The sequence below is a fragment of the Grus americana genome, chromosome 3 (assembly GCF_028858705.1).
Source record: "Grus americana isolate bGruAme1 chromosome 3, bGruAme1.mat, whole genome shotgun sequence".
NCBI classification, from domain to species: domain Eukaryota; kingdom Metazoa; phylum Chordata; class Aves; order Gruiformes; family Gruidae; genus Grus; species Grus americana.
Genome location: NC_072854.1, coordinates 105,571,569 through 105,688,101, shown reverse-complemented (window position 1 = coordinate 105,688,101; position 116,533 = coordinate 105,571,569). Strand labels below are relative to the sequence as shown.

At 39.0% G+C, this 116,533-nt stretch overlaps 1 protein-coding gene across 4 annotated transcripts; it reads right to left on the bottom strand.

Annotated features, from left to right (window-relative positions):
- Positions 1-20,674: 20,674 nt before the first annotated feature.
- Positions 20,675-112,615, bottom strand: DISP1 (dispatched RND transporter family member 1). 4 transcript variants are annotated; one of them, XM_054821944.1, is made up of 9 exons: positions 112,414-112,585; positions 55,661-56,197; positions 45,416-45,481; positions 37,627-37,656; positions 33,528-33,651; positions 32,152-32,279; positions 31,635-31,732; positions 29,413-29,510; positions 20,675-24,324 (listed from the first exon to the last, which is right to left on the bottom strand). In XM_054821944.1, the coding sequence occupies exons 2-9, from the start codon at positions 56,164-56,166 to the stop codon at positions 20,686-20,688; spliced, it is 4,689 nt and encodes a 1,562-aa protein (XP_054677919.1). In that variant the 5' UTR covers positions 56,167-56,197; positions 112,414-112,585; the 3' UTR covers positions 20,675-20,685. The 4 variants fall into 4 exon arrangements, with proteins under 4 accessions (XP_054677919.1, XP_054677921.1, XP_054677920.1 ...); XM_054821946.1 differs by lacking the exon at positions 45,416-45,481 and having other exon boundaries at positions 112,482-112,615; XM_054821945.1 differs by lacking the exons at positions 45,416-45,481; positions 112,414-112,585 and adding an exon at positions 63,111-63,454.
- Positions 112,616-116,533: the final 3,918 nt, after the last annotated feature.

Sequence of the window (116,533 nt, the reverse complement as noted above, 5' to 3'; positions counted from 1 at the left end):
TCTACCCACTGAGAAGCGGTTGAAGGGGATAATGGTTGCAGCCCGCCTGCCCTATATCCACTGACTTTGAGGAGGATGGGAAAAACACCTTTGAACAATTTTTTCTTCAGTACTAATACACTTAATAGAAATAAACCTAATCAGTAAGATGGTGACTGATTAATAGGTGTTTGGGCTTTGATTAGTCATCTGAGATGACAGCCTGAGAAATATCTAGGTGGTTGTAAGCTGGATGAACCGGGGAGGAGAAGTCTTACACAATTATGTTGTGGTAAAAGAAGAAGCAGGGACCACAAAGGGGCTTGAAAAAAAAAAACCAGAGAAAACTAGAGAAAAACAAAAAGTGCAGAGAAAAACAAATGGGTTTTTTGTATTTTAAGCAATCTAAGATCTGACCCAGTTTCATCAATAAAAAGATACCCAGGGAGTTCCATAAATCTTTTCGTTAAAAAAGGGCATTTTTACTACATCTTGAGTAGATTAATCCCACAGCAGGAACTATAATCTTTGTTTTCCAAAATCTTAGCCCTTCTTGAGGAATTTTTAAAACAGTATTAGATCTTGATGGGAAGAATCAGATGATCTCAGCCCTGGACCAGCTTCTGATTTACAGCATCCAAAATGATCAAGATTATTCTCCTGCAGATGTGGCCTTAAGCATTTTTAAAATATTCAGCTGTCTGTGAATTCCACATCTAAAAAGAAGAAGTCACAGAAAGAGACCACCATGGTGAGTCACTGCTCTCAAATCTCCCTTGCAAAAAGAGATGTCTCTATCCCTTCCCAAAATATGAGTCACAATTTTCTGATGTGGGCCAGAAATCTGCCCTCCAATTCTCAGAATGTGGTGTTTATAGCATTGCAGTATCTAATGATTCAGGAATTGCAAGGCCCCTCTGAGAAATAGAAAGGGATGCTACACCCAGGTTACAAGCAAATAGCGTGAGCCCTGGAGGGAAGACATCCTTGCGGATAAATCTGGGAATGAGAACACAGAGATGCAAGGATCGCTCTTGATAAGGCACAATCTCTGTGTTTTCCCTGTGATAGCCACACACTTCCACAGTCATAACAGGAATTCATATGGTAATGGAAAGTATTTTAAAAAATTCCCAGTTTTTGATGCCTCCAACTTCTTCAGAAGGTGCCTTAGCAAATAGGTACTTCTGTTTTGTCAGTAAATCAGAGTATCAAGCACACAGGAAAATCAACTACCCAGGAATTGCTCTCAGCAGGAGTCAGGAGCAACATCTGCCCTGGTACATTACCTTCTCCACTAGCCTTCTGAAATTAGGTTTGACTTTGCAAAAAGGAGCGTGCAGGTACCCTTGTCAGCTCCAGAAGCATGAGACAGGAATGGCACTTTAATGACCCACTTAAAAGTAATGAAACAGCCATTTATCCTAATTGGAGGAACACTAATTATATCAGAAAGTGGCGCACTCTTAGATGGCAGAGTGCAAATGCTATCTAATCAAACTTAATGAATAGGTAAAGTATCCCGACAGAGCATCTGTGCATCACTCACGCATTCCTGCAAACACAAAAATTAGCCTGTAGGGAGCTGATCTGAAAATGGAGGTTTTAAAATGGCAGGTTAATTATGGTAGCGGAATACAGGTGCTTTATCTAAAACCACGTTCGCATCATGAGCCTCAAGGGGCGTTTTCCTTTTGAAAGAAATGAAGGGAGTTGAAAGGTGGCTGGAACATGGGGGAACACCCAGCATGGAGAGCCTTTGGTGGTTACGGGGAACACGTGAGGGGCTCCCAGTCTTCATTCATGGGACAGGAGGAGGAGGTTCAAGACAGCCTTTGAGTAAAGCCTTCACTGATGCTCACCACTGCTGCTAAGCCACAGGGGTAAATCTTATGCTGAAATGTCTTTGTTTTCTCTCTAATTGGCTCCCAGCGAGCAGAAGGGAGGCCTGTGGCACTGCTGCTGGGAGGGAAAGGTCACCTCCAGTATCTTCCCAGCCAGCCAGTCTGGAGCGCAGCAGAAGCCAAGTGTACAGCCCCGGGCTGGCACGAAGCACTTCACATCCTTTAGCATCAGCCCTTAAGGACAACAACAGGGCTGCCGGTGCCAGGCTCTGAATGAGATCCTGTCTGCTCTGCATCAGCCAGGAGACCGGTGGCTGGGATGGGACATGAAACAAGAATCAGTGAACAGGTCCCAGAAAGCACATCGGAGCACAGCACTGCTGGAAGAGCAGATTATTAATGCAGCGGGACCATAGGGGTCTTGCCTTCAGCAATCACAGGGATATACTAATGCATTTGTATGCAAGTGAGCTGGGCTTTCTATGAGCTGTTCGTTGACGGGATCCCAATACCTATGAAAAAAAGAATTAAATCTTTGCCACCTCTTTAAAAAAAAAAAAACAAACAAGCCAAACTAACAAGGAATAGCAGTGAATTGACTACATTAAAACCTCTGCCAATGAAAAAAGCCATCAAAACGTGCTCCTGTGAGCAAGGTACAATGTCAAAGTCAGAAAACATTTACCCTCAAGCCACATTACTCAGAGCCTTAAAATATTAGCAGAATTGGCTGCAATGAAGCCCTGCGAACAGCACTAGTTTTATATCCTGAAGATGCCAAGTAAACACACAAGTCCTGACCAAACAAGCACTGCACTGACAGCTCAGCTTAAAAAAAAAAAAAAAAAAAAGCCATGAGGGATGTAATAAAACTCCAAGCAAAATTTGTTCCCAGCCAAAAAAACAAAACAAACTCCAACAACTCAGGATAAAAAGACATTCACAGCCTCTGAATGCTTACTGAGATTAGACATAAAAGCCTCTTCAACTTATCTGGAGTTGTACTTTCCTCTTAATGTCAAAGGGTACCCTGCCGCATAGGGAGATATTTATACCCTCTCATGGGAAGCCAGAGGCTTCAGATAAGGGAGTGTCTTTGGAAGAAGAGAGCTTTAAAGGCTCGGGAAGATAGCCTTTATTATCAGCCAACCCGCTATTAGGTTGGTGAGATTCCTGTTTGATTTGGCTGAAGTCTCTAGCCTCAAGTTCCTGCCCTAGCTTTTAAAATAGAACAAGATCTCCCCGCAGCTGAAAAAGGGCAAAGGGTGGAACATGTAAATAGCAATTAAAACAAAAATCGTGTTTTTAAAAAACCCTCCCCTAACAGATACTCTGTGCTCTTCCCTCGGGGCCGAGGTTGGCAGGCTGACAAAGCCAAATGTGCCACACAAACCAGTTCAAGTTAAATGTAACTTGCCCAGCTATTTCAAACTGTGGACGACAACACAATCCCGACATCACCCTTCCTTGCTCTCATGATTAGAGGCAATTCAGCCAGAAGGACAAACTTCTAGACTGGGGTTCGTGAGTGCTGGGGGCTGTCCTGGCTCCCCCACCAACCTCCTTGGTTATTACCTTGGGACATCTCCATTGCTTTCCCTTTTTGCAGTATTTTTGAGACCTATAAATAAGAAGTTCTGGATTAGGTATTACTACATAGTCTTACTATCGGTAGTTTTTGTTCCATGTAGGTTGGTAAGACTGCAGAGAAAAATAAAACAGCTAAGCAAACCAAACTTGGTTTGGGGGATAAGAACCCCTGATATCCTTCCTTCACGTCACGGAGCAGCCCTGTCAGACTCGTGTTTTGCAGGAGCTCAGTGCGCTCAGCTCCCATTTACCGTTCATGTTTTGTGACCTTACCTCATCTGTTTCTCCGTTTTTCACTGTACTGTTATAAATCACGACTTTCTTGTCTCTCAGCTTTTCAATCAATATATAAAACGTCAGATCAGATAACTGGTACTCTCTCAATGCACACTAATGTAATTCCATAATGTGATTTCATTTTTCAGAGAAAGAATCAGAGAAGCTATTATTGGAACAGGAAGAACTGGGTAATCGATCAAGGACACTTTAAAGGCAAAATATTCTTTTGAGTTTTGAGTACCATATTGGGCTTTGGATTATACTTGAGTGGCTTCTGTGACTTCCACTCCGTTTGCACATGCTACAAACCAAAACTATTTCCAAAAGCTAAGCATAAATACAACTGACCTAGGACAAAGTGGATTCACAGAGTGGTTAAGTGCCAGTACCTTGGGAGATCAGTTAAGTCATGGAAGTTTTTTGACATCTATAATTCCTTTTTAAATAGCATTAATATCATGTGGAAGAAGTCACACTCCAGCCCAGTGGTTTCTATCTCATTTCCAATATCCGACATATGGGACGAAGCTAAGCTAACATGTATCTCCAAGTATGACAACACTGGATAAGGATCTTGAAGAGCTGCAAGGCGTGAAATGGAATCAACTACACAGTTTGGGGGAATAATTAAAGAATTCATACAGGAAAAAAAACCACTCCAAAACTCATGGTACTGGTTTAAATCTGTGCTCCAACAGAAGACAAATCCAAAGAAGCAGTCAAGACCCAATCTCAGTCCTGCTGGCTCTGGAACCAGAACTGTGCAATGGCAAGATAAAATTCTGCTCACATCTCTGCACGTTTCCTCTCCGTTTGTTCATGGCCATATCATCCCATCTGTGTTGTGTAACCGTGGGATAGGGGCCGTGAAACAGAAACTATAGAATCAGTTTGAGATAATTAGTTTGTAACCAAGGTAATAGGTAATGAAGCTAACTGACCATGGCAAGGTACAGTGCTGCTATGTTCCATGTACAGTCCCTACCAAACCGAACGTAAGATTAATATCTCCGAACCTATTGAAGTAAGTCGTTGTGGACAGGTGCATCCACAACAATGATACTGCGCATGCCCGCAAGAAGAGGGTTATCCAGCGGACACAGGTGCGCGACCACCGATGACCACCAGAGACCCCTTGAGGACCACCGACTCGAATCACTGAGCATGCGTGATGGGGAGGAGAATATGTAAATTAATTCCAAGAAATGATTATCAAAGGACTGCCTTTTCTGAGAAAAACGATGAATATGTATATTTTGATCCTACATAACCTGTGTGTTGGGGATCACCTGGCATGCACGTTGGGTGGAGCCATCCCCCGTGCATCCAGCGCTGCAATAAAGAATGCCTGCCTTTTAACACTGCATTGGTGTTACGAGGTTTATTCCTGGGTTTCGGTGACATTAGGAGATGATGAGATTTTTCACTTTGGGGTGTTTGGTAGGTTGCCTTCAGTAATTAAGTAGTCTCTTTCAGGATCAGATTAGGAATGTCTGGGTGAGCTGTTGGTAATTTGTGCTATATAACAGCAGTCTGCAGTTTCAGAGTACTCTGTAGACTTTCCTCAGTTCTCTGAATTATCTTGCTTTAACCACCTCTTGGACCATCCAAAAATCTTTTGAAAGAATAATCAAATAGTTTAATTTTTGCTCAACTTAAGTCACTGAACTCAGTTTTTGCCCAAGGGCTGGGTGGATACACCAAACACCTCAGTGGGGAATAGGAGCAGTTTTCTGTGATAGCAGTTTCACTGTATGGTCTCGATGACCTGCCTCTTTTCAACTTGTAAAAGCTTTTGCTTCACAGGGAGGGAGGTTTGGTTTAGATTTAAAAAACCTCATTGCACTGCACAGTTTTTTCTTATAATGCCCCTAATTTCCAAGTACCTTTGCTAAGCAAAATATCATGAACAGTTTTTGTGTGAAACATGGAAATAAGCAAAGCAGCAGAACAAAGTATTACTCTAATTTGAGATTAGAAGGAAATTGCGAACAGACATTAAGACATACAGTGAGGGAAACTGGCACAACACTGTATGAACATCTTGATGAGAATCAAAACCGCACGGAAACCACAGAGTGATCTCTGATTTTTCTAAGCACTGATAGGCTGTGGGGATGCCAGCACTTGAAAGAAGATGCAACTTTTCCTAAGAGAAAAGAAGGAAAGAAGGTGAAGGATTCTGGAGATCCAGGCACCTCCGCAGAGAAAGTTCAGCAACAGGAATTCAGACTTCACCGGAGCAGGATTTCATCCGTGGCCTCTGTGTGCAGGGACTCGCGTTGCCGTGCCGTTAGGCACGCATGGCAGAGCTGAGAAGTCTGGGCAGATACTGATTTTCATCAAGTTACCTGAAAAAGTCAGTGTAGAAGATGACTTTACCTTCAGGTGAGAGAGATAAACCAGATACCTTGGACACTGTCACACAGAGACAACTTAATGTCAGTGTGTGCCTTAAAGCAGTGAAGGTTATGTGGGCAATTTGACACAGGCATACCTGACATTCTTCCTAAATTGGAGTGGAAAGACCAGCCTGTGATTTATACAAAGGGGAGACAAAGCTGCCCAAAGGCCAGGGGCAGAAAGAGATCAAAGTTCTTAAACAGAACAGACTACCCTTATCAGATTGAGGGGCTTTTTTTTTTTTTTTTTCCCCCATTTCAGGAAACATTTAAAATATTAATTTCCAGAAAAAAATCTTATTTGTCAGAATCATCTTCCTAAAAAATGAAACCCTGGATTAAAGAAGCTTCAGTTTTCTTCTCTTTTTTGTTTGGTTGATTTCCTATATCACTTTTCCATTTCTTTCACTTTTTCAGTGGCAAAATAGAAAGATTCAGGGAGAGAGAGAGAGAGAGAAAAAGACAAAACTTCAAGCCGCCACAAAGAAACCTGGACATTTTCTATACAAATGCTGATGAAATATTTTGAATTATTAAGGTGTTTATGCTGTATGCAAAGGCCTTCAAAATTAAAACATTTTAAAAGATAATTTTTCTACCATCTTTACTTCACAAGCCCTAAAATAGCACTCCGAGTTTTACAAAGCATTTCTGACATTTCAAGATTTTTCCAAACTGCACTTGAATAAAATTGTAGTAATAACAGTTTAAACAAACAATAATCGTGGAGGTTGGAGTCTCTGGACTCAGGTATCGCTCAGCATCAGTTTGAGAACAAAGTGCGTACCGTGATTATTTATTTCTTATTCTCCCTCCAGCTTCTCTTTTTAAGGACAAGGTTTACAGGAGTTCAGGGCTCACCGTTTCTTAGCCCTGCCTAGTGTCTTTTGCTGAATGGCAAGCAGAACAAAACTAGCACTTGCTACTGCCAATCCATGGCCAGACCCAGCTAAAGACAGTAATTTCTAGGGCTGATAAACAGGGTTTATTACTTTAAATGGCTCCATTTCTTGTATTTGCGTTTTTCTTAAGCGTTTTCTAGTTCAGCCACGTTCTGAGGTTTTCACTTAAAGCTTGGGCCTCCCAGATGCTGAGATTTCTGAGAACTCCACGCTCATTCCAGGCCTGTGATTCTGTTAATGCTTTCCAGGCTGCTGGACAGACAAGGTAGATCAGCAGTCAGACGCACTTATTTTCATCTCTCATGCAGCTGATATGCGAGAACATCATCTCAGTGAGGCCCTAAGGGCAACGAGGACTTTGATTTACTCCAGAAACTGCTTTCTTAGAAAAGTTGCTCTCTTGGCAAAATTTAGAACAAATTCTTGAACTCTAAAGGCTTGGGGAAGGTTTTGACTTCCTGCCTCACTTGAACAAATACTGTTTGCACTGTATTTTGTGTGACCCCCCACCACCCACAGCAACACCACCTAAAATTTCCTGATGGGATGTCAGTATGTTGCATGTTTAAAGCCTTCATTGTTCATAATATCAATAATTATTATGCAAACACAATATTGAGGAATTATTTCAAATCCTCATTAGCTTCAGTACCAACAGGAAGAGGAAACAAGGGCAGGAAAAACCTGCAATTACTGTTACGCATTCCCTGTAACATCAGTCACATCACATCAGTGCACTGTTTTCCTTGTTCTTCATCTCTCTTCAGCTCGGATATCCTCTGGCAGAGCCAGCTCAGAGAACAAAAGCTGGATTAGCCATTTGTACGAATAAGAATAGTATCTAATATTACACCAGCTAATGAAAAATGTCAAAAGATAGCAACTGTCATGCTTCAAGGAGATAAACTGATCGCCAGCTGAGGTCAAGAAAAAAAATAGCTTCCCCACCCTCACCCACAAAACACTTCACTGTAATTATAATGGGAAGACAATGGGCATTTAAACCTTTTCTGAAGGAGCCACAACTGGAAGCACTGGAAAGAAGACACTGGACCAGACAACTCACTTGTCTCAAAAATTCCTATAGCAGTACAAAAAATAGACAGGGTAGAAATCCAGACCAAGGTAATAAAGAAATTTTGGCTTTCCTCTTGAAATGCTGGCACATGAGCCACATATGGCTGTTTGCTGCAGTTCATGCCAACACGTTAATGAGCGTCTGTTAAGGTACTACAGTCTGCATATCCACCAAGGGCACACTCTGTTTAATTCTACTTGTCCTAATTGCTGGTCCTGCAAGGTCAAACTGCCTTCGTTATGTCTGGCAGTTCTTCCTAACTCAACTCTAACGCAATAAAGTCCACTACTCGACAAGACAATATTACACACTCAGAGGCACACGTACAACTCAGGCTCAGCTAGTCCATCTCTACATATGTCCCTTTTATTCCTTGTTCAGTCAATATTAAATACACCTCTGAGTAGCTAGTTCTATCTCTGTTTTATTTACGAGGCAGAAGAAAGATTTATCTGGCTACCAGTGCTGTAGATTTAACCCATCATCTGAGAATTAGGCTTGTCTTTTTATTTTGTACACGATTTTTAATAAGAATAATCATGCAATCACAGTGGAGATGTAATTTATGAGATGGTGCCTTCTCCTGGAGCTGTGCAAATTCTGAAACAGGAGTGGCTAACATATATTAATTACCTGTCTCTCCCTACTTCTTGTATCTGTTCCTCTCTAGTAATATCCTTGCCTTCCGGACTTGACCTTGTATTTATCTGTAAATCCTGGAACATCCACAAAAGGCTGCAGAAGCAATACAAAACTAAAAATGCTGGACAGCCAACCTATCTGCCTTATTTTGGCATTCTTTGCACTGTTGCCCTATCTGTAATGTTGCAGAAATGAAGCAGATACCATGTAGTGCCTGACAGTCTTTCCTCTCGAAGGTCAACGTTCATTGGGTAAATATTTTAGTAGAGAAAGGGCAGGTGGGAGAAGATTAAGAGATACAAGAATGAAGTTCGCAATTTTAAGTACCCAAGTATAAAAGGGCTTTCTCGGGAAGCTCTGAAATGTATCCTCAGGGAGTTCTGATTCTAGATTCATCTAATGTCTTTTGAGAGGTTTTTCCTTGTCAATCCTCAAGAGAACGAGTGTGTCTGGTGTGGTCCTACAAGAACGCAGCAGCCACAGTCATACATAGATTAATATCCAGCTTCTAATATGGGTGAAGCTTGATCCATTTATTGATTTGAAAACTAGATCAGTGCCTTAGATTAGTATTGAAACGAAACGGGAAGCAGCAGAGAGCAGGTTTTAGATGTCCACCGTGGCCTGAAGCAGGGAGAAGGCAGGCAGGAAATCACATACTGTCCCCACTGAAATCTGTGCATCATCTTCAAACCCAGCTTTAGATAAAACGAATCACAGCAACACAGTCTGGAGGTGATGAATGAATTGGCATAATGTGGCCAGATTCTGTGTAAGGGAAGAAAGGCCAAACTTTCTAAGAAAGCTGGAAGTGAAAGATTACATTTTTAGAAACTAATGTAAACCAAAGCTTCCTCAAGTAAAGTAGGCTGATATGTCTCAAAGCTTCAAGCTGACCTAAACACTGTAAGTAAACACTGTACGAACAAGATTTTTTTTTCCACAGCCTCAACCTTTATGACCAGATCTAACCTTTACAGAAATCTGGGTTTATGCCTGCGTATTTTATATTTTTATACACACGCTTACATATACATATATGATGCTAGAACTTTACCAGAAAAACACTTTCCCACTGGAAATTACTCATTTCATTTCTTACAAGAAAGGATGACTCTGAATTCCAGGGTCAGAGAGGGTTTGTTCAAAACCAAAATCAAATGATGGCTCCTATGTGTAAGTACATAGGTGTGCAAGAAAACTGCTGATCTGTAAGAACAAGAGGAGATCATCTGTATTTCTAGCCTCTATATGTATATACTGGAAGACTCTGAACTGGAAATCCAGTATTTTAATTTACAAAAAGCACACAAGATTTATAACTTTTTGATTAATATGCATATTGCACACAAAGAAATATTAGCAGGTGTCCTGGGTGAGTGCTGTCTGCTGCCATAGACTAAAACCCACGCCTTTTCCTGTTAAAACCTGCACAAACAAACAAATGGGAACAATAGATTAGTCAACTGAATTAAGCTTTCCCAAGCCAGCACACAGCTGCTGGCTGACTCCTAGCAAGAAGATGAAATGGATTTAAAGCATCAGCATGGGGAAGACAAGAGACGGGAGCTGGGCTCAGAGCACTGGGCTCAGGGACTACCATAACCACTCATTCTACCCTAGCACGAAATAAGTAACCAGCTCCCCAGAAAAGGAGGTGTTCTGTCCCTAAAAAACAATTACTGAAGACCATTGTATAGGATGACTTCCAACAGAAGTCAACATTGACTTATAGCTTAGTTTCGTGTTGCAGACCACAGCAGAGATGCACGTGGTAGCGCGAGTAGTGAAGGCAGGATAAATAAGCCAGTCCAGAGCTCGTGTTGTCCCAGCTCAATTCCTTGGGTGGCTGAGGGGAGCAGGGCAAGTAGCTCAGGTAAGGCTGCCAACGCTTTCCTTTGCCTGGTGAAATAAAAAGATTCATGGAAGTGAAGTAGCCCCTTTGCCAAGCTTGCTGCCTCAAAGAGGAAAGAAATATTTCACCTGTTCCTGTGCTTGTTCTCCTTTCCCATGTTATTCCAGTTTCAGGTTTCAATCCACTCGTACATTAGTTAACAGGAAAGAGACTACACTGCATTGTTAGCCAAAAAGACATCACAACCTCTGGAAACCTTCAGAGGGTGACACTCCAAGTCAGGTACAATTCACTGCTCCTAAATTAGGATCTCGGGATCTCTGTAGAGTCTTTCAGAAAGTTGCACCTGGACTGGACGTCTGAAGAAGACAGTGGGAGTACATCTCAGATTGCTAATACGCATTCAGTAGCTTCCAGTCCCACATTTAATTTGGGGGCTTTCTGCAGTGAGAACAGAGGGATTTCAGGCAGGACACCACAGCCCAGGACGCTTGTGCTTTTTCTTAGTGGCAGCAGTCAGCTCTAGGTGCTGGCATACTTTCTGTCTGTTGCATCCATACCCAGGCAGGCTGGAGCTCTCAGATCTCACTTTACCAAACTAATTCAGTATATGGCAAAACTTGGTAGCTGGGAGCCAAATTCTCAGCTCACATCATCAATTACGGATCAGCCACTGTCCGAAAGAGAAGGGATGGAGGAGATAGATTGAGAATGAGTCTTTTGACACAGTTCCAGTTTGTCTTCCCCATTTCCCCTCCACTGTAAGACAGATTACAAACAAGAGTTGCGTCTAGTTGGATATACTGAGATATGACTTCAGATCCTCTTGAAGTACAAACAAACCAATCTGAGAGCTGTGATAGCTTTGAGGAAATCTACCAGTCAGGCACATCTAAATGTAAAAACATGAAGAGGCTGTGGCTTCCTCGCTGTCTAGGCTTCCTAAGGAAGGGTGGACCCATTTCCAGATAGCATGGACTTGGGTGGAGTGAAGGGGGAAGACACTAGCAGCAACAACCTCTGACATGAATCTTTGCTCTCCTAATCTTAAAATACAACAATGTGAAACCGGAGCGAGTGCGAAAGCTGAAGACTCCAGCAGGGTTTCACATCAATCAGGCTTTTCAGGCTAAAGCGTATCAAAAAACAGGAGTGAGACAGCAAATGTTAGATGGCAGGATGATTTCTGAGGTCTCGCATAGTCAGAAGACAAAACAGGTTTAAATCCACAGCCCTTAGATTTACAGTCCACCTCAGAAGCTCACGCTGCCCCTGCTCCGTTCCCAGTCCCCAGGTGGCAGAGGAGGTTACAATACAAACAATAGCCATCTTTGGGGCAAGGCCACTTAAATAAATGAATCCCGCCAGCTCTCCTCCACTGACGAGGGGCTCCAACAAGGCTGCACACAAGCAGCAGGGGCTCTTCCTTCAGCAGGGCCTCTTTGCACGCAGCAGCGACTGCAAGGATTTGAGGAACGCAAGCACCAGGAGGGAGCTGCTCCCGGTTGCCCAAAGGAGGGGGAATAACTTGCAGAGTAGCACAATGACAACGGACAAAAGGCAAATTTAGACCTAATATCAGAAAGATAAATTGCTGAGAGCTCTTACGACTGAAGACTAATCCTCAGGGACTGCATGGCGCAGGGCCCCCCTGCTGCAGAGGCCATCACACCTGCTCTGCTGCTGGGGATCAATCACTCCCTCCTGGTCAGAGAACTAGGCGAGATATAATAGTGGGTCTTACACAAGCTCGGTGTCTGGGAATGTACACTTAAAAAGCAGGCACACAATGGCATAATTGCAGCCCCTCCGAACTGGTTGGCCCCTTGCGGTATGAAAATCAGCTCTTGTCCTTTAGGATTCATGTTCAGGAAACCAGAGCTGAGCTGGAAAGGAGAACTCGAAGACAGAAAGAAGATGGACGTAGTCTTGAAAGGAGGGTTGTGAAAAGGGCAAGCTAGATGTCAGGCATGTGTATACTGACTCGCTAGCAACAAAGTATATTGGGCTTTTGTTTTACTGCTATAGGTCAAGTGTTTTGTCTTCCCCCCCAACCTAAGTTTTAAAGCTAGTTGTAGGTACTTTGAATCAGCTATGCATCCAGGCCTAGCATTTTGAATTTATTATTTTAAAGGCATCATGAAATACAGTCATGAAGTACTAAAAATGGTAAATGAAAACAGAGTTTATATGTCCCTATAGTGCCGGACCATGATAACATTAAACATCAGTTGATAATAATAGGACTTTAGGACTGGGGTATATTATTCTAGATCTTTATATATTTAAAATAAATATGATTTTAAACTTCAGAGCATAGTATTTCATTGAGCGCACCAAAACAGAAATAGATCAGGCCACTTTTTACACTTAACCAGGGTGAAGTGAAAAATTAAACAATCAGTTTGAATGACAATAACTTCTTAGCTACAAAAATCCGAGTATGTATTTGGAACACAAAAGAAACCAAGCACACACACACGGCTTTGGCTACATGTACACAGCATCACAAGGACTTCATTTGCCTTTCGAATTTTGAAACACCTGTGCTGGTCAAAGTTATCAGCTTCTGTATTCAGGGGACAAACAGAAGTACAGATTTCAACCTCCCTCCTCCATTGCCTATAACAAGCCAGTATCCAGCAAAGGACCAACAGGCATACTCCCATTCTGCTTTTACAGATGGTCTCATTTTGAGCTGCTCAATCAGGAGGCAAATTCAGTCTCCATCCAAAGTCCTGACTGACTGGCGATGGCCAAATTCGCTGCACTGATGTGCCTGTGAACCTGCATAATAGATGCCGAGTGGAGCACATCAAAGCTACAGCACTAAAAACTTTTTGGATGTACTGAGTTACTGGTCATCTTGAACAAGTACCTACATTTATTGCAGGTTCATGGAATGTGTCCTTTTTAAATACCACTGATTTTAAACGCAGAGAAGCTTACAATTCCCTAATTAAACATCAATCACCTTTTACGTGCTATTGTTTGCTACTCTGTCTGGTGCTTATTACTCTTAGATCGTAAGTGCCATTGTAGTCTACACACATTTCTAAGACATTTACTCCCTCTGTATCATATACAACAACATTTAAATGCAAACAAAGATTTGGAGTACGTGTCTCTCCCTCTCCCACTCCATCTTAACTAGACTAATCGAAGGTGAGATGTCTAAAGTTACCCAGTGCACCTACCGAGCTGTCTCAAATTCTTGCGTACGGGCTTGAGTATCTTGCAGTCAAAATACATTAGTTCAAGTCCCATGTTGCTTCTCAGCTGCAAATGATGAAAATGCCACATTAACACTTGAATGATAGTCTGCATTATGACACCTTATTTTGGTAAGGTATCTTTCCCCAGTGCTGTTATTTCACATATTGAAACTCCTCTGGAAAGTGATACCGTCAGAGATATCAGAAGACAGTTTCTTGAATTCTCATTCAACAACAGCGTGTTGTTCACCTGGGACACATTAAGCTAGGTGGTTTTACAAGTCCTTAGAGAACTGAGAAAGTAGCAGAGCTTACCTCCTGGCAAGCCACTCTAATCCTAGCATTTTTCAATTTTTATGTTGCTTTGCTTAATACTTCCTGAATTACTTAAGTTTCTTTGTGCGAAGATAATGCTACAGAAAAGAAGATGAGAGTAAGTCATTATCTGTCATTTATGTTACAAAATTCATAATGCCCATCTTTGTGAAGTTTATACTTTCAGTGCTATGCCAAATAAAACACCTCCAAATCATGTAACTACCTACTGCTAGAAGTATTGAAACGAGTGTCAGTATAACACAGTACTCTCTATTTCTGCCCTATTTAGTAGTGTAATGCTGCTGCGAACTGTTAAAAAACTGACATATTATACTCTCTAAATGTAAATAAAGCCTTTCTAATATGAAAGGATCAAAGAGATTATGCGACACAACTACACAAGCTGTATTTCAGAAACTCCAGAAAAATGGGAATCAACAAAAGGAGAGGAAGACTGGCTACACGCTGTCTTATGAACACATGAAATGCAGGGAACATTGGTTACCTTTAGTGTATATTAATGTCACAGTGAGCTACGTTTGGCACTTAACAGATTCAAGTACTATGTCAGGAAAGAAATCAAGCTATTAGAGTACTAAGAAAAGCCCCAAATTTTAGGGTCAGTTGAGATAGAGCCCTAACTAAGAACAGAGAATAGAAGAAGAGATGAATAAGGGTCTTGGGACAGCTTTACTGCCATGACAGTCATGAATTTATGTTTTGTCAGATTGAAAAGAACATATAATAGGAAAAAGGTTTGATGTTCAGCCATGCCATATCAGATCACCCAGAAAATATTTGGAGCAATACTTTATTATAAAATGGATATTTAAAACATAAATATTTAAAACATATTTAAAAGTATATATTTAAACAAGACTATTTTTGTAAGAAAAAGTGAAGGAGAGTATCTAACCTTGTATTGCAGGATAGCACCAACAGAACTCTCCACTCAAAGCACTGCTAAACCCATCTTTCTGTGCTGCCAGTCCTTTCAGTACTGCATTCACATGCCTTCAGTTGCCTATTTCTGGTCATTTTTACCTGGACTCGAAGGACATCCATGGGTTCTGCTTTTGCACGTAAACATACCTCTTAGAAAAGTGGACTTCGGGCCAAACACTAAAGCGTACTAGGAATTTTTATGAGTGCCGAGAACTCGGCAGTTGTGATACCTCTCTTTCTTACGCCAACGCAACTCCAGTAACTCCAATTAACTTACTTTTGATTTATACCACTAAAGCGAGAGTTGAATTATTGTCCCAGCTTGCAACACAGAGGTTTTCTTATTACAAAATGAAGAACTTCCCTGGTGAGAGAAGGGGAAAAGAGGTGGCTGATGCAGTTACTGCCCCGAACGCTGCTGTTACAGCAAGGTGATTTCAGGGGACCTGCTGCTAGGGTCAGGTGAGGGCAGACAACCAGAGGTGCCACCTCGTTAGTCATCCCAAGCCACCCTGTCCTCACTTATCATTCATTTGTCCTGAAAATTACTTACATGTAAATACATGTAAACTCAGTAATAATCTTAGCACATCATCCATCTTAAGATTTAAACTGTGACGTTTCCTATTATTCAATACCATTATACGCAGAAGGCGTGGCTCAGGTCAAATTTTTTAAGGATCTGCCATTACTCAGTTTATATTTTAGTCATACTGTTTTCTGAGGCTCAGGGCACTGTAATACAGCCAGCATTACTAAAGAGTCAGTTATGAATAATCTGCTCCTTTCCTAAGCCACAGAGAAACGTGGTAGAATTGCTATTAAGATAAATCGACAGACCATTTTTGTTAAGGCTTTACAAGGGTTTAGGAAAAGTTTGTTTAGGCCTCAAAGCAAAAGCGTCCATCTGCTCTAAAGACTCACTGCTGGAAGAGTTCGACTTTGAACACTGCCATCGTTGTGGGCAGCCCGCAGCACGAGAACACGTGTTATCCCTGCTGCTTTTAACAAGACAAATCAGCACCAGTTTGAATTAAGTTTAATGGTTTAGGAGCTAGACTCAACATACATTTTTATGTATATTCTCTGGAATATGTCTATCCATTTGCAGGTAAAGTGACATTTATCAAAACCTAAAAAACAGAATCCAAATCCAAGTTGGGCGGATTACCTTTAATACATTTCAGGAATCAACAGAAAGTTATGTGTCTCCAGGAGGCACCTGAGCCCATGCAACTTTCTGAAGCGGAGACCTTAGAAAAAACACTCCGAATTACAAGCTGCCGAGTAAATGGAAACAGCAAAGTCAGAGTCCTCGGTGTGTAAGACTACTTAGTATTCAGAAGTTATAGCACAGTAGTACCTAAAAACTGCAGCCTCCCTAAGCTGTGCGTGATCTATTTTACAGGCTCTCCAGACCTCAAAGATCTTATTCTGATAAAGCGAACGAACCGGTGGGATATACAGAGGCAGAATGACTGATGCCAGACCGACACTACGTACAAGAATCAGGAGTCAAAGGATAATAACGTTAAAGGGAGGGTAGTTCTGCGATAGTGACAGCGGATCCAAATTGAGGAGTCTGCAGAGATCTGTTACAAACTCAGAGAAGCTATTGCCTTTCTTGCAGTCTCTCCTACTTATATAGGCCGAGGGGTTTTTTGCAAAGCCAAGTGGTGTTTCACACTGTGGGAATATGCAACATATAGTAGTACGGTGTCCCAACTCCCCACTGTAAATCAAATGCTAGATGTACAGGCCCTTTGGATATTATTGGCAGAAGTAAAATTTAATATAGCTCGCTAGCATGTGGAAAAAATTTAAGGTCCGATTCAATGAAGTCAGTGTGATTTTGGCCTGAATCACCCATCTGCTACCTATATTAAGTAGTATAACATTCTCTATATAAATAAAATATATTCAATTTTGATCACGTTTGACATTTCTTACAGTGCTAAGATTTTTCTCATTTGTCAACCTGTATTTTTAGAGCTCTCTTGGACTGACTGCCAGGGCTCCATCTGGCAAAATTAGAAGTGTTCCTAATTCAAAGCATTTCAAAGCAATTCTCCCACATTAATTAAAAAAGATCAACTTTAAGTGATTGCAAGTAATTGTAAAAAGATGGATTTTCATTTTCTTAAAAACCGCAAACAATGAAACAGAAACTTCAGAAAAACCCCTTTACGTTACTATACCAGCTACCTACCCATCTACCGATACTTTGTATAAGGTGGCTGCATTCAGAGTGACTATATATTGAGCCTGGTGTAATATTTTACAGGACTTATTGTGAATTATTGTATCATTTTTTGTTAAACTAATCACTGTATTATCCACACTGTAAATGCAATTGTAATCTAAAAAACACAGACTCTAAGGACAATACAGACAACTAAGGTATCTAATACATTAAATATGTTTGGTTTTTTTCCTTGCGTTAGGTGAATTTGAGAGAGTTCATCTCAGATGCAAGTCCCGCTCCCAGGAAGATTCTGGTTTGTATTTTTTATTCCTGAAGAAAGCATACTAGCAACTTCAGAGCCACAAAGGGATCTCTGTCTTCCCACATAAAGTCTCTCTTTCCTCCCTTGGATAATCAAAGAGATGTCACTTTACAGACTCACTACACATACGAGTTACAGTAAAGTCTTTCCAAGACTTCGAAAGGGCAGAAAGCTAATCTGTCATGTCCCAAGCTACATGTGTCAGCACTGCCAGAACAATTACCAAACACCCTGCCCAATCTGGTGAATACTCCAGCATGGATTCTCTGTAGAAATAAAGCTCTAAATCTTCTGAAGCCAGGACCACGTCACTTCACGGAGGAAGCGCTCGTCAGTGCCAGGGCCCTTTCCCCAAGCAGGCAGCCTGCAAGAGAAGCACCACACTTAGCCAGCGTGGCGTGCACGCATCCAGGTTCACTACGCGATCCCAGTGCAAGGGAGGACCTCAGTGACAGCAAATCAGTTAATGGGATTTAGAGTATTCCAGGCTCAACAGCTTCCCTTGGGACTTGGCAATCACTGGCAACTCTTAGAGAGATGTCTCAATAGGATGTAACGGTCCTTGTTAAGATCTCCTAGAGTGGAACAGGATCCCACCTCTCCTAGCTTGCTCCTAGTAGCCTGTAAAAACTTAACTGTTAATATTTAATTTTTTTCTACGAATATTTAATTTTTTCCTCTCATGAGTTTCCTGGGGACAAGGTAATTCATAGTCTCATCAGCCTTCAACTGTTACTGGAACCAACTCCTCTTCCACTCTCCAGGAGTTGTATCACCTTGGATTTTAGTCTATGCATGAATTGACATAGATGCTGCACACACACATAGGTGGTGCTACGTACATTAATATTAAACTTATCTATTTCAGTGATTGCTCCTTGTCCAGCTACATGATTTGGAAAGAATAAAGAAGTTAGCTGGGACGCAATGGCAAAGTCACAAAAGGCAAATACAACAGTGATACTGTTCACTAGCCAAGTACATTAGGTCATTTTAATCTTTTCTAAGAGTACATTACATCACAACTCCTTATCTGCCCCCCCCCTTTTTTTTTTTACTGTATCAGCCTTTAAGAACATACAAATCATAATGAAAATACAACATTAATCTTTATCACTTACCTTGTCAGTGGTTATTAACATAAGCAGTCAGAAGGGATTTCCTTACACAGAGTGCAGTTGTGGAAAGCTGACTTAGGAAAAAACCCTCTATTTTGAGTTCACCAGCTGAAAATGTCCTGTGTTCTGTGGATGCATTAGCTGAGGACCTCCCCTAAGGCTGATGGCTCAAAGGCACAGCTGTGAATGACAGCTGATGTGACAGGCACTACATAAGCATTACACACTGCTTTGGCAAGGTCTGACTGCAGGTCAATTAAACTATCATAACATTGTTTTTATTTCAGGAACGATTTATTGCTTAGCATGTTACTACACCCCTCACAGAAACTGCACTGAAGCAGGTGCAGTGGTCAGAAGAAAGCTGGACAATAGCAACAGCCCAGCTCCTTTCTTATCCCTTTTAATTTCTTTAGATTGCTAGCACTGTAAGTCTGAGCTCTTTATAATTAATGGCCTCTATGGTGCACAGAAAATCCTTGAATTGCTCTCATTGCAAACACTTTCAAAGAACCTGGCTCTAAATTGAGTTATGAGTTTTAAGAGAGCTAAAAGTGAATTTTAATTCTAAGAAAGAATGCTACTCTTCTGAAACCATGTAAAACCATTTCAGCTTTTTCTGTAGAGTTCAACCTTTTACTCTGTTCCAGTCACTGGGATACATAAACACTAACATCACTACTCCCAGACAAACCAAAGCGGTTTGTCATACCATACCAATCTTCTACCTCCCTCCAACATGAGCAACAGAACAGAAAAAAGCAGGCTTTTCCTCCAGTGATTCAAAACGCACCAAGTACACGTATCACATCAGTCCATGAAATCTATCTTCTGTTATCTGTGTAAAGTAAATCAACATCATCAGCATAACCAAAGGATTATATGAAGAAAGATTTGTCATTAAGGCGCATACCAATTGTGATTACTACAAAGTTCCAGCTCTCAAATCCACTCTCCCTGAATGAGACCAGCACGTATTCCCACGACCAAACCATAGCTGTCATTTGACTAAACCCTGTGCTTACACAAATACAATGTCTGAAATCCAATGTCTTGGCTACATGGTTTAGTTCAGTATTTGTAACTACATCTTGGAACTTCTCTAGGTGAGAAAACTCAGAGCATGGTATTTTAATCTATGTATTTGAACCTTTTCAATTGACTTAATTTGATACTATTGACAGTAAGTTTAGAATGCATGCATTAACCATGCCTTTCTCTACAGTGGATTTACTTCTAATTTCCATGCTTCGTGGGAAAAAGTTCGGTATTGCAAGGCACTGCATGCCCAACTTTGTAACTCCAGATTTTATATACATGTCATACATGTGAATTATACTTTTCATGTCATCACTGAGAAGTAAATAATGTTCACTTACTACTGTTTCCACCTGCATTCTCTGGTATTTAATAGGAAGTCTACACAGTAACTGCCAGAAAGGGCAGTTTAAATGTTTTACTGCACTATATACACAGACCCACAACAACGGCAGTGCAAGCACTGTTGACCTCCAAGAGCTTTTCTTTAGATTTTCTTAGTGTAACAATTCTGAATAAAAAACAGTCCTGCTGCTGTTTCAAGGTACACACAAGCCTGCCAAGGCAGCAGTAGAATAAAGGTAAATGATGTACTCTGAAAACGTGGCAATCTCAGTCCGCCCCAAACATTACCAAGCTCACAAGCCTTGGCTTCAGAAAAGGGAGAGTTTCTTTGTAAGGCTTTTTATTTCTTGAGATAGTTTATAAGGAAAATTCATATCCTAATGCCCTAGGAGAAAAACTAAATTAAGCATAATCCATCTTATGAGCTACAGCAAAAAAACATTCTGGACAACATCAGGTTTTACTACATGTAATGGCTTTATGAAATGTATAAGTGTTACTGTTCTATAAAATACATTTTTCATTCCAAAATGCAAATTATAATTCATATTTATTCAGGACTTTCCTTTTTAGTTTTTTTAAATTTACTTTTAAAAGAAAGACACAGGATTGCCACATTAAAGATCTATTATAGTGTTTTTATTAACAAACTTTCATTGGAAAGTTCTGGGCGCATTAACATAGGAGGCACATTGGCTTCGATGTTTGGCATTTGACAGTCAACAGAATTGCACTTCACTGTGATAGCCTTGCTACAACAGTGTGAATTTTCACGGCAACCCTCATAGCGAGCCTCTCCCACCGACCTATTCAGCAGATGTTTTTTATCATTTTGGTCAGCCTTCAAAACCCAGTCATTCTGCAAAGAACACTGATCTATCTCGCTCTCAGCTTTCTTTTTCTGCTTTGACAGAGAGGCTTTCTTGCTTTCAACCCCATTCGCTTCTGTACCACCCTTTTCATCACACTTGTCTGTCTGCTGACAGAACCCCTTTTGGTTATTTGATACACTGTTCTCGCATTCAGAGCAACGTACTATCAGAGGTCCTGCGTTGCGGCAGAGAAACTGTGAGGAGCTCATCACCTTTGGTACAGTTCTTACGTTTTCCTCTGGGTTTTGATGAGCATGTGAATCTGCCCTATTTATTCTTTGATGCGCCTGAAACTGTTGCACGGACTGGAGGAAAAAATTTTTAGGCAGAGAGTTCTGCGTCATCGTTCTTTTGAGCCTTCCTTGAAGGCAACTGCAGTGGAGGACATGCTGGACTGGATGCACGTAACCTTCGGCCGCTTGCTGTAAAGCATTTATGGGAGCTACAGAGCTTTGGATCTGTACGGTTCCCGGCGAAGGAGAACACTGGTAACAGAAGGTGTCACTTAACTGCTGACATGAGTGTGGACTCCACTTCACTGCCACTTGCTTGTATGCATCAGGACAGCTACACTGCCTGTTTTGAGAGTAAATTGGGCATATGGTGTGTTGGTCAACAGATGTCTGTAGCATGGCTGAACTAGCAACATTTTTTATGCTTTTACTCACTTCACTATTATAGGCTGAATGCACAGGCATACATGTGTTTTGGGGCCTGCTGCTGAAGAGCTCTGAGCAGATATGAGTTTCTTCGTAAGTCACTTTCTCTGCAGGGATAGCGGTTTGGGACGCCAGAGGCTCAAGCTCATAGTGCTCATGCTCCATTTCTGGTTTTTGATTTCTGGAGTCCAGTTGATACTTGCTAACAGGATGTGACTTATTTTGACCTCTGCCTCCTTGGGCTCCTGAAAAGGACTGAGAGAAGGCATTACACTGCAATTTTTTTGGTAGTGGGATCTGGCCACAAGTGCCCTGGGGTCCAAGGCATCGGCACATGCACTGGAAGAAGAACGTTGCAAAAGCCCAACTAATGCACATTATAAGCATCATAAAAGTGCCAAGCTGCGTGTACGCCAACACCGTAGAGGGCATCATCATTGCTCCAGCTACAAATGTAGTCAATGCAGCCATTGCAATAGCAGAACCCATACGGCTTAAAGAAAAAATGACTTTTCCCTCTCGGTCAGGGTCAGGGGCTAAGCGATAAGCCACTCCATAATGAACAGCAAAGTCTACAGATAAGCCAACAGCCACCGAAATAGTGACAGATTCTAACACATTTAGCTCCCATCCAAGAAGAACCAGAGAACCCACAGTGACAAAAATAGTTCCAGCTATTGACACTATTGCATAAAGGCTTATGATTATATTCCAAGTTGTAAGAAGCATTACACTAAATGCAACAGCAACTGAAAGACCCATGGCGATCAGAGTACCATCAGACAGACTGTCCTGAAGATCATAAAATTCGAGGTTACTCACAAACCAACCATTGCTAAGACCTTCAGGAGCAGAACTAAGCTCACTTGAAATCCATGAGTCCACCTCTTTGTAGAACTGATGCATTTTCTCATAAGCCAGAGTGAAGAGGTAGGTGCTTTGGAACTCCAACACCACTGCCCTGATGGTGTCATTTAGGTCAAAGCGAGGCCCCGGGGTTTTACTATCTAAATGGTACCCTGTGCTTCTTTCTAGCTCCATTATAGCTCTCTTGATACATAATTCAAAAACTTCTTGTTTGTATGGAAAGCTCCAGTGGCTGCAGCAGGGGTAAAGAGATGGCTCATCGCAGTCTTGATTTTCCATCCACTGCTTAAATGTTTCAATGAAGCAGCTTGTGAAGTCTTGTTCTTCAGTCTGATAAAAAAATGTTTGATTTCTTAACTTCTGACAGAAACGCAAAATCCAAACCTGTGAAGCTGGGCTAGCGATATTAAAGCTGCTATCTAGCTGCAGTTTTCCTTTACTTTTAGGGTTTAAAGGGTCACCATTATCCTCAGGTGTGACACCCCAGATTACTGTAATTGGCATGTGGAGCTCTTCTCCATGGTGGACACGTTCAAACATAAAAAGCTTTTTGTATTCTGCATCATACCGTTCAAAGGGGTGAGAAGACCTAAATACCTGAAACTCAGAGAGCTCCAACGATGGCAATTTCATCTTTGGATTTACACAGACAATATATGCTCCACCAATCGTTAAGGCAAGGAACCAGAAAAGCCAAATATATCGAAATTTGATAACAATGCATGGCAAAACTTTTTCAAAAAATATCCTGGATGCTTCCGAGACTGCAAAAATAATCTTGTGGAACATTTGGCACAACACTGTCCAGCAGTTTTTGTTGTTGTATACCCTCTGCTGAGGTTTCTTAAAGCAACTGAAAATATTGAGAAGGTATCGCTCATGTAATACAACTACAGCAGGTAGCCATGTAACCATCAAAACATAATTCACCAAAATGGCAGTGCCAGCATAAACACCAAAACACCTGATTGCTGTGATATTGCTGACATAATTAGCATAGAAGGCAGCAGCGGTAGTAAAACTCGTGACAAACATGGAAAGAGCAGCGTGCTGCAACGTGATGCTCACTGTCTCAGAGGTTCCAGCATGAGGTTTATCAAACTTTGTGTAGTTCCAAACATCACATAAGACAAAAGCATCATCTGCTCCAATCCCAACAAGAATAATCAATGCCGTGAGATTCATGAATGGAAAGAACTCAAAATTAAATACTACCCGATAGAGAAAGTAAGAAATAATCAAGGAACTAATTATTGCAAACATAGTCATCAGCGTGATAAACATGGACTTCGTGTATACACACATAACTAATAAAACAATTACAATGGCTATGGCAGGATACACAGTATCCATTAACAGGTAATCTTGAAACAATCTATGTTTTATTCCAAACTCAATCCCTGTGACAGTTGTTACACCATCAGAAGCATTCCAGTTCTCAAAGTTATCTAGGTAAATACTCATCATGCTTTCCCCTTTCTCAGTCGGAGAGAAGAGCATGCTGTATTTTAAAGCTGGTAAGACATAATCAGCTGTCTTTGGGCTTAGAAAATCCTTGTCCACTAGATAGTGAAGGATCTGGTAAACAGCGTTGTACTTGGTACATTTGCGAGGCACATTTGTACACTTGAGTTGGTCCTTCCTTTTGGCATTCATATCCCAGCAGTCCGGCCCCAGGGTTCCATTGTAGTAGTATTTGGCACACGTGCGAAGCAGCTTTAGGGTGTGAGAGACATCTCGTTCTACAATTTTTTGACACGATGACCTGTTGTTTAGAATAGCAATATAGTTGCCCAGTGTCCAGCTGGGACAGCACGAAGCAGCAGTGGCTCTCTGGCAGAGATCGCCAAACTGGGAATGGGATCTGATCTGTAAAAAGACAGGCAGGGCAAAAAATCCAGTTTAAAGTAACAGTCTGAATTATTAGAAACATTCACCCACAAAAAAAATCCCAGAGTAATGAAAATTCAGCTTACGGTTCTTTTCTGTTATCATTTTAAATTCTCATTGCCACACACATTGTTTTTGATCAGTATCCTCTCACATGCAGCAGACTAAACCAGCAGTAACTCAGTATACTGAGTTGTCACAGAGGCATAAAATTGGCAGAAGCGTTAATACCACCGTAATTCTATTGTTCAAAGATGCACTGGGGTGGTTTTATTTCCAGACTGAGGACTGTTAACTCTCTTCTATTATCTCATGCTATACTCCTGAAAATAAACCATCAGCCATACATCAATGAAGTTTCATTCTGCTTGGAATCACATATTGAAGTTCCTAGCAGAGGCAGCGACTTACCATCCAGAAAGAAAGGATGTGACAGCTTTACGACGACTTCCATCATCTGGCCTCTCTTCTACAACCCTCACTTCACTTTATGAGTCTTTTTTAGCTCTTGTACAGCCGACAGGCATTTCCCCCCAACCAGGTCAGCTTGCCACCCAGGGACTACATGTCCCCGAGTAAGGCAGGATTTCCAAGGCTCAAACACAAGATAATTCCACTGTGGCATGAAGCACCCCAAAATAAGCCCTGCTGCAGAGAGACGGCGGTCATGCCTCAATGCTGCACCCACCATGGGACAAAGTCCTAAGAGCTGACTCAGAAGTGGAGTGGAGGAAGAGGCAGCGGCAGCAAGGCCAGAGAAGTCACGGGGACAAGCAGGCATCAGTGGCAAGTGCCGAAAGGGGACAGAGCTGAGTCATGGGGGAGGACTTCTGCTGTCAGCTCAAGTGACTGCCCAAAGCCTAGGAACTCCTACCAGAGCTCTACAAAACATGATAGCAATTTGAACATTTTGGTTAAGGACTCTCCTTAGCCAAATGAGCATTAATCCCTTACGTAGATACTCTTCTTTCACTTCAAGAATATCCCCGATTTAGTTGAAGCCAGTAAGAGCACAACTTAGCTAAATCACCATAAGGTGCTTCTAGGCAAAATTGAAAGTATCTATAAAATAGAACTGAAACTCTTAAGTAACAAGGTTAGATCAGGGAAAACTTCTCAAGTTGGGAAAACTCAATCCTGAGAGGGGAAAGGTAATATAAGCCTTAAAACCCAGAACTTCTGGCTTCTTATACATAACAAATTAGAATTAATCCTTCAAATAGTTAGATATATGTAAAATTTCAGTCTTAATCAAGTTACATAGAATGAACACATATTAATAATCACATTAATAAAGCCATGTGCTTAAGAAATTACAGGATTGGGCCCTGAAACCATTATCCATGTATGTTTTAAATTTAGATGATATGAAATATACCATTTTGTGGGTTGGGTGGTTTTTAAGCAAAATTGCACAGGTTTATTATTAACAATCCTTTATAATGCAGACAAAACCCCTGCACTTGGGGATTCTCATGACAGTTATAAAAAAACCCTGCACTTGGGGATTCTCATAACAGTTATAAAAGCTTTAATATGGACTTAATTTTGTCAACCAGTTTCTGAACAATAACAAACTGGCATTCAAAAAACCCAGGATAATTCACATTTGATTGTTTCCAGATAAATACACTCACACACGCAAACTCAGGAAAAACTGAACAACCTACTAAATAAAAGGAAGCACTGGAATAGCATATGTGTATTTTTGATGGCACATCTCCAGGTTAATCCTATGAGGATATAATAGGCAAATTGGGAGGAAAGGATTGTATTGTCTTCTCTATATATTCAAGTTCAGGATGGGACAATGAGGTTTATATGCTGTTCTTCAACACTTGCTGCAGGCCATAAACATTCACTGGTAAAGTAACTGTTGCCAAAGATAAAGTATCATGAGCTGGCAGCTGGAAATTAGAAATTAAAATACAAAATTTAGCTCTGGATAGCTCATTAAAATACTACATAAAAAAATTAATATATTGTAGCACTAGGCTTTGTTGGCAATCCAAAGGAATTGAAAAGGCCATTTCGCTGTTGCCAGACTTGGTCTGCCACTGGCAACATTTTCATTTATTTTGGAACGAGTAAGGAAACTAAGCTGTGCAACCTGCGTACATTCTGTATCAGAGGGCAGATTTGCCCAAATGAGTCTACACAGTGACAGAGAATCACAAACGCACAGTTTTGGGGAAGCAGTCTGAGATCATTTACAGTCTTTAAAGTTTATAAAATAACTGTTTACAGTTTTTATAGGGAAAACATTCTGCAATTAACAGGTGAAAGAAAGGGCTCCTCTTATCCAAGCAGTAAAAAATTTGAACACCTCCTACAGCTATTTTGTATATAATGTTTCCATGAAGATTATAGGACTACCATATGCTGAGCAGCTGCAGGATGGAGCCCCTAAGTGTCAGTAAAACATATAGTTAAAGCAGTTACAAGCAGATGGGAATACAATTAACACATAGGGGATATAACTGTTAGCTCATACTAAAGCAAATAGTAGTTGGTGCCGAAATCCTGCTTATCAGAAAAATTCATAAATGCTAAGGTTTGCATTTCCAGAAAATAGCGTTTGATTTTCCTGTCTTTGAATAGAGAAAACTTTGCCACTTATTTCAACAGAATTGTGGCCCTAAACAAGTATGAATTCAACAATAAAAATAACTACAGCCAAAAGAGTCTGTAAGAGCAGAAGGTCACTGAAGTCATCAATTTCTTCTGATAGCTGCAGCACAAGGCAGCATCCTCTCTAGGGACTGGCTGCTACCAGAACTTAGCGTTCAGAAATGGGGCATATGGCAGCACTTCGTGAGTTCTAAAAAGTGTTAGAAGTGCTTAGAAATTGTTAGAAAGTGTTAAAATCATTTAGACATGTTACATGTAAGTAACAAGCACTTTTTTTTAAATTTAATGAAAAAGGCTTCAGGCCTTTCTGAGCCCTGAGTATCTAATTTTTATTATAAATTTACATATAGAGACCAGCAATAATTGCAAAACCTAACCATATCAATTTGTTTTGTCTACTCACTAGCTAAAAAATCAGTGCTGCTATCATGATGCACTGTCATTATGCTCAGCTGAGATGTTCGATTACTGTATTCTTAAGTAAAACCTAAATTACAAAAAACATCCATAGAAACACTATGTGCAACGATATTCTTTATAAATATCTACGCAACTGTGGGTGTAGCTAAAATAGCCAATATTTAATTTTCTGAAGTGTTCTTATTTCAAAGGAAGAAGAGCTATTTTTATGGATACAAGATGGGTAGTGCTTGTTTTTTTGAAGTCAAGTAGTTTCATCCTTCCCTCAGAAAGTAAAGCAGTATTTGAAATAATACATTATTATCAAAGTGTGCATATAGGGATGAAAAAAAGAAAAATTCCTCAGGAGTAATGCAGCCATTACAAAGATCACTCCTCAGAGGTAATTAACTGTCTTTATTCTGCTATACAGAAATATTTTTCCTTTTTTATTCAGATTGCATTGCTTTGCAATGACCTCTACTACCTGGGATCTACCTGCATCAGCTGTCTATGTGACTAAACTTCTACAGCTAAATGCACAGATCAGCATCTCCTCGCTAACTCTCCATTTTTACCCTTGTAAAAGGTTATTCTCCACTGTAGCTCCCGAGTGAACTGGCAATATGATTACTCCCTAGCTCAGTTCATTCGAGACTCAGCTGGGTTAGTTTAAATACTGTATTTTGCTCACCTGGCTCATTCTGATTGAAAGAGATAAAGGGTAATCACATGAGCCATCCTGCTGGCCCAATTATCTCTGATGGGGAAATAAGGAACATTTCATGAGCTTGTGAGGACAAAAACGACTTACACCAACAGAGGCCAACCAGGACAAACCACCCGTCAACAGCCTGCCAAGGGAGATTCATTATACAATGTTTCACTACAGCTCAACCTTTTAAGCAAGCAAATGCCAGCTGTTGGGGAAAAGAGTTTGGGAATTTGCTAAATTAATACAGTTGTCTAAAAGGCAATGATAAATCTAATAATGAAAGTATTCCTCATGAAATAAATGTAGTATAATATGAAGTTAATTGTTGATGATTATTTTTGTTCTGGAGGAGAAAATATTGGAAATAAATGGATCATTATTAACAGAGGAAAAATACATTGCTTTATTTCCAAAGTCAACAGTACACAAAAATTTATGGTTATTCAGCAGCTCAAAGGAAAAAAATGTACTGATTTCCAGCAAGTGACAAGCTTGTATTTTACAAATGTACCATCTGACTGCTTATTTTATTTTAGCCTTTGTCAGTTAACTTCCATCAGTTGAAACCAGACATCAATTTCAATGAGTGCGCTAACATCTTTAACAGCTGCAAAAGAAGCTATGGTGGCCTCTGAAGCTGGTTATTACAATAGTTATTTTGACTATGCAAGGTACTGAATACAAGGAAAGTCAAGAAAAATTACAATGGGGCCAGATAGACAAGGTTTAAATGTCTTATTTAATTTTTTCAGTTTTAAAGAGAAAATTAATATTACGCTGAAAGTATTGCTATCAACATCTAATTAATTGGGTTATATTTCAAGCTACTGTGTTCTGCTGATGTCCATTTGCCAACCTATTCTCTTTTGACCAAAAAAAATTAAAAAAATAAAAATCTGAGTGACCCACTGGCTGCCAAAGAAAACTGTGTATGCTACGATGATGCACCCAGTTCACCAGAAGGTGAAAATGCAAGAAAAATGTAAGTATTTGCTAGGAAACAAGAATAAAAATCCATGGGATAACATTCTAAGAGAAAACACACAGAAAAAGTTGAGATAATCCTTTCTGCAAAGAAACTTCTGAAGCAACTGCATTCCATTCTGGATGTAGTAGCAAAAGCAAATAAATTCCCCCATATAATCCAATTGTACAAAATGAAAGTTGTTTTTTGACTTTGTCTGCATGCTGACTGACCATCCAAAAAGGATGTGGACAATGTGAAGTCCTCTTATATGCTACTGGATAGCAATGGGCAGCAAAACAAGGTTTCAAATACATATTTCATATCTGCAAGTTAAATTAATGCCATCTTTACTTACCCTCAAATTATCTACATTGCACATTGACTTAATTGCATTCAAATTCCACAAATTTTCTCCTTCTGTTGATGTAAACACCACTCGTGAATAGCGATCACCTGAAATTACAGGAGAGGGGGTGTTACGGATTATTTGGGTGTGTCTGGTATCAAAGACTGAGGCAAAATCCCACCATTCAAATGACAGAGATGAAATCTTTGTCAGGTCATGGGAATCCACCTCCTTTTCAAGATGAGCTACTTATCTGTAAGACTCCATTCACATGAAAGCTTCAGTTTCCTTAAAGTGCTTATAGTAAATATGGCATCTCCAGTATTATATACCACTTAGAAGCTCTACAGAATTCTATTCAAGCAAACTATCTTCTGAAATATGACAAACAAATAAAAATCAAAAGATCTAATCAGCAAACTATGAAATTCTTGGCACAGCATGATGGCAGTACGCAGATAATAGTAATCAAAGGCTGATTTAGTAAGTCATTTGGGAATATAAATAATAATTATAAAGCTGTTTCTACAAGAATGTTTTTGCTTTAGAAGCAAATGACTGCAGTGGAAATTGTTGTGATATCCTTGAGGCCATTTTTAAGAATTCTACAGTTTAGATACACACAGCTTAAATTAAAAATTGCTCGCATTTATTAGAAGACAGCTTTTAGGAAACAAAATAATCACTTAGTGGCAGTGAGATATTTATGCATAACTAACAAGAGAAACACATATACAAACACAAATATACAGTACTGCATAACACAATATGGTACTTTGGGTTAGGAAAGCTTATCATGTTAATTATAATATTCCAAAACCCAAAAGGCTGAATTTTTCCCACTGCTGTGAATGTGCAGAATGCTTGCCTTTCACAAGACTGTAATGAAAAGATTTGGGCTAGAGCTTTTATGATCTCTGGCTGTGCTCTAGGATCAAGGAAACTGGAATCTGCAGATCCTGGAGCAGACAAAGAAAGATACCATGAATGACAAAAATGGGTCAAGAGGAAATCAACTGTTTTCTTTACATAATGGACTGGCAAACTTTCCCATAGAAGCACAATTCCTTCATGACCGTCACAACTGAGACTATGCAGAAACAGGAGTGGAAAGAATGAGAGTGAGAATATGCAGAAACAGCGGGCCGGATAAGAGGAGTTAATTCTGCTTCAAGCTGCAGTTAATGCTCAGTAGAGTTTCGAGTACATTTCCTTTTCCTTACACAAGATATGCTCAGTCTAATTTGGTTCTGCTCACAGGAGCAGAAATGACGACCTTGCTCACATCCTCTCGCTTAGATGTAAGACCATACCGTAATCAGGGGGAAAAAAATAATCATAAATCTGTTTTCACCCTGGTTTTTACTAGTCATTGCTCTCTCAGATCAAGTACTATAAACAAATAATTTCACAATTATGTTTTTGTGCTCTATTATCAGTCCTCACATATTGTAGTGGCTGCAAAAGAGCCCAGGTCATTATATGAATAAAGGCAAGATCTACATCTGCAAATGCACGCTCTCTGCCAGAACATGACTTATCACAGTTTTGCAGTATGCCTCGTAAAAAAGTCTATAAAGACTTCTTTGTCTTTTTCCTCTAGTTTAACTTAGACAGCTTCATAGAGCTCCAGCACTTTAAGGTGTGGGGGGTTTTTTATTTTTCTTTCTTTGAGGGGGGGTGGTTTTTTTGTGCGTGTAGGTTTTTTGTGGTGGTTTTGTTTTCGTTTGGTTGGTTGTTTGGTTTTTTGTTTATTTGTTTTTTCTTTCCCTAAACACACACCCAGACTCTGTACAAGATATGACCTGTGGATGTCTTTTAGTACACATACAGGAAAAGTATTTTGATTTAGGTTTTTTTTTTTTTAAGAGTTAATGGCACAGATAAAACTCAAATTCTTCCCTAGTGTGAATTAAGTGCTACCTCTATAGTCATACACAAAACACTGCTTTTACAATGAACAGCATTACCAATAGCTAATAAAAAACTTTACAAGAAACGGAACCACTTAAAGGAAGCACTTTAAGTAAATATAGTTGGTTCCTAGGAAGAACCAACGCAACACCTATCAGCCCAATTTCTTCACAGACTTCTGCACAAAGAAAGAAGGAGCTTATGAATATTCTAAGCAAAAAATATTTTCCTAATAAGGCATACAATTTACAGAAGAGCTCAGAAATCGTTCAACTGGCAGAATTTTTTAGCCTTCCTTACATCACTTCTCCACTTACTTGGAATATCACAGAAAAAGGTATCCTTGTGGAAGTTCCAGTCTGCTTGCCTCTTCTCTCTTTCATAGTGATCATCTGACCATCTGTCATCTTGATGACTAAAACAGAATAAATAGTTTTACCTTACCTTAGCAAAGGTAATAGAAGGAGCATCCAAACACATCTTAATAGCTCTTACATGTGAGAAAACATTTTTACCAATGTGGCTTTGGTATACAAAACCTGAAACAGTCACTGAATTTTTTGTTTAAGTTAGAGACTTCAAAGGAAATGACATTGAGCCCAGTACTGAAAAGATCCACAATTCAAAGATAAAACTAAAATTATACACTTCTTAAGCTCGCAGTGGGAAATATCTAGTTCTACATGAAAGGCCTTGAGAACTGTAGATGATCAGATTCAATGTTTATTGAAATCAGCACAGTATATACATTAACTTCAGAGGGTACTGGGGCAAGTGCTATGTACACACAAAACCCCCAATGAAATAAAATGCATTTTTAATAGAAATTCTTACCTTTTAGCTTGCTCATCTGCATATTTGAAAGGATAGTTTGCAAGTGTTGCTTTATACCCTGTGTTTTTCACCATATTGTTCCATGTGACCAATCTTTGTCCTATGGCTGTCCCTCTTGGTTCAAAACCCTAAGAGAAAAGCATCACAAAATTCCATTAATACTTCGCATTCTTTAGCTCAAATGGGAAAGTGGAAACATGATCAAAGTGATGGATAGTTTTCATTATGAAGCACAGTTACTCCAGGCATCTACTTTTAAGGTAAAATACTTTATGACACATCAAACAAAATAACGACCAACTGCATAGAGTGACAAGAGATTAAGAATTCTTGCACATACTACTCCTCTCCCTGAGGAGCGATGACGATTTAGTCTACCCAATGTTCAATACTTAGTTTTCAGAGCAAGGGTGTTCTACAAAGTCCTCTTCTGTATCTCAATTGTCATTCTTTATTGATTAAATATGATTAAAAAATACTCAAGTATATCTTCTCTATTTCTCCAAGAATAAGGCAAATCTTTAAATAGTTCTGAAAGTGACTTTGAAAGAATTTTAATAACTTGCCTGTTTTCAAGAAATATCCATTACATATGGGTATGTACAGATATACATTACTATAGTATAAATAAGAATAACTTATAGGAATAGTGTATTTTTATTTGACGATAATAAAGACAGTATTTTCAATAGAAGTCCTGAAAGCTACTCATGGGTAAGATAGTTCATGAAAAGTAAGAAACGAGCGCAGTATTTAATAGAATCTGATAAAAATTACTTTCAGTATGGATATCATTCCATCCCCAGAAGGCACTTAGAATCCTCTTTTCTTCAACAGATCCTGGCCCTCGATCTTTGAAACCTGATTTAGAATGTATGGTCTGTGTTGCACTGTGTTGTACATCTAAAACTTGGATGAATTTACATTATTCAATGTACAGCAGCTCTGTTGAAGGACACATGAGCTTTCAATAGCAAAATGCAGAAGGAATTTAAACTAGTGGACAGCATTCTAATGGCAACTGCATCTCACCATTAGCTGCTCCAATGTCAAGATTTAATACTTTTTTTTTCTTCAATGAGAGAATTACAAGGATTTTTAACACCTCATTTCTTTTGTGGATTCATTAGACACAGCTTGCTTCTGCAAGCTTACTAGCAATTGAATGTCTCTGAAAATTGATTCCCAAACAGATTCGTAGTACAGGGAACCTTTTCAGGCACATTAAGAGTCAGTTTTTTCCTCTGGGCAGATCTCAATTTAAGAGGAATGTATCAATTGCTGTACTTGCATCTGCTGTTTACTGGCATGAGTGAAAAAAACCCAGCAAACCAGAAATACTTATCTGACAGTACAACTGATTAATATTTACCTACCAGCAATGGATCAGAGAAATCTGGAAGATCTGGAACTAATATTCCAACTAGGGCGCACACCACTATTAACACAGTACACATGCCCAGGACTACCACGGGCCAGTCGGCTATCAGCGCAGCATAGCTACATGGAGAGGAGCAGAGAAAAAGATGTTACAGAAATAAAAGTTGTACACAAAATTAACCCACACTTCTCTAAAGAACCATGCTGAAACACCGACTCATTTTCTTTGTTTTACTTATATGAAGTCAAGCTAGCTATCACACATGGATGAAAACTGTTTGGAAACAGTTTATTTCTAAACTTTTTTTTTTTGAAGAAAACAAACAAAAATACCCACCACTATCATGTCTCCCTACTGAAACTTTCTATTCTTACATAGAAAAGCTTTTCATATCAGACTATAATTTTTTTCCCCCAGGTTTCTGACAAAACTGCAGGCTTTATCTTACATTTTCTTTGTGCTGCTACAGAGGTGATTAACTATGGGCTACTGAAATAGATATTTCTATTGTTTAGTACATGTTCAGTATTTAAAACTATCATAGCAGTAATTAACATAAAGTGTCTTTACATTAAATAGGCAACAAAAATAGCATATGTGAAGCGAAAACTGTTGTTTACGACTAAATCCGATTTTTTTAATATACTTTCTCCTTAACTTTATGCTTAACTTTTAGCATGGATAATATCCGTGGTTGGGGAACGCTAGAAAAATAGATGCTTTGTTAAAAATTTAATGATAGAAAACATCAGTTTCTTCTTTGAAAGCTTAAGCTTTTTAAAGAAAAACATCAATGAGAAGAAAAATCAATTTTGAAGTAGAACCCAAAAGAACGCATTTCCTCTATATTTAAAACAGTCATTAAAAAATACTCAAACTCTATCAAATAGTGATCCATAGAATCTGTTGTAAATTCTAAGGTGCAAGGGAGTTGCGACACGATGCATAAACTAATCAGCATTAGCTGTTTTAGTTATTTAGTCTCCTAGTATAACGCACATCCTTGGATTTTAACTCCAAGTTCATTCTAAATTTTAAGAGTGCAAGAATTTTTATATGAAATCTAATTTTCATTATTTTCATAAAATATTTTAATTTTTGTTAAACTGACAGGGAAGTATCAGAAAATAAAATAAAAACCAGAAATCTTAATTTCTTAATAATTTTTCTTACAGTAAAGACTTGAATCTGTAGAATTTATGTTTCAAGGGCGACATTGTCTAATCTTAGGAGCAACGAGAGTATAGGAAGTTCCACAAAGTTTAAGAGGCATTAGAAAAATAATTACAGGCTATGCATCATTCCAGACCAACAGTCTCTGTACACACTAAATACTGATCGAGATGATCTATACCATTATTTCCTCCTCAACTTCCATGCAACATAACATGAAGCTTTATAGGAGAGTGCTCTCTGTACTTATTTCTACTGTCTTAAAATATTATGGTTCTTTTTTCAGTTTCAGAGCAACCCATTATCTAATTCAATTATTTGCTCTACAGAAATTTTCTGTCCCATTGTTAAGAAGGGAGGTAACACCCAGCTCCTCACTCCAGCAATAGCTTCCCAGTTTTTTAGCTGTAAAATCAACGGCAGTGACCAAGCTTCTTGCTGACTTTCCACAGCATGTGGAAATAGGTATGGTCTAGAGGTCCAAGTACAGCTTTAAGGAGCAAAGAAGCCCAAAGCACCGGGTGTATCTTAATTTCCCATTAGGTAAACGTGGAATAATTCTTACATTCTCACAGAAGAGCTTAATTAGCAAAAGCTTGAAAAGCAATCTTAAGTGTAAGTTTTTACTAAAGTGAATCACAAAGGCGCAGCTTGCCAAAAGACCAATTGTACAAAGTAGAAGTAAAGGGAAGTAAATGACCTAATAGAATTTTCCTATTTATAGGACTAAATGTTTTCATAAACACCAAGTGCTAGATTGACTAGCTATTACAGACATTTGCTCTGAAGTCATAAAAATTATACCCAAAAGATTTCTTTTCCTATTAATCACTAGTGCCAGCTTTACCCCTTTGACATGTCTCTACGCTTCCATTCTCAGCTGAGCAGCTCTTACATTGGTTAAATTCTCCGGTCACTAGCTGTAAAAGAAACTATGTCCTAGTTGCCATGTTCAACATGTTAATAAGCCACCTAGAGAAGAGAGTAAGTGCTTGTTTACAACTACAAATTTGTCCTGTTTCTTGGATCACATTCTGAAATTCAGATAAGCAAAGCAGACCTGGACTAGAACATCAAAAAGGACTAACCACACTATATTTTAATTTTATTTGTCTGAGCATCATGGGGTGCTGCTGAGGGCTCTGGCTCCAGCCAAGTTGCCTACAGCCAGCCTCAGTCCCAACCCATCATAAGTGGCTAAACACATGGCAGTATTTTTATTTTTCACCCATTAAAAAGCCATAAAATGCATTCAGTTACTCGTTATTTTCTCTGTGAAAAGTAAGCCACTGCCCTGACTTAGATTCTGTGTAAACGACCACTTGCTGATAATGTCCAAGTCCCAGAGGAAAGCACTCAAATCAATTGCTCAGCCAAGGAATCACTGACGTTCAGAAAGCACATCCTAAGCGCTAAAGTATATGCTTAGCACTATTCTAAATCCTGCTTTTTGATGTCTAATTAAAACTACAGCTGGTCAATGAGACGGGCATATGGCTACATCGATACATTATTGTTTCTTTTTTTTTTCCCCTCCAAACTATTCAAGCACTAAATTATGAATTCTCAATAACTATGACACTGACTGAAGTATCTTTTTTATGCCATTTCACCCCCTGCTTTCAATCTAGTTGTTAAAATGGCGACACTGCTTAAGCTGCTTTGTACCATGAAGATACATATTAGTTTTCATTAATTTCTTTTCTTCTGCTATTTTCCACACACCTGAAAAGGGTTTGAGGTTTTTGGTGTTTTTTTTTTTTTTTTCCCTTCATGCATGTTTTAAACAATTAAAGATGCTTAGGAGATACAGTAATTAATCTATAGTTATCTCACCCATTTAGCACTACTAGAGACATTTCAAGCAATTTGCCCTAAGGTGGTCTAAGACCTCAGATGCTTTCTTAAAAAGGAGAAAGGAAAAAAAAAAGATAGTGCTCCACTTTTCCTTCTCATTTTAAGCTATAGGGTAACACATGGATAGTTTTATCATTTCCATATCATAGAGGTTGCTATGAGCAACAGATATTTGTGTGGCTGAATTCATAGTAACAAAGAGATTTATGTAACTCAAAACAGATATTTAGCAAACAGGCTTGTTCTTTACTGAAGGCAAAACATAACAGTTTTAGGTAAGGTGCTCTGCTGTTTTCTCTGACCCTGCCATTCTTCAGAGCACATGCGTTCCAAATCTAGTGCTCCTAACTGTGGGGTTTCTGGGTTTAGGAAGAAGAATAGATCATTAGAATGAAACTTCTGAACTTTTCTGTCAGGATTTTTATCATTATTAATACAATCAAACTGCTTCTCAAACCCTTAATCAAAAAGGTGCTGAGTCACAGGGGTTTTATGCTTGTGCAAAAAGTGTATGCACACACGAAGAGAATAGCATGGACCATAGAAAAAAATACCATAAAATATTTGCCAAAAAGGAACACTGAAATCTGCATAGATTTTAAAATTCTGGCCCAGTACGCTGTCTCCAGAAGCCTCTCCAAAAGAAGCTATTTACAGAAAGACTACTTAGGGGGAGCACAAGAGTTTGGCCACCATCTGTGGTCTGTCCCCTTCCTGCTCCCCCAGGATTCACAGATGTGCGATTAGGGACATTAAAGAGCTCGTCCTGGCTCCTCCTTTCAGCGTTTACTTAGAGACCCACTGCAGATCAGTTCTTCAAAATGTTGTCTGAACTTGCTGATGCTATCTGCCTCCACAATCTCCTGCGGCAGTTTCAGAAATTCACTACCCACCGCATGAAGAAATACTTTTTTTTTTTTAAATCTGTTTCAATTTGATTGCTTACTATTTTCCCTGAACATTCCTTACTCTTGCATTGTGCAGGGAATAAGAGTTTTGCCATCACCTTATCTACTGCCTTTTACGGTTCTGCAAACCTCCCATGTGACGGTATTAGACCTTACCTTTTTGGTAACTTGAAGGGTCTGGCTGGCCTGGAAGGAGGAAAAAAGAGAGTAACTGAAGATATATGAAATATACATGCATGTGCCAATTTGTTTAATTCTTCCCATACATAGATAAGCAGCTAAATTATAAATATCAGATATTTTAGAATATGAATTATTGTAAAAGGCATACAATCATCTTCAATTGAGTCATTGCAAGTAAGTAATTCAGAGAATAATTACAGCTACAGACAGCTGGGTTTTCAAAAGTGGTATTTTATGCAGCTGATTTTTGGGATTACTATTTAAAAGGCTTTTCCAGTTTTCAACAAGAGACCAATTAAACATGGTAAAAATTCAGTACCATTGAAAACCATGAAAAAGTTTGCACATAATGGGAACGGACAACCAAAACACCACGTTCTGACATTGCAATTCACAAGCCTCCTTAACTGTCCTTTGTAATTCCGTTACAAAAAAATGGTTTTGGACATAAATTCTGTCTTGTCCTAATGCAGGAAATCAAATGACAAGAGGTACCTATAAAAAAAAAATAACTTTTCTGTGCAAGTATTTGTTAAAAAAAGAATACAAACGACATTACTTTGAGGAGACTGCAAACCCAAATGCAAGTTATTCATATCTGCCACTGTTCAGGGAGCACTTCATTTTCTTAGCTATTGGATCAGTAAGTTTCACATAAATTTCACTTAAAAATTCCCATGAAGAATCTGTAAGTCCTTTCAAGAATTTCCCCTCTATGAATGTGGCACACAATCACTCCACAGATGTGACCATACTATGGCTTCATTTCAGTTATGGACTTGTTTTACCACCAAGGACGTATTTAATATTGCTTCTTAAAAAAGGAATAGAAAGCAATGAATTAAGAAACAGCTGCTTCTATAAAATACGTCACTTAGTATTTCTACGTTGAGGTCTCCAAAAGAGTAAAGATTTGTGTACTTTCACACCACTGGATAAACAGCTCAAACTTCAGACTCCGAGGAGATTCTCAAAAGTTTAAAGCTTAATTCAGTTTAATTCAGAAAAGTTCAAAGCTTAATTCATTCTCAGGAATGAGATTTTTCTGTCCTTTTTCTGTCAAAGGATAAGGTTCAACATACTGAGTTGAAATTCTAGTCCAGGGGAACCAAAACATTCTAGCATCATTATCTCAAGGCAGCTGCAACCATGCCCATACTAGGTGTGAGTACCGCTAGACTGTACCTATTTCTAACTCTGAGCAACTGTAAAGGGGAAATAATCCATATAAAACTGGGTCTCGGAAACACCATGTTGTTATGTCAAAAAGTATAATCCAATGCAAACCAGCTCTTAACACAGTAATAGGCCACTTCAGACGTATATCCAAAGCACTGCTAACTAACATAATAGCAAAAGGGTGATAAAAATGTAATTGACAGTCTAATGTAAGTGTGACCATTCCTATTATCCTCTTCCTCAGTAGGGAGGATGAAATAATAAATTAAACTAGCAAAGCTAAACACTGATGCTAAGCCCTCTTTTACTCTTTATCTTCATTCATGGTATGTCTCAAGCAATATAGCACGTACATATAACTTTCATGGAACATTCCATCAAGAAATATAAAGCTATTATATTTACTTCCTCAAGAAATATAAATCCATTTTCAATTTAAGTGTTGTAAGAAATAAGAATTGTATAAAAGTGCATTTCTATCAGTTGCAATTCATTGCTGTCTGGAAATGCTCCAACCCAACGGAGCAGTGGAGCTGCTAACTGGGACATGCCCGTAGGTAGTACACAGTAGTAAAAACTGTTCCTTGCAGCATGAGGAAGCTGGAGAAAAGGAGGAGGAGAAAAGAATAACCAATCTGCAGTTGCAGTAACTCAAGGATTAAGGAAATGTACAGACAAGGATTTTCTGTTAAATCCAGCCACACAAATTAAGATTAAATTTATGAAATGTCATCAACCTGTAGTCCAAGATGTACAAATCTGACTTTCAGAGGTATCGAACTTACTCAGTTTCACAACTGATGCCAAAAACTTCTGGTACCACCACAAGAACGACAGACTCAGCAGCAGCCAAAATGTACAGAAATCCAAATAAACTGAGTTCAGAAACGATTCTGCAGCAGTACGTTGCCGGAGGCTGAAAAGAAGCTGCGGCAGGCTCAGGGGACTGCTCACTGTCCTGTCTGCAGCCTCAACCACAAAATCAACTTTTCTCAACTGAGGCTTGACTGGACAATAAGAAACTAAGTACTGAAGTAAGAACTCACTAAACTTGAATCTGAAGTTAGTACTGACAGGACTCTGTATGAAGAGAAATGCTTAAACATACGAGCTCTTTCATGCACCAACGCAGAGCACAAACTGAATGTGTGCTTCCATGCCTGTATGAAGAAGGGGACACAGCTACAGAGTCAATTGTAACAGATTTTTGTAATTGCAGCACACAATCTTGGGTTTACAGATTAGAGGGAAATATGTACAGACATATTTACTGTTAATATAGTGATTCAAACATGAATTTCTAGCTTTTATTTGCAAAGAACTGTATTTCCATATATGCTCAGTCACTTGTGAAAGCGGGTCCTGTTTTCACCTGCATCATAATGGACCCTACCATGAGCAACATCATACAACTATTTGGCAAAACCAACAGCCAAAGGACAACAAATAGTACAAGCTTTTTAATTATGCTGATTTGTATACAGGTTTATATGACAACTCCAGTTTATATTGACACATAAAATTGCCTTCTGTATCCTTGGACTTTGTCAATTTTAGTACCCACTTTTACAGCAAAGTTAATCTACAAGGTTGAAAAAACAAGCAGGTGCTTTAGTTGAGAATGAACTCCCACAGGGCAATGTTTTCCTCCGCACAGGCTGCAGCACTGCTATCCTCCTCATCATACACCACGCCGTACGATCGTTACCGTGATCTCCATGACTCTACAAAGGGTTAGCTGGTTCATCCAGAGCACCATGTACACACTCCCACCAAATACAAGGGTTTGCTTGGACAGTGAGGTACAGAACCTCATCTGAGGTCCTCATAAAGCTGGCAAGACAAACATTTGTTGGGAAGGACCAAGGTGTAATTGGTAACACTCTGGGGACAATGCGGGCACCTTCCCAATGTATCCTCTTGTATATTCACTCTTTCCACAGCTCTCCCAGCCCCTTCTGCACGCAAAATCTTAGTGGATTGGCAATGTTTTAAATCTCTTCAAGCTTTACTCTGTCTTCCAATTATGTCTCTAACTATACGACAAAACTGATTTTGTCAACAGAGCATAAAATTTGTTTCAGATAGAACTTTCAAAAATTAACGTTGCCTAATTTGGTTTACACAAAAGGGGTAAAAATACAAACAGAACCATTCCTCATCCTCCCTCTTTCCCATCAAAAGCAAACTACATTTCCCTCTGTTTCCTCCACCTGCAAAATATATTCACTGCTGAACAAATGATGATGATTAAGTTCTTCAAAGTTAGGGAGGGTTAAAGGTCACACCTGCTATCAAACTGTTTTGTTTCGAAAAGCATGCATTAAAAAAACCTGTGTACACCCGGGTGAATTCCAGGAGTGTAACCAATCCCTTGCAGCTGTTGTGATGACTCTATTATATCGGTCAATAGGAAAAGTTATCCCTGAAAACTATGCCCAAAAAATTCTTTAGTTATGCTCTGAAATACAGAAATGCATGGCAAAACCAGATCTCTCCCACTTAATTAATGCTGCTGTATCTAATTTTTGAAGTATTACACTTTCATTTAGCCAGTTTAAATAACACCACTAGCCTCCAAAAAAAAAGTCTAGACAAAAAAAATCCTCATCAGTTTTCATGAGAAAGAAATAGTGAATTCCCTTATTTTGCTGGGACAAAAGCCAAGTTGATCCATGTATTAAATTACCTCTGTACTTAGTTCTCACAAGTTTGATAGCGGGAAGTGACAATCACAGTTGTTTGTGACAGGACTAGCACAACCAAGTTATTACATGTATTACAGTCACTGATTATAATCTAATACATACTATGCACCAAGGGGAGGAGAAAGGAAGGGGGAGGAAAAGGACAGGCTCTATTCTACCACCATTTACTGCAAGTCTCAGCCCCTATTCAACATATGCTTTGCTTCACCCTGTTCTTTCCTAACAACGAGTCCAGAATGAGCATCATACGATTAGGGACTACATAAAGAAAAGATAAATAGATTGTTTAAAACCCCCAGACGTTTCTCAACATGAAATGTATTTGGCTGACCAGCATCCTGCTGTGCGACATGGTGAAAAGGCAGAGTGGTGCTTTTGAAAAGTTTTGCTATAATATCTGAAAGTTTACTGTAGGAAGTAAGAGTATCAGGAGGATGGATCAGGGCACCGGTTTGGACTGGACTTCTACAGCTCTAATATTCACTTCTCCAGCCTAAATAAGCACTTAACCTCAGCGTCTCTACCAATATTTTGAACAGATATAAGAGAAAACATTTGTGCCTCTGTGTACATACCAACTTGAATAGGGGCAGTTCACACATATAAAAAAATTACTATTGTTTCAGGTATTTTTCAACCTGAGAAAGACAACGACTCTAGCTTCCTGAAGGGAAACATGCCATGCCACTCGGCCACATCCTGCCTTCAGATTCTCAATGAAGCCAAAGTCTCCTTTCAGTTACAGCACTGAAGGGGTTTTCTCACAGAAGTTAATGGATTGGCACAGGTATAACAGAAGGGGTAGTTTGGTCCTAATTTCAAGAATCACAATGGAAAGCAAGCTTTTGGAAATCATAAGTATTAAATCTAGTAATGTAACCTTCATGTTACCTGGACATTACATGGCACAAGGCAACATTTCATGAGCATGTTCCTCAGCATGGGACCATTCCACATGAGTTTAACAGTAATAAAATTATGGATGGTTTACTGTTTTTGCAGTGTATTTGTTTCATTAATCTGATGCATTCCAGGGAAAACAAACCTGAACGTGTCAAAGGACAATGAAAGTACCTAGATATTCCAAGATATTCCTTTGCAGTCTTTCTTCACAAACCTCAGTCATGAGAACCGTATCTATTTAAGTTACCACCTTTGCCTCACACCACAAGGAATCAATGCTAGCTGCTTCTTCAGCAGGTGCAAGAAACTCTGCAGAAGGTAGCCATGAAATAGAAAATTAGGAAAATGGGCTGTGTTTTGAAGCATATTTTGAAGAGAGTTTTCTACCTGTTGTAGAGCAACCAACATTTTAAAGAAGTGTTAGTGGCTATTAATATCCTTAAAGGTTGAAAAATATACTGAAATTATTTTGAACATCAACATTCCTGTCTACATTGATAGTAGGCGGTTGGGTTTTTTTAAACAGTTAAAAAGTGTCAATACATCCCCAAACATACTTTTGTATTAACTTATCCAAACAATGCCTTCCTAAAGCATTTTTAATTCCTATTATAACTCTGAATATTTCTCCGGCTGAACATTTGACTTCTGAGTTATTTCATGACACTTGGATGCAACTAATTTCTTTTTCATAGTGTGCAGACATAGAGACTGGAGCTCGGATGTAGAAAACTTTTCTCCTTTGCCTGTGGGGCTACCACCCCCGACACAGGGCAGCACAGAGGCACTGCCTGGGATTGTTGCATCCTGTTCTAAGGTGTAAGGCAACAATGAACAGCATCACAGCTAAATCTGAAACTGTCAGTACAGGTGCTTCTCCTCTGTTTCATTCCTGGGAGACAGCAGCTAAGGGAAGCAGAAAGCTGCGCTCCCAGCACCAATATCCAGCTGATTCTGGTGCTTTGCTGTAGCTGAGCCAGTTGCAGCCTTGGCTGAAAAGGTACCATCTCCCAGCTGGAACCAGCACTGAGGAAGCACTGCTCTTCAGACCATCGCCTGCCATCAAGCAGTTTACTAGGAATCCCCCAGCTGAATGGACTAGAAGCATGCAAAAAGATACGCACTGGTCTTTGCAAGCACTTTTCCTACTTCATTGCAGAAACCGGTCTCAGATGATAAAGTGCTGACCGCCGATTAATGCCATCCCTTAGCAAACCCAGCTGAGATCCATGCTTGGTGATGTTTCAATATGAACAGTGACAGCCAACCATAATTTCAGGGCTCAAACCCAGGCACAAGTGTAGCACGGAAATGGTCACTGACAGAAACGTGACCAATTCGGAAAAGCTCAATTTTTCAAACAATCATTCAGAGATAACTAACTGGTCAGGTGGCCGGTCTCCTTCATTTTGGCACTGAGCCGCACAAAATTTTGAAAATAAATATATAGCTTACAGCTATTTATCATAAAGTAGTTGTTACAGGGCTGTACATGATCACTAATAGAACTGCAGATAACACAGCAGAAGCAATCACGACAACTGCTCCAACAGAATGGGATCCAGAATAAATGGAAATTGCAGACATTGCAGTAGATCTGTAACACCTTCAAGCTTCTGGCAGTATGGACAGGCACCATTTCACGTAATCTTAATGCTACTCTCTTCATGCAGGTATTCACAAAAATGGATGTAGTATTTCTCTTGATACAAATAACATTACATTCATAAAAACACATAGCATATCTGTGATACAGTGTACTCTTTAGGACACAAACTGATATCTTCTCTCTGAAGCACCTCATATACCACAGGTGTCTAAGCATAGCGATAGCAAAAAATCATGAAAAAGCCAACAGCAGAAAAACTAATTTTGTACTCTTGCCTTTCACTTAAAGATTCACTTGAGTTAAAAATGTTAAGTTACAATAAATAGCTGTACTTACTGGAAAAAAAAATCAATATAAAGACTCCCCTGTCCAAGGATTATGAGGTGTTTAACCTCAATGCTTTACTTTGCCAGAAGAAAGCTATTCCCTTTGTTAGTAGATCTGGTTACAAGAAACGATAAAACATAGCTTTCTGTCATTATTACACTCAAGGATAAGCTAAATCCCTGAAGGACAGAATGAGATATGCATCATATTGTACACCTTCCATTAGAACATACAATACAAACTAAATCCTGGCAGAGGAAGAAAATCCTCGTGTTTTCAGAATGTCATTGACCCATGAGAACAATCTGAATTATTCTTAAATACCAAGCTAGCTTTTGCTGCTATATCAGGTATAACACCTATGTGCTTTATCATTTTAACAATCACTCAGACAACAAATCCAACTGATTAAGTTGCCAAAAAGCTTTTTTTTTTTTACAAGCCTCCAATTTAAGTTTTTGCTATGATGTATAGTTTCCCTTGTTTCTAATCATGAACTCTCTCTAGATATTTTTTAAACATGTAGTATTTATTGTATTTATCTGCACTTAGCTTTACTTATTTACATCTATAAAGGAAGAACAGGACAACCCATAGCAGAAGGATATTGTAAAGATGACAGAGAATTAAGTTTTCTGGTAAGTTGCTTTTTTTAAGGTTTTATTGAAAGCAAGAAAAATGCAAAGAATTTTCTTGTTCTCTCCCACATAAAATGTCAAGGTACAATCCAAAATGATCTTATTTTTTTATCTGTAGATTATCAGGGTGAGATGACCTGAAACTAACTGCTATTTCATCCCATTAAAAAGTGTGAAATCTCAATGTTGCAGCTTTGCTTAACCTTATACTTATGAATTATTTCTGCTAAGACTATTCTTATACATAAAATCAAGCAAAATAAAAGTCTTTGTAGTACAGACACCAAAAATCAATATGCTCTTTGGCAACTGTATCATAGATGTCAATTCACATTTTTATAGTTGAGATACCAAGCTTTATAAGGGTTCTTGTCTGCTCTTCTTGTATTCTTACCTACCTCTTCACTTCCAGCTGAGGATCTGCTCTATGTTCACAGCAAGTATGAGCAAATAACATTGCCTTTCTGCAAGGAAAGCAATTGTAAGGAAGGTGTTAACAGTAATAAGATCATTGTCCAAGTTATTCTTGCTCTGATTTAAATTTAGCATAAAAGCGTATGTTTTACTGACCTTCAGCAGGCACACTTGGTAAAACCAGATTCTTTGAACGCCAGTGGCAAACCCTATATACTTAACTAAGCCAAGGTTTTGCTCGCTTTCTTTCTGCTATGAAATCAGTATTCAACTTTATCAAGCTACTTTGAAAAAGTAACAGGTAGTTTTGACATGTCCCAATCACAAACTTCTAGCTCATGCCAATGTACAACAGGAAAATGTTTCCATCAAGTCAACAGAGATGGGAAATGGCCAATGCAATCATATTGACATCCTATACACATGCATTTTCATTTAGAAGTTATTTTGATAAGTTTAGAATCTCAATATTATTATGCTAAAATTACAAGTCTATAAAGGTATAGCATATGGATGACTTGAAATTGAAAAGTTCCTATAAACATCTCCAAGGTTTGGTTCCTCCTGTCCCGCCCTTTTCTTCACTGCTCTATATGGATGTATACATGCAGGAGCCCGGGATTTACCTATAAAGTTTTCAGTTTAAGGAACCTTATAACCTCATTTTTGCAATACTGACTTCTAACGCCTTCACTCTTTCATCTTCAACAACGGACTAAATATCATCAACTGCCAGGAAAGGTGGCTCTTTTCCTTAACAGTGTCTACCTCGTTCACTTGTCTTGAAGAGGAAGTAAATCATCTTCTCTGTTGTAAAATCTGACAGTGTATGAAGAAGCCAAGTAACGTACGCCCTACAAATATTTTTCTTGTATTCTTCTTTCCCTAAACTTTTCTCCAATGAGTATAGCCACTTTTAAACACAGTTCTCAAACTGTCAATAAGAAAATTGCCATCAAACATACTTTAACTGGATTGTCCTAGCTTTAAATGGCAAAAGTTTATACATAATTTAAAGTATATTCTTCTTCAAAAGGTTTAATTGAAGCTATATATATTCCTTTAACTTCTGAAGCACTAAGGGCAGGACCACATATAGTACTCCTCGACAAGTTAAACAAAAGTTTGAACTATTCAAGACAATAAAAAAGGCTTAGTAAAATACCACCATGAATCATTATTTGAAAACAAGCCAACAGCTAATTTGGAGCAGACTAATATTATTTCAAGATCCTTCACAAGTCTAAAACCATTAGTCTTTTTTCTTTTCTTGGTAATTACAGTGAAATTAATAGATATGTTCTGGGATTTAAATGATGACTAGAGTAGTTTCAGCATTTTTACTGGCAAAAAGTTCCTTCCTTAGATATATTTTATTTCAAAGCTGTTTTTATTACACTTCCCAGTTGAATGGAGCAACGCAAGGTCACAGTCACATCTTGTATTTCTCTGACAGACAGGAAATTAACATGACCCAAGAAATCACAACATACACACCAGAAAACCTCCATCCCATGATACCAAAGAGAATGAAACAGATGTACAAGAGCATCTATTTTTACCAAGCAAAATTTAAGCAAAGGCTTAAATCCATGTTCTTATAGGCATTAATGATTGACATTAAGCACATCTAAGTTTGACTCAAGTAGGGAGACTTCAGACTGTCATGTATCATGCTTCAACTGGCACATGCTTCAGTCTTCCTTCCTATGCAGATGTAAGAATTTGGGAATGGAAGTCACAAGGGGGTTCATTTTTGCTCTCAGCAAACCTCCTTTGACCATATCTTTTTTGAAGGTAGACTATAAGCCCTTACAATTTCTCCAAGTTATTAGACTAACTATGGGGACAAACACTAGCTTATTCTACATATTTAATCTCTTGCAACAAATAAAAATACTGTTACTGAAGCAATTTTGTTCTAAATTTAGGTATTTCACTTCAAAGATTCAGTATTGAGCTGTTGTTCTAATGGCTGAATTTAGTCACTTAGAAAGTCGTCATTTTAAAATTATACAAAACGAGTATATGTTCAACACAAATAAAAGATTTAAAAGGATTTAGTAAGTAATTCCACAAAGAAGGCTCTTTAGCTTATGCTGACACAGATGAAAAACTGTACATATATAATGCAACATCACCTTCTGTACCTCCTGAGATTAAATTTTTGTTTGCTCAGTAAAAGCAAGCCAAAGAAGGAATATTTACTGAACCTTTAAGAGTTTTCAATATTGTAGCTAAGACATCAAAAAAGCACTGCAAGATTAAACAGACTATAAACCAGATTTAATATAATCAAAACTATTCAGCAATGAGTTAACAAATTCCTCCACTTGACTGAATGAACTAGACATCCCACAAGCTGGAAATGTAACGCAAGAATTTTGTGGAAAGGTATCCCATTAACATCCCAAAATATTGGAAAAGTGAGCAAAGTGATGCATGTAAGCTTTTCTAGTCCAGTACATTCATCTATTTATGATTTTATTAAAACCCCCCTAATTTCCAAACAGAAGGGCCAGGCTTTCTGAAACATGACCAGGATTTCTACTTGTAAGTTCCCTTACCTGTACTGATCTGTGAGTGGTACCACCTCATTTCTATTTTGCATTGATAGTCAAGGCTTTAAGAGATTTCTTTATTCAGCAGATATCCTGGGCAGAAATCTCATAGCAATCCTGGTGTAGCAAAATTAATGCCACAAGTGCTCAGGCACCCTGTGTATTTCCCTCTTGCATTGTGTTTGGGGTTTTTTCTTTTGTTTTACTGTTCAAGTACTACTGACTAAAAAGCAAGCACATCAATTATTACTTACTAGGAGATAAAGGCAACACTGAAATATCATCAGAGAAGAAGGACAAATGATTTTGGAAGGAGCTAGAGACAGAGACAATTATGGTAACTTACAAAGAGCTTTCCAAGGGCGATGTTCCTCATTCTGCATTTTCCCCCATCATAAGACTGAAAACTTTAGTAGGAATACCCAAATCTTTCAAATCCCCTGCTTTTAAGAGTGCTGAAAATCAGGTCACTGGCCACATTTAGTTTAGACTTTTGGGTTTTGTTGTCTAGTGTTGTCTTGTTTCATATTTGAACCTTACCACAACCTACTATTAAAAGTACATGAGAACACCTATACATGGTCAAAGCATTCCATCAAACTGCTGTCCTTCTGGCTGTTCTGCCATGTGGGGTTTTTTTTTCTAAATACATGTATGTAAATGGTCAGTTTTAAAAGTTATCTCAAGAACTACATCGATTGTCCTTTTCAAGAAGGAACACAGCTGATGCTAGTTTTCCAGTCAATTTAGTACAAAAGAAAGGATCCATGTTTTTTTACTATTTCCCTCACATTATCAGCTTTATGTCTTCTGAAAACTGCAGTTCAAAGGTCCAGCAGAATGCTAGTTAAGTACTAGCTCTTCTGTTGTTCAAGGAAAGGTGAGGGATAAAGGGCACAGGAAATTCATCTTCAAGCACACACAGAACCTGGAGTTCGTAAGTGGCAGAGACTAAAGGTCAAAATACAGCCAGGCTGGTCCTCAGCTGCACTCAGACCACAGCAGGAACCTTACAAGTCTTTTTCCTATTGCAAAAATGCTTGCTTCAAAGCAATCTAAAGCCCAGACAAATACTAATGCTTAATCAGTACAATCAAAAACCCACAAAAATCCCTTGGACTGCCTAATGAATGAGATTTTTTTTAAAGTGCACTTAATATTCTTCTAGGCATATTATTTTTAATTTGGTCAGGCACTGAATTACAAATGGCTTTTTTTATTTGTATTCTGGTCTCTGCATGTCAGCCCTTTGCTTTCAGCTCTGTGCAAGACTAATAGAAAGTGCAGCATGTTGTTTGCATAGCCAACAATGCACAATAATCATCACAAGAAGAGTAAATGAATTCATAAAACCAGAATAATCCTCTTAAGGTACCACACTCAGGGATAATGTAAGACTAAAAGTAAAAATGAGTAAAATGAGTAAAAATGAGAAAGTAAAGCTCAAATTGACTGCCATGAAAAATTATTTCAGAGAAAGAAGAAGAGCCAGTTCATTTGTTTGTTCACAGGGAGAGCTGCACCTCCACACGTGCACAACAGAGAATCCCACATTTGGGCTCAGATTCAGAAGGATGCATGAGACAGACACATTCCCTTTCCTTTCCTCAACAACAAAATCCTCAAGTATACCACCAGGCTGTTAGTGCTGCAACATGAAAGGGAGCATCTCGTTTGTGGTTCCCATGTGCCTTCAGCCTCTTCCTTCTGGGAAACCACTGGATAAAGAATTCCTACATTAGCATGGAATAAATGGCTTAATGGAGAATAGAACCAGAATTTGTACTACTTCCATACAAATTACCCACACAGAGGAACACCTGACACACTGTACAAATCAAGATGTTTGCAACATTCTGAACACTGAATGAAATGATGATAACAGCTTTTGCCTTTTAGTCACTAAAGGTTGATAAGTTTCAGAAACAACCTTCGAAAATCTGACCTAAAGGATTTTAAGAGAGAGAACTATTTTTAATCTTCCTAGGGTAAAGGAGTGTCTTAATAATCTATAACACAGTATATGCATATGTATATTGTACAAAAGACATTAGTACACATTTTATATAAAAAGTGAAAACAAAAGTATCTTTTAATGCAAATACAGCAGAAGCTAACAATTTTCAAAATGGAAAATATTTAGATAGGTAGAAAATAGTTTGTTTAAAAAACTCCATGTAGGAGTTCTTCTGAACAGTTAATGTGCTGAAATGAGAATATTTGAAAATATCATATACACATGTATACATATAATCAGCTCTGCAAGCCACACAGAATGTACTAGATAACAATTATCCTTTTCCTGGAATAAGCAGGGAGCTGTTTCATAACAAAGTCTTGTTATTAAGATTGGTATTTGGCAAACATTCCCTTGCCTTTTGAAAAAACAAGTGCTTTTTATTTCTTTTTTGTTCTAGTCTTTATGCCAAGTAACTAGAAGGAAAACATAAAATGGATAAGAGGCAGCCATAATGTTCTACCCTCACTTGACAGCTTTTCATTTGTATAGGTCTCCTTTTCAGAGTATTAAAGTGTAAGTTTTCAAGTATGTCTGCAACACTGTTTAAACTGTGTGGCACAGAACTCTGAGATACAGCAGAACTCAGAATCCCAGAACCGTCACATAAATCTGCACTGCAAAAACAGTTCCAAAGAAGGCTTCAATCTAACTGAAAGGAAGATGTACAATAAGTCTGAAGACACTAATACTTTACTAGTTTCCTGACTCTGAAGTACTACGGGTTTTGCCTTGCTTAGAATATAAACTGGTCTAGCAAATGAAAACTTTGAATCCAGCAATTCAAACTAACTAAGCTTTGGGAGCTAAAACCTCCAAACTAGGCTGGTGGGGGATGAGAAGTGATTTACATATATCCCAAAGTCTTAAATCTTAGCCAAACTAATGATTCTGTGAGGCTGTATACTGATTTTGTGTTCAAGCTTGAGTTGACTGCATGATCACACAGAGATCATCCCACACGTCCTTTTAACCTGCTTTTTTAGCAGAGATAATTCAGATGCTTTTCAGAACAGTTCTCTTATCTGCTTTAGCCAAAAGCATTAATAATACGGTCTTGAAATGTAAATAATGGTAGGTGATTGTCCTGGTTTTCAACTGGGATAAAGTTCATTTTCACAAGAAGCTGGGAAGGGACACAGCCAGGACAGCCGACCCAAACCAGCCAAAGGGCTATTCCATACCATATGATGTCATGCTCAGTACCTAAGGAGGAGCTGGCCAGGGAGTAGGGATCACTGCTCAGGGATGGGTTGGGCATAAGGTTCTGGACAGTGAGCAAATTGCATTGTGTACCACCCGCTTTGTATATTCTTTTATTAGTACTGCTATTTTCCTTGTCCTTTGCTGTCCCAGTAAATTGTCCTTATCCCAGCCCACGAGTTCTACCTTTTTCTTCCGATTCTCCTCCCCATCCCAGCAGGGAGTGGAGGAGTGAGCAAGCGGCCTTACCGTGCTTAGCTGCTGGCTGGGACTAAACCACAACAGCGACACAGAGCAGGTCTACTCCAAGCAAAGAGTACTTGTATGAATTTATCAGTTCAGTACTGCAGAATTGCAAATACTACATGCACTGGCAGTTTGGAGCAGTTTTCTTATCAGCATTACCATCAGTTCTTTTGCGGCTCCCCGACCTCTTCTCCCCTTACCTTTTGTCTCAGACTCCATAGACCAAAGTTTTCTAAACTGTATCGCAAAAGAGATATTCCAAAAGAGTCAGCATCAAGGATACAGGTAGTTTTTAACTGGTGTTTTCTCATACCAGTCTGAGAGAAGCAATTCAATTTGGTACCAGAGACAACAGGCATGCACAGCACCCGAGACGACATTACTGAATAATCTCTGCACATTCTTCCTCTTCTGCTCCTATTTTACATGCATACATTCCTATATAAATAATAGATTTTGAAAAATACCAGAAACAATTTTAAGAGTTTCCTGGTTTTCCATTTCTTTACTGCAGTGTTTAGTTCTGCTAGAATATGCAACCCTTCATTATTTATTTTAGCCTTCTTTCATCCCACTAAACATGCTGCTGCGCTGCATAGTTTTATTCTTCCCTAGTGATTCCTAACTCGGTGCTTCCAGCTGTAAAGCATCAGTCTTCATGCTTCTTCCACTTCTTCAGATTAACAGCCTTGCTCAGTTCCTCTTCCTCAGTTCTACTGTCTACTCACTGAAGGTTGCTGATGATTACAGAAGCAGATGGTAGCAAAGTAGGGACAGTAACTACCCACAGGTTTCTTGAGATACATAAGTGCATTCAGTCTAAAAGGGTTACTTCAACATGAGCCTTCCAAGGGGGCTGGGTGGAAAAAATTCTTCCAGTAGTACCTGAAAAGAAGAACTAATCATACCATGCTCCAAACAGGTAAGTTTAGAAACCATTTGTCAGAAAGCAAATCAAGTCCCTAGACAATTGCATTCTGATATGGAGAGGCAGCTGGAATTTCCCAGGGAGCGTTTTTGTGGTTGAGATATTATGCCCACTGAAAGAGGTATGAACATGTTTGAATGAATTACATCTTAAAATACGTGCACAAAATAACAAAAAGTTTGCTCAAGATCTTCCAACCTCAGAAAAATACCTAAAAATCATCATAATTGTTATGACCAACAGTTGACCTACTTTACCTACTTTTGCAATAGAAACTTTTGCCACAATCACATTGCAATCCACCAACCACTAAAAATAATTTTCTTTTATGCGACAAGCCTTTTTCACCAATCTAAAAAAATTACCGGTTCCCCAGACATTCAAGCTATGGTGTATAGATGACATTTCCATGTAATTTAGTTTAAACTTCAAAGCTGAATACACTACAAAATTCCGGATCCAGCCAGCTTTAAGAGGATAGGACAAGTGTGGCATTATTTCAATCTGTCTTCTTTATACACTCCAATCCACAGTGATATACCAGAGCCACATTCCTTCAATGTTAGGTCACTGACAAATGTTAAGCCTTGGGCTTCAAAACCTGACAAAACCTGTCGTGCTGAAACAATTGGTTACCTGCCCAGAGCTGTAAGCATTAGTGATACAGTTTGCAAAGTGTTCACCCAACTCTATCTAATCACGTTTCCCCCCCTTAAAATTATAATAATATTTGAATGCTATTTTTAAAAATACAAAGAACCAAAATGAATGTAGTTTGACTACACACTGAATTTCATTAATGTATCATATGAGAATCTGCATTTTAAATAACCCTGTTAAAACATGCATATATTATGAAGCTGGATGATTTCCAGTTAGCTTTGTAAGAAAAATATCTGGAGAAGAAGCTGCAGATTATAGGCTCAAAATATAATCAAATTAGAGAGTGGAACAGGGATCACATAAAAATATCACACATCTGAGTACAGAAAGTTATCTGAGCATGTAAAAAATGAACATACAGTTATCGTCTATTCTCTTCAGCACTGCAAAATAACTACCAACGAGCCAGATTGCTTCTTCCTGAGCATGTAACCATCCACCTCCAAGGCTGCATCCAGTTGCTCCCTGTTTTTACCACCTACCAGCACATCTTTGCTAGCAATGGCCTCACAGTATGATAACCTAGATTCACAATGCAACAGGAGGCTATAATATTAGACACACCTTGTGGACTATTCAGAGAGAAAAAGAAGTCTTTGGTTCCATGCCAGTAACACAAGTGATAACCGTTAAATGTAAGCATTGGCCATTAATGCAGCCACGGCCAGTTTAGGGAATTAAAATGTATACAAGAAGTCTAGCTTTCCCAGCATGGCATGGGACCTGAGCTCTATTTACCGCAAGTTCAGAGCCAAAAGAACAGGTAACAACAACAACAAGGTAGGTGGCTTTTAGAAGATGGATTGATTTTTATTTGCTGACCTATAAAGCAAGTCTCTTCTCGTTGAGAAAATTTGGTTACCTTAGCTAGAAGGAAGTCCAGCAATGAAACAGTAACTGATAGGGATATGTAGAGTGTGCTAATGCAGATAGTTGAGTTAATAACTACAGATGCTCTAAAGGTCCTTATTTCGACTGCTAACAGTAAGATGAACATTTACCATTAATCATTATTTATAGTTGACGTACATTTATGTACAAATGTACACCACAGTGAGGAAATGCAAGATAAAAAAGCATCTTAGCTCGAGATCCTAATCAGAGCAGTTCGAACTGCTCAGACAAACAAAGCCTTTGTATTTGTTAAGTGTTATGGAAAACATTATTTTACCCTATCTGGAAGAAATTTTCACTGTTCTTTTTTCTAGATTAAGAGCAGAAATCCAGATTATGGATCACGTTTGTTCCCTTCCTCAAGACTATGGAATACAGATGAAGTTTAACAGTCCTGCTGCACAGAGAGAAAACCAGTGAAATTAGTGCACCCACTTTGACAGTTTGAAAAGTATGACTGACTGATTCTGCAATTGCTCAACCTCCTGCATACCTTTGCATACAAAATTATATAAAAGTTTTCATCTTTACTTAACATTTAAACAAGTATGGGGTGGAAAAAACATGTTTGATTGTAAGCAGTTCCAACAACTAAGATTTTTTCCATTTGTAAGAGGAATAACTGGCAGGGGAAAGCTGATTTGCACTTTGTATTATTATCCTTATTTTCATCTGCTTTCACCTTAAGGAAAAAAGGTTTATTCGCTTTGACTTTTTCCACATTACATATTTGTCCCAGTCTGATATTCTCAGAAGTTTAAAATTAGTTTGTCATATATTTCATCAAGACAAAATCATTATAACTGCCTGAGAAATACTTGTAGCTCCACGTTTTAGAGCAAGGACACAGATGTTGGATGACAGGAGAAGGGTAACTTTTATTACCCCAGTGAAAAATCATCCAGTTTGGCTCAGCTGCAACTCAGAAAAAAATAATCTTGCATAAAAGCAAAGTGTCTTAGTACAACGGGGAATTTGATTTTTAGAAATTGCCTCTTGGACTAACTGATTTTACCCAGGACTGTAGAAAATTTTCCTTGTGATTGTTGCTCCTTGTAGCTGGGACTACTGTCACCAAAACTCCAAATCTAACCGATATAAAGAGGCAAATCTGTATGACATGAAGACAGAAAGGATTAAAAGCTAGAACAAAATTTCTCAATCCGAGCACAACTTTGAAATTTAGCAGATGCATACACTGAAAGATGTGAGGGCAACTCACTGAACCAGCTGGTCTGACAAAGAAAAAACAGCCAGTACATTTATGAAGAGAATTCCTGAAAGTATTTTTCAGTGCATCTTTTTGAGGAAATATCAGTTTTGAGTAGACTATACAGACATACCAGTTCTTTCAGTGCTGTCTTAGCTATCTCCGCATTGGTTTGCTTCACACAATGTAGGTGTACACCTTGTCTGGTAAAAGAATTAATAAGCTTCCAAACAATCCCCAAGAAGAAAACTGCCTTTCCCCCCCCCCCCGCCCCGAAAGACCTAACTCACTTCAGGAATCTTCACGTAGCACAGCAAAACTAGTTTCCTGACTTGGTTTCTTCTGAAAAAAACTAAATTGGTAATGCATCAAAGATTAACTTGTAAAAACACTGGGAAAGAAATTTGGTTCATCCTCCTTTTTGATTTTCTGCTTTTGTAAGAAAATGAAATAATTATACAAAAGGTTACCCATACTGAGAACTAACAACGAATGCAACCTGCTTACCTTATCCTGGCTATATGTTGCTGCACAGGCTGATGCTGAAAATGGTCAGGCCACTGATGGTGAAGGCAGAAGGACGGGGAGGGCTGAAGACAGCAGGCAGGCTGATATACGGGGGTGTGTTTTTGGCAAATAGATGCTGAATACTCAGTGTGTGGCTGAATGCAGCATGAAGTCACAGGAGACGGTGCTGAGCTGCCAACCACTGAATGACATTCTTGCTTGTTATTATGGCTACTTAAAGAATGATGGTATGGACAAGGGTGGCAGCATTGCAACATCATCTGCTGAGTTCTTTGGTTGTCTAAAGGCAGCAAGGATGGTTTGATTGTACCATTAAGTTGCAGGCAGCCATTTGGACTTGCTTTTGTTCTTGGTGTTTCCTTGGATGGGAGTTGTTGGATTGCAACATCTCCGTCATTAGCTGCAATGATACCTGGGCCAGTTGCATTTGACAAGATGCTGCCATTGCTCAGAACCACAGAGTCACTGACGTTGCTCATAGCCATGCTCCAAGTTCTTGATGGACACGTGATGTTCCTAAAGAAACAAATAAAGTGAAGTTTACAGACCCGTGGTGTTTTCAGATGCTCAGAAATAACTTTAGATTAAAATGAGGAAAGCTCCTCTCTCATCTTCATCTTTCACAACACGAGGAAATAGAAAGGAGTCACACACACACACTGCCAGGAATGTTTTGAAGGACTTCCATTTGTTCAACAAAAAGTTGAGTGTAGTTATGTAAATGCTCAGTGATTAAACGAAAATATAAGTTGAATTAATAGGCATTTGACCATCTCTAGGTAACAGCTAACAAGTAATGGTTGAGATGCACAGGAACAAGATCATTTTGCACAAGACTATTTACGAAAACAGATTTTGGTATAAACTGTGTAACCATCCACACCTTGCACTGCAATTTGCCTGCGTGCTTTGAAAGCCAGCAGGAGACAGGACCACACAGTAGAGATTGTTTAATAATAATTAATGTGCTGGTTTCAGTAACTGCCTTTCCTATCTCCAATTTCTATTGAAAATGATGCATATTTGTATTTTTGAAGAAATTATTTTAAAATGGCTTATTTACTTAAAGCAAGCCACTTCAGCAGACACCTGTCAAAATTTCTGGATGGTAGACTAGGTCTTTAGCAGAAGCTCAAAATGAACTGTTATGGATACTAAAAAGATAGAATACAACCACATGTTTTTTCCCAAGCTTACAAGAAATAATCCCAAGATTCAATTACTGCTGGTTGAGAAGTTCATGCTTCCAAGTGACATGTATTCCAAAGGCAGTTAAGAAATCCACTGTGCTGTAAATGTGGGATATTAAACATTTTCTTCTAAAGTCTTGTCTTTTTTCAAGAAAAATGTAATTAAGTGAAAACTATTAAGACTGCAAAGGTGACTGAAGAGCTTGGCTCAAAAATCAAAACTTGTCTGAGGTGCTCGCAGCAGCCAATTTCCCCCTGTACTAGCTATAGTCATGTTTTAATAAGATTTTAAATAAGTTGGAGATTATTATTTTGATAAACGACAGGGAAGGTCAAACATCACACTTATGTAAGAATTTGTTTCCCAAGTTACATGGCGGGTGGGGGGGGAGGAGGAGAAAGGAGTAAGAGGAAGAAAGAACACTAATTATGTACTATTTAGAAGAATAATTCAACACTTGCTTAAAAAACAGAATAGGTTAATTACAACTGCTTTGGCTAATTTACCTTTTTAATACTGAATTTAATCAACAACATTCCAAATCCAAATTGCAAGGCTTGTATTACAGACACTGAACTTTGCAGAAAGACACAACACACAGATTAAGACAGATAAGTGAGGAAGTTTCTAACTCGTTTTCTTCCCCAATACCTTTGCTGAGTGCTCAGAGAGCTGAGCCTGCCCAGCCAGCTGAGCTATTTAATTGCCTGAATGCTAATTCTGAGCAGAAAGTGCTTTGCAGAGTGGAATGCTACCCCTGGCAGCCCCCCCGCATGTCTCCCCTAGACATAGCTAAATCCTTCACTTCTGAAACAAAAATTAATCCTCTGCTGTTTGTTCTAGATCATGTGCAGAGCCGGATGCCCTGGGAAGTCACTTTCATTTAGATAACTGCTCAGAACAGGAGAACATGCTGCTCAACGAGCATATTTTTTCCAGCCTCCAATTCCACACATTCCTGCCGGGTACTCCCTCCCCTGGCCCAGGCAAGTCAAGCCCATGGAGGACTCTGCTGAGCACGCAGAGTAAATTCAAGTGGCTGGCTAAACTTCTTCTTAGTCTGAAGAGACACATTAGTTATGTGAAATACCGCTGGGTTTGAACAGTCTGGTTTTCTCTCGCACTATAGGTGGCTTCAAAGCCTGCTGAAGTGGACAGAGCAAAAGCTGGACATCAAGGCACAGAAAGCTCTCCTGGAGTTGTCTGGCAGCATTTTAGGAATTTCTGGCTTCTTATTTTCACATTCACTCACATAAGAGATAGACATAGAAATGTAACATCACCATGCAGTCTAAGTTAGACACATCTATATCATTGCTTGAGACTGCTGTCCACTGATCAAAATTACAGTTCCACAGATTACCATTATAACTGAAAATAAGGTATGGATATACTGCAAATACCTAGCCCTTCAAGACGACAGACACGCCAGGACATCTGCAGCATGCAACAATTGACATAACATGACATAATTTTTAGTAGCCATTTCAAATCACTTTTTAATAAAGGAAACCAAGCATTTATGCACAAGGCACGCTTGTGCCAGGCAGAGATGCAAGCTAACTCACAATCCCAGCAGACACACACACGCTTGGGACCTTCAGTGCATCCGTGCTTCTTGTGAGCACCAACACGGGAATTATAACTTTTGTTGCAGACAGCCCAGCAGGTAGCCACCTGATTAAGTATTTTATTCAGTCACAGCTAAGAAGAACTGGGACTCGAATCAATTCTCAAATCAAAATATGAATTGGTTTGTTAGGTTTTCTTTTTTTAGACAAATATAAGATGGTTGATGTCACTTGACAAGTCTAATGTTATCTGAGTTTTGTTTCACTCGTGTTTGAGGGTATTAAAAATTATATATACTATGGTACTTCATTTGTGTCACACTATACAAGCAACCACAACTCCACTGACAGAAAAACTTCACCTGCAGCTATTGCAAGAATATATTCTAGGAATATATTTGGTATCTCTCAGTATTTGGTCTCCCCTACCACAACTGCAGTGATTGGGAACTTAATCTGAAATTTAACGGCCTAATGGTTTACTGAGAATCTCTCCTTTAGAGGATGTGCAAACAGTCAAGTTAAATGCAACAAGGAAAAGCACAGTGAGATTTTAATAACACATGGGCCTGGGAAACCAAAGAACCTGTTCTTCATGAAAAAAATGTCTAACCCAAGAATTTTTCAAAATGCAGTCTTTAGGATTTCTGAATTCTTTCAAAGCTAGAAAGTTTATTTTTGCTGCATTCCTCAGAACGCTTTAGGATTTAGTATTATCCAAGAGAGTGGGTTTTTTCAGACTTGTTCCAAATTACATCTGAAGGCTTTGAAGTAGTGGACAGGTATTCTGAATAATGAGGTTGTAAATAATACAGGTTTTAAAATAGCCCTACTTAACAGAAGATTAAATACAATTAGAAAAAGTGTTAACCTACATGTTTAATACATCACACAGATATCCACCTCTCTCACTGGACACGTGGTATTTTAAACTAACATCTATTTAGAAATTATGCCAGTTGAATTGCTGGGAAAAGAAAACTAGAATTATCTTTAACTACTGCATGCTTGATTACAGTAACTGCTAAGAAAGCACTTTAGCCATGCAGTTCAAAATAACAGCTTGGAAGAATGTCATATCTGGAAAGTACCACGGTCTGTAGAAGCAATGGTACTTAGTGACAGTTTTATGGAGTAATCCCTCTATTATTTGTGGAGCTAACAATGAACACAGCTTACTCCAGCAGACATCTGCCATCTGCATTGCAAGCCCTTCAGGAAATAAAGTAATGCTGTACCACACTAAAACTATGTAGGATTTGGTGTTCCTTAACTAGCATGTTCTTTTTAGACTTGGATTAAGTTCACCTGTTCCTTTGGCTGCAACTGAAAGATTTTTTTCTTTGCTTTAAAGTTGTTTTTTTTTTTTTAAAAAAGACTTAAAAAAACATTGGTTCAACAAATCCCATCTGGACTCATAATGCCTGCAATTGAGAATGATAGAAGTGCAAATTCAAGAGGGAATGATGTAGTGGAAATTTAGTATAACCTAGTATATTAGTATAGATAATTTATAGATCTTTAGAAGACGACAGAAAACAGCTACATGTTGAAGGTTGTTTCAACCCTATAATAAAAAAAATCCTAAAAGTCTGTACCTTGCACTAAAACTCAGCTGGTTGTAAGACTTTACATTTTTCACTTACAGTTGAACAAAACTCAAATTTCATTTAAAAGTTATCTAAAGCCTTTCAGCTGCAGTCAGCATCACACCATCAGCCAGCTGAACCAGTCCAGGTATTCTGGACCTTGCAGACCTGTCAGCTACAAAGCATCACGGTTCCGAGATGAACGTGATGTCTGAAGTAACAAAAATGTCTTTTCCTGTCAAAAGTTCATCTAAAACAGTTGGATTTAAAAGTAGTGCTTTCTTGAAATAAGCAATGTTTAACAATCCCAGTGCTACCTATTAAGTCTCCTTCCACGTGAAATATTATAATGGACTTATAGTCCCTTAAGACACTTAAGTTTTTTTTAATGTGGCAAATGGGTTATGCAGTCTCAATCTATAAACTCAGTTAAATCCTCTCCAGACTTGGTTTGCTGTGCCAGCCAGTGCACAGCCACTCTTAAGGAGTGTTTTCTCCTCCTTCACACATCACCAAAATTCTTTGCATCTTTGCTTTTTCTCAGTGCTCACAGGACTAACAGGTGGTGCCTGGTGTTTGATACTGGGTTTTATGGGAGACGTCTAGTTATCTATCATTGCAATGGTCTTTAGCAAGTCAAACAGCTTTTTAATGTTTTATGGTTGTTGATCTCCATTTTGGCTCTCAGCTAGACATTTTTCAAATTCTCTAGCTCTTACTCCTATGTGTTCATATGTGGTGCTTGGTTTCTCTCAGCACCCTGATTCTTACTTTTCCATTTCAGCTGTTAACCACCAGGTCTTCCCTGAAAAGCTTTCACTAGACAAAATATAGACGCTTACTAGAAAAAGCCTTCCCTGTCCTTTCCACTTATTTTTCAGGTATTTAAAGTAGATTTTAAATATATATATATTTCATTTTCAAGAAGATTCTCTAATTCTTATTTTATCAGTTTACCCAGTATACTTATTAATGCAACTGCTTCACTTTGAGGATTGCTACAACGTAGCTCCTATTTTTAAGACATACCATTACTGCCAGCTTATTTTCTGCAGTCTACAGATACCCATTTTCTCAACTAATGTCACCCTCTTAACGAGCCGATTTTCAGCAATCTAAGTACTTTTACCATACAGTAGCAGTTAGAAGACAATTACAAAGCAGAAGAGGTTTGCAGAAGGGAAATTTCCCTTCTTCCATTTTGTACTAAGCATTTCAAAAGCCAGCTAGCTCTTCCATCCCTCAGCAGCCGAGAGGTTGAGAAGCTGTCCCGTCCTGAACCCGAGACACCATGAGTTCATTTCCTGCGTCGCAGGCTGGCCTGGGAATTGTGACTCCTGTGACGGGGAGTTTCCAGATGTCACGGTGCCAGGACCGCAGCTCATGCTAGAGATGGGCACTAGCGAACCAGCGTTGCCATGTTGGCACACAAACTGACCCACCAGCAACAGCTGTGGGGTGAAGGAGCTGGGAAAGCCTGTGAAGTGTAGGGGAAAAGAGTATTCTCCAGAACTTCAGAAATAGATTTTGCTTTTAAGCTAAAGTTACTTCTCCTGGCATAAACAGTAAAACAACAGTAGATCATTTACAGAAATCACTTGCAGGGCTTTGACTAAAGAAATCAATTGCTGTACTTTTAACTACAAAGTCTTTTTAAAGTCAGAATTCACAGTAGATACAATTAAGCTACAGATAGAAACAACAACAAGGAGCTCTGAAAATCCTCTTGCACAAGTTTTGTATTACTACAAAATTTTATTAAAAAAATAATCAATCATACATATGTAGGGGAAATGGGGGGAAAAAAGTATTAAGAAAATCCGAAAAAGCTTCAAATACTCTGAGTTTTGGAAAGAGATAGAGCTACAAACAGAAATGGCTGGAACAAAACACACTACTTCAAGAAAAACTGTGCATAGTTCTGGAAAGCAGGTTTAAGAGCATGGAGAGCTGTTAAAAAGAAAATCCAAACATTGCTTACAACTGCAACACCATCATCGCACTAAGTCTTATTTACACAACTTACTGACTTTCCATTACAATATGAAAGACATTTAAGTTTTTGTAATTGCAAATATTCTGATCCAAGCTCTAATCCTGCTTACACACACCCAAAATACATCTACTTCTGGATGCAAAAGGACTTGCTTGCAGTGAAAGTTCCACAGGTTTTTAGTTCATCATGCTGTGGGATTACCATGTAAATTATTACAGTTGTAAAGGGACACAAAAGCAACAGTCTTTAGGATACAGCTCCAGCTATGCGTACCATCATCCTGACTATAATAGTGTTACGTAAGAGGTTAAGAAACCTCTCAGCCATCTGTTTAGAAGCAGATTTTTTGTTTTCTGTCCAAATTTAAAAGCTATGTTTATGTTTGAACATCTTTAAAAGATCCGTTACTAATAATAGCATTTCTTCCCTTCATATTTTAATAGTAGCACTAACATAATTTTTACAACTACTGTATATTAAACAAGCAAAACATTCTGTGAGAATGCCAGGGCACACCAAGCAGGTACACACCAGCAGTCACACCTATTTGAGAAAGACAGAGTATTCTTCACATTTAGCTACAGAAGATGTAGCAAAGCAGTTTTACACTAACAGTCCAACAATCATTTTCTTCCAATGCTAAACAAGTGAGGACTAATTTCTCTTCCCCCCCCCCCCCCCCCCGCCCCCGCTTCATTTCCCAAGTGTATGTTGGTTTCAAGTCCCCCATTTGCTGAGCTGCGCTCTGAAGACCAAACGATAAACTCCGTGTACCACTTTTATAAAAGTGCGTCTGTTGAAATAGCTGCACCTCGGGTCTGGGGGATTGCTTTGCTTTCTCACCAGGCTCTTCAGCGCTAGCAGGATCCTGTTCTAAGCTCTCCGGTGTTTCTACCCAGCTGTAGTCTTTTACAAGCCCAGGAGTCTACTTGCATTAGAAAGTAAAACTGAAGGTACACAATAGTCTTAGTTAAACTTACATCCTCACGCTTTCTGAAAGCCTGAGTTGTCTCAGCTGTAAACTAAGGGTACGCACGACCAGAGTTGAAGCAATCCAACATAACACGCTTCTTAACACTTACCGGACCCGAGCCGGAGAAGATTAGCAAGGAGGAGAAAGCAGCCCTCTCTTGATCCAGGTATCCCCTCACCTACAGACCCGCTCTCCCCGCAGCCACCCGGGAGCCGGACCCGCTTCGCCGCTCGCCCCAACAATGGCCCCGAGCGGGGAGCGCCGAGCCGAGCCGAGCCGCGCCGCTGCGGGGAGACGGGCCCGGGGCCGCCCCTCCCCGCGGCAGGTCAGGGAGCTGGCAGCGACCCGCCGGCTCCTCCCTGCTGCTACGGGGAACCCCGGGGCCGCTCCCCCGCCCTTGGTTCCAGCCCCCTTTGATCTGGTTTAGTTAGGGCTGATCTGGAGATTTAGAGCCGCGCTCTGCAGCTTCATCTGCCTGCGCCCGCTGAAGCTGCGGGACCTGCAACCGCGGGGCGCCTTGCTCCTGGTCTAGCTCCAACACGCGTGCTTACGTGGGAAGTACAAGTGGCATCACCTTGACATCAGCATGTTTGAAATGGAAAGAGCTGAGGAAGGCAGGACACCGAAAATAGAGACCAAACATTATTTGATATATGTTTTTCCAACTCACTTCAGTCTCTCATTAGTTCCTGGCAGTGTGCCTTGTCTTACTCTTACTTCATCATTTGGTTGGCAGGCATTTCTTACAAAATATCTCTGAGTGGCTACAAATCTCTGACACTTCCAACACCAAAAAATTACTTGGAAAAACAGGGCTTTTCCCCCCACCAGATTTTAAGATATTTGTACCTTAAATGCCTTTTCTTGAGCTTCCTTCACACCTGGGCATTTGAGGACCTGGTAGTCCAAAAGCAAGTATCTCCACATAGTCCTCAGACTTTTTAGGTTTTTTAAGACTTTATAAATACAATCTGAATTATTACAGACTATTAATGCAAAAAAGCTGAAAACTCCAGGAGCAGAGAAGGTAGCTGGTCACTTAGAAGTGAAAATGAAAAACAGAGAGATTGCCAAATTCTGGGGATATTCAAACCCTCAGCTCTAGGACCTCAAGAATAAAACAGCAGGGTCATGTTTAGAAAGAGCTCAGTATTAAGGTGAGCAACACTATACTCAACTTGCACAGCTCTGTTACAAAGAACTTTTTAAAATACTACTATGGGAAATGCCACAAGCTGGTCTCAACCTGGTCTTCCAAACTACCAAACCTCACATGCTCACAAGCCTCACCTTTTGGGAGGCGACTCCTAGTTTTCCCTCAGCTCTGGGTATCTCAGATGCAAATCTCAGAACTGGTGTCCTCCTGGGGCAGATTTTATAAGCCAGTCCCTTGCCCCAAAGCAGGTCACAATCTACCTGGGACCAGATTTTTAGAAGAGCTCTTCCTCCCCTCAACTGAAATACAAGAGCTCTGATTTCAGGGTCAAGTGGAGCTGGTTGTAGCAAAAGGAACTTCTCATCTACAAGAATCTACTTTTTGTAAAGCAAAAAAATCATACCAAAGGAAACACTGGGGCTCAGTTTCCTTCACTGTGACCTTAGAATTATGCATCCTAATTCTGGTCCAAGCTTTTATGCAAGGCAGCTCCTCCTGCTCATTGGATCTGGTCTTTAACAGGTGGTGAAAGACTGTGCTGCTTCCCCACTTCTGAGGGGAAACTTCTTTTTTTAAACCAGTGTTTCTTGCCTTTTTCACTTTGTTTCAACTGGAAAATTTCACTGGCATCAGCAGGTCTGTCTCCACATCCCACACACCATCAGCATCCCATCTAGAACATAATTTTTTTTCCCCTAAGATCAATGGATTCTCTAACAGAAAACTTGCTTTCCATCCAATGTAGAGTTATTCAGTGCTAATGATCCAGGACAGTTTTCATACAAGAAACTCAGATACAGATATTTTATTCAGTATTGAACAAAACAGCAATACTACAAAGCAAATAACTAAAATATAATTAAAAAATGGAAGTAGAACTACAATATGATATTCACTTTCTGAATATCTGAAACATGTAATATATGCTCAGAAGTGTCACAAGAATGATCTCAAAGCTACTTTTCCAGATCCACAAAACTCTATTTTTGAAGAAAAAAATTAATAAAAGTATTTCTTAAATATGTAAATATGACTGTACCAGGTCACTGCAGATACTGTATCACTCGTATTTGCTAATCATCTCAAAGAAATGACAAAAGGCACATATTTGCTCACTGCTTTGATAACTAGGAGGAAAAGTACTATAAAAAACCTAAAGGATTACAATCTATTAAAGCTCTTAGATTATATGTACTGCACAAAATAGTGTTACTATATCTTAGCACATCAACTTAGTGCAGATACTTTGTTCCCAGGGACGATAGTAAAATGAATATATATGTTCATAGGTTATGCTTAATAAAATCATTCTTGTGCAAATTGGATTTAAATACTGTATCATATATTTGAATTACAGACTTGTAGTCAATTACTGCCTTAACAGTATCTGAAAAGCAAACTCAGTACTGAGGGCTGAGAAACCTTTCCCCCATGCTACGCTCTATTCCCACAGAGCCTTAATTGTCCAATGTGCCCCCGGGACACTCCTGGTTTTGACACCTCCATCATACACCCTTTAACATCCCCTTCCACACTACATTCAACTTTTAATGTTGCTACTTATTCCATTGTTCATCTCCAGCAATATCAGACACATGCTGACTTCATTTGTAAGTGACTGGGAAATACAACTGAGCTCTGCAGTATATGGAGTGCAGGTACAGGAAGGTGGAAGAAGATGCAAGAATTTAGACCGATTCAAAGCAGATCAGGGATGTCAAATTTGGTCTGTGGAGACCTTGAGAAGATAAATGAGTAACACTGCTCCAGCCACCACCTGGAAATGCATATATGCAGAGAATCTGCAGGACAACTGCACTACTTACTCAGCCTTGGTTTAAGTCAATAGGATCTTTGATCCACCAGGAAGTTCCATCTACCTATGGATCTATTGATACCTTTTTATAAGTGACAGAATTTCTATCATAAATAAAATGAACTCTCAAAGCATCGCTATGCATTAAAGAGAACGCAGAATAAAATTTGACTACTATACCATCTTGAAGATCAATTATAATTTTTAGATTTCATGGATTACCTGAAAATTTGTGATTTGAACTTCAAGCCCTTGAAGGGAGACATGTTACTCTGGGCAAACAAAAGTACTTTGCATGTTCTGATCAAAGAAACATCCTTTAAACTTAGAAAAACAGGCAAACCATCTCTTATAAGTTATAAGTGGCTTTTTTAACTGAGATTTTAAAATAACATTTTTCATAGTATGCTGAACTAATAAAAATCAAGTAGTAATAAAAATACTAACAGTTCCCAGAATTCTATATACAATCCTTAGGAAAAAACCAATTACTGTTATGATGATAACCATATTAGAGATTCAAATTAATTACAATTTGTATAAGAAAAGTCTAAAAAAATTGAAGCTTATATTTGTATTTATAAAGTACAGCTGACATACAGTGTTGTAATATATGAAGTTTGACTGTTCTCTCTCTTCAAATAAGATCTAAAGAGCTGCAATTCTTGTCCATGATACTTTCATAGCCTTTCCTAAACAGAAGACCCCAGGCAACGCCATCAAGCACCAGCTGCTTCTGGTAGCTTTGTCTGCCCATGATCAAGAGCTGCTACCAAGCTACCACCCTTCCAACACTAGCTGCAGCTATTCTCTGTACCTTTTCTTGGTTGGATGCCTCACATGCCTCTCTGAGCTTAATACGATGTTAATCACAGATTCTTCTTGTCATAGCACTTTCTTTAAAAAAAAAAAAAAAAAAAAAAAAAAAGAGATATTCAGAAGAAGCTGAAGGACTTTGACAGTGCTGGTTGTTAATAGGAGAGCTGGTGGCCCTTCCGGGTGCTCTGGGGACAAATTGATGCTGCAGGACTATGCAAATGCTCAGGGAAAAACCACAGAGGCTTTTGAAATCCTTGAAGGCCAGACAGAGGACACCAGAGGGGCTGTAGAAATTCTGTTGAATTGCTAATGAACTGGGAAGAATAAGGGAATATGGAATAGAAGTAAAGAGCTAATTAAAGGTTAAAAAATGACAGAATGAGTCCATACATGGCATATGTACTCTGCAAGTATTTTATTATAGCTACATTGAATTTTTATTACAATTCCTATCCACCTACAGAATTTCCTGACTGGTGTTTCTTTTCTTGGACACAATATTCTCCATTGCATCTTAGATGTTACAGCAGAGTATTTGCAGTAGGCAATTTACCAAATGCCATTTAAAACAAACAAACAATGCAGTGGGAGAAATGTGGTAGGGACTAACCATTTATTGACTACGTTCATACTGAAGTATATTTTCCTGCAACACTTGAGGTAATACAGAAATAGTGGCAGCTATTTTAATTATTCAGAGGCCCATAGGGCACATATTGGGATCTTCCAGATTCTACGAGTACATGGGAAATGCCAGGAGCTCAGTATTGAGACAGTTAATTGGACTGACTTAGCTTGATCCATCAGAGATTACTAGGTCTAGACTGTCACTGATTGTGTCACACCTGACAATTTTGCAGAGATATCCGACTGCCTACATGGTGCTCCCAAGTGCTCTTGGGTCCAGAAATACGAGGCAAAGGCACAAACTGACTTATCTGAGACTGCAGCCACAAACGTGAGTCATCGGCTCCTGGACCTAAACTGAGCCTGAAAACAGAACGGCCCTGTTCATGAGGCATTACCCCTGACGTGGAAACTCTCAAAACTGGCATTTAGGAGCCTCTGAAGAGACAGTGGAGTTAATTCACAACCTGTGTTACCCACCCAGAGACGGAAGAGAATATTGTAAAAGATAAACAAAAGCACCCAGCAATAAAAAACCCAACCCTGTACTTAGATCTGTGGGTTTATTTCTTTGAGACACAGGGTGAAGAAAAGGAAGCAAATGAAGTAAGAGGTATTAAATGTAAAAATTCACATCCTCTTACAGTGGCATTCTTCTATATACTCTTTCCCCCCCCCCAGGGAGTGGATGAGACAAACCTTCATATAAATATATGTCATAATATAAGCAAAACTGAGACAATAGCATCATATACCTATGGCTGAAGCCTTAAGTACTGAGCCTTCCATTTTCAGTCTGCTAGCTCCATGAGAATGAAACACTGATCAATAGATGAGGTGAAGTAAATTGGCTGTCCTTCTCCAGTTTCCGCTCACCCAGACTTCATCACAAAATCTTTCATAATTGATAACCTCAAGAAAGGCTGAGAATTGAGTATAGAGGTTGAAAAATCTTTAAGCTTTGCAAAGCAGTCTTCTCCAGCACTAGCAATAAGGGAAACGTTAGACATGATTGCTGATCATGCTCTATTTGTCTTTTTGGATAAACAAAAGACTTCTGGCTTGTAATTGGGAAATTTAAGCTCTAAACACTACAGTCAATAAAACAGATACCAACACATTCTTTTAATATTCTGGAAGCTGGAAATTTAAGGTCACATCTTAAATAACACTGGAAGTCAAAGCACAGAAATAAATTTCCGGGGGCAAAGAGGGTCTTTCATTGTCCACAAGGCGCCTAGAACAATGTGCTCTCAGTCCCTAGTGTAATTAAAGAGTCAGTTCACTATGATAATGCAAACAAATAGAGCAGGATTCTAAAGTATTTCCTTTATTGATTTTTTAAAAAACTCTCAAAGTACGATAGTGACATTTTCCAGTCCTCCTTTTTCCTCCAACTGAAACAAGACACTCTAGCAGTATTTCTCTAACTTTTTTCATTGAGATCCTGAGGTTTTAAACCAGGTCATGTGAAGGTTGAGTTTTATGAAATGTAGGACTGTCTTATCTACTTACAGAATAGAAATACTAACATTAATTTAATAATTTTTCAGTGGAGATCTAATAGAGATAAATCTTTTATTTTGCATGTTTCCAAATCACATGTAGTGTGAATTGAAATGCATATCTGAGGCTCCATAGCAACTGAAGTCCCACATCACACAAAAATCTTGAAAAGCTACTAAGTTTAAAAAATTTCTCACCTTTGAAGCAGTTATTTACATTAGTAAAATAAAAACCAAAGTTGTGTATTAAGCATGAAAAACCCAACACCACTCCACCCCTCAGATTTAATACTCTGCAAAAACACTTTAATATGGAAAGTTTGTAAGGTTGTTATTAGCACTCAAACAGTTTTCAGTTACTAATATGAAATCTTGTTTAAAGTACAAATAAATCTGGAAGCAGAATTGAAGATCTATACTTTTGATTTATCTACAACTCTCAGTATTTTGAAGGAATTTTTAATAGCTTGTCTTCAGTTGCAACAGTTTTATTCTCTACACAGAACACTCCAGTAAGTTACATTAAAATGCAGCTGCATAAACATGTTTACACACAGTTACATTTTCTCATTCACATTCCTTTCTCACAGGTGTACCTTTTCCACTACGAACTAACTACACTTAAGTGTATCTTATGTAAGGGCACACATGTATAATGTCACTTGTAAAACAGTCCAGACTGACCAAAGGGAAAAACTAACAGAATGCTTTATCTGAATGTAAAATAAACAAGTGACATAAAAAGCAGTAATTCCATCACCTGTACAACACCAGTATTTAAATTACAACCACCATCCTGATGTTACAGCAAAAATGACTACTGCAGTAGATTTTTTTTTTCCAAATGACAGGAGAAATGCACTTTACCAGTGTTGTTAATTACTAGATTAACTTGTCTATAATCGAATAACAAAAACCTGCATTTCTCCCATCTTTTGGAGGAATTCATACAGCAACAATCCAGAAAACACAACTACCACTATTTCTATTTCAGCTAGAGAAGCAAAGCAAAAATCACTTTTTCAGATTAATGTTCTTAGTTCAAACAGCAAAGTCTTGAAATATAAGGGATTCTTTCAAAACACTAAGGTATTAATTATTTTTAAGATAGGAACCACTAAAACCTAACATCAATATTTCTTGCAACTGCATAAGTACTGCCATATGTGTGCAATATAAACTTACATGCAAAATAAAGATTTATGTTGCAGATATCAGAAAACTATTCATTTTGTTCTTTTCATTCACTTTCACTGCTAAAGTAGAAGGTTCTTGCTATTTGTTTAACAGCAAATTAGGTTACAACTAGTTCCAAAACATTTCTGCCTATTGCAAGTTCAACCTTCAACCTAGCATGCTGTTCCCTTGGCTTAATAGAAATAACAGGACAGAACCCCCCTACCACCTTCTTAATTATTCATTTTTCTAAAGGCTTTTCAAAATTAATTGCCTAAACCTTCAAATAATGCATGAAAAGCTCCCCCTCCTGTTTTGTGCACAACCCACATCATATCTTCACCTTTCCTCATTAGCAAAATGAAATAAGCGCTGAAGTTGATCTTTTTTTCTTCAGGAAAAAAAAAGATCTAAGTGTTATGAGTAAACAAGCATTGCTAGAGTCCATAGAGGAGCTTTTATTTGCTGTAAGCTTTACTGACACGCTAACGAAGACCTGACAGACAAGGCAAGAGAAAATGCTATTTGAGCACAAACTCAATGTTTGCTCACTAGGCTGCTTGCCTGCCAGAGGGTTACCCAAACACAGCTCCTGCAATGGGAAGTCTATCTTTTCTAGCTGTCTCTTAGCAAACAGATGTGAGCCTGGGAATTTCTCATACATTCAGATAAATCAAGAACCAGACCCTTCAGAGCACCAGCCTCCCATAGCTTTAGAAGGAGATGCCAGATTTCTCTGGGACCCTCTGATTTCACCCTGTTTAGACTCAACTACAGTTACTGCCTATCCTACACAAGTCACATAATTTCCAAAGCTGCTCACTAAAGTTTGACATGCGTCTGGTTTACCTGCTACTTTAAGTCAAAAACCTTGAGACAAGCCTAAACTATGAGACATCTATGTAACATTCCCCTACATGTTTTTTTTTTAATGCTATCTCTATTCCCTTTACATTATGCCTAGGGACACCGAGGTGTATCCTCTCAAAAACCTGATTTGGCGTTTTCTGCAGTGCACACAGGCTCCCTGGAGCCGCACAGTTCTGAGCTATATTCTTGTCAGTACAAAACTGCAACTGTATACCTTCCTGATCGATTCTCAAATCAAAAAATCCTTTGGAAAAGCACAGAGTATACAGAAATTGCATTACAGTTGTATTACAAACCCAGATATATGATTTCTCTGTATGAGGTCTATTTAACAACACAAATTTTTACACTGAAGATGTACAGTGTTAACCAGACGCTAAGATGATGTACTTGAAGACTTTTCAAACCTGATGGTACCTCTTGAGATTTACATTCAATAAGTACAGTTGGATAGCTATTTATAGATCAAATTCAAGATCAAACTTCAATTACATTACTTCTACAGTCTCTGTGATGTATGTAGCCAATTCAATTAGACTATACTGCTTTTTCCAATTACTACAGGCTACCCATTTTATATGTACTATACATGCTCTGTTTCTAGGAAATTCACCAGAATAAGATTTGGTCCTCCACTAGTTACATGGATTGTAGTATCAGATCAACTCTCTTCGCATAAGAATTAAGGAATCTGAAGAGGACCAGGTGCTGAAGTGTATTTAAGAGTACAGTTTCTTTCCGTATCCAGGAACTGAGGATCATGAAGCACTCCAGGACACTGAAGCAGGAGGACTGATACCAATCTGCACAGGAAACCAGGGCATGGGAATTGAGAGAACACTAGTCACTTTTGGTCATTACAGAGTACAACTGTGGAAAGACTTTTTTTATATCCTGGCAAAGAAGAGTGACTGGGTGTATGCCAGCAGTACCACAGCTGTACAAAGTCAGCACCAGTAAACCACCACCATATCAGACACGGAGACAGGCATACAGCAGTTGCTGAAGACTTCTGGCAGCCCTGCGGCAGCAGCAGCTGCACAGCCATTCCGTGGCTAAGAGAAAAGTTTGGTCGCTTTGCAGGACCCCACCACCCCACCCTTTCAGCTCACTTAATTGGGCTGTGTACCTGTTCCAGGGCACGAGCGCTGCTAATTTTAATAAAGTTAAGAAATCGGTTTACTACCAAGCCATTGAACCTTTATAGCAGTATTCAGGTATTAAAACCAGAATATTCTTTTTACAATTTTAAATCTTATTTAACAGAACAGCCTTGTTTAGTCTACAGTATTTAATAGTCAGTCAGATACTATTTTAACATGAGCAATGCATGCATAAGATACTGACCTTCCCAGCAAGAACTCATGGCCCAATCAGCTATTGAAAGCAAAAAAGCAGCCACAGAAGATATTGTCAGAAGATATTAACCTTTGCATATACCCTTTCTAAACCAATTTATGTATAAATTTACCAGCACAAAGAAAAAATCTTTCCCAAAGAGTTTGCTTTAGAGAAAAAGATAAGAAAAAAAATTTAACCTTGAAGAAAGCATCCCACTCAATTTTGGATGACTTGTTCTTCATTCTTGCACAACATATCCACTACATTTTTTTCCTCACAACGAACAAAAAAAGGTATCACATGGATCTGGTCATAGTATTCAAAGCCAAATGCATACAAAGTTATTGCTAGGCATTAGAAAAGATTGTAACATCTGCCAGTGTTCTTCCCACCTTTCCAGTACAACTGAGTGGGAGATGTCAGCAGGACCAGCAGTATTTGTGCACGGCAAGTGGAAACAGGTGACCTTGAGCTCCTTAGTTACTAGCATATTATAAGCCAGGGGTGAGAGCAAGCTACGCCTTTCAAGGGGAAGGAGGCAGGGAAAAAGGGAGAGAAAGGAACCTGGAATGCTCGGCTCAAGGTCAGAGGACAAGGAATTTCAAAGCTAGGTGATAATTTTAAGAGGCAAGTGTCTATCACATAGACATGCACTAAGACCTTCACCCACACACTTTCTCTTCATCGATTAGTTTTAATCTCAATAAGTTTTCTAAATTCAACTCATCATATACCTGCACAAGCTTGTCTGCTGGCATAAGGATAGCAACCATAACAGTCAAGAATAACCAGTAGGAGCGGTGAAATGTGCTTCTTTCAGTGGCACTGATTTAGATCTACTTATGGAGAATGGATGCATATAATGTGTATATTATAATACATACTGTAAAAGCAATATGCTTTAGAGTCAATACTTGCTCTAAATAAAAACTTCTAAAAAATTTTGCTTAAGAAAAAGCATGTAGTACACAGAATATAACTCAAGTAGAACTGCAAATCGAAGGGATAAGCATGCCAATTTCTGGTTGTGTGTTTCATAGAAAACAAGTTATTGCTGAACTAGGTTTGAATTCTCACAAAATAACAAAGCAGAAACAAAAGGCTGTGTTTGAAATGCTTACGAATTAAAATTCCAATCCCCTACATACAGGGATTTCTTTCATTAGGACAAGATGGAAAACTCCTCAGTGATTAGCATTCTAATTCAATACTAAAACATAGTCGGGTACAATTGGTAAAGCCATTGAAGGCATTTTCTCAGGTTTCTTGCTTTCTTGTTGAATGACTGCACTTTTTCTTTCAGAGCTAAAGAAGTCAACAGTTCAACAGTGTCATTATCTTCTATAACTTTCTTCACAAGTGCAGCATTACTACCCTACTTGTGAGGCTACTGTAAACACTGAGCAGAAGCATCCATACTCTTCAAATTATCAGTCAGGGCATGATTGAAATGGTCAGGCTTCTTGTTCACTGTTATCTAAAGGATACCAGCCATCACCAGCTAGTTTGCAAAGGCCACAGGTAAACACATGAGAGTGACAGCAAAGCTGTATTCTATTAAAACAGCATGGGTGAAACACATGTGCCTTCAGATGGAGGTAATTAAAAAAATTGTGCTGTGTATTACTGAATTCTGTATAGTACTTAGCAAAAGCCTCATAGACTTCAAAAATAAAAGAACAGCCAGGTCCTGTTAAACTTACTACACTCACCCCCTTACATTTAAAGATGGAAAGAAATAATTCCCTCAGGGAACGGGGGCCCAGCTCAGAATTTCTGGATTAAACCCATTACTATTAGCTGCAGAATGAAATTATTAGTGACAGGTTCACTGAATTACCTCTACAGAGGTCAGTAGAGCTTCCTAGAAACCTAAAACTGCCATTGTAAATTTAGCTCACAAGTGAGTTTTTTTAAACCATCAAAATTAGAGGTAAACACAATAAAGAAGCTGTTTTAATACCCTAATTTAGTCATGCACTTAAGTACAATACATTGGCATTTTCTTCACTTCAAAGTTATAAACTGAGACATACACAAGTGCTGGCATGCACCACTATTACATCAACATTTTATATCCACAGATGTGGATGTAGAATTTCTATTGATTTTCAATATGCTCATTTCTCTTAAAACTATAAGACAAATCAAGAATAATTTCTCTGGCAAGTACACAAACCATAGCCTGATCAGTACATTTAAAATAAGATCAGTACATTTAAAGTGCGATTAAACAGAGGTTTAAAATAGGATTAAACAGCAGCTTTCACCAATTCTGTTATGAAATGAATCAATTTTGCAAATATCAAGAACATGGAACAAAACAAGAAACCACACACACAAAATCTTACTTTCATTCTGTATTTATTACTGCCATTTTAAAGCTTCGCTCAATTATTTACAAAGGACCTTAGACAGAAATTGTTCAATCCACCACTTTATAGGCTATGCTTAGTTCTGTTTAAGCTTCCAAGACTGCTAATAAACTCTGTGTACTGTTCCATGTAAAATACACATACAGTCCTCAAAGTACTGCCTGTTTCCCCCCTCCCAGGTGAGACCTCTTCATTGGATTACAAAGTCCTGTCTCTTGTTTGTGCTCTCCCTCACTCTGGTCCTGTAAATTTTGCATTCCTAGTTGAACAAAGGATGCCCTTGATCCCAATCTAGTAAACAGCCAAGCAGTTTAGTAGGTAAGTCTCTGCTACTCGGTGAGAAACCTGAGCTTGAAATCCTTTGGATGGAGTTCAGCATAAAATCCACATCTTTTTCTCGGGGTTGTCATACAGTTGCCCAGCAGTTATATGGGAGCATTACAAGGCATTCAGAGACACTTCTACATTGCTGTCGCAGGGGAACTTAAGACACTGGAGCATCGGTAGCAAGAGCACCGGGCACAGTCTCTGCTCTACAACACATGAGTACACCTCGATGCTTGGACTGCAAGGGGTCTGGAGTGTTGCATTTGTTAATACCAAGCTCACCACTCCTCCCCATTGCAATTATGGCCTTTATCTCTCTTGTCCCTCCTAAGTTCTAATATACTTTGTCAGAAGACCTTCTAGAAGTAATGACACCATCCTAACTAAAAGCCATTAAGAGACAGACTAAATTACCACAGATTGCAGATTTCACAGTCTAAATTCAGGTTTCTATAAAATACAGTTCCTTCTGCAATTTATTTTTTCTGCTTAATATTTTAAGGGATTTTGTTTTAACAACTAACATAACTCATGCAATAACTAGAGATACTCCAGTAACAGACAATGATGCAAAAGACTGGAAAAGTACTTGATTAATCAACTGTGAGATTCAGTATCATCTTTTGTGCAGGGCACACTTGCTTCTGACCAAAACAGGCAAACAATGTCTTCTCTGTTGTGCCAGTTTATCATTGTGGTTTAGAGGAAGATCACATTGTTCAATTGCCTCCTGGCACTGAGTTTAGCTCTTCAGATGCCCAGGTTGAACAAATGAACTTACTGAAATAAGAATTTCTTTGAATTGTTCCACTTTGCAGAATTCACAGAGCACTCTCAGTAATATTCAGCCAAGAGGGGTCAGGTACTTAAACACTGAAGTGTTTTGTCATCCCACAAACAAAACTTCAAGATAACAAATATCCATTTAAGTAGGTAACCAAAATACTGAGAAATTTGTAAAACAACTCAGGCATTGATGTCCTGGAACAGTCTCAATTATCTCCAAATACTCTTATACTATATTTCACTAATACTAATGTATTTTTCTACAGTTCCAAAGTTCTGTGGGTCTAGCTCCCCTTGCAGCAGCTGGCACTTAAATCTGAAGAGCAACTTCTGCTAGCCTTCAAGACACTAGGTGATCTGAAATTCAACAAACTGTGTCAGGGGCTGCACTGAATTATCTACCATCTGGAAACAATAAGAATCAAAGTTATATGAAGGGTAATGAAAAAATACTATTAAAACATGATGGTGATGGTAAAGTTTGACAACCTTCCAACAGAACTAACTGGAACCCTGCCTTTCTGATGACCCATACAACTTAGAGCAAGCTGAGAGCCAGCTAAGAGCCCTGAGGGCATCAGATGAGGCTACCCAGCAGGGTGTCTCCTACCTGTGGAGATAAACACTCTGGAGATAAACTCTATTTCCTTCTACAAAGAAACACAGAAATTTGTTTTAACTTTTAAATTGGACTAAAAAAATTCAAATTTCAAACCACTAAAATTCTTTGCAAAAGTACAGTTCCCTTTCTCCAGCCAACTCTGTATGGTCTCTTTCTGAAAGAAAAAAACATAGCACTGTCCAAAATTAAGTTAAAGGATTACTTGGACTTGTCTTGCATAAACACATGCCAAGTATCAGCTTAAGTTACTATAATGGTCTTTATATAGGCTCATTTGAACATGAGCCAGCAGTGTGCCCAGGCTGCCAGGAAGGCCAACCATGTCCTGGGGTGCATCAAGCACGGCATTGCTAGCCGGTCTAGGGAAGTGATTGTTCCACTCTACACTGCGCTGGTGTGGCCTCACCTCGAGTACTGCGTGCAGTTTTGGGCGCCACAGTACAAAAAGGACATAAAACTATTGGAGAGTGTCCAAAGGAGGGCAACAAAGATGGTGAAGGGTCTAGAGGGGAAGACGTATGAGGAGAGGCTGAAGTCCCTTGGTTTGTTCAGCCTAGAGAAGAGGAGACCGAGGGGAGACTTCATCACGGCCTACAGCTTCCTCAGGAGGGGGAGTGAAGGGGCAGGCGCTGATCTCCTCCCTCTGGTGACCAGTGATAGAACCCGAGGGAACGGCATGAAGCTGTGACGGGGGAGGTTTTGGTTGGATATCGGGAAAAGGTTCTTCACTGAGAGGGTGGTCGGGCACTGGAACAGGCTCCCCAGGGAAGTGGTCACAGCACCGAGCTTGACTGAGTTCAAGAAGTGTCTGGATAACGCTCTCAGTCATATGCTCTGATTCGGCTGGTCTGTGTGAAGCCAGGAGTTGGACTCGATGATCCTTATGGGTCCCTTCCAACTCAGGATAGTCTATGATTCTATGATAAGTCACACGGCAAATTTTGGCAGAAACAGACTTCAGTCTTTAGAACATACATGTTTAGGTATTTGAATACAGTGCCAAAAATCTCCCAAAGATAAGTGAAATACACCAGGAAAACTGGATTTAATATCTGAAGAGTTACTCAACCTGAATTGAATTTATCAAGATAAAGAATACATTTTTCTTGCTATTCTGAGGACAGACGAATCTTTCTGTTCAATATCGAACAGCTGTTGCAAACAACAGATGCTGAAAATTCTCTAAGATTCTGCAAAAAAATCTTTTATAGAGCAAAATACTTTGCAACCTAAACACCAGGGTTTCTATAGTGAAATCAATTTCTATGCCATGGTCTTAATTTCAGTCTACTTCATATATTCATTCAACCTACAGCTTCTAAGTCTTACATTCAAGAAGTTCTCATACCAGCAGTAGTCTTCCATAAAAAGACTTGTTCACTTAGCAGTGCTAGTCTTTGCTCAGTGAAATATTAGTTCCTGCAATCTGTCAAAGTAACTGAACAACAACTAGTCCAGTCTGACAGAAAAAGCAAAAAACTAAACAAGAACTAAAAAGGCTACCTTTTCTTGTCTGTGAGACTGGGTAGTTTATTCTACATGTAACAGTTCTGCTTATTCCTTAATCCAAAAATGAAAATCATAACCTTTCATCAATTAACTAAAAAGCTTTTCTTTTTTCTGCCTACAGTTTAAGCCAAATGTGTCTCAGCATTGAATTGCAAACTTTAATTTCCTTCTACCTCTGCTATTGTTATGCCAGCACTTCTAAATATTTACCCTTCCCAGATTCCTCAAATGGAAGGAGCCAGGGTTCTTTTGTAGTGCAGATGATTTGCACAGACCCCAAGTACGGGAGAAATTCTCACGCTTTCATGGGCGGGAACTGGATTTAGGGGACACTTTGTTCATGACAGGGTAAAGTAATCTTTAATAAATTTAAACTGAAGGGTCTGTCTAACACAGAGAGATTATGTATACCTTCTCATGTACAATGATAAACATTAAAGGTATTAATAAACATTCCTTAGAGAACTGCAGATTTACATTTTTCATAAAGAGTAGATGTGATTAAATTGCATCTGTATCTAGAAACATTTAGCACTAAGCCATTGAAAAATTATTTTACTGCATACGCCACTTCAATTTATCTTCCAAAAAATTAAACTGTCATTGTAGATAAGGATTCAGTAAAAGTAAAAGCTTAATCAAAAAAACCTAAGGAAAGAAACAAAATGCAAGCATTAAACAACATGAAAAAGGAAAGCAAGTGCCAGTTTTATGGCTAGTGAATGCTTTGGAGTCTCTGCAGGCTCAGCTTAGCCACGGCTATCAAAGGGGGAAGCCAGCTTGGTCTTTGCTGGCATCACATGCATTAAGCAAAGTGATCTGCAAGAGAAATGCTCCTTATCCTATTTATTTATTAAATCAAACCCATAGTCTAACAAATTAAGGTACAGTAAATCTAAAGGAGATTTAAACATAGAAGATACTATGGAGTAATCTGAGAAAAAAGAAGCAGTTTTCCTTTTCTTCTTTTTGTAAGAACACACCGAGTTAAATTCTCCTACTTAACAGAAATCTGTTGCCAGGACATTTATTCCTCCTGTTGCAAGAAAACAGACAGAAGGCTAATTAAAACCTGCTAAAGCAGGTGATCATGCCATCTTAGCTGAAGCTGTGAATAAGAGCATCAATATATTACAGTATTCTTTACTGTAAAGTTGTCAAATTATGCATTTTAGTTAGAAGGAAATCTTTCCAGAAAATCTTTTTAAGCACTGAGCATCTTTTTGTTATCAAAGCAAACATTTCATTGTGTGTATATTCCATCTGATAAAGTTGGATTTCCCTTCCTTACGGCTGCTGAAAACTTGGGGGATAAGAATCTAAATAAGATCACCATCCTCATATATTCCAGAATTCCTTAAGAATCTGTATAAGCATATGTAGTAATTGCCAGAGGAATATAATGAAACTTAAAATAAAACCAGTTCTCTGTACAATGGGGAGCTACAGTTCCTTAATATCCAACTCTGAACACTACATGGGCAAATCAGTAAAGAGGAAAGAAAGCAGAGGCTGCCAAAATCTGCTTTTCAGTCTAAGGCAGCAAAATAATGATGAACAAGTAATATTTTCCATAAAACCAGAAGAAAACCTTCAGATGTATGGTTGTTATTACCAAACCTAATTCACACAGCTCTGCCAGTCTATCAATAACTGCCTCTCCTTATGCTCCAGGTACAGCACCATTTCTCTTTCTTTTACACTAACCTTTGCTTCTTTCTCATCTCCTATTTTTATATTTCTCTCTCCTGTTCCTAAATTTTCCTAGTTACAAAATCTTCTGAATCAGCAGAACCAGAAACTCAGAAGATTAATTTCTAGAAGTAGCAGTCTAGATAGGTAAGGAGAAATCTCTGCATCTGTCCTGTAGGCAATCTTACTGGGTAGAATACCTACCTGCATAAACACTATTTATCATTGCAAGAAGTTTAGATGTGCAGGACAGTTTTAACATATAACCAAGAAGTTTCTGTGGGCACACAGGTTCCACAGACTCCATTAACCAGTTTCACCTTTTAATCATTGCAGTGACCTGCACTGCATTTGCACCTTCCACAACACTGAAGTGTCAGGCACCATAAAGCTCACTGATGAGGCACGTCTCGAGTTTTCCAATTTAGGCTAAGATTCTTTCAAAGCTATTTATCCTCCTAAGGGAAACAGCTGGAAGATGAAATTAGAAATTTTGTTCATGAGATTAGTGAGAAACTAATATTCAAAGTCATCATTAAAATTATTTTGTTTTTACAGACCGACTTCAAGAACATATTTCAGAAAACCTCTTCTAAATGATTCTTACCCAACTGGTAAGTTACAATACAGTTATATTTCACCAATTTCAGATCAAGCCAGTCAACAACCTTAAACTGTCAAAAGACCACTGAACAAACACTAGCTATTTATCAAAGCTCCTATCTTTCTAAAAGAAAAACACTGAAGACTAGTGCTAGAACTTTAAACCCTTGAAAACAGAACTTTAAAAATAACAGTGCATACTGGAAAATTGTAGACAATTATTTTTCTTAAAATTTTTATACTTATAAAAGCTGCTTTACAAGTCACAAGGAAAAAAAAGAACAATTCTTTACCACTTAAAACTCATAGCTGAACAGTTAGAAGTCTGCCCTATATGTTTCCTGGAGGGATAAAGGCACATAACCCAATCCCATCTGCAGTGGGATCTGTGATCAGTCTGAGTACCAGAATTAAAAATGACTGACAATTGTGAAACACTTTAAATGCTGTATCTCCTCTGATTATCTAAACCCTGCAAGTATCATGAATCCGGTTTACAAAGCAGGTAAACCAAAGTGTGTTATAGGTTACTAACTATAATTTGGAAATACTTCTCACATACCTTAATGTGTTTCTAACAATATTTAAGAAACTATTTATAAGATTGATCTTATATTCTTTTAACTAGAAGAAGTGAGAAGCAGAAAGGACAAGCTGTCAACAGATATACTATACATACTATATATAATAGAGTAATATGTTTCCTATGGCCTGGTCCCAGGATATAAATACAACACATTAGTTAACTTGTATTTGTCTTCACTTGAAATCAGAAGTGAAGACATTATTATCTTTCAGTCTCTGAAAAACAATGAAAGAAAACTAGTAAGAAAAAAATCAAATATGAATTCTAAATTTATCTAGTTCATGAGCAAGCTATACAAGGTAGTTTTTCTTACAAAAACCATCTGAAAACAACCGTGCTTCCTAATAGCATTACTGGATTTTGTGATTTTTCTAAGCTGATAATGAAAATAATACTAACCAGCTATACCGATTATTATGACTTTTTAGGGTTATAATGTGACTTTGGTATTATTAGGCTTAACAGATACCGAACAATGGAAAATATTTCCAAAGGTAAGTTTAATCACAATAATATTATCTACTTGTTTGATGCATCCAGTAACACAGCTGCTGGCTTCAAAACTAGTGATTATCAGAAAATTTTAAAAAGCTGAATAAAATCTAAACCTTTCATAATTCCCTAACTGCAGTAACCAAAGGTTAAATACTACTGAAGACCAGATCAAACTTTTTAAAACTCTTTGTTGTATCAAATTATGTACTTTCCCATTTATCTCATTTAAAAGGGTATACTTTAACAAAATCTGACTTAAAAGTAGAGACACATGGCAGCTAGCTAAACTGGAAAACTATAATAGCGTCAAAGTTACATGGATATGTGTCAAAGAAATATGCTGGTAACACTGAATAGCAAGGTAAGCATGCCTACTTTAAGTTGAAAAGCAGTTTTAAAAAAACAGTCAAGTTTAATTTGCATAGTAAGGAACAGTCTTAAAATGGAAAATGTTTATATATATATAAAAAATATACATATACAGAACCATTAACTATAAGTAACATCCAGACACCAGGCCACAGATACAAGCCTCTCAAAACAGTTAATGTCTGATATTCTCAGGAATCTTGCCCTCTCGAACACAGACTGTATGATGTCAACTCTGGAGAGCAGAGGCAAAATGGAACAGGAGGTGAAAAGGCACCCAGAAAGAGGTAGTCCAGTTCTAGGCAGGATGATGCCACTCAAAGGTGCTGCATAAGGAGAAAAGCAATTTGAAATAGCTCTGTGTTACTCTTCACAATAAGATCTGAACAAGACCGAAAATAATGCTCAAAGGGAAACTTAAAAAAAAGAAATGTCAAGCTAGATAGAAAAAGAGAACGTGTTCACAAGAAAAGATGCAAATACTTATTGCACTTTTCTTCCATCCATCACCACAAAACATGACACTTTATGTCCAGATTTCCTACGGTCTAAATTTTAATCAATGCTTTTAACTGTCACTAACAGCTAGAAAAGATGTCGCTTTCTGGTCCTGGTTACCTTGAACACAAATGAGCTGACAACTGTAACAGAAGCCTTCCCAATACAGAAGAATTAAAATCATGAACTTCCCAGAGCCTGCACAAAGCAACCCTTTCCTTCCTTACCCAGCCAATGGTGCAACTCATGAGAAACAGCTGACTGCATGCAGAATTGAAGTCTCTGCTGGAAACCAGGCTCATGCATTACATTTGATGTACTTCAGGCAAGTGAAAAACTTCATTATAACATTCCAAACAGGTTTCCAGGAACAGCAGCACACTGAATTAGGGGCTAAAGGAAGAGGAGTTGTCAGTTGTAACTGCATCAGAAAGAAAAACAGGAACACATTTCCTGGGGTTTTTTAAATTACACTTCAAGAGCTATTGTTACTAATAGCTGCTCCAAGCTGTAAAAGCTGCAACCTCGGAGGGCAAAAGTCAAAGAAACCCTACTGATTTTCCCCGGATTACTCAAAGAATTAATAAGATCATTTGGGAGCCAGCCTTGAAGTTATCAGAAATCTCTCGTCACATGCCCACAATACACTTTTGCAGCATTTCTGTTTACAACTCTTTAATGAACTGCAGCACTGAAGCGGAAATTCTCTTGCCTGCTAGCAGGTCATGCTGGAATGCAATTTGGGTATCTACGTATTTTGTGTTTCCAACACCAAAGTTAGAAAAAAATGAATCAGATAGTCTTTAGCAGTTTTTCAGTACAGTTCTAAAATGTCTTTATAAAAGTGCGTTCACCACAAGAAATAAAGATCAAAACGTGTATACCAATATTATTGATAATATAAGCAAATTATCTTAATTATTCAGGATATAATCAAACAGAACAATGTTTTAAAGTGCCATAGAAAGTGTTCCTTTAAAAAATATTTTTAAAAGCAATAAAGTCTCAGGCAGATAGAAAAAATCCAAACAATGAGAGTTACATAGCTGAGCACTGCAGTTTTGACACATGAAAAAGCCTAAATATCATGGAAACTGAATGGAGGCTATGCTGCAAACAGACTCTTGTCAAGGAAGGAATCAGAGGGTTTTAACTACAGGCAGGTTTTCACTACACTATGTTTAGGCACTTAGAGGGTTTTAGCCCAACCACAACCACTATTTGTACAGCAGTATCTCATATTCTGAGCACCTCGTTCCATGAGGCTCCCCACATTACTACCTATACAGAACAAAATAAGACACCATATTGGATATCACCTTTTAGCACCCAAAATGTGGCTTGCCAGCCAGAAACTCAGACGCCTGCTGTGAATTTGTGATGGGAGGTCAGCAGAAGACAAACCAGAACTGGTATGCCAACTCACCAGCTACAGGACAGCCTCTCAATAAGGCCATAAGAGTAAGTCGGAACTGGGTAGAGATTCAGATCAGACAAATAAAAACTCAAATACACATGGCTAAGCAGGACTTCAAGCTGCCCTTAATGGGAATGGTTCAGTCAAGCATTGCTGGAAGTGTTGTGCATTTGAAAGTGTTACACATTTGAAAGTAAATCCTTTTGGACAAAAGGTCCTGAAAAGAAAATTAAAGGACTTGAAGAGCATGAATTGGCCTAGGAACCAGAGTAACATCACAGGAGAGCAGAGAGACTGAACATCATCACCAGGTTGGAGCCCAAGGATTGGCCAGGATACAGGCTAGGAATAATAACAATTAAAAAGAAAACTTCCCTCCTTTAAAACAAAAAACAAAAGGAGGCAAAAATCCCCAAAGCAGCCTGGCACAGGTAAGAAGTTGACTTACCTTTGTTATCAATTTGAGATCAATCATAATATTTGTGGAAAGATTTTGCTGGCTCAATCAATACAATCATTGGAGACTATTAAGATTATCAGGCATTGTCAGCTTGGAATAATGTTTTGCAATATTTGACTTCCCTTCCTTCATCCCAGGCAATCCAAAATTGATTCCAAGCAAGCAGAAAAATTTAGGGTCTTTAGCCATTTATGGCTGTTTTACTTGAAAAGCAAAAGGTATAAGAAGAACAAATCCAGCACATCAAGAGATAGAGGCAGCACAGAGATAAATGCAAACACACATACTCTTAGTGTCCAAAATGGAAAGTCTGAATATTGAGCGAGGTTGTGTCTCAACTGCTGTACATGGAAGTTCACTGTCCTAAGCAGGCTTAACATGGCAAACACCTTGACCATTTTAATGTGCGAACTTGTGTGTGTTTTTTGCACACTAGAAATAGCCTTAAAACACTGAGACATTCTAAGTCATAAGTGTTATTGTATGATGTGCAGTTTTAAGAAATCCCATGACACTGTTGTAGTCTGCTCTAGGCACTGCTGATTCACTGTGTGTATGTGTTGAAAAGACTGCTGTCACATGCGACATTCTGCATCCAAGTTCAGCATCTTGTTTGTGTTAGCATGAACTTTTGCCCACTCTTTACTGGTTATACTTTTTGCATAGGAAAACCATAACATGAATTTTAGAAATTCCTTTGTCAGGGCAGATTCTCCTTCCCCTCATACAAGCCATTGTAGTTGTGGGGAAGAAAAGAGAAACAAAGCTTTTAATAAACTCTCAGAACAGAGAAACATGGATACATATAATTGATAAGTCAAATTACCAGTTATCTACACATTTTGTCCCAAAAAATGTAAGAAGAAATGGTATCTGTTGCTTCCCCTGTACTGCTACACCACCCAGCTAGGAGAGCTGTGTGTCCTGCCTTGGAACTGACACTCTGATGTCAGTCCACTCCTAACAGCAGCTCTTGGCTCCATCCTTCTATTTGTAACACATTCTCTCAGTAACATGAACTGAATTTGCCATCTGAACAGGCCAACAATAGCAGTTTGCCTCCCTGCAGGACATTGTTGCCTTCAGCTACCTTCGACTTTTGACAACTGTTCAGTACAGACATTCTTATATCTGCATACTGCTGTATGAGTTTGAGCAAAGTGTCAGCTGGATCACCTAACTAATGGGCTGGTGATATCGATGGCAGTAGGGATGAAGCAGACATCCCTACTGCCATAGCAGTTTGTTATATGTTGTGTATGTTATGAAAGAAAACCACTGTCTTGGAGAAGTCACCTAAAGTGCTAAGATGCAAGGATAATTTCAATTACCTGGAAGTGACAGTCACATTAATTTCCTCATCTGTCAATCTTGATGAGCAGACAAAAAGTTATTTGACTACGAAAATGCCTCATGTTTGCCCCGGAGCTACTGGGACTGGCATCACAGAAATGTGAGATAAAATGGACATCTTCCTTTCCCAAAAGCCTTATAGCTGATAGCATCTGGGAGGCATCTATGAACTTTCTTACGGAGTTTTTGTAGACGTGAATTGTTTTTGAGCAGTGACTACCTGGGGCCCTAGAAATGGCACAGCTTTTCTCTGAATGGAGGAGACTGTAGGCTTGTAGGCATTGTCTTCACATACTTCGTTGACCATTCACCCAAACCAGTCATATCTATGGTGTTTCAACAGCAAAGTCCCATATTCTTTTGCTATCTTTAAGCCAACCATAGAGCTACAAGTAACTTCACTCTCCTGTTAGCCAGTGTGCTATTACTACTAGCTCAATATCTTTATAAGTTCTTAAAATTTTCCTGCAAACCCCTCTATCAAACAGGTAACACTATTTTTTTCCTTTTGTGCTGCTTTACCAGTAACCCTCTACTTTAGTTTGTCTAACACAATTAAAAATCTAACTACTACTTTTCCTGGATGATGACTTCTTGTCAGAACTATGTTTAACTTGGGACTTCTAGACCAAAATGCATTTTTTACATGACAAGATTAGAAGGCATATCCCCCTTCTCCCTAAAAGGTAACTGGTATGGATTTATTATTTCATCTACAGTACCTTCCAGCAAAAATTTTCAAGTCTCTTCTATAACAAAGTGAAAGATGACAGCATCTACCCTCTGTCTTTAACTTCAGACATCACAAACAAAACAAAGCTGTTATCAACAAGTACCTATTTAAATATTTATAATTCTGAGTATTAAAAAGAAGGAAATTTTTAAATGGCTTTAACAAGAAAGCAAGGATTGAGAAATTATGAGATACCAAAACATGAAGTATACTATATGTGGAATGGTTCAGAAAATAACAATACACCTTAGAGATTAGGAGTGAGAAATTAAGCTCTCTAAAATGTTAGTTGATAGCCAGCTTCAGGCAGCATCTGCTTAAAAAAAACCATATCAGACAACTTTTTCACTGCTTACATAAATTGAATGGATGGCTTAATTTTAGAACAGACGGTCTCAGAGTCAAGAATTTCTAGGCACACAGGAGCCTCTTTCCATTGCAGTTAACCATCAACAAGGTTTGTTGTGATTTTTTTTTTTAATAGAAATTTCATTTCTCCACAGTAAAAAGCTTTTACTCAGTCAAAGCCTCAGGAGTGATGGGAAGGGAGCAGACTTGCCTTCAAGAATGGCCTGAAGTTATGTCCGCATACCTTGAAGATTACCACTAGGTCAGAAGACTCCCAAGCATATTCCAGTCAAGGCCTCTACTATGCATTTTGTGCTGGGTGCAGAAAGCTACATGAATTAGCAGTCAGTGGAACTGTAAGCATCATGCTGATCTTGCCTACTATATGAATATAAAGTACTTAGTACCCAAAATGTAATCAAATCTGTATAATTTAAATAATCAAAAAGTAAATATTTGTGTGCAAGCTGATGACAGATTTCTAATACTCTTAAAACCTGATTTATGTCTGGAATATGATCTCACCTTTGTATGTTCTTTACTTGAGGTGGAAAATTAGCTAGTACTTGCACTATTTATGCCCATTTGCCAAGATCACATCTCTGCAAAGGATATTTAAGAAAGAAGAACAAAATTCCTCATTATCAGTATCAGAATATCATGCCATTTAACACTTTCCAAGTTATTTTTTCTATGAAATCCATTTTTTCTTAAAGTTTGGAAGAGAGTTAAAAAGCAGTAGCTGTACCTGGATTGAAAATAAACAGTCTGAACCCATTAGCCTCACGAGGGCAGGAAGGAATGTCAGTGTAAGTTTCTAAGTGGAGCTCTGCTTGGAATTTCAACAAGGTAATTAAGTATAGACCACTTCAAAGTGGGACATGTCTATACTGATCACTGGAACATACGGTATTGCAGAAGGGGAAAGTCAGTACTTCAAACAGTATTTGAATAAAATATGTATTTTTAAAAAAATCTGTACTCTACAAGAAACATAGCAGGCTGACAGTATTTCAGCAGGTCTGCTTTTCATTTTTTTAACATTATTTATGCCAATATACAAATATTTCTTTGCAAGCAGCAAAACTTAGCTGCTGGTTCAAAATACCTTAACATAATTAGAATGGTTTTAAACAGTATTTATGCCATGGTTCCTAATTTTTCTGTGCAGAGTGCAGGGTACTGCAAATCCAGTTTGTCTTCTCTCTAGCTGACCTTAGGTAGTACTGCACCTGAACTAGTCCTGGTTGAATTCAGAAGAGGGTGTCCAATGTAGTATTCTGTGTGGAGAGACTTTTGTTGATATACGATGTGTGCCAACATCTCAGCTTTTCTTCAGTCTAGTTTCCTACTTTCAAACTCCAAGCTTTTGCAGACAATCAAGAGAAAACACCGCTCTGTGCCATACATATATTACATTGCCTGGATTGCCTCAAACATTGATTATTTCTAATAAACTCTTCCATCATGCTCACTGACTCCCTCAAAAGATTTCCAAGTCAACTCCAATTCCCAAACAGATAAATTTTCACTGAAAATACATTTTGTGGACTGAGCTGCATGGGGCTCAATGAATCAAAACTTGGCCTGAGATGGTATCAGACAATTGCAAACAGCTTCTAGGTGCACTCTGAGAAACAGAGTACAAGCCAAAAGCCCTGGCTCTTTCTCTGGAGATCTAGGCAGAAGGCAGGATGGAATACACAGAAAGGAAAATAATATACCCGTCTTTTACAACAAAAAGTAATTTTGATAGATGACCAAATAGGTCATGTCTTCAAATTACCACAAGAAGATTCAGGGTGGGTCTGTTTGTTTTTAAAATACAGATATATACACTCTTTTTCAGTCATATTTTTTCAATGAGCTTCAGAAAAAAATATGCCATGATCTTCAGATTTGCAGACTGAGAACATATGCTAGCATTATGCATACCACAATAAAAAGAGAATGCCGCCTGTTCAGCTAAACATCTCTTCCTGCACATGTAACACAGATGGAAGCAGCTGTCGCCACTAAATATCTCAGAGCTGAAATGCATTTGAGAAACTCTGCTCCCTTCCCCAGGCACAACATGCTATTACGGACTGCAGCAAAGCTGGATGGGGTAGAAAGTAAATACAAGTAGTGAGGTGATTTGCCATTCCCCCGCCCCTCCATAACAAGCTCTGAAAAGATACTTACACAGCTTTGAAAAATTAAAAGACTAATACAAATATCACTTTCTCTTGTAATTGTTAGGCTAAGCAGCATCATTGTAAGTGCACGTTCATTTTACAGTGGAAAATGAGCAAAAACTAGGCTTCTTGCACTAAACCATCAAAACATGTCATTTGCCCATCAGGTCACAATAAGAGTAGACAAAAAAAGAGTAGTGTCTGCAACACTGGCTTAGACTGAAACAACAACGAGGTGGAAGGATGAGGTAATGGAAAGAGGGAAAGCAGTTTATCACTCCACTCACTCTCCCCTCATAGAGGACTTTGAGCACTCAGGAACAGCTGAGGACTATGTTCCTACTCATGACCTTTCTTTGAAAAAGTGCAGTACAAAGTCTCAAAAAGTAACAGAGGAGTCAGGGTGGAGGCAGCAGTCTGGCATTCCAGCACTCCCACTCCCAGTTTAAAACTTCAGGGCAGAAAGATGGCTGTTTCACAGTTTGCTGATTTGCTCTACTTTCCATGAACCAAGAATGCTTAAGAAATTTTAGTTTAACCTCTGCTTAATGTCTCGGCTTATTCACATTAAAATTTTGTTTCTGGAATCCTTAGTGTCATCAATGGCAGTAGCTGACCATTGAAAGTGAATGCTCAATAACAAAAAGAAAACTAAGAATCTCCTTGCTCCAGAAGAGAAGTCCTTTTTCTTGAGGATTTTAGGGACAGGTTAGTTTGATTTGCATGTTTTTAGACAGGTGTGCACCTACAGTAAGAGAAATTACATGTAAATTAATGTACAGAAAGTACAGAAATTACACACTTCTCTCCAGCATTTATCAAGTTATGAGAAACCATTAGCAATGGTACTGAAGCATACTTATTAGTGGATTAGAAAAGGCATTACTGCTTTCTGTAGCTCATGAAAACATTTCTTTTGTAGAAACTAACTACAATATTATACACTGCTTTATATACAACTGTAGGTATTTACAATCTGTGACTGAAATATAGGAATGATTGTGCTGAATTCATCCCCAAGATAATGTATTTCTCAGTCTTTAAAACCAAGAAAATATCTGATACTTCAGAAAAAGAGTATGACTGCCACAAGATGGACAACTTCTAGTGAAAACATTCCCCATAGTTATCTGAGCCGTAAGTTCATAACTATTAAAGGGTTTTTTACTGTTTAAGTTTCACATGTGGAGTCCATAATACATTTTTAAGGTAAGTTTCAGATATGGCAGAGGTCCCATTTCTACGACATGAATTCTACAACCATATAGCCAAATTTTCTGATCTCCAAACAAATTACACCTCTTATAAACCACCTCATACTTCCAATAACTGCAATTTTTGCATTACTATGAAGTAAGTTTGCAGAAGTGGTTAGTGTTGGATACTGTTTTCCTTATCATAGTACTGCTTTGCAATTAAATGATCAAAATTGGCACGGTATATACAAAGAACACACAGTAGTATATCATCACAGATGCACACAGTCAGGCTCTTTGGGCAACCTGTTCCAGTGTTTTCTTTTTGTCAAATGAAAAAAGGTTTAATTCTAAATTTCAAATTAATGTTCCTACCTTCAACTCCAGACTTCACTCCATCACTTATCCAAGCAATGGAGCAAACAGAAGGAGGAAAAAAAAACCCAACTCAACAAATCCATGAATCACATGGTTATTATTTAGCTTCCAAGGACATGATCAATGTTTAAGTTAGGCATTGATACAATCTTAAAGATGCACCCTCCTCTACAGCAGGATCTCGTCCTCCACAGCTTCTACTCAACTTCCATCCCACCCACCAAGGTACAAGGACATTCATTAAGTTTTCAGGTCTGCAGTAGGATGCACTTATGTTTGCACTATATTTTAACTCATTTAATTGTTCTGCTTTGTAACAGAGTCATTACCTGATCACATATGACAATTGTTAAAACAAAAACCATTAAAATAATGAAAAAAATCAGTAAAAAGAATCCTCTTTTACTTAACTGCCTTTTAAATCTAATTCATTCAACTTTTCTGCTTTCAGTTCTTTAGAGATATTAATGGCTTGTTTGATCAGCTTATTTAGAGAGTCAGTTACTGTACTGGCAAAACGCACCTTTAACACAACAGTCACCTGAGACCTTTTCATCATTTTTCTCAGTGATTCCTCAGGTCCTTCTCTCAAAGGAAAGTTCTTGTCAGCACTGCAGCATCTAAGCCCCTGGTTTTATTCTTCACCACCACGAAACTGATTCCCAATCACAGAATTTCCATCTAACCTCCATCCTAACTCTCCCTAGTAACGCACTCTTGCCATTCTGACTATAATACTTTCCTAGATGGCAAAGGGAAAACCCCCATCTGTATCAAGAGACAGTGAAGTTACAGAAATTATTTACTTTGCAAAGAAAAGGAACGCACTACACTAAAAACTATATGGAGAATAACTGCACAGACAAGTTAACTAGAATTGAGAATTTCTGTCCTCATTGTCTCAGAGTTAAGTAGTCTGATACAATTCATGAGACTTGTATGTTATATTCCCACCTTACATTGTTTCCTCCTCAGCTGCCTGCATCTTGTTTGCATACAGCAGCTTCATTTTCTTCCCCACACCTCATGTCCTAGTAGGAAGATGCAGCTGGATGAAGCCACCAAGCATTTGGCATGTGGAAATCACAAAGCAGAAGAAAGAGAGCAAAGCCTTATTACAGCTAGCTGTTGTTGTTCTACCTGGAGCTCCACGCTCAGGAGTCTCATTAGAAAGAATATTGTTCCCACTTGCAGCCTAACAGTGGAGAGAAATACAACAGAAGTTGTCCACTCATGACAATCATAGAATCTTTAAGGTTGGAAAAGACCTCTAAGATCATCAAGTCCAACCAACAAGAGAACATTCAATAAAAATCTGCATTTGGCATCTTGGTATCTTTGAAATCAGCCTTTAGAATTCATTGCCACATAATGCTAAACGTGGAACACAGCAAGACTTAGCGCACTGCAAGTTTTTATGGTTGATAGAAACATTTAGCTGCTCATAGTATTACCAGAAAGACTATTGGAAGAGATATAAAAATCTGATGTTTAACTTACTAAGCTTTTCATGTCTCTGGCTCAAACCCTAACAAAGAACTTCACCCTCTCTAAGGTGACAAGATTCCAGCCCCATCCCTGCCCCAGCAGCCCCAATGCTCTTCAGCCCGTGAACTGAGCTGCTTCTATTTGCAAAGGTCACAGAAAACCGTTCTTTCCCTGATCCCCTCATACTAGGTTACATTTCTCCCTAGCTGGCAAGCTGAGCTGACTCGAAGGTGGACCTGACGCATGCCAGAGCTGGTACAGAGACAAGGCTATTGCCCTGGCTTAGCAGCAGTGTGCAACTTCACCCCCAGAACAGGAAGTGTTTAACTGCTTGCCGAAACATTCGTCCTAATGTCGTTTTCAAAGACAGTATTTTAAAAGTGCGAGTCTCTCTTCCTTTATTCTAAAAGGAGCTTGGACGACTAGCACTGACTAGGTCCTTAACTATTTAAACAGCAAAACCTATCCATGATGAGCCATCTCCTAAACTATTAGGCAAGACTGCCCCAGCAGAGGAGTCTCCCAACTAACTACCACAGCACCTTCTGCAGTCCCTGAAGTTTCTGGCAGTACCTGACACCAGAGACAACACAGTAAGCAGCCAGATTACAAGTCAAATTCAACACAGCCATTTCTATACTCCTTAAATGCCTCTCTCTACCGAGGACAGATCTTATTTTCTGTTGCTACTTCTCTCTCCAGACATCCCATATACTTTCTTCATTCTTTCTAAACTTGCCTCTTCTCCAGCTTTTGAATGGTGCACTTTCTTCCTACTTATTCTGTTCCTCTATACTTGCAAGAGCATCATTCCTCCTATACATACCCAGCATTCTGACAGGCCTTGTTCAAATAAGGACTTAACTGCTTTCATCCTGCTCACTACTATTAATGGTCCCTCTTCTGCCACCTCTATCTTGTCTCTGTTTTAATATTCTGGTAGTTAGAGTCAAGTAGTGAATAAATTCATACAGCAAAGGGGCAGTGGACAGCTCTCCCCTTATTAGTAAGGTTTTTCATGCTCTAGGGTAGATCTGATGTTTCTTTTCATGTTAGTACCAGTGTCAAGCTAATGTTTACTTTTAGTATCAGGCTTATGGTGCTACCAAAGAGTAATAAGGTATCTTCAGTTTAACCACAGGAGTTGGTAAAAATCTTTTTCTCTATTATGATCCTTTGGTCAGATAACTGTTACATGGCCTAGCAAAGACAACTTAGATGTGACTATGGTATTGGATTCTAACCTGTAGCTAAAGATACCAAAGTAAACATGCATTTGCATCTGTTCCATTATTTCTATATGCAGAACATGTGGGTCTAAGTACACAATGTTTTCAGCACTGCACACACGTGAGAAATGGGCTATTCCTTTAATTCAGGCTCAGAATTGCATCTACTCCCCATAAGCTTTAACAGGCAGGACAATTCAGCTAGAACATCCCAATAGTGAAACCACAAAAGAAACATCCCAGAGACAGAATATGGGAGAAAAGGAAAGGTACACTGCCTTTCAGACCCTTCCTAGAAGGGCAGCAACTTTGCATTGTGTCACATTTGTAAAAACCTTTAATTCAGGCATTCAAATACAGTTTCCATGACATGCACTGAACATACTCTCCTAAATAGACAGAGGACCACTTTACCTCTTTGGGTAAAATTTCTGTTGTAAGATGCTATATTTCTGTTCAAAACTTACTAAAGGAAGTTACGGAATCCTTAGAAAGCCAGTGAAAAAAGTATATATCGTATATGAGAGACTGTAAACGGAAATAATAGAACAGACATGCAACAACATAATGGTTGCAAAAGATACAGCAATAATTGAAGTTCAGCTTGGCTATATACATTCTACATAAGAACATTATTCCTAAAAGGTGAATACATAAAATCAAGTATAAACATCACTTGCAAAATCAGGATGAAACTCTCAGAAGCTACTGAGATTTTCAGCCACTCTCGCATCACTGCTTCTTGCTTATGACAGATGGATTTCTGTAGGAACACTATTTTCATCAGTCAGTTACAGCTAAATCACTTCACTAAGGTTATACTGTGCGGATGGATCCATCAAAGTCCACACCTGTTCAGACAGACAATTCAGTAATTCCATCCGAGCAGTACTTTTTTGATTGAAGTGCTAGTTTGCCCTATCTCAAATCACTATCAATTTCTGATACCCTAAATGAAGTAATCTGGTCTTTTTCTAATTGCCATTTAACCCTAAATAACCTACAAGAAGGAAAAAAAACAACAAAAAAACATAAAAACCTAAGATAACTTTGGTACATACCACTATTGATACTCTGTGTACCCAGACTAAGCAGAAAGCACAAGAATCCAGTTTGGACACAATGAAGCCCTGGATATCCAGTCCCTGGCTCCTCAACTGACCTCTGATCACCCAGAACATTTCAACGACTTCAGTGGGTTTTCCATGAGACATTATTGTGACTACAGCATGATACAGAATAAGCAATCCTCATCCTACAGCACTAACAGTGTCCAGCTTCTTCCATGAATGTAAAGCTACAGATTAATGTTTTATTAATCTTTGTCAAAAATGAAGTCCACATGCTAATTGTCATCAGATTTTACTGCCGCCTTCTCCCAAGACCAACTCAAATATTTTCCCCCAAAATATTTTTAAAATTAGATCTTGTAAGCAACATATAAGTTCTTTCCCTTAGAAGTAGTATCACATTTTGTGCAAGATTAAGATACTAAAAACTCATCTAAAAAGCAGAGATTGCTTGGGTAGTTGATACTTTATAAGTACTAAAGCTCAAAATTGCATCTCTTCAAGTAACTGAAACAGCTCTAAAAGCAGCAAACTGTAGCACAGCATGAATATTGTCACTGTCTCCTTTTAGCAGATAATTTCTTTTCACCAGTGCAAATTTTACCCTAACTACCTTCTCTCCTCACAAAGTTTTCCCATTTTGTAACACTCTGGAAACCCAACATCTTGCTTTGAAACGGCTTTGAAAAACTGGCCTATGGCCAACTTGCAACTGATACTACAGTTTAAATACCTTCCCAGCAAAATTGCACAAACTTCAAAATACTCTGGGATCAGTCATTAAAATGTTTTTGTTTCAGTTACAACACTAATGAAAACCAAATGTCTAAATTTGTTTTAGCTCACTTAATGGTCTAGGGACTTTGCTTAAAGGAAAGGTCTGAACCAACCTTCATTTACCCAACTGAATAGATTAGTCAGTACAACGTTGTACAGAGATATGGGTAATACTTTAAAAAGATTTAATTATAAGAGTGTTTCAGCCACAGATTTAATTAAGGAGGCCCAATTAGTTGCCTCAATTTGATTGTTCTTCTCTAAAGTCTTCAATTACAGTGCACCCAAAACTGTGCACTTTTAGCTGCAGGTTTACAAGGTTCAACTTGCAAACAGATTTAAAACCCAAAACTAATGCTACACTACAGGATAAGCTGTTGCAAACTGGATGTTTTTACTATCCAAATAAGGTACACAATAACAGACCCTGCCTGAAGTTTAAGCCTTTCCAAAGGGTCTGCTTGTAAAAGATTTCACTGTATTATACAAGTGTACCTCTAAGTTAACACACATGCCACATTCAGCAAACAGGAATATTCTGGGGGGAATCATAGAATAGTAAATGACACGCTTGATACAAAGTTGTCTTTCAGCTAAGAGTCATGACATTCTGCTGCTGGTTTAATCCATACCCTCTACAATTAAGCCAGCAAATTCTATGCCTGTTTTGTACAGGCTTAGCAATCTATAATGAACATTTACCCCTAAATTAATTTTAGCACACTTAGTACATACTTCTCCACAGGAAAGAATATCAAAGTTCTGCTAAAACAAAATCAACATAGGCTTACACAAATATCTACATTTTCAATTACAACATTGTTGACCATCATCTGTATCAAGATATTTAGAGCACGCACCACCTGTTTCCAACTAGCCTTCAAACTGTTCAACCACACGATTAATGACAGCTGCTAAAAAGTCTAAAATATCAGGGAAGAGAAATAAAAGTTTAACAACAGCTATGTAGGATTGAGGCAAGCCAGAGTCTTTTGCTAAGTATGAGTCATTAAAATACATACAATACTCTAGTAACGTATATTCACATTTCACAGCATTCTCTTCAAGATCATTATAACTGAAAAGTTAACAGTTTCTTTGTCTGCAAGAATGCCAGAGTCTGTGTGTAACAACTGTTCCTAGGACAGGAGAGCATGCAAGCTGTCTGCACACTTCCAGAGCTGTACATACTTTAAGAAATCTCTAGCAGAGACTTTCCAGTACTCATCCCTAATATGTACATCCATGCTATTTAGCCAGAAACATATAAAACAGAGCAAATAACCTGCTCAATAGGGGAATTCCAACTCGAAAAGACAAATTGAGATTTAGCCATTTAAAAATCAATTGTTTATTCCCTAGGATATGTAAAGACATATATAGCAAGAGATTAAAGGTTACGGATCATCGATCACGCAGGAAGTAGGCTTTGTAACATCAATTTTAAACACATTGCCACTTTACTTGAAAGTGCAAAGTTTACTTACGAACACTGACATTCTTGCCATGCTTTCAAAAGCATGTAGAACTCTCCCTATGTAGAAATCCTCCTTGCCAGCATATCAAGACATGGAAAAGAATAACTTTTTACATGCTTATTTCAGAGCTTCACAAAAAACTTCACATGCTTACAGTAATTCAATTAATTTCAAATATTTAAGAGGTTCCTTTTAAAAGAAATTAGAAGATAGAATTCTAGTACTAAACAGCTGATAAATGTTTTTCTGTTAATCCCAAAAGGGGGAAAAAGGAATAATACAGGAAAAATGGATGGTTTAGACTACTACACTTGTGTTTCACAAAAAAATCCAACATAAAAGGCATCCAAGGACTTAAGTGTCTGCCTTGGTCAAAACTTTGAGGCTTACAGATACTGGACATAACATCAAGAGCACCGAAGTAAAGAATTCTCTCTCAAAGTTTCAGCTAAACTATCACTAAAATCAACAGCGAATGTGATTAAGTAGTTCAGCTATTTAAATGTGAATGAAAAGAGTATGGTAAAAATAATTTCTTATTACCCTTCACCACTTTAAGAGAGAATCAAGAGATAATGTTTATCCACATAAGAAAAATAACTATATAAGCGAGAAAAGACTGAGCAGCATGAATTCAACCACACCCTTCAAGAAACTAACTATAAAAATACCATTTCTCAGTATGAATTTTCTCAAAACCTGGCAGCCTTACAGAATAGTCACATACATAGCTCTAGCCAGCGAAGAGGTCCTCTTGAAATTTCAAAGATATAAGAATGCCTTCATTTATTAAGCTGAGCATACCTACCTATCTTAATTTATTTCAGGCATTCAGCACAGAAGATTAATAAAGAACATATGACTCAAGCAATACCCCCAGAAATAAAGAATAACAAATCTCTGCAACAACACAGTTGGAGAGAAGTTCCCACTATCAAGTACTGTTTGCACAAAGCAGCACAGAAGTGCAAATCATGAGCTCTAAGACAACTCCCACATCCCATCTGCACACAAAGGGGATTTCAAGTTTTAAGCCTAAGCTATGGTTTGGGACAAGCTTCTCCAAAGTGAAACTACTGAACAATAATACACATTCATTCCTCTCTCATAGCAAAATAATCACAACAAAAGCAGATTATTGAGAAACAACACGGAAGAATTAAGTCTCAAATTCAGAATATTAAGCCTGATTTTTATAGCTCATAGAACAAGCTTCAATTTCTCACATGAGATACAGAATCTTTTATATTAACACACTGTGAGGGAAAACCACATAAATATGAAGTCTTCCCCAGTGAAGCAGAACCTAACACTTCCCATAGACTGAGCATTCTCACTTTAATGCCTCATCTGCTTAGTTATTTAGTTCAAAATAAACCTCTTAATACATGAGCTGTTCCAGAACAGTGATAGGTAAGGCAAGTAAAGCTCAAGAACAAGGTGGCTGCTCAACTTCCTTCATGTAGACACACTCTCACAGGAGCAGCCACCTCTTTTGGAATAAGGGAACAACATTCTGAGTTCAGGTATCTTTTTCCCCCCCCGACACTCTGCACCTGAGGCATTTTCTCACTCTGCATTAAGGGTTAATCTGCAAACATTTAATAGAGATTGCTCCATTAATACATAGGATCTTGATGGCTGGCAGCATCAGCTTTGGAAGCTAGCTGTTGGGTCAGGCCAAGAAGATTGATGGAAAATGAGGTAATCCAACAGATGTATATAGCGCGTTGTGTTTTCTTCCCTTGTCACTAGCCCAAGTGGCTTTTCTGCCTACAGCACAATTTCCAAGTATGGAAAATAGACATATAGGATGATTAGAAAAAAATACAAGGTGGGTTTTACCTAGAATTCTACTTGGAAAGTAGGCTTGAACTGCCATAAAAACAGACTAACCCAAGAGCATTTGGTCACTGGTGATTACCAGCAGAGAAACAGTTTAGTGTTGTTAAGACAACACCTAATATAATGAAACAAGCATGGACTGCAAAAGGCATTAATCCCCAAGCACCATCATTTTATAACATCCTGCTGAATTTACACATCTGTGGTATATGGGCTATAATAGAGCCAGCAAGGGGAGCCATACCCTATCAGGCCTCAAAACCAGAAGCTAGAAATCTGTGTTTCTCAGCTATTCCAGTGACAACTCTCACAACTTCATTTAATCCTAGACCTCTTCAATCCATGCCCACTTTCTTCCCAAAGAAGTTAAACTTGTGTCAAAGAAAACTAGACTACAGCTTGCCTCACTGTTCTGCAAGATAAAGGCTCCCTCCCCAACAAACACTTGTGACTGGATGTTTGGAGATACAACTTAGTTGGGTCCTTTGTTGCAGCCAAACAGGTGCAGAAAGTACCAAACGTGTTTCAGATTCTGAATGGAAAATTAAGATGTTAATGGTAGTGGCTGCTAAGTGGTATTTATCTTGCATGAATCATTTGAGATATTTCGCACTACATGTATACAAGCAATGAACAAGCTCTTCTATTAACAGGCATAGTTTATAACACATCTATCTCTGTACCTATCACTTCAAAGATACCTCTGGCTACTGCTATGGATACCAAACTCATAGAGCATCTTGTTACCTCTGTTTGGAAACTCAGCTCAGATGTACTACACTAAAGTTAGCACACTGAGGGTATTTTATTTACACATTTTAAAAATACACAAGACACTCCTTTGTAGAGACATTTCAGGTTTGTGGAACACACGAGGTATAAGACTATCACACTTCTGTCAAAATACCTTTAATAAGCTTTACATGTGAGAACTTTAAAACAAGGTTGACAGTAGAGCTAGTATAAGAAGTGACTGGTACACAGCATTGTGCTACACAGATAGAAAATCATGCCCAGGCTTCTCCCCTGCTCCAGAAACCAGCCTTCGATTATCAAGTGGAAGGGGACAGAGCCACTGCAGCTGTGGAGTTCCAGGATTAAGTTTATCTCAGCACGTACATAAGGCTCAATTTTACCAAGAAAATGGCTGTTAATTGCTTCTTTTGCCTCATTAGAAGTGGCCATCTATCTTTTACAGAGCTGCTTCTTTAATAGACATTTTTCTTTTTTTACTCATCTGTCGCTTTCCACATGAGGACATTCACCTTTTCACTCTTTTCCACTACAACCTCTTGACTTTTGGCTTCTCTTTTGGCTTATTAGACAAAAAACTTAACCATGTGTCCAGCAGCAGTTGTTCACCTTGTCCTTAAGCACAGCTTAGAATGAGACATGAACAATATTTAGGCTACTTGTATCTTCACTATAACAAAGATAAGGTTCATTTTCTTCAGCTTTCAAACATGCCTGCGCATGCCTCTTCCAGTGTGACCTGGGAAAGCAGCAAGTTAATGTTTGACTTCTGTTTTAATTATATACTTTTTCTAGTGGTTACTTAACAACAGTCTGGTGTGCTGTGCAGGTAGTTTGCATGGGCTTAAAAGTCAACAGTGCATATTTCTGAATCAAAATTTGAGGGGTTACATAGACACATTCATCTTTGTGATCCTTATTTTGGAAGAGAAGAGTAAATGAGCAGTTAGGAAGGAGCAAAGCAGATGGTTTTAGAAGGCAGAGAACTGACAAGAAACATACTTCAAGTGTTGTATTATGTAAGTAGTCTCTCCTGGACATTTGATCTATGCATGCAGGAGTTTTATGGTTTAATTTCCTTGTTAGGCCAGCTCTTAGCCTGACAAAAGTCACCAACCCCTTATCCCAGATCACGGGAACTCTAGGACCTTTCCCTGCTTCATGAAGATATATGAAATACACCAGGTTTTGCAGTGGCAATGCTGCATTCCTCAGTTCCTGGGGACTGCAATAATGCATATACATTGTGTACCTATTTTAACATTGATTGATAGGACTCCAAAGTACTCCAGGGCACGCAAAATCAGCAGGCTTGTTTTACTGCAGAGGGAAAAAAGCAACCCGAACAACCAACAAGCTAGTGCAAAGTAAAGACATAGACATTAACATCTCTGCATTAATTCATTCCACAGTGAACTTAATCCATTTTCAAAGCAGACAGTAGAATTTGCATTCCCTGGCCAGTTAACTCCCAATGAGAACAGCATCATTTAGATGCAGAACATTCATTTGAAAAGAGCTAGCATAAACCTCCTCTACCTCATTCCTCTGTAAACAAACATTAAGAACCTGACATATCCATGGCAACTTGTGCTGTGGAAACCAGAATTCAACATAACCTTTTAAAAAATGATGCCAGTTATTTCACAAAGAATTCACTGACGGAACTATAAACCCTGTAGGGTGACACTGTAATAATAAATTTAAATGTAAACGTCAGTGGAGGCCTAGCTTAAAACCTGCACCTGCAGAAAGAAGCCTGCAGGGATTTCAGTCTGATGCTACCAGTTTTAAAAAAGGTATTTCATTGCCCTAAAGACCCCACACACCCTCTCACTCTTCAACACTGCTGGCTTGTCAAACCAGAATGAAGTCATACTACCATGGCCCCCAACCTCTTAAGGAACTTAAGGAAATCCATAGGATAGTTGTATTGCTACAACAATGCTAAAAGTCAGTTTATACTGATGCTGCCTCCTCACTTAGAAAAGCTAGGTAGTAAACAGAACTGGGATTCCAATAAAATTTAAATTCTGCAAACTTCATGAACCCTTATAAACTAGAGTCAAACAACTATACCATACATCTGAAGTTTTGAGAAAGGAGCTATCATCAATAGTAGCAGGGAAGGAAAAAAGCAAAGGAAGAAAACAAGAGGCTGCATTCTCCATATACAAAGACTAGGGAAAATACCATTGTACATTCTACTGTGATAGATACTTTTAACCTACCAAAATTTTAAATGGTTGTTCTTTAACCTGAAGATACTGTAGCAGAAGTCAAACAGAAGCTAGGAATACATGAATGAAAACCTTGGGCTTACATACTAACTTTTAATGCAGAAAGAGATACATGTCAGAGTTCTCACCTCTGTAGCTACAGACAAAAATTAATCCTTACAGCATTATGTTCTCTGTGTGGAAAACAGGGCCAGGAATTAAACAAGCCCTTCAGCAAATTGTAACTCAACATCATATCTAAGATTAAGATGCTGACAGTTCTGTCTCCCAGGCTCAAGTTCCTGCTACCAGACTTCATGCATCTTAATTGCTAGTTTTAGGAAAAAAGGCATGCAAGATGAAGGCTGGTATCTGCTAATGAGGGAATGTTTTATATCCTAATTCTAACTCAGAATAATGAGAAAACAGTCTGAAATCTCAGAATCTGATATCAAACTTACCATGGGGTTTGAAGAGTATAATTTCTCCCTTGTCCCCAAAGCAATTTTATACAAAGCCGGGGAAGAAAGATGATTCTGGAAGTCTGTAGCTACCAGCATACACTCAGTGTATCAATTGGAAAATATTTACAGTCATGAAATGGAAGTGAGCCAGAAGATTTATAAAAGTATTTTCCCCCTCTCCCCCAATGCAATATTACTTTTCTTTGAAGAGCAGGGAGTGGAAATGAGGGAGCACAAATGTACGATTTTGATAGCAAGATCCATTAGCACAAAATGAGAAAGTGATTAACATGGGCCCAATGCTATTAACCACTTTGATACCTTTTTAATTTGTATGCTCTTGCTTTCTAGACACCCTCCTAGGATTTTTTAATACTATAAAATAATGGTTGGAAAGGAGCTCAATAAATCAGCTAATACACCCTCTCAGGACTGAAGGAGAAAAGCACGGTCTAGACATTGTTAATCTGTGCCTTATAAGGCACTCTAAAAATGGCAATACCACAGTTTTCCCAAGCAATCTGTTCCAGTGGTTCACAATTTTTTCTAGTGCTCATTCACACCATCTTTGTTGCAGTTTAAGCACATTACCAGTGGTTCTGCCATCAGAGTGGCCAGAGTAAAAAATGCTCTCTTCTTGCTTATATCTTACCTGAAGACAACTCTTTCTTCTTCCTGCAGTCTTCTGCTCTTTAAGGGAAAGAGTTCTAAATCTTCCTGTGAATAAGATAATTACATTTTCAAGAATTTGTTCCTTCCTGTATAGTCTGTCAAAGTACTCTAGCTTTTCCTGAGGTGGAATGCCTAAGCCTAGAACGAAGGATTCACGTGATTTATGGAAAGTTATCCTGCTTACATATCACAGTACATCTGACTTGTTTGCAACATCTGTGTTACCAGAATCACATCCAGTTTGTTAACTGCAACATCCTCAGACCCTTTGCACAAAACTCATTCTACTCCCCTATTGCCTACTTACACAGAGATGATCAATAAATGGAGGAACTTGAGCCTTGTCCTTACTCAAAAGGCATATTCTTCCCCAGACTGCTTCTCCACTTTCTTCAAATCATTCTGAACCCTAACCACATTTTCCAATGCACTTGCAGCAATTCTTAACTTGGTACCATCTGCTGCTAATATTGCATAGCCTTAATGTTTCACTTAAGTCAAAATTAGGGACAGAACCCTGCAGAGACCATTCAGTCTAGACATTCTCTGGTCTGACAGTGATCCACAAAACTATTTAAGGTTTTTCACCAACTTTATGGTATTTAGAGAAACATTTCCTTGCTTTTTATACAGATAATATCATTAGAATAGCTCGTTAAACTAAGAACATATTTGTTGCTCCCAAACAAGACTGGATACCAAGTCATGAAAGGAGATTTGACTGCTTGTGAATTTTGAGAAAATCCACATTCATGTTTATTTAACATATATTTGTTGCAATGTTTTTGCAAGTGGTCTCCAGTGGTTCTTTTCTACCTGCCTCTCAGATACAGGTACTGGCTTGGCTTGTCCCCCTATTTATAGAACTTTATCTGTCTATACGGAAACTGATAATGGTTCTGAGACCAGCAATCAGGTGAAGCAAAATAACCCTGTTTGAATTTCACTTGCTTTTCAAGTTAGCACTTTTGTAAGTGTTCTTCATTATTTTCCTTATCTAAGAAAAGTTCCTACACTTCTGTTTCTGGGGTCAGGTATAATTGCAGCTTTTCCTGCAATGAAGATAAATCTGAAGCAACAAGTGCACTAAATATACAGTTGTCTCAGCATCATGTTACATTTCTTTACTCAGTAGCAGGCCAACCCCTTACTCTTGTCAACATACAAACTATTCTAGAGGTACACTGTCTTAACTGTAGTAAACAAAAGAGGATGCCCTTAATACCAAACATGCCTGAACAGATACAGAGGAAGAGCTAGCCCTTTAGAAAAACCTCTCTAGAGACAAATTCGTAGAAAGAAATCCAGACTTTAATGAAAGTATGAAACTAGAAATTTAAAATATTTTTCTGAAAAAAGGTTGGAATCAATTGATTTCTTAGAATATTTTCATCACTCAGCTCTTATTAGTTGTCTTCACCCTAATTTAGTAAACACCCAGCAGCATCTCACATTCAAGTTATCAATAGTCCAGTTTGCAAAACCGGGAAAACAAAGCCTTACCTTACAGATGGAAATGTTCTAACTGATCACCAAATACCTCATTAGTGCTAAATGAGGTCTCTTGCCTCCTGTTCTGGTTGAGTTGTACCATGTACACCTGGTGCACCATGTACATCTGACCATGCGCTGAGATCATTCAACTTGCTAACCAGAAAGCTAAGCAAGTAGTTCTCTGCTGGCTCAGCAAATAATGTGTTCATAGTGTAAGACTACGCAAGCAGAAAGCAAGACCATGTTACTGGGCTTGCATGCTGTAGTAGGAAGTTCTGATTTGTATTTCCAAACAAGTGCTGTCATCCCAACCTAGAACATTACTCATAGTAAGAGCACAGCTGCTGCACATGGCAGCCACATCTATAACTAAAATTACTTGATATTGTTAACTATAGATAGATTCTCAGGAAGCTAGTCTGTACAAGTCTAAATTTGCTGAAAGAAGGTAATTGAGAAAGAAAAATCTAAGCAGTGGAACAAAATTGCTGCATCAGTTCCCACTAGCCCCACCTGCCCTTCTCCATGCAACAACAAGTGCTTGGTTTTGCCCATGGTTTATTACACTACATAGTAAATCATGGAGGACTACCCAGAAGCAGCTCACACACAAAAGATAACTCCATCTTAAGAGCTACCAAAATATTTACTTTGTTCAGTCTTTTTTGCTTACTGTATTTCTGTTTTCTACTCTGTCCCAGTCATTCTACCTGGACTTGTGCAAAGCATTTGACACTGTCCCACACAACATCCTTGTCTCTGAATTGGAGACACATGGATTTGGTGGATAAGGAACTGGCTGGATGGTCACACTCAAAGAGTTGCAGTTAACAGCTCGATGTCCAAGTGGAGATAAGTGATGAGTGGCGTTCCTCAGGGGTCAGTATTGGGACCAGTGCTGTTTAACATGTTTGTTGGTGACATGGAGAGTGGGATCAAGTGCACCCTCAGCAAGTTTGCTGACAAAACCAAGCTGTGTGGTACGGTCGACATGCTGGAGGGAAGGAATGCCATCCAGAGGGACCTTGACAGGCTTGAGAGGTGGGCCCATGTGAATCTCATGAACATGGCCAAGTGCAAGGTCCTGCACATGGGTCGGGACAATCTCAAGCACAACTACAGGCTGGGCAGAGAATGGATTGAGAGCAGCCCTGAGAAGAAGGACTTGGGGGTGTTGGCGGATGAGAAGCTCAACATGACAGGGTTGACAAAAGAGCTGGCATTAATTCTTGAAGAGCAAGGCAGTATAATCATTTTGAGATATCATTCAGACCCACTATTACCATTCCACTACATTTTAACTTGGAACCTCTGACACCAAGGCAGTGACCACTGGACTCTTCCCTGAAATGGAGAGCACAATACTGAAAGGTAAAGTAGACAAGAGGGAGCTCTGTTAACTACTGTTGGACCTCAAAAGTAGGAGGAAGCCTCAGTGTCTCATAATCCCATTATTACAGCTTCAGTTTGTGGGTTTTAAAGATTTAGCAGCCTAAGTTCTAAATACAGCAAGGAACTCTGAACAGTATATTCAAATCACCTTTGGGGTTAGAGGAAAAGATGCCAATTTAAGAAAATACAAAAACATGTCTGGCACAAGCAAACCGATAGTAGTTTCTCCTGTCTTGACAGAAAAAAATATTAGAAATTAATATATTTGTGAAAGTCAACAATTTCTTTATTGTATATATTACTGGTAAAGCCGTGACAAAGAAGTTGAAGAGCTATGCAAAGGAACAGATTTTGAAGACCTAAGAAGAAAGGGACAAGCCTCCCCAAGCCATCCACTGTCACACATCAGTGATCAAAATATATTTGCAAAAAAAAAAATTTAAAATTCTCAGCTTCCCCAGGAAGCAGTTTGATTTGTAGAACTCAACTATATCCAAAGCAATAACAAACAGCCATGAGACCCTCTTGTGGAAAGGCCATGAAAAAAAAATCCATCTGGACTTTATGTTGGCCAGGTAAATCAATGTACTTAGTCATAACTCAACAGCACTGCTTACAAAGCAAGTAATTGTTTTCCCACTAAAGCCATCTTTACCTTTTTTTAACAGGGAACAAGTTGCCAAAGTACTGAGTTTGCAGCGGATCTTAAAGTGGCTTTCCTTGACAGCAGATGAAGCAGAGAAAACCAGTTTACTGACACAACAGTTAAGCAGTTACACTTAAAAAAGCCAGTTACAGTTCACAGTCAACTATAACACTACTTTCTTCAGCTGTCTTAATGTATAAAAATTATTACACAATGATACATTTACAAATGCTATGCTCCAAAAACCTTGATACAAATTTTGCTTTTTCATTTCGTAAAGTTTCACTGGCAAAGAAAATACATGATAACTAATTCAGGCCCACAAAATTTCTAGGACTATTCAGGATCTTGGACTTTACCGTCACAGAGGGAGTTCTAAACTATATTAATGATCTTATTTTTAATAATGATTTAGGGTTTAATTCTATTATGTTTTTATAAAGGTATCAGCATGACATACATTTCACATGATTTAACTTCAAAGGGTTAAGATTAAGTTACTGAATTCTTGCAATACCTGCTGTAGGGTTTTTTTTATGGTATTAAAGAAGCTATCAACAATAAGTGAGAACATATGTTTAAGACTAGGGTAAAGTTTATTCCAAGAGGCAAAAAATTCCCTTCAGCTTTATATAATTATTTTGAACAGCATATGTATTGAAGAAAATATTTTAACTTACTTACATATTCAAACTATGTGGCATAGTACTCTAATTTTCTAAGCCCAAAACATCATAACTGTAGCAATCTTTAATTAGTTACTTAGTTCTCAGAATCCTCCTCTTCCTTCCTCCCACCAAAGATACCTCCACATCACCTAGTTTTCATGCAATTTCAAGAACTGCTGCCCAACAAGGGTGTTTCAATATTAAATATTTTTACCTTTAGAAATGGATCTTAACAGCTGTATTGCTGAGTATAGCAACTACTTTCAGCAAACAGAAAGGGAAGAAAATTCCTAAGAAAGTCTTTTAAGTTCACATCAAGTCTAGAAGCATCTTCAGTCCAAGTCTATAGGTATCAAGCACTCACTATGTCCTACAATTAATAGGAAAGTTCAAAACTCAGAAGACCGCAGATGAAGCCTCAAAAAAAACCTCCCACCCCCACCCCAAACCCCAGCTTTAATTCCAGCACTACCCCCCAAGCACAAGTGAAATCTGAGCTGTATCATTCCACTCACATTCCAGGTAGAATGGATTTTGTGTTTACAAAATGTGTCTTCTCAGATCTCACTACTGATGCTCCATCCTGTGTATAAATATTTAATCAGAGACAAGCACTTCACAAAAGGCAGCTTGAACATATAGCACTGGCAAATGCATCTTCCCTAAGCTAAAACATAGAAAAATTCGTTACACATAAAATTAAATACGACATTGGTAAAGAAGCCTTTAAGTGATGTGCATTGAAAGAACTAATTCATTAGTCATTTTATGTCTAAAGTATTTTTAAAGCATACTCATTGATCAGACAGGTACAAGTTACAGGATGATGATGCTGTACTTAAAACATTCAAACCTGAAACAATGCTCATTGATGCTTTCTTCCCACACTCAGGAAAACAGCAAATGCGATACTTTTCAAAAGCAAGCCACAAACACAATATTAGTTGTGGCAATAAACCTTACTGCCTATGAGATTTACTCCTTGGTACAGCTCCAACAGGCACATCTTATCACATGCAAGGACAGCAATAGCATAGAGAAATACCAGTAACTCTAAAACAAGGCTCTTTACAGCCCTTGACCATCCTTGGTTACATAAAGACAGAAGATAAAGAATTAAAGCTCTAGCGGGGCAAAGATTCTTGACAATCCAGGAATAATAGTTTAATTTCTAAATACTATGGCTCTGCACAAGAAAGCACTATTGCTGAACATGCACACTTCACCCAGGAACGTGTTTTCAAGTGAAAAGGGAAACATTTCCTCCTATTAAAGCCAAATCTATCTCCTTCCCATTTTATCTGCATGTCAAGTTCATTAACAAGGAGAGATTATACAAGACCAAACCACAGTATCCATCTGCTAATAGTTATGGCTTAATTTAGTAATTTTTATTAATTTGTGCTACATCGCACAAGAGTTATTTTGTATTACAGACAACACAAGAATGGTTTTACCCTGCTGTGTTTGTCTGTTTCCACAAAACCAACAATGCTATAGATTATATTTCTACTTAATTTCAAGTGGCACTTCCCTGCCTATATACCAACTAGTTCCTTCCCCTGACTCTCCTCAATGCCACCTTCTCTCCCCCGAAAACCTTATTCTTGCAAGGTCTATGCTACCCTACATCACCACGAGCAACCTTTAGTCTCCCATGAGTCCTGGCTTCACCCCACTCAATTTCCCAACACCTATTTCCTTGCTTTTCTTTGCCCCATTCACCTGGCCTGATTGCTTCCACTTTTTAGATATTTTCCTTCCCAGTTCACCATCTGACACCAGTTCTCCTTTCCTCCTTTCCCACAACTCTCCTAGCCGGATTTATTTCTGTTAATATTGCATGCTGGAGAATCTCCTGCGGTGCAATTTAAACTGCTATTAATAAGCAGAGAGTGAAGGTCTGCTAAAAAAAAAAAAAAAAAAAACAAAAAACCAAACACCTTTCACCTTTATAAAACTGCTTCACACACAGCTCTGGGCTTCCCAACCAAGGAATCCTCTCTGTTATTCTAGCTTTCACCAACTCAGCTGGACTGTGCTCCTTGATGCCCAGAACATTTCTCAAAAGCTCTTGACTTGTTGGATTTGGTATTCCAAAAATTATGTCACAGATAAAATTCATACTTTGACTACTGCAAACCTCAAAAATCAGAAGTCAGATGGAAATGTCATGTGGCTGTTCTATTAACATCAAAACACATGCAACAGCAGCATTAGTGTATCACGCCTCAAGAAAAAGATCCCCTTAAAAGGGTAAGTTACTGTAACAGGGGTCTCATTTCTACAATAAAGCTAGAAAGTATTTATTTACAACAAAACATTGATTTCTTAATAGTTATTTGTATTAAAAACTTCAGTGTCAAACCAGCAGTAGTTACAAGTTTTGACTATTTTAGCATTACAATCTCACTGAACATATGATTTAGAGGCTACAATCCACTCTTACACCAAAGTGGAAGCAACCTGCTTCACACACACCCCCCCCAAGACCATTTTCACACCTTCCCATAGTGTTTAATTTTTGCTGTACTTTACACCCAAGCCCAGCTGACTTTGTAAAAACTGCTCACAGGAAGTCACACTAAACTCAGAAATACCATATGGTTGCTGAACAAGAAAATAGCCATGGTTACCAAACCAAATTAATGCCATTGATCACTTTAAAGAGAGATAGTTGTAGGCTTGCTAATTATCTGAGGTGCTTATTATGTATTTTAAAGTTTGAAAGTAATTCTACACTTCTATCAAAGCTAATAAATCAATCATTTCTGTCAAAAGCTTAGAGGAAAAGTAAAGCTTACTGCTCAAATCTATGGGCAACATATGAGAAACATTACTATGAAAGCCATTCAAAAAGCCTCCTCATGGGAAAGGGTAGCATTATGAGAACTAAGTGTTTTCACATGTTCTTTTTACCTTTGTTCTTTTATAGTCTTATTTTTCACCTATTCTACAGCAAGATTTTTTTGGAGGCTACTAATCTGAATTCCATCTCTTTCTTCTCAAGGCCCCTTGGGACTGTTCATCCTCATCAATGTCTTTTGTTCCTGCTACAGTAATTCTCTGATCAGTCAAAAATAGCTTCACATTGCATTCTCCAATAGAGTTGGCAATCTGCAATGGTAGCAGATTTAGAAAGGAGAAAAAAAAATCATTTGAAGGGAAAAACCCTACTTCCTCAGCAATATTCTGTCTGCAAAAAAATAGACAACATGCTTCATCCTGAAGTCATGCCTCTCATGCATTCCTGAGCAAGAGAAGGCAACCAAACTGAAGCAAAGGTACTGCTCCATATACAGGAAAGCCCAGCCACCAAAACTGCTCTCTCCCAGGCTCCATGAAGGCAGTCATCACTGCAGCTGTATTTATCACGCCATACAACGCACAAACAACCTTAACTCCACTACAATGAGTTCAAAAGCGGGTTAAAAAAATGGAAGATCCAATCCTTGTGTTTTATTCCCTACATATAGACAAAGCCTCCCCCCAAAAACAGCCTCCTGAGTTATGCTACAAAGTCTCACATCCTAATGCAGTCTTCCATATTTTGCACCATATAGTATCAGGTCCCAATTTCAAAATCCATCTGCTTTTAACTGACATACACATTTAAGCTTCTAATCTCAAAATAACTGTGTCCTCAAACCAGGCTATTATATTACTACAGGATATTACTCACTTTGCTGTAAAGGAGGAAATAAATCTTTCTGCAGAATTTGATTTTCCTTTCTATTTAATGACTTCCAAAATATCTTATACTATAATAATGGTGTAGTTCAACCATTCTATTCCTAAACAGCATACTAGTGTCAAAGGCTGTTGTGCTTTGTTACTTTAAGCTTAACATTTAAAGACAGTTCCTTAAGCAAAAAGAGCCCCTGAATGTTTGTTTGCCTCTAATTTGTATCTCAATTCACTTGTACATTCAGCACAGCAGCACCCCAATACTAGTTGCAGTTTCTGGGTGCTACTGGAAAACTAAAGAAGCACAAGTCACATTTAAACTCTGAATGTAAAATGAATGTAAATACATGTAAAATAAAACTTGTGACTGTTATAAGCATCATAACATACTCTGAATGTTTATAAGCATTTTTGTTAGAGTCAACAACTTAGCAATTACAAACTTAAGTATGTGCCACAGGATTCTATAAGTGTGGATGTTTTAAGTATTTATACTTTCCTAGTACACATTTCCCCACTCCAAAGATTGTTCCCCCCCTTGGCTGTTTCACACTAGATCTCTTCCACCTTCATCACCACAGGCTGTTTGCTTCAGTCTCTCACCCCTCTGCCCAGTTAAGAAAACACATCTTCCTCCCAGTTCCTATCTGTCCCAACTGCTTTCTTGCACCTTTATTACCCTGCAATGCCACCAGTCGATACATTTAAAGCTGAGCACATTTATAAGCCCATTGACAATTTGGATGCCTTATCCTAAGTGTTTGTTACTATTTTACAGGCATGTCTAAGTAAGATACTCTATAACAAGCTACTTGTAATTCTGATCAGACATTTCTGTTCATTTAAAATACACACACACTACAGATACACTAGGAGTAACTACAGCTCTTCATCCCTCTCCTGAAGGGAGCTGGCTCTCATTTGCTGACGTACAACATGAACCATCAACCATTCTGCAAAATCATATTTTACAATCTTATCCAGAGGCTGCAAACACAGATGGAGTGTCCTATTGCCTTCCTCACAGCAATGTTTTCAATTAAACTTCTAATATCCTCTCCTCCTCTACTAGGAAAAAGATAGGAAGAAACCACCAGGTGAGTTGTCCTTCACATGGGAGCTAACCCATTCTGTTAGCAGAGTAGAGTGATAATGATAACTAGCTGCAATGGTTACAGATGCCATCAGTGACAACACGATAACTGGTTACTTGCACTGAATCCAGAAACTGAAGAGGCTCATGCACTACTTATAACGTACGTATCTCTGGACAGACCTCTGCCTTAACGGTCTCTCCAATACGTCTCCAGCATTTGCCATCACCATTGGAAGTAATGCAGTTCATCAGAATACCGGTTGTGCAGACAGAACTCAGGAGTTACTGTTTCTTAACTTCCCAAGACAAAGGGTGCCATATGAGTACCCTTTAGAAACCACTGCCTATAAACCTTATGTTCTCACAGTCTTTGCTTCTAACAAATAAACTCAGAAACTACAAGCAGCTTATGTCTGAACAAAGACTAAAAGCACCTGGCCTCCAGCCAGGGTCAACCCACCACAAAGGCTAATCATACTTCAGCACATAACGAACAAAAAAAGTTAAGTGCCTGAACACCTTTTGATGAAAAAGGCCCCAACTCCCACTAAAATAAACACAAAAATTCAGAAGTAAACGTAAAAAAAATTAACTCGTGTTTACAGTCTTTTAAAATAAGGCTCAGAAGACACAAGGGCATCGCTAGCTGTCCAGCGGCTGAGAGGGCAACCATGACCGCCTGCACAGCTCCGCCCCAACGACAGCTTTCCCTCCCCCGCTGAAGAGACGCCGGTACCCCGCGGGTACGGGTGCCCGGGGCGCGCCCCATCGCCGGCGGGCCCGCCCTCAGGAGCGTTACCCCCAGGCGAAGGGGTTACTCCCCCCGCTACAGCCGCCGGCGGGGCGCGGGGCCACCGCCGCCTCCCCCGAGCCGCCGGCCCGACCTACTCGAAAGCGTAGGTGGGGAGAGCCGCCTCCCGCACGGAGACGGGGACCCGCGGCGCGCCCGCCAGCCCCGAGGGGCTGGAGGCGGGAGGGGGAGAGGTCCCGGCGACGAGCCCAGCGGGCGGGAGGGCTGTCTGCCGCCCCGCGCTGAGGGGCCCCGCCGCCGCCCGCGCCGGGCTGCTGGGTGCCCGCCGGAGCCGGCTGCGGCTGACGCGGCCGGTACCGCCCTCCCGCCGCGGGGGCCGCACACCTCAGCGGCGGCGGCGCGGAGAGACCGCCCCGCGGGGCCCGCCCGCCCCAGCGAGCTCCTCTCACCTCACGACCGGGGGCGGGCGAGGAAAGCCGCCGGCGTGCCCAGCGGTGCAGCGCCCGGCAGTGCGTACCTGGTGGCTGCTGGCGGCAGAACCCCGGAGGCGGCTGCCCCTTGTTGTGGCCCGGGTGGCGGCAGGAAGCAAGCAGCGGCCGCGGCGTCTCCACCGTGGCGCAGTTACCATGGGACGGACGCCCTCTCCCTCCGGAAGTCACCGCCGGGAGGGCGGGGAAGGGGCGGGGAGAGGCGCCATCTTGAGCGCTGCGCCCGGTCCAGCGCCTGCCTTCCGCCATCTTGAGTGTGGCGGCGCCGCAGGGCGGTGCGGGCGAAGGGCTCGCCCGGGGGCCTGTCTCAGTCGTCGTCCCCGTCCTCGCCCTGGGCCCGAGCGCCGTGAGGAGTGCTACCAATGGAGATTTTCTAAAACTCTCCAAAGAACGGCAGCCTAACACACACAGTTTTTGAAAGAGATTTAGGCAGAGGAAAAGTTATATCTGGGATTGAAACAGTTCTCTTCAGTGTAAGAAAATTACAAGGAAAATAAGCATAATGCTACTAGTGGAAAATCTGTTGGTTTGTTTGGGTTTTTTTTTTGTTCTGGAGGGATTAAGTAAGGAAACTAAACCTATCTGTCTCGGCAGCGTCCCTGTAACCTGAGGTGGTCGCAGAGGGTCTGTGGCCCCACGGGGAGACAGGGAACATGGCGGGAAGGCCAGGAACAGCCGGAGGAGAGGAGTTCAGTGAGGGGCCCAGGCTAGCTCCTCAGCCAGGGGCACAGCGTGGGCCACAGAGGCCCCAGGACAGTTTCGTCCCAGGCTGTAACACAGATACTTTCTCTGGCCCCTGCAGCATCTCCATGCACATAACGGACTGTCCTTGATCTTTTAAAAAAGTTAATATGGAATATAAAATTACATAAAATAATATTATCAAGATGGGTAAATTCAGTGCTGAACTACTAGGAAAAGCTTGTTAGAGCCATAACTGTGCTATCTTGTGCGTATGCTTTAGTTTTTAATTACATGATTGCATACCATTTTGTCCCAAAGGATGTCTGCCTCATTTAGTGCACAGAAGGGGCTGAAATACGTTTTCCTTGCTACTCAGAGACGTGGCGTTTCCTAACCTTTGAGTGCTTGCTTTTGCAATTGGAATAAAAGTACGCCTTCATAATTTTTTAGACCAGAATAAAACATTGGATAATCTGCAGTGATTCCTTGCAGGGGACAGGTTGTCACACTTTCACGTGATTGCGAGGGTAATTGGTTCTCTAAAAGTCTCTCTGAGGAATGAGAAACACCCCAGGTCAGGCAGTGGATGGTTTGAAAGACAGAGTTTGAAGTCTGAGTCAGAGACACAGACCTACTCCCTCCCTCCCTCTTCATTCTTCCTCTGGAGTTCACTTGACATGGTTTTTATTAAAGGCTCGTTATAATCTTGACTTCTGACTCAGACCTCATCCTAAACGCCAGCGGCATGTCTCCTGTATCAACCCACGAGTTTGCGTTTGGTCAGACAGGCAGGATCAGAGCATGAAATGCTGTGGAAGTTGATGTTTTTGACCCTGTCAGGTCTGGCACTAGAGCTACTCTCAAGGCACACAACTGTGAACGGGAGAGAGCATATGAGTTGTAGAGGAGAGATCCTGTCTGTGAAGCAGGACGAGTAAGTGGAAGAGGAAAAAGCTCCAACCCCTCTGGCTGCAAGAGGGACTTTCGTCACCACGCCTGGTCGCTTAATATCATATTCTGCCACTTAATCTCTAATCGTGCTGATTTCAGCTCAAGCGACTACTGAGTCATGTAATACAGTTTCTGTAATTCCTGTGACACCTTCCCTTTTTTCACAAAATATACCTACAGGATATCATTTGTGCTTCAATGATCCTCCACTGAAGAACACGAACCGCGAGTAATTGAGGACCTGTGTTTCCATACCACAGCTCCTGTCTTTCAGTGCCATCTAGTGTTCACGCGTGGAAGAGATGCTGTAATTGATGGAATTTCCCCTCAGATTGCCTTGCCTTAATTAAACACATCTTGGAAATTGATAGATGGCATTGATAGAAGGTATCTTTGTAAATTAATAAAATATTTCTATATTTAAAGTCTAGAGATATATCTATTTATATTTTATGTCATTAAATTCTGACATAGATCTATCTTCCATTACTTAAAATCAATAGCACTCACAAATCAAACATATATACATATATCCGTTATTTACTTCTGGCTACTCTGTTCTCTGTAACTAATTGAATTGCTTCAGAAAATAGTGGACATACACACACACAAAAAAAAAAACCCCACAACGAAAAAAAGAGCAAAATCCCTGAAATAATCTATCACTCTGCTTCATTTTCAGCTCTCCCAAAAGGCAGTAGCCATCCAGATCAGAGCCCAAGCAAAATTTTACTTGCAAAGAAAAATTGCAAAGCTTGGAGTGACAGATCTTTAAATCCATCTACAAAAAGAGCAAGGTGGGTTTTGAAACAAGGAGACAAAAAAATGAGGGATTATCCAGAGATCACTTGCCTTCAGTTTCTTATCCTTGCTCCCTTGATGTCTGTCTTTATAGTGACCTCCTCATCCCCAGTCCATGACTAGCAGTTAAATAGTTCATAACCATTGAAACGCTATGAGGGACTTTTATACAATCTCCCCATATTTCTATAAAGAAAGTGTTTAGCAGCCAGTACAGATAATTCCACCTTGAAGATCTCAGATTCTAAATTGATGCACATCCTGAGTAGCAAATACAATAAAAGGAATATGAATACAGAATTTCATACAGTAGTTTTGTACATACTCAGATCCTTATACATATTGAACAAACCTTACTTTCCTACAAGTTCATGCAATAATTGGAAAGTCATTATTCTCTGAATTAGTCCAGCTAAAAAGGAAATGATGCAAGGTGTCAGCTGCTTTAATTCCAGTGAAAATTTAATTTAATTAGAGCAATTGCAGATCGTACTTCTGGCAGCTGTGTTTATCACATTTTCTTCAAAGGATAGGAATTAGCATTGACTGACATTAGCATCAAAGCTCATTTATTCACCCACCCACATCCTACCAGCCCTTCTGAGTTTGTCTATTTATTTAGCACTTTAACAACACCACAGTAAATAAGATTTCATTTCGGAGTGTGCATAGTTTTTGTCAAAGCATTTAGCACAGACTTCTTATAATGTCACGGTAGAGCTCCTCTTTGCAGGTTTGTTGAAAGAGCAGCTAGCTGTTCTCCAGAAGAGATATTTTAAATGCTTTACAAAGATGTAGCCTGGGATTCAGAATTTCTTTTTCTTTCTTTTTTTGTCCACAACTAGAAAATATCTGTCTTCCAGCCAGGGGGCAAAGTGCCAGATATGACCTGTCATCCCTTAAGCTGCAGAAGACTGCCCAAGTCCAAAGCCAGATGGGTCACGAGGGTTTGGGGAAGCCATGTGCTACTGACGACTCAGCTTTGTCCTTGCCAGCTCATACAGAGGTGTGAGTGCTGCCCATTCCCTCTCAGCACACAACCTGCTATCATCACTTGTGAACTAAAAGTAGGTTCTTGCTGGTAAAGACCATCTTTTATTTCATATTTGTGCAGCACCTGGCAAAACAGGACTTGATTCCTAATTAAAGCTGCTGGAGCACAGGAATGAAGTGGAGGCACATATAGAACTGCTGCCACATCAGACCAGACACCAGAGACATCGGCTCAGGAATGTGCTGCCTACGTTGCAACCTCAAGCCCTGGGGTGAGCAAAGCAGTTACACTGAGGCCCCGTGGGCTCAATCTTCAATTATCAGCAGTAGTTTGCATATATTCATGATTGCTCATGGATGACAAAATACAAGAAAATGATGCCACAGGAAGAGAAAAAAGCTCCTTTCAATTGCTTTCAAAAAAGAGGTAAAGCAAACAACTCCATTTGATTTTTCAACATGTGGAACCCGACCGAGCTGACGGAGCAGGTTCACAGCAGGCACCCTTCACCGAAAGATTCCCTCCAGATCTCACCTTTACCCCCAACTTGCCACCAAAGGTATCAGCAGGTGCAAACTAGAAGCAGCAGAGGCAACCTGCCAAAAGCTGAACAGGGTGGAAATGGAGCCTCCTGTGTATATCTTACCCAGA

Excerpts from the sequence above, each read along its gene's own strand:
- DISP1 (XM_054821944.1), bottom strand. The coding sequence starts at position 56,166 with ATGGCTATGAGCAACGTCAGTGACTCTGTGGTTCTGAGCAATGGCAGC. Across the intron at positions 33,652-37,626 it reads CCCTTCAAGTTACCAAAAAG|CTATGCTGCGCTGATAGCCG; the intron begins GTAAGGTCTAAT and ends CTCTCCATGTAG. Across the intron at positions 31,733-32,151 it reads GCAGATGAGCAAGCTAAAAG|TCATCAAGATGACAGATGGT; the intron begins GTAAGAATTTCT and ends ATTCTGTTTTAG.